This window comes from Oncorhynchus tshawytscha, linkage group LG08 (genome assembly GCF_018296145.1).
Source record: "Oncorhynchus tshawytscha isolate Ot180627B linkage group LG08, Otsh_v2.0, whole genome shotgun sequence".
Taxonomy (NCBI): Eukaryota; Metazoa; Chordata; class Actinopteri; order Salmoniformes; family Salmonidae; genus Oncorhynchus; species Oncorhynchus tshawytscha.
Genome location: NC_056436.1, coordinates 32,815,849 through 32,956,382, shown reverse-complemented (window position 1 = coordinate 32,956,382; position 140,534 = coordinate 32,815,849). Strand labels below are relative to the sequence as shown.

At 43.6% G+C, this 140,534-nt stretch overlaps 1 protein-coding gene across 5 annotated transcripts; it reads right to left on the bottom strand.

The window, feature by feature from the left end:
- Positions 1-19,042: 19,042 nt before the first annotated feature.
- On the bottom strand, positions 19,043-95,984 carry runx3 (RUNX family transcription factor 3). Of its 5 annotated transcripts, none has more exons than XM_024429944.2 (8): positions 95,325-95,979; positions 94,678-94,944; positions 56,777-57,018; positions 55,595-55,751; positions 54,221-54,340; positions 37,404-37,568; positions 27,486-27,557; positions 19,043-20,331 (listed from the first exon to the last, which is right to left on the bottom strand). In XM_024429944.2, exons 2-8 carry the CDS (start codon positions 94,733-94,735, stop codon positions 19,823-19,825), a joined length of 1,323 nt encoding a protein of 440 aa, XP_024285712.1. In that variant the 5' UTR covers positions 94,736-94,944; positions 95,325-95,979; the 3' UTR covers positions 19,043-19,822. The 5 variants fall into 5 exon arrangements, with proteins under 5 accessions (XP_024285712.1, XP_024285711.1, XP_024285714.1 ...); XM_024429943.2 differs by having other exon boundaries at positions 94,678-94,799; XM_024429946.2 differs by having other exon boundaries at positions 54,236-54,340; positions 94,678-94,799; positions 95,325-95,972.
- Between the last annotated feature and the right edge of the window lie 44,550 nt (positions 95,985-140,534).

The following is a 140,534-nucleotide window of genomic DNA, read 5'->3' as shown; positions in this document are numbered from 1 at the left end:
TGACATGATGAGTTTTGACATATAGGGAGAGTCAATGGGAGCAAATTCGGAGAGCCGGGTCTTAGGGGTGACGACTGGGAGGCTGACTGGGAGGGGCAGCTGAGGGAGATGATGATCAATGATGAGTTTATTTTGGTGATCTTGGAGGTAGTAGAGAAGCTGTTGTCACTGGGCTGAAGTAGTCTGGGAGTTCTTTTTGGAGCTGTTGATGATGTTGGAGAAGTAGATGGACCTTGCAGCACTGAAGGCATCTCTGTAGGTGGAGAGTTTATAGGCCTCAGTGTAGACATTTTGAGCCCAGACTACCTGCTAAGGTGCTCCAGGCAGCGGCTAGCTTGCTTCAGGGCGCGGAGTTCAGGGGGAGGAAAAGGAGACCGGTTTAGTTTGGAGGGGGGCCAGAGAGTTGAGGGAGAGCAGTATTGGATTGGGCAACTAGTTCATCAAATCAAATTTGATTGGTCACGTACACATGGTTAGCAGATGTTAATGCGAGTGTAGCGAAATGCTTGTGCTTCTAGTTCTGACAATGCCGTAATAACCAACGAGTAATCTAACCTAACAATTCCACAACTACTACCTTATACACACAAGTGTAAAGGGATAAAGAATATGTACATAAAGATATATGAATGAGTGATGGTACAGAACGGCATAGGCAAGATGCAGTAGATGGTATCGAGTACAGTATATACATATGAGATGAGTAATGTAGGGTATGTAAACAAAGTGGCATAGTTTAAAGTGGCTAGTGATACATGTATTACATAAAGATGCAGTAGATGATATAGAGTACAGTATATACATATACATATGAGATGAGTATTGTAGGGTATGTAAACATTATATTAAGTGGCATTGTTTAAAGTGGCTAGTGATACATTTTTTACATCAATTTCCATCAGTTTCCATTATTAAAGTGGCTGGAGTTGATTCAGTATGTTGGCAGCAGCCACTCAATGTTAGTGATGTCTGTTTAACAGTCTGATGGCCTTGAGATAGAAGCTGTTTTTCAGTCTCTCGGGCCCTGCTTTGATGCACCTGTACTGACCTCGCCTTCTGGATGATAGCGGGGTGAACAGGCAGTGGCTCGGGTGGTTGTTGTCCTTGATGATCTTTATGGTCTTCCTGTGACATCGGGTGGTGTAGGTGTCCTGGAGGGCAGGTAGTTTGCCCCCGGTGATGCGTTGTGCAGACGTTACTACCCTCTGGAGAGCCTTTCGGTTGTGGGCGGAGCAGTTGCCGTACCAGGCGGTGATACAGCCCGACAGGATGCTCTCGATTGTGCATCTGTAGAAGTTTGTGAGTGCTTTTGGTGCTGCGCCTTCTTCACAACGCTGTCTGTGTGGGTGGACCAATTCAGTTTATCTGTGATGTGTACGCCGAGGAACTTAAAACGTACTACCCTCTCCACTACTGTCCCGTCGATGTGGATAGGGGGGTGCTCCCTCTGCTGTTTCCTGAAGTCCACAATCATCTCCTTTGTTGAAGTTGAGTGTGAGGTTATTTTCCTGACACCACACTTCGAGGGCCCTCACCTCCTCCCTGTAGGCCGTCTCGTCGTTGTTGGTAGTCAAGCCTACCACTGTAGTGTCGTCCGCAAACTTGATGATTGAGTTGGAGGCGTGCATGGCCACGCAGTCGTGGGTGAACAGGGAGTACAGGAGAGGGCTCAGAGCGCACCCTTGTGGGGTCCCAGTGTTGAGGATCAGCAGGGTGGAGATGTTGTTACCTACCCTCACCACCTGGGGGCGGCCTGTCAGGATGTCCAGTACCCAGTTGCACAGGGCGGGATCGAAACCCAGGGTCTCTAGCTTGATGACGAGTTTGGAGGGTACTATGGTGTTAAATATAAATATATGGATGAGCGGTGGCCGAGCGGCATTGGCAAGGTGTAATAGATGGTATAAAATACAGTATATACATATGATATAGGTAATGTAAGATATGTAAACATTATTAAAGTGGCATTATTTAAAGTGGCATTGTTTAAAGTGACTAGTGATCCATTTATTAAAGTGGCCAGTGATTGGGTCTCAATGTAGGCAGCAGCCTCTGTGAGTTAGTGATTGCTGTTTAGCAGTCTGATGGTCTTGAGATAGAAGCTGTTTTCTGGTCTCTCTGCCCCAGCTTTGATGCACCTGTACTGACCTCACCATCTGGATGGTAGCAGTGTGAACAGGCAGTGGCTCGGGTGGTTGTTGTCCTTGATGATCTTTTTGGCCTTCCTGTGACGTCTGGTGCTGTAGGTGTCCTGGAGGGCAGGTAGTTTGCCTCCGGTGATGTGTTGTGCAGACCGCAATACCCTCTGGAGAGCCTTGCAGTTGAGGGAGTTGCAGTTGCCGTACCAGGCTGTGATACAGCCCGACAGGATGCTCTCGATTGTGCATCTGTAAAAGTTTGTCAGGGTTTTGGGTGACAAGCCAAATTCCTTCAGCCTCCTGAGGTTGAAGAGGCGCTGTTGCACCTTCTTCACCACACTGTCTGTGTGAATGGACCATTTCAGTTTGTCTGTGATGTGTACGCCGAGGAACTTAAAACTTTCCACCTTCTCCACTACTGTCCCTTCGATGTGGATAGGGGGGTGCTCCCTCTGCTGTTTCACGATCATCTTCTTTGTTTTGTTGACATTGAGAGTTTATTTTCCTGACACCACACTCCCAGAGCCATCACCTCCTCCCTGTAGGCTGTCTCGTCTTTGTTGGTAATCAAGCCCACTACTGTTGTGTCGTCTGCAAACCTGATGATTGAGTTGGAGGCGTGCATGGCCACGCAGTCGTGGGTGAACAGGGAGTCACAGGAAGGGGCTGAGCACGCACCCTTGTAGGGCCCCAGTGTTGAGGGTTAGCGAAGTGGAGATGTTGTTTCCTACCTTCAGCACCTGGAGGCGGTCATCAAAGTCCAGGACCCAATTGCACAGGGCGGGGTTGAGACCCAGGGCCTCCAGCTTGATGATGAGCTTGGAGGGTACTATGGTGTTGAATGCATTCTTACATAGGTATTCCTCTTGTCCAGATGGGAAACGGCAGTGTGATGGTGATTGCATCATCTGTGGACGTTTTGGGGCGGTAAGCAAACTGAAGTGTGTTTAGGGTGGCCGGTAAGGTGGAGGTGATATGATCCTTGACTAGTCTCTCAAAGCACTTCATGATGACAGAAGTGAGTGCTACAGGACGATAGTCATTCAGTTCAGTTATCTTTGCCTTCATGGGTACAGGAACAATGGTGGCCATCTTGAAGCATGTGGGGACAGCAGACTGGGATAGGGAGCGATTGAATGAGTTGGGGGCGTGGTCAAGGGGCAGGGCAGAGCAGATGGCATCAGAAAGTTTGAGGGGGTCAACCGCTTTGATGTTGCGGAAGGAGATGAGGCGTTTGTCAGTGTTGTGGGGTGAGGATGAGGTAGAGAGAAATGAAGGATCTTGTAGTCAGACAATAGGAAGAGGGAGGGGGACTAACCTATTTATAACCAGCTAGCATTAGAACCCACAGTCAAAACACATCTGAAACACAACCTTTGCCAGCAGAGCAAAAGCAAAGAGAGAGCGGAAACTTACTCAATGACATTGACGGCTGGGGCCCACGCGATAGCAAAGTGGTGGCTGGGTTACCAGAGCGAGAGCCAGGGAGAGAAGTTCTAGCCGGCGAATAAGCAGGAGGAGGCAGGAGCTACACCGAGCCGTGGGAGAGTCAAAGAGGGTAATCCAATAGGTATTCCAGAGGGAGGTATATGGTGAGGGAAATCCAAAATAGATAAATTCCCAAGGTAATAAACCAGAGGTGGGTCAGGGAACCAAGAGCCCAGCAATCAGAGGAAGAATCCAGGCGGGTGGAGGTGATCACAGCAGCGCCGTCCAGACTCAGAGTTAGGCCAACATCCAACTAGCAAGCTAGCTAGCACTAATATCCAAGCTTCCACGGTTTCTAAGAGTCACAACACTCCAGTAGCCTTAAAGTGGACAAAAACAACAGGCCGAAAAGTAGACAAAACCAACACTTAACGAAAAGCAGACGAGTGAACACTGTTACTAAACAGGTACCAGGGAGAAGCGGCAGTCAAGCACGACGCCAGCAGATACTCTGGCCCGGAAATTACATCGCAGTGACTCACTGCTAATGTTTTGCCAGTGTAATTGAGAATGCAGTGCATGCACTTTCTCATCCTACAGTTACAAATAACAACTCCATTCAGAATATTAAGTAACAGCCCAGTTAGCTCTTGGTCGGTATAGCCTATCCTTCTCTTTTAACTTTTAATTCTGTAATTTTAATTTAATCTCCCATTGATTAGATATCTCCTAACTTTTGCCCCACATGGAGGCTCTATGAATGTAGCCTATTGCCGCTTTGATGACTTATGATTGGCCAACAACAAGCTACACGCGCCATTCTCCACTCTCGTGGAAAGCAAGAGCAGCAGCATAAGTTATCACATTTCTCTCTCTCCCATCTGCAGCTGTCACATTCGGATCTGTATGGGCCCTTCCGGACAAGTCGGTTAAAATTACACATACCCGATTACACATACCCAATCAAATCAGACCCAGACCTGTGATATTATCTAGAATTTGGCTCCCGGATCAGGTCTCGAGTACTCTAGTGCAGGTGGATCCGTGAAGACCTCTTAGTTCCAAGGTCTGCCCAAAACAGCCTTTAAACACAGGACTGGTAGTGCTGCCATGGAGGCCCAGACTGTAAAGCCACCCAAGTGTGCAGATCGCCTGCAGTGGGCTGGTTCTCCTTCACCCACCCCACCCTTGCCTACGACCAGAACCCCCAGCACCCCCCCTCGAAATGAACCCAATTAAGGTGGTATTTAAAGAAAATTGGAGCAAGGCCGGATAAGTTGGGGCTTTTCCAAAAACCACAAAAGGAAAAGTCCAGGGCCACTCATAGGCAAAATATGGAATGGCTGCAGGACAAAAATGGAATGGCACTTTTGGGGGTTGATGGTGTTGAAAATATTTTTAGATATTCCCTTTTGATACTGTGATACTTTCTCTTACTCTTTACCAATACAGTATTCCCTGTGCCGAAAGTCTGTCTAGAAATGTATCCTCTGTATAATTCTAGCTGTGGCAAATTGGAGTTTAAATATAACCCATTAATCATGTGAATCTGGTCTTGGCAATGGTGTTTCTTATTCGAACAGAGGATCAGGGAGAGATGGATGCTCAATAATGACTCTGACCAGGATGCATGGCTGCTTTTCCTCTCCTCTTGTCCATGCCTGCTGTGAGATCTGGCCCAGTGTAGAGTATAGACAGAAAGCAGCACTTCATAATGTGTGTATGGAGCATAGCCAGGACACTACAGGGGCCAAATCCACTCTGGCTCTTCTGTCTAAGCCCCTGGTTGGAAGAGAGGGGCCTCTGTGAAAGCACAGAGCCCCCTGGAGCTGAACAGTGAGGAGGAGTGTGGAGTGTGTCTATGGAGTGTGATAGTGGTGCCTGATCCAGTGGGCTGTCAGTATGAGTGTGTCTGAAGCAGTGTAGTATGTGTGAGTTGATCTGAGGGGATCTTTAGAGCCAGAAAGCTTGTCTGGGATCAGCAGTAATTGCCCACCTTGGTCGGGGACATTAGCACTTTTCTAGCGCTCTCTCTCTCTGATCTTCCTCCGCACTGTCATCTCTCAGGAAAATCCCCTCATGACTGAGCCCAGAATGTAAATGCGCAATTTTACCTCCCCCCCACAAGCAGGCTTTGTTGCCTCTCCCATTTTGCTTTTTTTTATTTTTTTATCTCAGCACTTAAAAGCAATTATACCCTAAATATGAATACTTTCGAACAGACGTTGCTATTCAAAAGTATTTTTTTCCTCCCTTCATCTGTCTCCATTTTGCCTTATGGGCTAAATCAAAGGGAGGACAGTCAAGGTGTCTGGTGTCTGAAGATCTCACTCCCCGGCTGCAAAAAAGAGAGTTGTTGTAATGTGATCTCACGTTAAGGATGAGATCAAAACAATGGGGATGCGCCACGTCACTGCAGAGGAACCATGGGAACTGTTTCTGAGCCCAGCGATTTGTAACTGTAGCGATAAAGACTCCAGTCACCCTAGTCATGGACTGTTCTCTCTGCTAACCGCATGGCAAGCGGTACCGGAGCGACAAGTCTAGGACCAAAAGGCTCCTTAACAGCTTCCAAGCCATAAGACTGCTGAACAACTAATCTTAATCAAATGGCCACCCGGACTATTTACATTGATTTGTTTTTACACTGCTGCTACTCGCTGTTTATTATCTAAGCATAGTCACCTTACAAATTACCTCGACTAATCTGTACCCCAGCACATTGACTCAGTACCGGTATCCCCTGTATATAGCCTCGTTATTTTTATGTAATTTCGAACTGCATTGTTGGTTAAGGGCTTGTAAGTAAGCATTTTATGGTAAGGCCAGTTGTATTCGGTGCTTGTGACAAATAAAATGTAATTTGATTTGATTTAACTACGAGACGAGAGGGAGTGGAACACAGTCACGTGCTGGCCACATGATGAGATAGGACTCTATAATGCAGAAACACTGTTGTGGATAGGAGGGCCACACAGCAGTGTCTGATATTCGCAGATTCAGGCTCAAAGTTGTCTGGATGTTTGTGTGATACTGCTGCTCATGAGGATGATGACGATTATGTTAATTGTGCTCGTGCTAGATGATGATGATCACAGTGGTGACGATGAAGAAGAGCAGAGTGATGATGATTTATCAGAGGCTGTGGATTGGCTTGGAATGATCCCTCTGTGTCAGTCCTCAGTTATTAGAAGACACGGGTCAATAGATCTGCAGACCACCCTTGTGTGGCATCTATCTACATCTACAAAGGAGCAGATAAGGTCCCACTTTATTTGGATAGACCAGATAGTCCATCTGTAGATGCTCTACAGATACTATCAACAAAATATCTGTTGATTAGCAACTGCTTGCTAAGGTTATGGTTAGGGTTGGGTTTAGAATAAGGTTAGGTGTAGGGTAAGGTTTAAGGTTAGGGTTAGTAGATAGTTGAAATGTTACTAATAGTCTGTAGAGCATCTACAGATGGACTATCCAAATAAAGTGTGACCGCAGATTATCTACAGAGAAAAACATGAGGTTACGCACACTAAACAGTAAACATGAGTACAGTATGATATTTTATATTGAAAACGGCACTGTCGTTATTGCCTCTCCATAGCAGCTTCCACTGGGAAGCATAAAGTGAGGGTTAGGAGGACTCGCATATCCAGTTTTAACAAGCCTTTGTTTTCCCATGTGACTGAAAACAGACTAAAACAATCATCATTTTATTCACTGCCTGTGCACACAGATGTAAAAAGCGATAGAGATAAAGAAAGAGAGCGAGAGATTGTGTATGTGAACTAGAGAGTGAGCATGTTCACTTCTCATGCAGGAAGTGAACAGAGACCTGGTCCACAGGGATCCCCGTTTCCCCTTTTTGCCCCCCCCACTCAACTCTAGATTCCACGGTAATGGAGGGAGGCCCGAGAAGAGCCTGGCAAAGGCTAGAAGTGTGTGTGTGTGCGTGTGTAATTTAATGTAGTATGAAGGAAGCACTAGCTCTTCACATGAACATGCGATTGTTATTCAGAGTTTACTGTGTGAGAAAGAGGACAATGTGTATCGATTATCAGGGAACTGTATTGGAAACAGTTCAACCGTGTGGATGGTTTTTAAAGACATTTCTGGGAAACCTTTTTTTTCTCCCTCTAATTAGTTGTCCTACTGTAGGTCACTGATGATGCACAGATATATAAAGTTGAATCCAAAATAAGGAATCTAACTCATGCAAGAACCTAATACAGTGCATCAGTGTTGTTCTGAAATGGTCTGAAAGAGATTTGCTTTGCACTCTATTTCAAATGTTCATTTTTACTCTATGAATGTGGCCTAATCAAATGAAGGGTAATTTGGTACGAAAATATGAAGCTATGTGGACATTATGTAATGAAGGAACCCACAAAGAACAACTCAAACCCATTAAGTGGTCATAATTAAGAATGTGTATGTTGTGGTCTTGGTCAGTAAACCCCATGACCACCCACTGGACACAGACGTCAATTCAACATCTATTCCACGTTGGTTCAACATCATTTCATTGAAATAATGTGGAAACAATGTTGATTCAACCATGTGTGCCCAGTAGGCATGGTCTTAGTTAAGGAACTTGCGGTCTGATTGTCTGTCCTGCTGTAGTGGTCTTGCAGGGGAGTAAGGGAGAAGCTCTTTTTGTCTATAAAATAGCGCTGCTTCTCATTAAGTTATTATAAATAACAATTTTTTTTATCCTCAACTCAAATTCATGTAGGCAGTTGATGATGTATGTAGTGTGAACTACATCACTTTAATATAAAAGTAGCAAATTGAGAAGTGCATGCAACTGTAACATAATTATTCAACAGCACTTCACCTGCACCATATACAATGAGAACTGGACAGTCTGATCAAAGATGAGAGCAGAGTTTCTAAGCTTTTCCAAACATTTTGTTTCAAACTAAGCTCTCATACTGTGTCTCTCCACACAGGGGCATTACGTTTATCTACATCTGATAGTGTGATTTCGTCAGATTATTTTCTGAGCTGGTTTTTCGTCAATGATCCTCATGGGTCTCCGTGGTAACAGAGGTTTAGTTCCATGGAGAGTTCTTCCGCTGTGGGAACTGCATGGTGTTTGGAGAAACAGAGAACTGTCTCTGTAGAGTTACATTGTATGAGAAACTACTTTAAGTGGGAGATTCTCACCCATTCTTCTTCTGCATCTCTCTCCTCTCTCCTCTCTCCTCTCTCTCTCTCTCTCTCTCTCTCATATATCATGTTCCTCAGTGTGAGAGGGGTTGTATCACTACTCTGATAGACCAAGAGCCCTTGGCTCTTCCCGTTCTCGGTCAATGTGTGGGAACCGTGATTTTGGACAGCAGCCGCTTTTCCCACCACCAGTCCAGTTGGAAAATAGACCCAGTCATACTAAGCACCCAAATCAAAACAGTTTTAGCCTGCTTGCCTCTTCTCACGAGTTCTGGGAGGAGAGATCAGCAGCTCCAGAATAAGCTCTAATGGGTTTCGTATGCAGGTACCGCTGGGCCGCTGTGGTCATGAGAAATTATGGCTTTACGATCATGCACTCTTTCCAAAAAAAAACTTTTACTTACTTCTTCCCAGTTTGTATTTATAAATAGCGTTTCTCATCTTTTCTTCTTCTCTAACTGAAAAATAGTATTTTCTCTTTCAATTGACTCGGTTTGACATCTCAATATCGGACACACCTTCTTTTGCGGTCATTGGTTGAAGCCTTATTCAATCACACCTAACAGTCCAATCAGAGCTTTGTGGATGTTATATATGTTTATATAACACCCTGCACTGCTCTGGTTTCTTAATTTTTTGGTTCTTCACGTGTCTTTGGTTACTAGCCCGTTAAGCAGCTTTCTTCAGAAAACTAGCTCTCAACTTAACTGTTCCTTTCGGTGTGGGTTACTACCCCACCACGGAGCGTTGAGTGGCAAATGTTTATATTTTCAGGAATTCAGCTTCACTTTACAGAGTGAAGTTACCTGGGTTAGCTTGTTAGCAGAGCTTTTTGTCGTTAGCCAGCTACAGTTCACCTTTTGCCTGGCCAACTCACAATTGGCATTGTTAGCTAGCTAGCTCCACTGCTTTATCATCCTGCTAATATCAGGTTCCCACACATTTTAGCTACTTCTACCCGGGGTCTCTAGCTCTCTGTCGGTTCCCATCATTCAGAGTTAGCTACCTAAACTTTTGAGTGTCTTGAGCACCACTGGTGTTTTAGCTAGCAATCTCTGGGCAAAACCCCCATTCGGTGTGTTTGGCTAGCACAAGCGGTATTGTTTCTTCAGTGTGTTACCACACCATTAAAGCACCATTTCTTTTACATTTCCCTGTGAAAGATAACCCAGCCGTCCGTTCTACCTCGAGATACTTGGTTTACACACAGAGTCGGCACTTGGTATCTCAAGCGGTGGCTCGGCTAGCTGGCTATCATCACTCAGGTGAAGATAGCGTCGCTGTTGGCTCTACTTTCACTACACTGAAAGTATAAATACGGCATTTTGTTTCCCACCACCCTGTTAAATAAAGTTTTCTGTTTCTACTTACCTTGCTCAAGCGCACAGTAACCTGTGTTTCTTCCGACTTTCCGTTGTAGTAGCAGTGCATGGAGTAGCTAGCTAGCCCCCCGGTAACTCGATTGGCTTTAGTCTGTCCGGGCGAAACGAGATGTCGACAGGCTTACCTACCAAGTTGTCAGGGAAGGGGGAGAAAAAGCAGCACAAGCCTAGCAAAGCTTGCTCTGGCATTTGTGGGCATCACATGTCCAGTACGGATTCCCATCTGCTCTGTACTACTTGCCTCGGCGTTGAACACGCTATGAAGGATCTCGTCGACCACACAAATTGTGTGCATTGTGCTCGTATGGGCTCCGGTGTCCTTAGAGCGAAGAACACGGAAAGTATTGCCCAGGCCTCATCCTTGCTCAAGGACGACTTTGCTGACAACGAAGTCCCGGAGGAGGGAGAAGCTACTCAGACATCCCCTCTGTCTGTGCTTCAGGCTGTTTTGGAGAACCCTCACCTTTCCCAGGGGGCGGACCTTAATTCCAACGAATCCGGAAGTGAGGACTACGGCATGTCTCTTGCCGCATCAGGCAGTGCCCTCTCTGACCAGGAGATGGAGTACGCCCTTGAATAATTTATCCTCTCTGCTCAGTTTGTGCTACCCAGCCAGACTGAAGAGGTAGGGCAGGAGTCAAAACTGACCTCCCCTTATTCGAGGCAATCAGATGCTGCCATCCAACTTGATTTTGAGAATCTCACGCCTCCCCAACTTCTAAGAAGACTAGGATGGATACAATCTCCTCTCAGAGAAATTCTACATCCGTCTGACAACGTGTACCAGTCTTCCTGGGTGGAGCCACTCAATGGAATCATCGGGATGGCTCAGCCCGCCTTCTGTGGAGCCTTCCCTGGCTGAGTACTTCGACCCGAAGGCTTTGAGCTCTACTTCCTCTGCCCCCAAGCTCACTCATCCCAATGACTGCTTCACCGTGTCTATGTATGAGAGGATCTACCGATCTGCAGCTCAGGTGGGGTGTTCCGTGAACGCAGCTGCCCTCCTGTCCATCTACATGGCGGTGCAGGCTAAGGAGCTGTGCAACTCCCTGGCGAATGGTCGCACCATCACCCAGGAGAAGCTAATGGAGCGAAGTCACCTTGCCGACCATAACACCTGCACCCTCAAGTGTACCGCTGAGGCTTCTGGGAGGGTCGTGGCGCACACAAATGTTGGCCAGAGAGCCCTCTGGTTGAACAACGCAAGGGTGTCTGAGAAGGGGAAGATCCTGAATGAACAGATTGATCCCACCAGGTTTGAGTCTAAGAAAAAGGAGACTGAGGCTCGGGGCTTCCTGATACCACAGAAACAAAGCCCCAGAAGCCCACGTTCTCCCAGTTTGTCACCATGAGGCCTCCCTCACAGAACTGGAGGATCCCTAAGAAGCCTCAGCAGCCTTCTCTGGCAGCTCCGACCCAGGGAAAGACTCAGTCCGCTCACCAGAAACATGGTGCCTCAGGGCACAGGCCTCACTCCAAGCAACGAGCAGCGGAGATCCCTTCCATCTAGAGGAAAGGGGAAGAAGCGGCACACCTAGCACAAGGTGCGACGGCTCAAGGAGCCAGCAGAGCTCCTCTGACCTTGCGACCAAATCAAATCAAATGTATTTATATAGCCCTTCTTACATCAGCTGATATCTCAAAGTGTTGTACAGAAACCCAGCCTAAAACCCCAAACAGCAAGCAATGCAAGTGTAGAAGCACGGTGGCTAGGAAAAGAAAGGCCAGTCTCCTCAGGAGTCCTGCGACAGGTCACACATGGCAGCGGTGTAGCATGGAAGCACCCCACCTCAAGATCCATAAACCCTCGTTGGGGCGGGTCAGCACCACTGTTCCCCAAGTTCATTTCTCAAATAAAGAGTTTCCATCACATCCAGGCCCACGGCCGAGGATGATTGTTTTGCGTAGGAACATTCTGAACAATCAACCTCTCGAGGGCGTCCTTGTTTTGCCACCAGGCCTGGCAGGCCCCCTGTGGGACGACTGCTACAGGGCTCCCCTGTCCCCCCCAGAGGACAGGCGGGTTCCCTTGCTCCTCACAGAGAGCAGTGGCATGAGTGTGCAGTCCTACTCACCGTAGACCAGGAGTACAGACTACAATTCGCAGGGGCCCCCCATGTTTCATGGGAATAGTGCAGTCCACAAGGGTAAGCGGGTTGAGTCCTAAGAGAGCTGTTTGAATGGTTCTGAGAGAGGAAGCTCCCAGGGCGATGATGCTAACACCTCGCATGCTGTTAGATTAAATTCTGCCAAATGAGTGGTTCACCACAGACCTCAAGGATGCTTTCCACATCAGAGTTTATCCTGCACACAGGAGATATCTAAGGTATGCCTTCAACGTGGCGAGAGCGACGGCTTTTCGTCACTGCCTCTGAGTTTGCCTGGGAACATCAGTCATGTACTGGATATGTCTGAGTCTTCTTGGGCTCATGGCCTCCATGATTGTGGTAGTTCTGCTTGGTCTTCTCCTCATGAGGAGCATTGGGTGACCTCACTCTGCTTGGACCTGTCTCTCCACTGGCACATGCGCATGCTTCTCTCTGCAAAGTGTCTATCAGCACTTCAATGCTGGAGAGACCCATAAGGCCGTTCTGCCCTACTGTGAGAGCCTTCATGCGCAAAGTAGTGACAAGGGATGGGGGGCAGTCTACGAACGGAGTACGGTGGGCTTGCCTCCGAACGTGGTTGCCACAATTCAGAGCACCAGAGCCCCTTCTACAAGAGGTCTTTACGACCTGAAGTGAAGGGTATTCAAGAGGCAGTGTGAGAGACGCGAATTGGTCTCCTTTCAGTGTTCCATCCCTGCCGTTCTCTCGTTCCTACAGGAATTGCTTGACAAGGGCAAGGCCTTTGTCGTTAAGGTCTACTTGGTGGCGATTTCAGCCTGCCATGTAGGACGAGGTGAGACGACGATTGGGGCACACCCTCTGGTTTGGCATGTTATGAAGGGAGCGTGCCGTCTCCGTCCAGTCTCCAAGCCACTTGCCCCATCATGGGACTTGGGACTGGTTCAGGATGCACTTACAGGCAATCACTTTGAACCCCTGGAGACAGTGGATCTTAAGACTCTGTCTTATAAGACAGCCCTGTTGCTCGCCTTGGCTATGGCCAAGTGCGTTTAGCGGCCTTCATGCGCTCTCGGTTCATCCTTCATGCACTCAGTTTGCCCCTGACTACTCCAAGGTTATGATTTGTCCTAACGCTGCGTTCATTCCTAAGGTCATTCCCATGACTTATAGTAGTCAAGCCACTGACCTCTTTCTCCTCTACCCTCCACCGTTCCTTTCTCCAGAGCAGCGATGCATTAACACGTTGTGTCCGGTGCGCACCCTCCACATCTACATGGACAGGACGAAGCCATTCTGGAGTTGTGACCAACTGTTGTTTTGCTTTGCCAAAACAACAGGTTCAAACAATGCCTCTGGTTCAAACAATGCCTCTCCCATTGGAGGCTATCGCCAAGGCGTACAGTTGTCGGGGATTGCAGTCTCCCCTGGTTGTCCAGGCACATTCCACTAGAGGAATTGCCACGTCAAGGGCACTGTTCAGAGGCATCTGTCTTGGAGATATGTGCTGCGGCTAGTTGGGCTTCCCCTCACACTTTTGTGAGGTTCTATTGCCTGGACGTTACTGCGCCCTCCCTGGTACACACAGTCCTTGGCGCTGGAGCTGAGTAGGATGGATTATGTACATTATTATGTACCACAACAGGCTTTTCAGGAAACGGGCTATTGGCTATCGGGAATTTTTGCAAGTGTCCCATAGTGAGATGTTGAACTTAGTCGACTGAAAGAGAACTTTGGGTTACGGTATTTAAAGAAGAAGATGAGGGAGACATCTCACAGGATTGCCCCTCTTGCACAACTCGGGTTCTTAGAATGAGGAAACTAGAGCAGTGCAGGGTGTTATATAGACATGCAGGGCCTGATTGGCCTGTTAGGCGTGATGAGGGCATGTCCAATGGTGAGATGTCTCCTTCAGAGAACCGGGGTTACATACCGTAATCCAAAGATTTATGTTGTATTACTGTCATCTAGCTGATGAGTTGTGTGTTTGCTCACATGCATTTAGGTGTTTGTGTACCAGTATGTTTGATTGCCATGTATCTGTGGGATTGCTCACTGAAGAATAAATCTCCCAATCTCCTCATACTGTAAGACCATTCATCAAGCCGTCTGACTTCTATCACATCCATTCAACTTTGAGTGTGTTTCCCGTCTTCATGGAGAGCTACAGTTTTAGGAAGAGGGCAACAACGAAGGAACAGAGGGAACATTAAAAACACTGAACTCTTCTCGTCGTATGTCTATGACAAAGCCAAAGCCAGATGGGAGTTCTTCTGGCCCTCACATGTGAAGCACATGCTCACAGAGTGTGTGAAAACAGCTGTAAAATTCCCCAGAGCTCTAGCTAATTGAAAGCTTACCATCTTCTCTTTGTATTTCCTGAGCCGTGGGGGAGCAGCGTGGAGGGACACTGGCTTTGTGATGAGACTAAAGGAAGTGGATGGGAGTGTTTAAGACAGCACAGATCTGTCATACACTGTGAAGTGGAGCGCCACTCTTTCTGTGTGAGAATCTAACCGGTGTGAGATCTGTCAGCGGGGATCCTGTGTGTGTGTGTGTGTGTGTGTGTGTGTGTGTGTGTGTGTGTGTGTGTGTGTGTGTGTGTGTGTGTGTGTGTGTGTGTGTGTGTGTGTGTGTGGGGGGGGGTTCTGAGTTAATTGAATGCAGTGGTGTCTGGAGCCTGTGTGTGCTCATCCTGAGGCTTTGTTGCTCACAGAAGGCCTGACAGAGCTAAACCCATACAGATGTAGGATCTTAATTTGAGCCAGTTTGCTACAGCAGGAAAATTATCCTGCAGCAACAGGAAATATGAATTATTATGGGGAATAAGTCATGGATATTTTTGTAGGGTTTGATAATTTTTTTGTAAGGGAAAATCAAGTCTGAAATTTCTAATTAGAAATTACAAACTTCAATAGCCTTTTTAAACCTCAAATACACCAAGTTTTTAGTTTCCCGCATAGCAGGAAAGTTCTCCCTCAACGTGGTAATCAAATTAAGATCATACATCTGTACAGTGAAAAGAAAGGAGAGAATAAAAGAGGAGATGAGAGAAAAGAGTAGCTTGGGAGGAGAAGAAAGAGTTTAAAGGTAAAAAGGAAGAGAGAGAAACCAGGGAGGGAGAAAGAAACAAGGGAGTGAAGGAAGCAGCGGAACTTTTCATGGCATCTCAAAAGGTAGAACTAGTTTAAGAGTTAGAGATTGTGGGCATTGTATTTCAGGTTAACCACAGAACAGATATCAGACCACCCTGTTTAATCCTGTGGGCAGACATCAAATGGCCCAAATAGATGCCATCAGCACTGCATAAATTAACACCCAACCTTACAGTGGAAAAGAACGCCGACATTCCTAACTTTGACTCTTTTGTTTTTTAACAAGTGACAACTTGCCAAGGTGCACTGTGCTGAGATTGCCAGGGTGGTGTCGGATTCCTGGGACGTGCTTTATTTACGCCCTGGGTACTGCCGTGTTGACAGCTGTGGCGTTTGTGAGGCACTGAGGAGTGTGGGTAATTTGCCAATGAGAGGCGTACTGATGGTAGACTGGGGGATAATTAAGAGGGTAGGCTTGGGTAATGCACCACCATTGAGATGATGAGATGACAACACCGAGAGAAGGCTTTTGTATTTCTGGGTCTAAGCCTAAGAGGGCATTGGATGAGAACATAAATTGCCAGAAAGTAATGAATTAGAATGCATTGAGTTTGATTAAACTTTGAGATGTTTTCCTGCTTTGTACCCATCATACTGTACCCGTTAGTCTGCTGAGGTGATCCTGTTTGTATTTCTAGGGGTTGAATTATAACCTTTGCCTACGTGTTACCGTGTTCACTTTCAACACCTTCCCTTTGCTAACCATAGAGGTATTTACAATCCAGACTTTTCAATATTGAATGTCAGAATTGAAGAAGTATTATCCAGTGGAATGTCTTTGCAGTGAAGCTAATCATGTTGAAGAATTTGGTTGTAAATATTTGAGACCTCTCCAGTATTACTCAATGGTTCTATTGTGCTATTGTGTTATAACTTGTGTTGACATAACTTTTCTCCTTTTTTATTTTACCTTTATTTAACTAGGCAAGTCAGTTAAGAACAAATTCTTATTTTCAATGACGGCCTAGGAACAGTGGGTTAACTGCCAGATTTGTACCTTGTCAGCTCTGGGATTTGAACTTGCAACCTTCCGGTTACTAGTCCAACGCTCTAACCACTAGGCTACTAGGCTATATTATAATTAGAATAAAAACAACGATCACGAGAAAAAGCTGAAATTGATGTTTTTTTTAATGAAAATTGTTAAAAACTACATTATCCGCACACTTTACAAGCACTTAATACAGTCTTTAAAGATATTACATGGATGAAAATTAAATTAACATATCAGCTTCAGACATACATGCTTTGAGCATTAAGAAAAAGGAAAGAGAGCAAAATGAATTAACATTATGGTATAACAAAATGAAGAGGAGCTTCTTTAAAATAAACATCAAAAGATTCAACAGAAAATAAAATACAATTAAATTGTATCATTTGGCCTCCCTGTTTTGCAAATGTCATATGATATACACACAACCTCTTTCATAAGAGTTGTGGACATGTTTTCGACAGATCTTGGAAACCAACCAAGGCTTTACAAAAGTTACCACAAACAATTTGTGTAAAACAACAGATCCAAACTTGCAATGGAACAATATTACAGGCATTTCTTTGGTTTTGATATAACCACATCATATCAGGTACATCTTTGGTTTCTCATAGCTGCATGAATTTTTGCCCAATCTAAAGTTAGGCCTTCAAACCCAAAGGGATGAGTAGGAACACAGTCTAGGACATGCAATGTTTTCCCTCCACTCACCAGGAGATAGGAATGAATATTGATATTATTGATGGTCTTGAACAAGAATAAGGCATAGGGAAGTAGATACTGTATGTGATTAACCATCCCTAAATGGTAGAACATGGGCTCCCAAGAAGCCCCAACAAGTCTCATCCTCCTCCTTATCACAAAAAAAAAAACTCTGCCAGTTTGTAACATGAGACACCTGACACCATGACTTAATTAAGTGGCTTTAACACAGCTCATACAAAGATGCTCGGTCCTGAGCTGCTGGCACTAATGAGCAGTAAATTACAATAGGATGGAGAGAGATCCTGTTTATAAAGGCTTTAAAGGACTCACAGCTCATGAAGAACAAAGGGGCTTGTTTTTTTGTTAGGATTGCCCATGTTGTTGGTAAGAGGATCCCAGTTTGACCTCCCTTATCTTCATCCCTACTCTAGGTGTCCCCCTTGGGTACAGGGATCATGGCTGCGACAGCATGGGGAAAGGCCCTTGAGAATGTGCAGACCTGTACCTTTACCTCTGTCACTGCTCAATCTACTGTGGTTCTAGTAAGGATATCAGAAGCTTGTTCTCATATGAGCGGCGTGTGTGTGTGTGCATTTGAAAATGAGCTCACTTCATCTCTAATGTTTTGTGAGTCAGTTTATTCAGACATGCCAAAATGGTTTGAGATGAAGCCAATTAAAGTCTGAGGTTTCAGTCGTTCTTCGTGCAGGTTAGTATCTTTGTCTGATATACAAAGAAACAAGATCTGCATAGCCACATAATGTGGGTTGGATTGACAACTGTGTGCCTTAGGTATTTAACCATTTTTTTCTCTCTGAAAGGAAAATCTGTGTACATAAAAGTTTATTATGATAATTGAATGTTTAGAACAAAAACATTATTTTTTTTGCGATGACTTTGGGGCCTTAAGGAGGCTGGGGGATCTTTAATCTTTATAAGTAATGTGATTGGTGAAATGAATGCTGAGATCTGTGGTTCTGATGGTGGAATATCATGAAAGTTTTTAGTGCATCTACGCTACATTGGAATACAAAATAATAACAATAGAAGTGTATTTTTTTCATAATTTAGGAGCAATATATTACACAGATTCAAATTTTTATATTAAACAACAAATGAACAAAATAGTTATATAAAAAGAGAAGTTGGAGAGAATGCTAAATGATTTTGGGCATAAGTGAACATTTCCTTAAATTTGGCTCAAATAAATATAAAAAAGTAAACTGTGCTATCCAGTTCAAACATACTATACTAAAACAGTTTGCATACAGAATGAAAAAAAGCACTGAGTGTACAAAACATTAACAACACCTTCCTAATATTGAGCCTCAATTTGTCGGGCCATGGACTCTACAAGGTGTTGAGAGCGTTCCACAGGGATTCTGGTCCATGTTGGCACCAATGCTTCCCACAGTTGTGTCAAGTTGGCTGGATGTCCTTTGGGTGGTGGACCATTCTTGATACACACTGGAAACTGTTGAGCGTGAAAAACCCAGCAATGTTGCAGTTCTTGACACAAACCGATGAGCCTACTACCATACCCCGTTCAAAGGCACTTTCATATTTCGTCTTGCCAATTCACCCTCTGAATGGCACACATACACAATCCATGTCTCAATTGTCTCAAGGCCTAAAAATCCTTCTCCTCCCCTTCATCCACACTGATTTGAAGTGGATTTAACAAGTGACATAAATAAGGGATAATAGCTTTCACCTGGATTCACCTGGTCAGTCTATGTCATGGAAAGAGCAGGTGTTCTTAATGTTTTGTACACTCAGTGTATATATCATAAGTAAAAAATAAAGAAAACAGTCCAACAAACTAAAACAAAAGGAATCCATAAAATTCCTGCTTAAAAAAAAAAAATCTGCTAATGTCCTGTACAGTCTTCAAAATATCAGCTATTCTACTGCATAGATTATCAATACATTAACAACTTTACAGGGGAGCTTCACTCAGACATCAGTACAAATAGTACATTAAATTGTCAAGCAATGCAGAATTACTTTGAGACCATGTATTGTTTTTAATGATGTTTCATGGACTGAAGGGTGAATCTCCAAACCTCACACCAAATAAAAGCTTCAGAATCAACTGTTATGTTACATTAGCAATACACAGCCACAAGCCATCTAGGGCAGGTTCTGAGACACTCGTGAAGCAAACATCATATTTGACCTCTGTTATCACCTGACAGTGAAAGGCCGTTGAGGCAGTACAGTCACTGGTCTGGATGCTTAGCTTGTAATGCCAAGAAAGGTACTGTCATCTGAGGGAAAAGGATCGTTTTGGTCGTGTTGGCTAGTTAACCACAATAGCACTAGCATTTTTTCAGTTCATCAGCTGCATAGAGTGAATGGCTATGAAGGTTTTGCCTTTCATAGTCTTTGGTATGCATGTAACTGTTTTTCAAAAGATCCTGATATATTACTATGGCTTTTTGTTGTAACACCATAACATCTATTTACAGTTATTTTGCATTTCTTACTCATCAATTGAAAAGCATGAGATTTGTATGGTTTCAGAGCCTCAGAGAGTAGTCCCTGTCACAGTGCAGGATATACCCATGGCTTGCATAAAGGCAACCTCTGGCCATGGCATCCTGACAGACAGTGAATGTCTTTGGTCAACTAGGAAAAGGGTACGAAGCGAGTGCGCGAGAAATAAAATACAAACATGCAGCATTTTTATTTTTGGGGGAGGATTCATCTTTTTTTGTTCGTTCATCTTCTTTACTTTTGCTCTTTCTCTCTTCTCTCTCCTGCATTTCCTCTAGCTGTCTGACAGTCAATAAGGCCTCCAGACAGACTCGTCCATGCGTCCAGAGCCGCTCATGGCCGTGGGGGAGTTGCTGTGGCTGCCGTCTGCCTCCACCCCCTCGCTCTGGTTGTTCAGGCCCTGGTTCATCAGGCTGTTGCCCCCTCCAGAGGCTGAGACCCCAGAGCAAGGCAGCAGGCGGGTGGGGGAACGCTCACCCCCGGTTCCGGCCGGGCCCACCATGGAGAACTGGTAGGAGCCGGACCCGGTGCCATAGTACAGGTGGTAGGGGGAGGAGTTGGACTGGAAGTGGCTGCCCTGGTTCTGGTTTCCAGGGTAGGGCGGGGGCAGGTAGGTGTGGTAGCGGGAGGAGGCGGACATGCCTGTCACACTGAGGCCTCCGATGCCCGTGCTGGAGGGGTTGGCTGAGTAGGTGAAGGCCCCTGGGTAGTGCATACGTGGGTCTGAGAAACGGGGGTCGGTCAGCGGGGACAGAGAAGGGAAGGTGGTCCTCTGGGGGAAGAGGTCAGCAGTGGGACCTGAGCGAGGGAGAGAGACACGACAGATTTGGTTTAGAAACTCCTGGCGCACATAGATCAAACTCATGGAAATGTTTCAGAGTCAAAGTGAGATAGGGACAGAGTTCCTTCCTTTGACAGGAAGCTGTAGTGAAGTACCACATCCCCAACTGACAGTGTGGGGCCTCCAGTCTACAACCCTGCAAACACTAGCTACAAGTAATAAACTGAGACATCAAGCTGTGACAGCACATCACCACACAGCGCTGTGAACCAGATGAAGTTATGAGTGTCCTCCCTCTCAGCCTTAACATAGCCCTCCTACAGAACCCTACCAGCTGAACTAGAGTAATGTACAGGAACAGCGTTCTCTGTTGTTTGGAGGAATGAAAAGAGGTATTGTCAGAGCAGAGTGGTGCTTTGAGTAAACACTGACAGCTTGTTGTGCAGCGTGTGCTGTTGTGTAACTCTACATACCGTACATCAAACTGATGAGAGAGAACAGGAAACTAAAGAGGTAACCATCCCATTCAGACAAACAGAGGGAGGGAGAGGGAGAGATTTCTATGTATTTGTGTATTTTGTAAAAGTAATGCAAGCCGTCTCAATGTCACATTCTTGTCAGTGCTAAACTATCCTGAAGTGTAGTCACATAGGTAACACAGCACACAAAAGCCAGCTGTTTTGACTTAAATTTCACAGCCAAACATTCCCTGATTTATTCAACTGATCTTGCTCAAGGGTTTGACTCTGCAGTTTTTCTCGCTGGGATTTGGGGCAGCTCCTGTCACCAGCATATTTCCTTAAACACAACACCATACCGCCCCCCCCAAAAAACATGCATGACTGCAGGGTTAGGCTGATTTGGCAGTTCTTTCCAAATGTGTGTGTTTCAAGTTTTAATGTCACGTACAGCGAAATGCCTTTTTATTTTATTTATTTTACCTTTATTTAACTAGGCAAGTCAGTTAAGAACAAATTCTTATTTTCAATGACGGCCTAGGAACAGTGGGTTAACTGCCTGTTCAGGGGCAGAACGACAGATTTGTAACTTGTCAGCTCGGGGTTTTGAACTTGCAACCTTCCGGTTGCTAGTCCACCGCTCTAACCACTAGGCTACCCTGCCGCCCCGCCACTAGGCTACCCTTTCTTGCCAGCTCTGACCCCAACAATGCACGAATCAATAAGAATGTAATACTAAAAATAACAAGAGAACAAAAACACACAAGAAATACAAATAAGAACACGAGAAAGTAAGTAAGCATACTATTTACAGGGTCAGCCAGTTCGTTCGTGTGTGTGTGTGTCTCTCTCTACCATTGATCTGGTAGCTGGCTGTTTTGGCTACAGCATGCTGCCACCTACTGTACTGTAGTATCTGGGTTTGATAGGTACATACAGGGACAGATACACACACCATGCATTGAATGTATGCACCTAGGCCTTCAGCTAGCCTACCTGTTGGATCAGTCAGGTAGAGAACCCATAAAGGCTCCACTTACAATTACCAATATTTACAACGGTGATTTTTCTTCTTCATTCCGTGTGATGTAGGCTTCTGTAAACCAATAAACTGACGTTTAATGTTAAACGGACTACCCTTGTATTTTAGTTGGGTTTTGACTGTCTCTATGCACACTCTCAGGACTCGACCCACTCACGCACACTGACACTCCAACACGCACATGACATGCACACACATTTATACTGACTCTACACTCGCGCGCACACACACACACACACACACACACACACACACACACACACACACACACACACACACACACACACACACACACACACACACACACACACACACACACACACACACACACACACACACACACACACACACACACACACACACACACACACACACACCTTCGTTTACGCTGCTACTAAACTGTTTATCCTGTATATAGCTTCTTACTTTCCCCTGTTCTTCAATTTGTATTTATTGTGTGGTTTCTGTTCTACGTTAGGTTATTTTCAATACTCCATTGAGTTTGCAAGAAAGGCATTTCACTGTACTCGTGCATGTGACATTAAACCTTAACTCTACTCGATCAGTTTCACTTCATTTTGGCAGGCAATCAGGAATGAAGGTTTGCTCAGGGTGCGGCAGTCAATCACCTCTGAGAAAGTAGGCCAACGGGAGCCATAGAACACCTGACAACTGTCACTCATCTCTTAGGTCACGTCTCACGGATTTCTTGTAACTGAAGCCATGGTTTTTGGAATAAGAAATATATGTTATATGACATTAAATATGCAGCATAGGCCTATATCTGAGACTTATTATGGCATTGTCATTTAGACTTTGTTATGGATTTTGGTTTTGCCAATACCCTTCCCATGCTCACCTGTGTCATCATTGGTAAGTCTCCCCCTCTTGCTATCCTACTGCAATGTAAATCATCCCGTTCCTTCCCTATATGCTGTCGCCCACAGTGTATTGATGTATAAAACATTAAGAACACCTACTATTTCCATGACATAGTCTGACCAGGTGAATCCATGATCCCTTATTGATGTCACTTGTTAAAGCCACTTCAATCAGTGTAGATGAAGATGTTAAATAAGGACTTTTAAGTCTTGAGGCAATTGAGACATGGATTGTGTATGTGTGCCATTCAGAGGGTGAATGGGCAAGACAAAAGATTTAAGTGCCTTTTAAGATTTAAGCACCCGTTTAAGTGTGTCGAGAACTGCAATGCTGCTAGGTTTTTTACGCTCAACAGTTTCCCGTGTGTATCAAGAATGGTCCACCACCCAAAGGACATCCAGCCAACTTGATACAACTGTGGGAAGCATTGGAGACAACATGGGCCAGCATCCCTGTGGAACGCTTTCAACACCTTGTAGAGTCCATGACCCGACGAATTGAGGCTGTTCTGAGGGCAAAAGGTGTTCCTAATGTATTGTAGAATCGGTGTATGTTTTAATCTAGATGTACATGGATGGATGTACATGGCTGGATGCTGATCTTGTCAGTAGAACTTTATATGGCCTGTAGCATGGGTGATTTTCTAGTACATAGGAAAGAATGGCATATGTGTACTGATGAATAGTTAGTTATTGGGTAAGGTGGGCATGCAGGTATGCATGTATGCTCTGGAATTTGATTGACTTCCTTGTCTTTTGCTGTGGCTTGGGAGTGCTCAACCTACATTGTGAATGCCAACACCAACTGGTGTGACATGGTTCCTTGCACCTGCCCCCCCGGCTGAACCTACTCATTTGTTTGTCTGATTCCACTGGATTTGGTTTGGATGGGCTCAGTGTTCCCACATGACTCTAGTATAAAATGTGGATTTGGATGGCAGAGAAAAGACAGGCTGTATTTGTGAAACAGCAAGCGCTTGCGTGCCACAGCCCCGAGGGGGGAAGATGCTGAACTTGCGTGCCATAGTCTTGTTGAAATGTCTTTCCCCTACGTCTGGAGAATTGGGTCCATTTTCAGCAACAAAAAAATATGTTCCTTTGCAATTTCCACGGCTCCTGCTTTCTTTTCTCAAGAACACATTTATTTTCTGCAGTTGAAAATCTCTTCCTTTTCGGATGAAGGGGGGTTAGTGAGGAGGGTTGGGGGTGTTGTTTCTTTTTCCAGAGTCTACCAGGCACCAGAGTCGGGCCCCGTATCTGATTTCACGCAAAGAAAATCCAAACCTTCAGCTGCTGTTGATTCAGTATAAGTGGAGTCGGCCCACTAATTCCTACCGGACTCCCAAAAAGCTCCCTTTCTCTCTCTCCCTCTCTGTCTCTCTCCATCTCTGTCTCCCTGATAAATATAGGCTTCAGGGTGGAGCCTGTATCTGTGGCACGGGGACTTGATGGCTCTGGCGGCTTTGGCCCACCCCACACATGATCTCTATTTAATTGTCGCCAGTGGAAACGTGTTGACTAAATTGCGGCGGGGAGAGGCTCCTGTATTTTGTCAGGGGAAACTCAACTGGACACTTATCACAACACCTTAATGGGGTTGTGTCCCGTCACAACCTTGGCGGTGGGCCAGCCAGTCACCACCACTGTTTACCTCTCAGCAGCTCAGCTGCTCCCTCTAGAGGAGACGGGTAGATCAGCAACTCTCTACTCACACACAGAACCACAGTTTTGCAATCTTCTGTTAGCTACCCTGATCTACACACAGCCCCCTCCTCATCTCTCTGCCAGCTAATTATAGGCTGAGGCTCTGCGGCTCCGGGGCTCTGGGGCTGTGGTAACAGCGGGGCTGTGGGTACAGGGGAGGAGGAGTGTTGGATCTTTGGTCCTGATGCGGCCTAGCTGGTAGCAGCGGCCCACCCAACACATGATCTCCATTAGGCTCAGCTGAAACGTGTTGACTAAATTGCAGGGACAGGAGAGGGGATGGACCCCAGAGGGCTAGTTGGTGCGGCCTGCCGTCTGTGATGTTCCCACTCTAAAAGGGGTGGCGGCTGGGAATCAAGTTTTTTTTAATAGAGAACACATTGTTCTAGCGCGCTCCTTTTTCTCCTTCACTCTCCTCTCTCTCTCTCTCGCTCCCTTGCTTGTGTGCACGTTCCCATATTGAGTTCTGCCACACCGCAGGAGCAGGGGAAATCTCTTTCTCTCTGTCTCTCTCGCTTGCTCTCTGAGGTCCACTAGTCCACAGTCAAGCGTGTAACCCAGATATGGAGGGAGGTTTGCCTCATTTGCTTAGGTGAGAAACTGATTTTGGTTGTTAACATAAGGGCGAGCTGAGTTCGCCAGTGAGGTGTGTGTATGTGGAGGGGTGTGGTGGTGGGGGGAGGATGCAAATCCAGGCCCTCACCTGTGAAATGTTTACTCAGGCTGAATGCAAACTGTGACGAGCAGCGTCCAGGGAATGGTGTCTCAGGCAAATAAGTGGAGGGGTGGGAAAGGGGGAGAAAACCTCAGACCAGTCTGGCCCAGAGAGAGAGAGATGGAGAGAGAGATCTCTTCTCCTTTCATCTCCTTCCCTCAGACCGCAGCCAGAGAGGAGTGACTGTCCCATGCTTCCCAGACCATCACTGATTTAAGAGTAGATTAGATTTTTTGTTGATGAGTTGTGAGAATGAAAAGTTATGTTACGAAAGTTTGGCCAAGAAATACATTGCCAGGGAAATAATGTTGGTCCACAAGCCAAAGAATAGGAGACACAAATGAACACAAATGATCCTTAGATGTTTGTTTAAGCGCTCAGGCCTTGGGGTTGGAGCTTCGCATCGGATGCAAATAGCCTTCACCTCTTACCGTGGCTCTTCTGAACTAGAACAACACGGTCAACAACCCCAAAGCCCTCTCCATTGCAGCCACTGTAGCATGTGAGCCCAGCAGGTTTTGCATGGCTCTACCTATCACTAGCAACACGATTGAGGCATTAGGGAGTTTGTGATGATACAACACCAAGATGTTCCTAATGCATCAATGAACCAGATGTGATTTATGAGTTTGTTAACTAAATCAACTGTTGTTTCCTACTATGACTTATATTATTTGACCAGGTAAATTGACTGAGAACACATTCTCATTTATAGCAAGAACCTGGGGAATAGTTACAGCGGAGAGGAATGAGCCAATTGTAAGCTGGGGATGATTAGGTGACCATGAGGGACAGATTGGGAATTTAGCCAGGACACCAGCGTTACCACCCTTACTCTTACAATAAGCGCCATGGGATCTTTAGTGACCACAGAGAGTCAGGACACCCATTTAACATCCCATCTGAAAGACAGCACCCTACACAGGGCAATGTCCCCAATCACCACCCTGGGGCATTTTTTTAGACCAGAGGAAAAGGTGCCTCCTATTGACCCTCCAACACCACTTCCAGCAGCATCTGGTCTCCCATCCAGGACCAAACCTGCATAGCTTCAGAAGCAAGCCAGCAGTTGAATGCAGAGTGGTATGCTGCTGGCCAATGAGTTCTGGCCAGGTGGCATGTGCACTCTTCGATATTATTATTGATCGTAATAGTTAAAAAATCAGTCTCTCTGGAATTGGATATGAAGTTCATGATTAGACATTAGGACTTCTGCCCACTACCGTTAGTCCCCATCAAACACCAATTCCACTTTTCACACCCTAGTGAGTATTTTGCTCTGAAGTGAATATCTGTCAAGGGAATGTCTCGCTCGCGTAGTGTCAAAAGTAAATATGTCAATCTATACATTCCATCTCTGCGTACATTCCATCTTCTAGTCATTGAAAAATTATGAAACTGCTGCATTGTGTTTGGAAATCACTGACAGTCACATCTAAAGTCTGTTTTACAACAGGGGCTTTCTCTTATCAAACCTTTTGAAAACCATGATTTTCCAACAAGCCTAATTGATGAGTCATACAGAAGAGGCTTAGTATGAGGATCATCAAGGAGTAACATTGAATGGTGTGTAAGCAGATGACTCAGCAGGTCTGGTGCAGTGTGCTTCGGTTGTTTCTGGGAAGAGAAAGGGTGGGTGGCTGTGGGGCAGGAGAAGAAGAGTGCCAAAACACCAGGGAGGGAGGGAGGAAGGGGGTGTTTTGGAATGTTCTGGGATCCAGAGCTCTGAAGGCAAACCAAAACGCATTCCCCAAAATGTCACAACGAGTGGAACGCCCATTGCATATCCTTCGTCCCAGCTCTTCCATTATCTCTATATTAATTCCACCTTGTCAAAGAGATGATTGACTGACTATTGATATGAAGCAGAGTGTCTTAATTGTTGTTCTCAGCTACTCCTGAAGATGTTGGATATTGTGAATTGGCTAGGGTAATGTTGTGTATGTAGTCCAAGCCTCCTCAATCATCCCCTCTCTGTACATTTCATGCCTGTTTTCTCAGACTAGTAATTATGGCCATCTCTTATTGCTCACCACGCCTCTCGTACTGCTCAGTGATTGGGCCTTGCATGTTATGATTAAGCCTCAGAAACAAACAAACAACACAAGCAAACCTCTTTCCCATATAGGCCTGCACAGAGATATGACTTGCACTGAAATGCACCTAAAACCGGGGTCATATAAGCAGAGCAGGATACTTGTTCACTTCCTACCGCTGTGCGAGGGTGTGTGAATGAGAGAGGCCGAAAGAAAGAGAACAAAACAAAAAAACGAGCGACAACAATAGAGAGAAAGCACAAGTGAGAAGTAAGGCGACGTAGAGCAGTTTGGGATAGGGGCCCCAGGTAGAGTAGATATAATATCTCTCTTACTTGACCATCTGAGGTCGTCCTCCACCTTGCATGTCTTCAGAGTTGGTGGGTCAATCTGGTCAGACCACAGGGCTGCAATGGACATAGATAGTATATGTTAATGAAGGAGAATTTAGACATGACACTAGCCTGACACTACTGTAGTCTGGGCGGGTATGACAACGACCTCATTACATGAGTGTTTCTAATTCTGATGCACAGTAGAAGCGCAGGAGGATTAGAGAGAATTGTTTCCGGTTATGATTCTGTAGGTTCTGTGCATGTACTGTGTTCGAGTGAGGGGAGTGCAGATCTCTTCAATGCCCTAAAAAAAGCCAGCAGCATGTCAAAGCTATCTGAGTGTGGTGGTTTGGCTGTCTACCTGTGACAGGCTTGCCTGTGCTGACTGAGCAGAGAGGAGGGCAGAAGGGGAGCTCTCACTGGAGTGAGACTAGAGAGAGGGCTTGGGAAAACAGGGCTGAGGGGCTGATGGAGCTAACAGAGATATTTTGGTTTCTCAGGGGTCTGGGAGGAAGAGGTGTGAGGCCTTTGTTGGCCTGTCCAGTCAGCCTGTCAGGGAGAGAAGAATCCTTACAAGCGCATGAGCGCGTGAGACCCTGGTTCACACTCAATGGCCACACCGCAGGAAGCTGACAATTTGACATGCAAAGAGTGTTAGTTTGCTCTCGGACAGAGATAGGGCAATTGTTACAAGCCAAACTGCACGAATGAACCGTGGACCTCAAACACACATGCTTTTACTTGTACACGCTCACACATGCACACACATGGCCACACATTCTCAAAAAACCACTAGTTCATATACAGATTCAGACATACTGATAGCAGTGAAACGGTTAGACGTTGGCAGTCATATACTGTATCTCCTGTTATGAACAAAAATATAAATGCAACATGCAACAATTTCACCGATTTTACTGAGTTACAGTTCAAATAAGGAAATCAGTCAATTGAAATGAATAAATTAGGTCCTAATCTATTGATTTCACATGACTGGGCAGGCCCACCCACTTGGGAGCCAGGCACACCCACTGGGGAGCCAGGCTCAGCCAATCAGAATTACAGACAAAAAATACTTGTCAGTTTCATCAGCTGTCCGAGTGGCTGGTCTCAGACGATCCCGCAAGTGAAGAAGCCTGATGTGGAAGTCCTGGGGCTGGCATGGTGACACGTGGTCTGCAGTTGTGAGGCCGGTTGGACGTACTGCCAACAACGTTGGAGGCGGCTTATGGTAGAGAAATGGACATATAATTCTCTGGCAACATCTCTGGTGGACATTCCTGCAGTCAGCATGCCAATTGCCACTCCCTCAAAGCTTGAGACGTCTGTGACGTTGTGTGACAAAACTGCACATTTTAAAGTGGCCTTTTATTGTATCCAGCACAAGGTGCACCTGTGTAAGGATCATGCTGTTTAATCAGCTACTTGATATGCCACACCTGTCAGGGGGATGGATTATCTTGGCAAAAGAGAAATGCTCACTAACAGGGATGTAAACAAATTTGTGCACAAAATGTAAGAGAAATAAGATTTTTGTGGGTATGGACAATTTCTGGGATATTTTATTTCAGCTCATGAAACATGGGACCAACACTTTATATGTTGCGTTTGTATTTTTGTTCAGTATACTGCAACTCTAAAATGTGCAGTTTTTTCCACACAACACAATGCCACAGATGTCTCAAGTTTTGAGAGAGCGTGCAATTGTCATGCTGACTGCAGGAATGTCCTCCAGAGCTGTTGCCAGAGAACTGAATGTTAAATTCTCTACCATAAGCTGCCTCCAACGTCATTTTAGAGAATTTGGCAGTACATCCAACCAGAACACGTGTATGGCGTCATGTGGGCGACCGGTTTGGGGATGTCAACGTTGTAAACAGAGTGCCCTATGGTGGCAGTGGTGTTATGGTATAGGCAGGCATAAGCTATGGACAACGAACACAATTGCATTTTATCGATGGCAATTTGAATGCACAGAGATACTGTGATCAGATCCTGAGGCCCATTGTCTCGCTATTCATCTGCTGCTATCACTTCATGTTTCAGCATGATAATGCACGACCTTATGTCGCAAGGATATTTACACAATTCCTGTGAGCTGAAAATGTCCCAGCTCTTCCATGGCCTGCATACTCACCAGACATGTCACCCATTGAGCATGTGTGGGATGCTCTGGGTCGATGTGTACAACAGCGTGTTACAGTTCCCGTCAATATTCAGCAACTTTACACAGCCATTGAAGAGGAGTGGGACAACATTCCACAGGCCACAATCAACAGCCTGATCAACTCTATGCGAAGGAGATGTGTTGCGCTGCATTAAACAAATGGAGGTCACACCACATACTGACTGGTTTTCTGATCCACGCCCAAACCTTTTTCTAAAGGTACTGTATCTGTGACCAACAGATGCATATCTGTATTCCCAGTCATGTGAAATCCATACATTAGGACCTAATGAATTTATTCCAATTGACTGATTTCCTCATATGAACTGTAACTGTAACTCTGTAAAATCGTTGAAATTGTTGGCTGTTGCGTTTATATTTTTGTTCAGTATATTTATATTGCAGATTTGACATGAACATACAGTAACTAAGGCCTGGAGAGTTCCTGGTCATGTCCCTGTCCCTAGCCGGGCTACAGTAACACTACACTATAGTATGAGCTGAGGAACAACATCCTAACCGCTATATTAGCAGTTGTGATCCTGACCTTGAGAGGGGCCAGGAACAGGGGGAGGAGGTGGAGGGGGATGTTCACCTATGCCCACACTGGGCCCAGGCTGGCTGGGGTTGGGGTGTGTAAAAGCTCTCTCACCCCCGGAGCTACTCTACTTCCTCTCCAAAGGCCCGGATCAGCACTTAGCCTCTGAGAGGTCCCGCGCTTCGCCCCACAATGGGAAATTCTTACACATAAATGGGGTTATTCAGAAAGGTTTCGAAGCAGCTGGTGCGATCCGCTCAAGAAAATAAACATTTCCTTCAAATATTTTGATTGGCTGGTGGACAACGTCAATACCAGCGGCACAGATTACCCCTGTTAATATGAGTCTCAGCCCCCTGGGTGGGGATAGAGATTGGGGGAAGGGGGTAGGTGCATTAGGGGTAGAAGACGACGGCCGCGTCACAAATATGAACGTTTTTGGGGTGGCATCAGTGATGGCTGGGAAGACACAAATAAACACATGCTCTGCTTTTTGAAGTGCATTTGGAGATGAAAGGGACAAAATGGCGTCTGTCCTCATGACTCCGGATTCGGCAGCGCCTCAGAGACATGTAATGCGCCTGTCGTAATGAAGCGTGTCATTGAGACACAGTGAATGCTGGGCCTTGTGCTGGCTTCCTGTTTCGCTTAGGCCCTAGGCGTCACCACAGAGAGATAGAGAAAGAGAGAAAGAAAGAGAGAGAGAGAAAGAGAGAAAGAGAGAGAGAGAGAAAGCGAGAGAGACGCCAGCGAGGAAGGGAGAGGGAGAGAGCGTGTTAGAGAGCGAGTGAGAGGGGAGGAACATGGCCTTGGCTCAGCTATGTGGGACATTTGATATGTCTTTTGAGCCCTCACTTAAACATGAGTAAAAACAAACACATCGACTGAAAAATCCTATGTTCTATTTGAGAGCCCCCTGCCCTGCCTCCCTTTCCCCTCGCCTCAGACTCAATAGAGACTGTTCATTGCGCACATGTAGTTTCTGTAATTGCTGAAATGTAAAGCTCGACCCGGCTCTGATGTTAAATTATAACTAACACAAACAGTTGAGTCTGGGGAAAAAAGCTCTCTTTTCTCTTTTTCCAGCTTACTGTTTAGAGATGGCTTCAAAAGAGTTTTTTTTAAATTGGAGAACAAAAACATTTTCAGTTTGAATAATTCAGATCTAACTAAGGTCACAAAAACAGAGTAACCACAAGTGCAGCTCTTAGGCACCATAACAAATAAACCCCATGGCGACCATTGATATATTATGTAAATACAGCGCGAAAGAAGTAAAACAGAATCTCTCGTCGCTGGTCTGGATTCCCGCTAGTTTTGGTTGCATTTGGCCTGAGAGCTCCTTTCCTGTATGGGTTTGGCACGGACCAGCATGCATTGCTGCCCAAATGGAGCTTGGAGCCAACAGCATCTCCACCAGGCTCACAGCATGGCCACCTCTCTCTGGTCTTGTCCTGACAGACAGTCAATGACCCACAAACCAACACAATAACCTAGTAAGCACATCTGGTACTAAACAGAGACATGGAGGCACGATGCTTTGACCTTTCCCTCTATAAGCATGTGTTATGTGCCCGGCTGCATGTTCCAGGGACTGGCATACTTGTGTCTTACAGTGACTCTTTGTTGGTTATAATTGGTTGATAATGTCCTGCTGGGTGTTAGAGTGGTTTTGAGGTTTGAGGTAGACACAGATCCAGGATCAGATTACCCAACTCCACATCCTAACATTTACCATTAGGAGGATTAAATAATATCTGACCCTGGACTAGCGGTTAGGGGCTCTGGGTCTGATCAGGGCTGTTAGTGGTAGACTGGAGCAGGCATTCGCTTGGGGGGCCAGCCGGCTTGTTTATGTGGAGTAAACAGTGTGGTCACTGTGGACAGGAGAGGAGGGGTAGAACCTCCCTCTAGCTAGCAGGACTTTCACAACCAGAGAGAATCCGGGATAGATTCACCTGTTTGACCTTTCACCACAGCAGAACTGCTGCAGATGTATGCCATTGGAAGATTTTTGGTTTATTGGTGGAGTATCTACGGTAACCATCAGTAAATTGTTTTATTTTGACCCCTGCTATTTTGTAACCTATACCATACAGGTGCCACGGCTTAGCATTCGACCTTGTGAACAGTATTATATAATTAATACAACTAGAGTGTGTTTTATCACTCACAGCCAACACACACACACACCACAAGTTTATTGGGCCCTCATCAAAGCAGTGGAGCACTTGACTAGATGGCCGAAAGGTATGCTAGTATCTGATATTCATCTCCAGTCAGAAAAACACAGGTGTTGGAACAAATAGCATGTTAAATGATACTACCTCAAAAGGGAAAATACTTTCTTTTGGATGATTCAATTGCTGCTGTCTTTTTTTCTTAAAACACATTTAAGTTAAAAGAGCAACTTTGTTCTGGCGATCTTGTTTAGTTTAGTCTCCTTTTGAAAAGGGAAAGAGGAAAACTGAAATCAGGATTATTTCTGTAGTGTCCCGTTGAGATCAAATATTTTTTCCATTTAATCTTAACATCTTTGTCTGGATGGTAAGACTGGTATGAGCTGTAGACTTTATACACAGGGTGTGTTAAGGAGATTGCATTCTCTAAAAATCATTAAAACACACATACACACACCACACACCTGACATTTAGTAAACCAGAATAACAATTTTGTAGTCGATTGTCTGAGTGTGAGATTTGCTTGACTGCCCTGGCAGAGCCACACACACAGCTCCCCACACGCCCTCCCGTAGGATCATTCCTCACGGCAGCCTCACCTGTGGTCACGGCTGAACAAAAACAAGCGGCTAGCCGAGCAAGCGCAGTGTCTGCCAGGGCTTGAATCCTGTCACTGCATGCGCTGTAATGAGCTCTTAATTATCCTGGCTGTCTAGAGCGCTAGCAGAGCTTGCAACATTGGCACGTAACTGTGTGTGTGGTGTGTGTTTGTTAGAACATACTGTGTGTGTGCGTGTTTGTTACCACATACTGTGTGTGTGTGTGTATACGTCTGAGAATCCCGCGCAGCGTTTAGCAGACGTCTCAAAAGCGTTGTGTTGACAACAAAACTCTGTCTCTGTTTCATGGCTCAGACAACAATATGAAGCAAAGGGCTTCATTAGGATGATGATATTGTATTTTCTCACGTTGTCGTCAGCTGGAAAGTCCAGGTTTATGTGTGGATAATGGAAAACATTTTTTTTTGCAACAGCAAGGTGGGAATCAATTTAATTATAAAGTGTTGACGGCTCACTCATCTATTACCCTGTGATCCTCCGCAAAATACAACTCTGCCTGCGACGGCTGCCAAAAGCAGAGGCGTGTGTCGTGTTTATATGTAAATACATCCCTGTTTCCAAATATATTTATTACAAAAGGTACTATTTTAGTTTGAGCTGGGTTTGTAGTTGTGTGTTGTCTAAGCTGGCATGGAGATGCCCAGGTTTATATGTCACTGGATAGCTGAGAGGAGGGCGAATGTATCTTCATAGTTATTGAATTATTATGCACTAGCCCTGAGCTACAAAGTCGTGATGGTAATATCAGAGATTAAGGTGTGTGGTTTTACAGTCCTCCACGCACGCACACACACACACAGAGACAGACAGACACACACTCTTCAGAGAGGGCCCCTAGCACCTGCAGGTGTTGTGTGGAATCAGTTTGGAGCTCTATACCTCTCATCCCTGGCGGCTCATTAATGTGTTGTGTCTATGTTGGAGGTGTGTGTGCATGTGTGTTTGTGTGTGGGGGGTTGTGCATATATATACGCCCCACGTGTTTGTGAGTGTGCCCTGTGTGTGTGTGTGTGTGTGTGTGTGTGTGTGTGTGTGTGTGTGTGTGTGTGTGTGTGTGTGTGTGTGTGTGTGTGTTCTACTGGTGCAGGTCTTTGAGATCTGACAGGCCTATGAAGAGGTAATTCATGCCCTAATCCTCCTGCAGCTATGCAGACAAGTACAGAGCCTTTCTTCACATGCCATCCCAGCATTGTCTGTACACCTCTCCTGCTAGACAGTTTGGAGATATTAAGAAATCCCTTATGGATAAGTCCCTCTGGATAAGCTTACCTGCCATGGCCCTTCCATTGGCAGACAACACGCAGTAAAGTACAGAACCCAAACTTAATATCATGAAATATATATTGTATCTCTGTCTAAATGCCAACTAATCCTGGTCCTACTGGTCCACAACACTAGCAGATGATTTTCCTTGGCCATGTTCAGTACATTACATGGCACTTATAGAGGAACAACAACATCAGTTAAACTAAGTCCAAGCTGGTGCTGATAACCACAGTTGTGTAAGCTGAGTTGTACGATAGGTAGGTCCACAGTGGTGAGTCAGGAGCACAAGGCTAAACCCCATGAGAGATACACTTCCACCCACAGATAGCAAAACACTCCTAAACACACTGATAGAGACTCATTAACTGGGAAGTAGCCTTACTCTGTCTGTCAGCCTTAACCCCCTGCATGAGAACTAGGGAGTGGGTGGGAGAGGACATCGTGTATGTGTGTGTGCCTCGTGTGTGTTTGTGTCTGTGTGTCTGTTCGTGTTTTGTCTGCACACATCCAGACATGCCATCACGTTAAGAAGCTCTGACACACAGTACCAGTCAAAAGTTTGTACACACCTACTCATTCCAGGGGTTCTTTATTTTTACTATTTTCTACATTGTAGAATAACAGTGAAAACATCAACTATTTAATAACACATATGGAATCATGTAGTAACCAAAAAAGTGATAAACAAATCAAAATATATTTTATATTTGAGATTCTTCAAAGTAGCCACCCTTTGCCTTGATGACAGCTTTGCACACTCTTGGCATTCTCTCAACCAGCTTCATGAGGTAGTCACCTGGAATCCATTTCAATTAACAGGTGTGCCTTGTTTAAAGTTAATTTGAGGAATTATTTCCTCAATGTGTTTGGGCCAATCAGTTGTGTTGTGACAATGTAGGGGTGGTATACAGAAGATAGCCCTATTTATGGCAAGAACAGCTAAAAAAAGCAAAGAGAAATGACAGTCCATCATTACTTTAAGACATGAAGGTCATTCAATATGGAACATTTCAAGAACGTTGAAAGTTTCCTCAAGTGCAGTCGCAAAAACCATTAAGCGCTATCATGAAACTGTCTCTTATGAGGACCACCACAGGAAAGGAAGACCCAGAGTTACCTCTGCTGCAGAGGATAATAAATTCATTAGAGTTAACTGCACCTCAGATTGCAGCCCAAATAAATGCTTCACAGAGTTCAAGTATCAGACACATCTCAACATCAACTGTTCAGAGGAGACTGTGTGAATCAAGCCTTAATGGTCAAATTGCCGCAAAGAAACCACTACTAAAGGACACCAATAAGAATATACTTTCTTGGGCCAAGAAACACAAGCAATGGAGATTAGGCTGGTGGAAATCTGTCCTTTGGTCTGATGAGTCAAAATGTGAGATTTTTGGTTCCAATCGCCATGTCTTGGTGAGACGCAAAGTAGGTGAACGGATGATCTCCGCATGTGTGGTTCCCACCATGAAGCATGGAGGAGGAGGTGTGATAGTGTGGGGGTGCTTTGCTGGTGACACTGTCAGTGATTTATTTAGAATTCAATGCACACTTAACCAGCATGGCTACCACAGCATTCTGCAGCGATACGCCATCCCATCTGGTTTGCGCTTAGTGGGACTATCATTTGTTTTTCAACAGGACAATGACCCATAACACACCTGCTGGCTATGTAAGGGCTATTTGACCAAGGAGAGTGATGGAATGCTAAATCAGATGACCTGGCCTCCACAATCACCCGACCTCAACCCGATTTAAGATGGTTTGGGATGAGTTGGACCATAGAGTGAAGGAAAAACAGCCAACAAGTGCTCAGTATATGTGGGAACCTTCAAGACTGTTGGAAAAGCATTCCAGGTGAAGCTGGTTTAAAGCATGCCAAGAGTGTGCAAAGCCATCATCAAGGCAAATGGAAAATAATCTAAAAGAAGAAGAATCTAAAATATCAAATATATTTTAATTTGTTTAAATTTTTTTGGTTACTACCTGATTCCATATGTGTTAATTCAAAGTTTTGATGTCTTCACTATTATTCTACAATGTAGAAAATAGTACAAATAAAGAAACCCTTAAATGAGCAGGTGTGTCCAAACTTTTGACTGGTACTATATGTCTGAGAGCGAACTTCCACCCACGTACCCCCTCTCCCCTAAGACACACACACCTCCTTCCCCCTGTCTCCATTGCAGATCTGCCCTGTTGTGCCAGTCAGTCTGAGACTGACGTGATTGCGGAGGAAGCGGGCGGCTGTGAGATTCCTGAGGCTGTAGAGTGGTGTGGTGAACCAGCTCCAGCCCCAGTGCCTTGGCCAGGCTGTTTGGCAGTGATCAGGTTGCCACCTGGCCCCAGACTGGACCCTGTGACCGATGCAGGGCATCCGGGGACAGAGCTGGCATGAGTGAGCGGCCCCTGCCAGTAAATGTACTGGACCCTCCCCCGGGTCTGGGCTCTCATATCAGTAGGGAGGGTTGTACTCAACCTGGGGCTTCAGCCTGCCACATACAGGCTAACTCAGCCCATAAAGTGAGAACAACACCGTCAGTTCATTATGTGTCACAGTCAGACCATACAGGGTAACTCGGCTCATAAGACCACAGCCATGAGCTGTTCACTCCCTTACCGTCAGGGCAGATGATATTGGAGCATGAGGTCTGATACAGGCTCAGAGACCGTTTCTATCTACAAGCCATCAGACTGCTGAACGCTTGAACTGGACTGACCAACTGGACCACCTGGACTGACCCCTGACTCTCTACACCTTAGCAAGCACTCACACACACATAAACTCCTGTATTATACGTATTCCAAAAGGTTTATTCTATTCTACTGAGCCATTTACTTTATGTTCCTATTCTTATCTTTTATTATTTCTTAATGTTGTTTCATTGTCCAGAAGGAAGCTGCAAGTAACCATTTACTTGTAGTGTATACCATGTGTATCCTGTACATACGACTAATAAAACTTGAAACTGATAGCAAAGTCAGCTCTCACTGTCGGCAGGGAGAAGCATTTGTACCGCTAACCCCTATATACAGTGCTGTAGCAGAAGGTGGAGTGTTTTGTGATGAGTGAGCAACACTGACTTGGGACAGACGGTGTGAGTGAGTCAGTGTGATAGTTGTTCCTGTCTGGTCAGCGGCCCTACCTTGTATCTGGGACTGGGTAGAGGGCCCCAGGTGGCTCTGGGACATGGGCCGGGGCTGGGGGTTACCAGGCCCCATCCTCAGGCTGGCCCGCTGGTAGCGCTCAATCTCTGTCAGCCTATCAGAGAACTGCATCTTCTGGGGATCCTCCATCTTCACCCTGTGTCCTGAAAGAGAGTGAGAGAGGGAGAGAAAAAGAGAGAGAGAGGAGAGCCAAGTTACCACCTACACAGCCGGGAAATCATGGCTCTTTATTATTTTTTCCCAGCGGTACCAAATGGTCAAAAATAGTAAAAGCAATAACACATCCAAATGTTAGGTCTGCTGTAATATTTGAGTTTTATTTCCTCAGGTCTGTCCATGGGCACCAGCAGTTTACAGCTTATTAGGTTTTGTGAGGGTTTGTTTAGAAGTGGAATGGTTATATTGGCAATGGCATCCCATTCTATTCTAAGACATAATTAGTGTGAAAACAGTGACAGAATTATATACATGAATAAAGGCCACTGTCCTCCACCAACTAATCTGATTCAGTCAGATTATATGAAAGCTTTCTTAGAAATATAACAGTACTCATAGAATGTTGACAGGCACTGGACTTGTGGTTGAGCTAAACTTGCAATTGCCTGTGCGTTAAAATCAGATAAACATTCATATAGGAATAGCACTAATATTCCGGTGTATATCAATAGTACTAGCACAATAATATAATTATAGTATGATAATAATAGTATGAAATTGTTTAACTTTACGGCATGAGAAAATTCTGCACTCAGATGTACAACCCCAGACTGGGTCTGCTCGTCGAAATGGTGACTATACGTCATACAGCGACTCAGGTCTGACCAAGCAGTTACTCAGTGAGGGAAACACCCAGGAATTGCTCCTAGACTATATTACTCATCAGACTGGAACACACTGTGTGGACGGTTGCGCGTATGTGCATGTGTGTGTGTGTGTGACGAGAGAGGTGGGAATGTACGAGAAAAAGCATATTTGGCACCTCGAATACATTTGATCTGAACAAGACTTGGAAAGACAAATCACTACACTCAAACCCAAATCACTTTGAATAGTTTTTCTTAAAAGTTATACTTGAAAGGCTAATTCCAGTGCAATCTCTCTGCAGCTTTGCTTTATCTTGGCCAGGTCGTAGTTGTAAATGAGAACTTGTTCTCAACTGGCCTCCCTGGTTAAATAAAGGTGTTCTCAACTGGCCTACCTGGTTAAATAAAGGTGTTCTCAACTGGCCTACCTGGTTAAATAAAGGTGTTCTCAACTGGCCTACCTGGTTAAATAAAGGTGTTCTCAACTGGCCTACCTGGTTAAATAAAGGTGTTCTCAACTGGCCTACCTGGTTAAATAAAGGTGTTCTCAACTGGCCTACCTGGTTAAATAAAGGTGTTCTCAACTTGCCTACCTGGTTAAATAAAGGTGTTCTCAACTGGCCTCCCTGGTTAAATAAAGGTGTTCTCAACTGGCCTCCCTGGTTAAATAAAGGTGTTCTCAACTGGCCTACCTGGTTAAATAAAGGTGTTCTCAACTGGCCTCCCTGGTTAAATAAAGGTGTTCTCAACTGGCCTACCTGGTTAAATAAAGGTGTTCTCAACTTGCCTACCTGGTTAAATAAAGGTGTTCTCAACTGGCCTACCTGGTTAAATAAAGGTGTTCTCAACTGGCCTACCTGGTTAAATAAAGGTGTTCTCAACTGGCCTCCCTGGTTAAATAAAGGTGTTCTCAACTGGCCTCCCTGGTTAAATAAAGGTGTTCTCAACTGGCCTCCCTGGTTAAATAAAGGTGTTCTCAACTGGCCTCCCTGGTTAAATAAAGGTGTTCTCAACTGGCCTCCCTGGTTAAATAAAGGTGTTCTCAACTGGCCTACCTGGTTAAATAAAGGTGTTCTCAACTGGCCTACCTGGTTAAATAAAGGTGTTCTCAACTGGCCTACCTGGTTAAATAAAGGTGTTCTCAACTGGCCTACCTGGTTAAATAAAGGTGTTCTCAACTGGCTTCCCTGGTTAAATAAAGGTGTTCTCAACTGGCCTACCTGGTTAAATAAAGGTGTTCTCAACTGGCCTCCCTGGTTAAATAAAGGTGTTCTCAACTGGCCTACCTGGTTAAATAAAGGTGTTCTCAACTTGCCTACCTGGTTAAATAAAGGTGTTCTCAACTGGCCTACCTGGTTAAATAAAGGTGTTCTCAACTGGCCTACCTGGTTAAATAAAGGTGTTCTCAACTGGCCTCCCTGGTTAAATAAAGGTGTTCTCAACTTGCCTACCTGGTTAAATAAAGGTGTTCTCAACTGGCCTACCTGGTTAAATAAAGGTGTTCTCAACTGGCCTCCCTGGTTAAATAAAGGTGTTCTCAACTGGCCTCCCTGGTTAAATAAAGGTGTTCTCAACTGGCCTCCCTGGTTAAATAAAGGTGAAATAAAAAAAGACGTGTATTTAACATGTGGTGTCACAACAGAAAATGAAATTGTTTACATAAATATTGCCAGTGTATATTCTACACACACCTAAATGCCATACGTGAGTCCGGATGAGGGACTCCTCTAATGGAGGAAGGGCTTTATATGTAACTATCAATGCAACAGACACATGTCTGAAAGAGCATGTAAACATTGTGGTTTTCTCCCTGGCATCTCTAATGTGAAGTAATGGCTGGATTTGAATATTTTATCACTATATAAAGGGGGCCAGCAGACAGACTGATATGGATTTTGCCCATCCTCTCTCCAGACTTGACCCATGGGTAATATATCCTCCCTGCCTGCGACTTGACCCAAGGGTAATATATCCTCCCTCCCTGCGACTTGACCCAAGGGTAATATATCCTCCCACCCTGCGACTTGACCCATGGGTAATGTATCCTCCCGTTTACCACTCTGTCCATTTGGTAGAGATCACTCCCTCTTCTCTTTTCATACAATATAGAATTCTCTTTCTCGCCCCTGCCCTCCTTCCCACACACACAGACGTACACACACCAATGATGTGGACTGAGCTTGGCTCCCAAGTAGAATTGAACAGTATACAATGCTTCCAATGGCTAGATGCAGACACATTCAAATCAACACTCACATGCATGCACATAACAAAACATAGATAAATACCCATAACCCGCACAATCACCTCCCCCATCACACACACCAACACATTTTCTCTTGCCAGTAAAAAAAACACCCACACATGTTAACTCACATACTCACACTGGGATCAACACCCTCCCCTGTGTGTGTGTGTGTGTGTGTGTGTGTGTGTGTGTGTGTGTGTGTGTGTGTGTGTGTGTGTGTGTGTGTGTAATCCGTTACATGTAAAGGATAAAAATAAAAAATAAACTGTAATCCATTCCGTTACCAGCTAAAATATTGTAATCCGATTACAGATACTTTTGAAACTTCGAGGATTACTTTTAAATTCAGAAAGGGTGTTTATTTGACACCTTTCTGTTTTCTAAATGACATTCAAATGAGCATTGAAAAAGATGCAAGTTTGACCACAAGTCAGAGACCACTATGATGACACACCACATGTGTTTGATGGATCACAGGAAAATAGCAGGAATCGGCTTTAGTAGGCTAAGCTATGTCTTCCAATGATACTGCCAATGATTATCCAACTTGAATAAAGGTAAGAGGTAAGGATTACAGTAGTGGTGTAGCCTACGGCGATATGGATATCACTTATTATTGTTATCTACATAGCACATTGATGTGAATCACACTGCTGCTCTCTCATTTAGGTATTTGCTCCTTACGGATTGGGGTTGTTGTGGATGGCTGTTCACAAATCTAAATGTGTATTTTAACCCAGTAATGGTTGAATTGATTACGTTTAAACTGCCTATCAATCATTGTTTTTGCAACTAGTGCGGATACAAGCCTATGAAATAAAGGTTTGATGGGGTCCCTCCATCTAAAGTCCTCTGAGGTATTGTGTTCCATACCTTCAACCACTAGTTTCATTTAAGAAGACTAGTGGGGCGTTCTCATGTGTGCTGATCAAATCTCATGTGTGCTGATAAAAAAACATAGGCCTAATGCTCAAACTTGCACACTTTTGATAGACTTACATATCTGCATATATTATCAAGAAATCAAAGTGTAACCAACAAAAATGTAAACAATAGGTCTATAGCAAATGCAGTATATGGCATTCATTTTTCACGTTCAAATAGCACTTTTAGGTAGTGCTCAAAGCAAGCCATTCCATGAGAGCAACATTTATTTTTCAACTCGAGGCAATGAATCCAATCAGTCCTCCATGACAACAAAAATCATAAACAACAGAGTAGGGCTTTCTAATAAGTCCTTAGTTTTGGGCTTATGCTCATGTAAAACATTTTGGCTAATCTATATTTCCTATTTTGGAAGGGGTATTACATTAATTGGAATGACTGGAAATCTGACAGACTTTGGAATTTAATGTAAATATACAATTGCATTATTATTGTTATATGTAGTAGAAAGCGATGGGTTAGAAGACGCCTGCATAACCCATAAAGTAAAATGCAACATCCATTTATGGCCAGCTATGTCAACTCTAACATTGATTTATCCTGCAATAGATGTCTTTCAATTGGTAATATAAATGTTTGTCTTCTAATGCCTCTTTAGGGGAAAGTAATCTAAAAGTAACGGAATGTAACCAGATTACGTTACTGAGTTTGGGTAATCCAAAAGTTACATTACTGATTACAATTTTGGACAGGTTACTGTAACGGATTAAATTTAAAAAGTAACCTACCCAACTGTGTGTCTGTGTGTGTGTGTGCATATGGATGAGAAATGTGACTGAATGCGGAGACCAGGGCTGTTGGACATCTCCAGCTGTTTGTGTTCCCTGTGTTGGAAGTCAGACTTGTAGTAGGATGCAGTAAAAGTGAGTGACCCCACCTATACACCCACCATCTCACTATGACACAGGGACACAGTCTACTCCAGACACACCCGCTTAAGCACACTTATACTCACACACTTTTACAACTAGTATCTTGTTATTCACACATTTCTGAACCCAGTCCCCCTCCCAGTCCCCACACCATCGAGAGGGAAAGTGGGACACACACAGGCAGCTACAGAGCTTAGCTGGCTCCATCTCCCACACAGACACTGTGGCTACTGTCTGCTCCACCCCAGAGCAGGGGAGGCCAGGAGAAACGGCCCTCCAAATATAGACCAATAGTTAGTGCAGTTATTAAGAGATTTACACCACCTCAAACGGCTGAGGTCAGGGAAATGATACATCCCAGCTCTGTGGAAGAAGAAAAAAACAACCAGGGGGAAAATGTAGATTTGGTCACTTTTTCTGTGGCCTGTGGTGGTCTGGGATGAATTGGTTGGCGCTTTGGGGATGAAAGTGATTGTACCGCATGATCACACACACACACACACACACACACACACACACACACACACACACACACACACACACACACACACACACAGCAGTGGATCTAGTGGCTCAGGTCCAGCTGGCAGGGAGTGTGTGGCGACACACTGTACTGTACTTCCAGTAGAGGGTTTGGCCAGCCATGAGAGAGAACTATAGGAGCAGAGCTGAGGCTTCATTAGGACCATGCCTGGTGCTCATTACCCCAAACCCCACAGTTACTGTTAACACCACTAATCAACTCACATGGTCGACTCTAGCTCTCCTCTCTTCCCCCTCATTCCCGACTTCCTCTCTGTCTGTCCCCTCTTTCTCCTTTTCTCTCTCTCGCCCTCCCTCCCTCTCATTTACTTTTTTTTATAGAAGAGAAAACTTCAGCAGTTTCCCATCTGGAAGCTAACACAGTTTATACAGTATACACAACCTTCCTCCTGTTTTCTTCTGTTAGATATCATCACCACTCTAAGCCTCAGAGAGAGGAAATGGATTGGTGCGATGGAGGGAGAATGGATGATTGGCTTTTCTAGTCCCTGTCTTGGCCTTGGTTAAGAGACCGACAGAGCCCATGGCCTGCTTGCTGTTCAATGCAGTGTTTAAACCTCTTTTCGGGTCTGACCCCAGCTTTTCCATGAGTGTGTCTGGTAGATTGCCAGAGGTTGACTCCCACTTTGCAGGGTCTTGACTATGGGTTTCTGCGTACCACGGACCCATTTCGGAGGGGATTGTGTGGTGGATGAATATTTTATGTGTCAGGGTGCACTTAGGAGAGAATGCACTGTTTTTTCTCTATGATATCATAACCACAAGATAGAGCTGGGAGATGGAGGCCAACGGGGAGGCAGGGATGATGTGGTTCAAACACCAGCCCTCAATACATGGAAGAGGTAAAATGGATGCCAGAAGCTGTAGATTTACTAGCTTCCTCTCTAGATGGCTGTTGCATCATCTTACAGCATTATGAGGACTGTGACGAACACATAAAAAGGTTGATACAAAATGTCTGGTATTAATGATGTACTGAAAATCCATTTCACTGAAAATCGCTTTAGAAATAATGGCTGTGCCCTTCCCACCCAGCGTTTGTGTTTTTTTTGTTTTGTTGCCCAATACAATACCATGTTATCAGCAGATTAACTAAAGACATAGGGCCTTGATGTCCCCAATGTTTTTTTGTGCTCTTCAGAACATGTAGATAGGTTCAAGTATAACAGATAAGATACATCAGTGTGGGAAACTAACCCTGTGACTGGTCCCTTTGAATTGAAACACTGATGAGCAAAATGATCAACCCTGATCGCCTACAAATTGCAATGAGCCACAAGGAACGGGATGATGAAGGTTAGTATTTGGGAATTCTAGAGCTGTGCCTATGGGCAACTCTTACTCAGAGCTCACAACCCCTTCAGACGAGCCAATCTCAGCAAGTCCCGCCCTAACCCTCTAAAGCCCATATCAGTGGAACACATAGACAGTGTTTGCTCAGAGAGTGTTTAATGACAGCTCATAAACACGGCCCGGGTCCAGCTGAATGATCACACGATACAGCTTTTTTTTCCTAACATTGAAAGAAAGAAACATATGTTCCCTTCCAAAGAGAGACACATTGAACACAAGCTTTTTTTAGTAAAGGGCTGGGCGAGTTTTCAGGGGCAAAGTGAAACTCTATCTGGACTGCAAAGGGCAATACGTGCCTTGGCCAGGACCCAGATCTGTGCTGAATATATTTGAAGTGTAAATATTTGTATTCGTCGTATAAATGGACTTGAAAGGCACTTGATAACAGACTAGAATTGGTTGAGTGCCTGTATCAGACTGAAAACGTCTAGCACACCTCTATAAGGACTATGGGCATGTCCATGTAAATGGACCCAAGTTCATAGGAGCATATCAAATTGGGTGTCAAATGAAAGCTAAGAGTCTATATTTTGGGGAAATTAAGGCATAGTTACATTTAGAAAAAAAACAATTGCATAAGTAAAGGCTTTGATTTCTGGATAAACAGGTTTAAAAGGGGTCTTACCAAAAAACAACATATTTTCTCATTTCTCTCCCTCATGAGGGAGGATAATAAAAGTTCACAGAAGTAACAAGTAAAGGTAGGCCTATCAATTGGTTATAGTGTTTTACTGATATACATTTTGTTTATGAATTATTAAGTGATTAAAACTCATAAAAAACTCCAAATTGGTAACGGAATTACCAATTAAAAATTCTGTAATGGAATTACTGCAACTGAATTGGCTACAATGGGAAATCATCACAAACCACAGTTAGGTCACCTGCTACTATCCGCCCTTCCACTGGCATACTGTTATGTTCAGCTCATAACTGTTTTATTTCTCTTTCTGTCAAACCAAGAGTGTTAAAAGTCTGAGTCTGGACAACCTCTCTATCTCTCTCTCTGGCTCTCTCTCTCTCTGGCTCTCTCTCTCTGGCTCTCTCTCTCTCTGTCTCTCTGTCTCTCTGTCTGTCTCTCTCTCTCTCTTTCTTTCTTTCTTTCTTTCTGACACCTACCCATGAGCCCCCTCTCTTTCCATTTACTATTGACAGCTTCCTCACCCACTGGGCACCGACCGACGCCAGACGTCCATGGACGTAGGAATTTGGTTAGTCCACCCTGGCCTTGACATTAGCATCCACAGACGGACCAGAGCTCTGCCTTTATACAATATATGTGTACATAGTAAGTTAGGTACCTTATATGTTGGCACTGTACCAACAGCTGTAGAGCAGAGGTCTGTGTTTGTCACTCTATTGTCATGACATGTTGATGTCAGCCTTTCCCTGTCTGTAGTGTGTGGATACAGCTGCTGAGATGATTCATAGAGTCACAAAAACAACACATACAACTAACATGCTGCTGTTGTCTCTGTTCAGTGATGTGTCTGAATATGCATGTATTAAGGGAGGAACCTTTCAAGGCAATAGGCCTTGTACTTTCTATCCTGAACTATAAACTCTCTCAAACGGTTTCTTCGTCAGTCAGAAACGTCAACCTGCCTCAGAATGACAGTTGGGAGGGTGTTGGAGTGGCGTCGGTCGGTTCGCTAGCGAACTTCCGCTTTGTGTTGGCGCTCGAATACGTTTCAACATCTGTTGAGCGAAGCATTGCGCACCTGTCTTCCTTTTCCTCCTCTCTTGACTATTTTGCCTCCTGCCTTTCCCTACCCCCTTTGACTTCCCCTTTCACTCTACTACTGGTGCCATCGAGACGCCTGAGGCTTTAGCGATCACACTGCCCCTACAACTCAAATCAATGACAGAGTTGGGTTTTAGAGGCTGTCCAATCATAGATCAGTTTAAGGCTGACCCAGAAGGATGTGAGGTTTATTTCTTAGTAGTGTTTGTGGCTGTCTAGTCTGGCTAAATGAGTTGTACAGACACACACAGAAACACGTAAACACACACACACACACACACACACACACAATGAACTCTTTTAATGTCTCTTGTTATATATATTGACGTCCGGTGTCCACGTCATGAACTGAATGGATGCATTATTTCAGATTGTAAACTATCACCATGAGACGGAGGGCCTTTAGCAAGTAGTAAATTCCACCATGGGATTCCATGATACTTACGTGGCTGTGACTAGTCGACTGTCACTCTGCCCATGTTGCACACTGAGGTCTGTGTACTGGTGGGATTTCCACAGCCTACACCAATCTATCAGGGGAAGCTTAGCTAAGCCTGGCTCTCTTCCCAGCCTGTTACTGCTGTCTGTCTGTCTGTCTATCTCTGAGCAGATGCTAGCTATGCTTCCCCTGGGGACCATCCTCAGCCTGAAATCCTCCTGTCTACAGCAGGGCTGAGAGAGAATGTGAGACCGTGATCCAGTCTTCCCGTCTTGATGAAGGGATAAGGCTGTGTGTGTGTTGTAGTGTAGTTAGAAGTGTGTGTGTGTGTGTTTAGTGAGGAATAGGGGCTATGCCACACAGGGACAGCCCTACAGTGGTGCAGGTCAGGGCAGGCAGTGTGAGTGGAGGGGTGTAGGCTAGGCCCCATACAGCCGGATCCACTAACAATAAAGAGAGGCCTGTAGCACTGAGCAATCAGCCCTCTTTTGTCCCACTACACTACTGTACGTGTGTGTCTCTCCTCTGGGGAGGGGTGATGTGTGTCAGTAGGGCGGAGGCAGTAAAGGTGGGTGAGGAGGGGGGTTGTTTTTCAGCACTTCTGCTGCAGAACAGAGAGGGCCCTTTTTTGCCCCGGTGACAGATCCTATTAAAGAAATAAGCTGCACTGAGAGTGTTGTTTTAGCTCTGGAGGTGCGAGGCTGTAGGGGTTGCAGGGATGTGTGTGCAGGGGTAGCCAGGGCTTGCTAAGCAATGAGGTGTTGGTAGGAGGGAGGGGAGGTGTCCTCTCAGATCTGTGTGAAAGGAAAGCAACCATCGTCGTCACATGCGTCAACGCAATGCTAGCAGATGTGTCAAACGGTTTCTTATTCACACCTCGGTGCGCATGAACTTAGCTACGAGCACACACAAGACCCGTCTGCACGCACACAAGACCCGTCTGCACACACACAAGGCATGTCTGCACACACACAAGGCCTGTCTGCACACATGCGCTCATGGGTCGCACACACACTGCTCAGTGACAAATGACAGGAAGGTAGACTCCAGATGTGTCAAATGGGAGGTGTGAATTTTCTTGTGTATTTGCGTGTGTGTAAGTGCATGTGAATGTTTACAAGCACGAGTTTGTTTTATTGTTGCAATATCATGTTGTTCTACACTTTAATCTCGACTCCGATCAAGGTCAGCAGAGTGCCACAGGAAAAAGCCCTGTCCACATTCTCATAGGGGGAAATTCCAATTCCTTTTTTTTATGCCCTTTTCTCTCTACACATATTCTGACCTCGAACTTAAGCATGAGAATAGCATGCTATTCACCCGCTATTCGTTTGGGTTGAAGATCTAAGAATTGAAGGTTTGGCAGAGGTGTGTCTACAGATGTACCGTATTCTGACCTTGACTTAATGCCCTCATAATTCCACACCCCTTACACGAGAGGACACCACGAATAAGGACGAGCGACCTGTAGGTTGCGGAAAAACGTTTACTTTAAAAAAAATGTACGATAGAAATAACACCAATCTCCATGCACTGTAATTTATACATTGATTAGAACTACTGTATTGATAAGACCTGGGTATATGAGTAATCCGTTTGGATAAGGGGATTGGAAATATAAATTACAATGATTTTTGATCTATTTTACCCTATGATCACTGAAAAGTGAATTTCGGCCTCTTTTCCACAGTAAAGTATAATTAGCTGTATTTATTCAGAATTTGAATTGTAGGCCTATAGCTTCATAATTTTGGGGGGGGGGATGACATTTGGAGACCCAAACCCAGGCTGTAGCCTATGGAAACATGTTCACACTGACAGTAGTGTTGAACCTACAGAGTTGATTTATGCACTGTAGAATGTTTTTCATTATATGCCCAGACCTTTCCTCTTTTTTTTAATGACCATTTCTATCATATTAAATATGAAACACTATCAGCAGCCACCGTCAGTAATACACACATACAGTGCAATGACTGTTAGTTTTCTTCCATTTGTAGCCTACTTTTTGCATCATTCCATTCCATTGACCTTTCTTTCCTCCGTCACGTCCGTGTGCCTTATGGCGTATTACATGATTGTCAATAATTAAGGGCATGTAGCCTATTTGAATAATTATGGAACGCAGACCATACCTAGCAGTTTAAACCTGGAGTCTCACAGTTCTGTGGTTAATGAGGATTAGGGTAGACTATTGTTCAACCCCTGTTGTACACTTTTCTATTCTTCCAATATTTCATGGATTAAACAATTGAATATGGCAAATTTCAGGATGAATCAAACCCCTGTATTTTTTATTCAACAATGTATTTTGTTCATAAATGCTCTCCAACCCTGTTTATGTATGATTAATAAATATTTTCCTAACCCTAAATAATGTACAAGATCAGAGTATTTTTTTAATCTACCGATTGGCGCTGAAAGGAGATGAATATGTGTGTACTTAGATGGCTTTCTGTCGTTGATCCCTATTCTGAACCTGTCTGTCGAGAAAATTATATTTAAAGGTACACCATATTTAAAGGGGATGGCTTTAGATAAATGTCCTTACTGAAAACACTATTGAATGAAAACTCCACAAGAAAATATTTTGGCCAGCAAGTTGGATGGTTTTCAGCAGTTGAATGACATTTATTCAGTGTGCGTAAGGGAACCACGCCTGCAAAGCCCATTACGCACCTGTATATGTTAAGTCTGAATACCAACTACTGAGAAGAGTTTAAATCAAAACGCATAAAAAAGGAATAGATTTCCTAAGTCTGAATTGGGCCCATAGTCCAGACCAGACATTAATATGCTATAACAGGCTGGCCAGTGGTTAGTATTTGCTGCCTTTGTTAAAGTGATGTTTGAACCAGAGGCTGAAGAGCCAAGGCTTCTCTCCCCCCATGTTTACCCAAGGGATTACTGACTCCTCCAGCTCTGGAACCAACATCTCCAAACACCTATTATTTGCTGACTGTTCCTTACCATTAAGTCCCAGAAAAATAAATATGTCAACCGCAGTCATCCACAGCGTTTTCCAGTAAGCCACAGGTACTCCTTCACACTATTCACCCCCTCCCCTCTCCACAGAAAAACTGTTTGTCATAATGCAGTAAGAGAGAAAACATTCCAAATCATGGGCTATTTATTTGTCTAAATCGAGATCTGAACTTTTATTAAATTAGGCCTAAAAGGTCGTAATGACTCCCTCCTGTATGGGTGAGTGTAAATAAGGAAGAAGCAGTAAACAGAGTGGGCTTATACTTCCCTCCATTGGTAGGTAAACAGGAAAGACATTTGGGGATGAAAGGGGGCTGAGTTTGGGTATGCAATTTGCCGTACTTCTCTCTGTTTCTGAGAAAAAGTGTCTAGGTTGCCTCACTTGCACCATCAGGCAGAATTAAAAGTACGGGCAGAGGCCTCTGTAAATAATTCTGTAATTCTTTGCGTGTCCACTTGCTGCGTATGACGTCAGCGAATACAAAGTGAAAAGGTTGTTGGAGGAAACCCCCCTGGGGCATATGTGTGCACATAGCGAGGTGTGTGTGTCCACCCAGACAGGAGCAGACTTGAGCCTATATAACTAACCCGAGGAGTAGAAAGGGGGCATAACAAAGCAGCAGACAATGCTATGCTCGTCCTTTTCTCCTCCTTGATAGAAACGTCTGCAGTCATGTCACAACGACTTTCAGAAAAGCAAACAGAGAGACACAGATGGGGAGAACTGAGGAAAAAGAGCCTGTGTTGGGCTCTTTCTCTTCGCCTGGACCAGGCTGAGGTATTTAGGCTCATTTGCAGTGCTTTCACAAGGGAGCTTTAGTGGGATTATCTACAGTGGTGTGTTGTGTCTGTTTCTGTCTGCCTGTTTGTCTCTCTTAGTGCGTGTTTGTGTGTATGGAGGGTTTGGGGGTAGCTGAGAGGTTTGGGGGTAGCTGAGGCAGAGTGTTTCCCTTTAGGAGGTTGTACTCGATGCTGATGGATGGGTGTATAGGTCGCATCAGCCAGGGTCAAAGAAGCATCACCTCCACCCTCTCAGCCGTACCTCTCCACTAATGAAGGAACTTAATCATGCCATGGCTCTACAGGCCTCACCTCGGGCCTCTAACTGGATGGCCGAGGACACTAGCAGATGGAAGTATTATAGCAGAGTCCCTGTATACATGGCATATGCCAGCTCCCTCTTGCCCCACTCCTGTACCTAGTCAGAGTGAATGATGTGAATGTTTGTCCCAGAACATAGGTTTCTTCTGAAACCAATCGAACATATTCAATTTACAGACTGCATTCCAGCGGATTTATCAGTCAGTCAGTCAATATTTGCTCTGTTTCTAATCGCAGAGGCCAAGTGTGATGGAGGGACTGAGTCCAGAGAGAGCGCTTGCCATTGCCTCACGTCATTCCAAACACTCTCTCCATACCTCCGGCTTGACTGGCCTTAGAAATGTGTGTCCTTTATGTCTTTAACAGCCCCTGTCCAATTCCACATCAGATGACATCACAGGTCTCTTAAAGGAGGTGTTTTTCTTCTTTGACATAAGTGCTGCTGCTATGTCACCATGTCTGCAGGTTGTGCATCTGGGAGTTTTAGTGAGGATGGCTGGGCTGGCTATGTGGTTAGGCAGGAAAGCACCCAACGTCAGACAGACGTGACACTTTTTTCTCTCCTGGCACTGGTACACCTGTAGGCTTTTTCAAAAACACCCATCTCCATTTCAACATCAAAGTAGCCTTTGAGATAGCAATTGGCACCGAGGGCGAACCTTTCATGTGATTTGTGGAGCATAGGCGTGGCCGAGCTGCTGACTTAGGGTATGGACACACCTGGCAGGTGCACACACACACACACACACACACACAGCTGTGTGCACATAAACACATTAACACTCGCCTCTCTTTGTTTACTATGAAGAGAGACTGCACTGTCAAGAAAAATAGCAACGCAAATGTCATTGTCTATTTGCATTCTTTGTACAGTCTGCGTGCCAAATGCAAATCGAATCTACCTGCCCACCCTCCCCATACACCCCCCCCCCCTCAATCTTCTGAAGCTGTGTGAACACACCCAACAGAATAAATATTGGGAACAAAACACAGCAATGATCAAGTGAATTCTGTACAAGTACAATACTGTGTGTGGGGACGAGTGTGGTAGTATCATAGAAACAGGATAGACAGCAGTAAAGGGCCTGCCATGACTGAATGCATGCATGTGCATACACATGTCTCTGTTTGCATGTATGCAAGCTGATGAACTGTACACACAGTGTCGTGCACCATGGCTGCCTCTACTGCCTCTCACCTAGGGTTGAGCTACGAAACAAGTGGTCCTCTTCCTCTGTTTTTCTCATAGTCATGTATGTTCTCGGCTCAGCCCTGTGTCCCTCGTCTCTGGTGAGTTCCTCTTTCTCAGGAACTGATTAACTCTGGGTGAGATACATAAAGTACTAACAGCCCTTCGCCTCGGAGGATATGTGACGGGTGATGTCATCACTCAGAGAGAGAAGACGGAGGCTAAATACGGTTAGGGGATTAATTCAGCTGAACTCGGTAGGGAGGAGAGGGGAGAGAGAGAGGAAAGGGGGAGGGAAAGGTGGGTGGGGGGGCAACTGCATGCGAGCAGCGACAGGGAGGGTCTCAACACTTCAGTCATATCTTGCTTCCTATCGCACGTCTTCCTTCTCTCTCTCTGATCGTCAGCAGAACATTGACGTACACAAAGCTGCTTCTCAGAAAGCACAGGGTGGCTCTAATCAAAGAGACTGTGCTGTAGGGTTCACTTTGTAAAATGTTGCTCATAGGCCTACTGGACAGCAAGTGGAGTGTTTTGGGACAAAGTGACACAAAAGCAACATAGTGTATTTGAGGGGAAGAGGAAAATGTCTAATACTTTCAACATTAGTTGGAAAAAATAATGTGTGTCTGCAAAGCATTTGTGTGTGTATTTGTGTGTGTTTCTGTGTATGGGTTCTTGGATCATGCTGTGTGAGGTGAGCGTTGTGTGTTTGGCAGATCATTGCCGCAGGGGAGCTTCCTTCCTGTCCGTCAGGTTTCCTAGCTGGATTTGTAAACGTTAATAAAACGCCTCCCTCCCCCTGTACCAGCCTCTTTGCTGGCAGCCATGGAAATGCAGGCCCTACACAAACACACAGTAAAGCCCTGAGCAGCCTGACCCGCTCTACTCTGCCAGCCAGCCAACCGACAGGTGAACGTATGCAGGCCAACCAGGGAACAGGCTCTCATTCATCTCACAATGGGATAGAGGGATGGTCATCTGCTTTGATGTTATACTTAAACGTATATGCAGACAGCTGGTTAACTGAGGATATCATAAAGTCTGTGTTGTGTGTTTTTCATTTTTTATGTATTTTTTACACTGAAATATTTAGGAAGGAATAATGTAAGGATTGTCATTATAAAGTACAAACGGGGTGGTGCCATTCCCTATTTGAGTCCACTCATATCATCCTTTTAAACCTTTTTAACACAAAATTCCCCTTCCCTAAATTAAACCATGTCGCTGTATAGCAGGATGGGGCCTGGCCACCAGGGTGTATAGTGAATAAAAGGCCACTCTGATGCCTTGAGTGCAGACATGACATGTAGACAGAGAGGAGACTGCTTTACCGTATGTGCATGCTTGTTTCTAACTACAGGAAGCCAACACACTGCCTGTTTTTCTTCAGCAGTGCATGCACGCAGACACAAACAAAATGCAGTACATATAATTTACTACATACAGACATAGCCAGCAACTCTATCACATTTCACACAAACACAAAGGATATTATTATCTATTCCTCCCCCTTCCCTTTCTCCACACTGTTCTCCTCCATTTTCAACGCCTCCTCAAATAGCCTCCAGCCTGGCAGGCGATGCGCCACCCCTCGCCCTTCACCCCCTCGCCCCTTGCTAGGATCCCCATGTCCCCTCCATGTGGCATACAGAACCGCCTGGCTCCCTGCATTGGCCAGTTGGTCGGTTTTGACTGGGCTGAATCCACCCTATCCCAAATAAGCGTAGAAATTCACCCATCCGGGGCAGCCACTAAAAACCTGTACAGTAGAACCATAATAAACATGATTTCTCAACAGGAAGGATCATTTAACCCTATACCCATCTGATCTGACTGGTGTCAGCCATGCATGGTCACACACACACACACACACACCAGCAGCCTTTAGAGGTTGACTCATCCTTGTAACACAATCCTCCAGTCTTTCACATGATCACACATTAAACCACTTTGATATGCATCACTACCCAAATGATGGCTCTAATGGCTTTAGCATATTTGGCTAAATCTGTTAGCATAAACCATCTCTTTAAGAGTATTAAGTCAAGGAGCCACTTATGTGGTCACCCAGGTATGACCATTTGACCAGAGGCAGCAGGGTGAGGCCATAAGCGTTTGGTATTAGCTGCTTGGAGACACACAGCTCCTCTTAGCGGTCTCTGATTATGCATTAATACACTGTACCGTTTCCTCTGACAGTGCCACTCCCCACACCCTAATACCACACAGACACGAGCACTGCTGCACCATCCAATACACAGCATTGTCTCCCATTAACTGTAATTGCTGGTCAACTGTTGTTGATCCTCCCACACACTGACCGTACCCACCCACACACACACACACACACACACACCCACCCACACACATGGACACGCACTCACACGGCTACATTTTCTTGTATCATCTGCATATGACTCATGTATCTCTTTTAGTCTCCAATGATGGCACCCTGTTCTCTCATCCCCTACACCAAGAATAGCCTCTCTCTTTCTCTGTGAATCCCTCTACACACAGCTCCTGATATAGCAGCACATTAGACTTCTGACAAGACAAATATTCTCATGTACCCTGTAAGTACTCACGTCTGGGTTCCCTGGGCCCATCCACAGTCACTTTAATGGCACGGTGGTAGGTGGCCACCTGAGGAGGACCGGTGAAGACTGTGATGGTTAGAGTGAAACTCTTTCCTGGGTTAGACAGAATAGAGAGGGCCTTGGTAAGTGAAATGCATCAGTAAGACATAGATTCAGGAGGAACATCATGTGTGAAGGTTTATAGGCGTGGGTAATTAATTGTGGAAATAAACAGATTTTTGTGGAACAAGCACTTTGGTAATGACCACCACAGTCAACTTGCTGAATTAAAAGTGTCTTCTGATATGCCTCCCTTTTAAGTTTGTGAATTAAAGGGACCACCTCTATGATGAGCTGAACTGTGGGCATGATTTGAATTATTGAGAGAATGTATTCCAGATTCTCTGAAAGGCTTACAGCAACAGTTTATTGTTCAACAAGGCTGATTGTTGAACAATAAACTTGAGCTCTCATCCTTGAGCCCTCCATCTGCATGAAAGGCGTGGGGAGAGCGCTGGATCATGCAACGGTCCGTTTTTCATCTCAGGCTATGAAGCGGCGCTTTAATAAAAACAAGGCATAGCCTATCTTGTTAAAGAGACTGTTGGGGAAAAGGGAATCCTGGGGTGGGATAATTGACTACAAAAATGAAAGGATCTACTAGAGCGTTTTCCATTCATCAGTCAGCAACTATTTAAAGTGTGAATGCGCGGGCCAGGAGGAAGGAGAGGGAAGAGAGAAGGTTCTGGTCGAACGTCAGCTATGTGAGCGCTAGTTTTTAAAGGTGTGTAAACAAGCAAGTCCCAAGCCTTGAACTGAATATTCTGGTCCAGGCATTTTGGTGATTTGGACATGTAAAGACAATGGTATAATGTTCATATAATATACAGGCTGCGGCTACTAACCCGATCATCTTTAGAGAGGGGCTTGCGTGATGGTCAATTATAGAAATAACTGTGGTAATGCCTCACTCAGCATTAGGCTGTAGTTTGAAATTGGGTTTCGCTCTATGTCTATTAAGTATTTTCAAACGAAATCTTAAAATTTGGAATAATTATATTGTGCTCTGGATTTCCCGTCTTCCAATAAACACTGGTAATGGTTGTACGCGCTTTAAAGCTATTACACCAGGAGATGAATTTCGACGTGGTTTTCATCTGATTCTCACGTCCCCTATAACCTTTTTATTTTATCCATTAATTTATTTGATCACTTTCTTTGTTTAAAATCGATTGCCAAAATTAGGTATACTCAGGCTATAGTTTTGCAAGTCAGTGCAATGACGCATGCAGGAAGGTGTTTTGTATGTGAAGTAAACTCTTCATTATTAATGATGTAAGATAGAGGTGCGTGACTCCTTCCGCTCACCTCGTCCGCTCCTGCCCACGAACCGCAGGTCGTTGAAACGGGCGACCTGGTTCTTCATCACCGCAGACGCGTTCCTAAGCTCCGCTGAGTAGTTCTCGTCGTTCCCCGCCATCACTGTGACCAAAGTCCCGTCGGGCACATCACCGAGTGCGACAACCTGTGAGAACACAACGCGGTCAACCTGGATCACCATGCTAAACAAACACAGACTACACCAAACCACATCCGGTGGAAGAAAAGAAAACGCACCATAAAACTAAAATATTACACCTGATTTCCAATCCATTAAAAAAATAATTGTATATTTAATTAGAAAATATTTGGGTCCAAATATAAAGGCCTATTGTGCTATAGGTGGGTTAAATTACATGGTAAGATGCTTCCTTGAAGCAAGCTTGCAATTGAAACAATATTTTAAGCTATGGAAATGACTTTTACATTTGATCGGCCAATATCCAAATCGCTTTTAAAAAGAATGTTAGCACATTTTAATAAATAAGAATACGACCTCAACAAGCATTTTTACATTTGGATGTGATACAACAAAATATATTCAGGCTATTTTACAAAACATTACACTTTTAGCCCACGAATTCTATCACTTCCTGGTGTATAAATATAATTGATAACGTGCAGTGAAGCATCGTTTCATTGCTTCGAAATATGCAGATTTTATTCTGCACTGAAATGCCTTTCAAAATAGAAATGTAATAATAACTAGTTTATCAACTATAATTAATTAATTGTATTATTATCATTATTATTACTAAATTATCATTATTTGTATTATGTTGTATGCTAATTGTTCCTTCATTGTATGTAGGCCTATTTGCAGTTCGTGCAATACCAAACACTAGGCTGTGTAAATGTCATATTCAATTGGGTCAAATGCAACAACAAAAAAGCTACAAAAAAAAAAGCTACTGCCAAGTTATCACTTTGGTAGACCACTAGGATTTTCACAACTTGATTTAATTAAATTATTTATATTACATAACATGGATCTGCGTAAACTTTGTAATACTAATGCCAGTTTATGCCCTGTTGGCTATATGAAGCTCAAGAAAACATAAAAAATGGCATTTGACACTTGAGTTCAAATTATTCTGCGGTAGCAGTAATACATCATTAGGTCGTTCATTATTTTACAAGTGCCCATTTGTAATTAGTAATTTGCCTTACCTTGAAAGCCACAGGGAGTGTCTTGTTGCACCTCCAGTGTGAGGGCAGCACGGAGCAGAGGAAGTTTGGGCTGTCCGTCCGGACCAGTTCGCCAGCGTGGTCTGACAGGACGTCCACCACATTCCTGGCCTCGGGTCGTGTCCTCAGCGGTCCAGGGGTGCCCATGGTCCCGCTGCCGTCTCCAATCTTGCTGCAGGGGAACGACGTGGAGGGCGGTGTGAACCGTCTGGTGGTGGTAGGGTCTACGGGAATATGCATCACAACAGCTTGGGTCACGGCCACTTCTCTAGGGGTTTTGACGAGTGTTCGGGGCTCTTTTAAAAAATATATGTATATTTTCTCGTTCTCTGACACTTGCTCCTTTGGTCTCGGCGAAGTCCAGTGGTTTACGCGATGATGGAGCTGAGCGCACGCAGCCCCCGGTTAATCTATCACGATGAGTCCTGGACTGTCCAGTGTGTGTAGTAGATGTCGTACCTTGCAGAGACGATACAGTTTAATGGTTGCGTGTTATATCATCTGCTCAGGATGTAGCTACCTGACAAACATCAAGTTGGTTTCTGTTTCTCACCGACTACAACAAAACCAAGAAACCGCAAACTCCGATCTAACCTCTTTCTCACTGTGCTCTGTTCTGGTTGCCTATGCTATGGCTCACTTTCTATTCTGCACTATTCAGCACTTGATGCGACGCCCCTCCACACTACAATTTTGGCCGCATATTAGAAAATAAAGGTCTAAGGCAAACTATAAAATCCAGTCGTTTTTGCAATATTCACGGAAGCTGACGATTCGAGTGCTGCTTGTTTGCGCTTCAACTTCACAGCAGAATGTTCTCAATCTTGTTTCACCCTCGGTGACTGAATGAGCTCCTTTAATTGAATTATGCTCATCGAGTCTCGCCAAAGTAGGCTACAGTGTACTCAGTAATTCACAGTTCTCGACGCAGAGTTTGATACGAAGAATTCCGATGGTTACACGCGGACGTCAAGTGAAGAAGTTTCTTTTTATTCAATGATTTTTGTTCCTCGGTATCAAATGTCCTGCCACTTGCCACTTATTATCCTTAATGAAACTAAAAGTAAGTCGAGATCCCAAAACTATTTTCTTGTGAACTATTCTCTCTCTAGGTTGAAATGGGCGCTTGACTGAGTGGTGGTGCGAGAGTGAAGACTGCCGTGATATTATTTACTCAAGTCATTTTACTGTTTAGTGGTTGGAGTGTGCGGATGACTTCGACCAATGAGTCGCCTGGGTTGGGCTTTCTTTCATTAGACCAATCAACGTCTCCGGAATATAAACGAAGTGAAGCGCTCTCTGCTTACTCTGTTATACTCACACGATATATTATTGACAGACTACGTATCTTGTGCTTTTCTACACTATGTGCTTAGTTGTTTTAATGTTTTGCACAGTTAGGCTACATTTATACGTAAAATTACAGCAACTGTTCTCATGCATTCATTATAGTGTTGAAATTACATCTGGCATCGCGGCTGAATGGTGACGTTATAATGCTAAATAAAAGTTCGGCCTATTTGTTTATTGAAGATTTAAAAAAACGTCGAGTTATGATTGATCAGTCTTCCTTCTTTATGCCTATATATGACACCGGCAAAATTATATAGGCTACTACCTTCGAAGAAATAGAATCACATAATGCATTCTGCTTATATTAGCACATCACCGCAGTGTGTTTACATACAGTGTGAAAAGATAACAATAATTCAAGCTGGCGCATTTATTTGGTGACTGCAGAAGAGACATTTAGGGAAACATATATCATTCATATTTTGATGATAAGTAGGCCAGTCATATAATGTAGCGTAGGTCTACTTATGATATTGTTATGGGCTTATACTCACTATTAGCAAAATTTAGTTTTACTAAAATGAATAGGCTGCTACATCTGAATGCATAATTGTCAATCAACTGCAATGTGCTATTTATCATGTCAGGAGTTCATGCACCTTTCAAATGACATATGGTTGATCAATATGAGTTGTGAATTTGATATGATTTTCCCATTCTTGTCCCTGCAATTCACTCCTGCTTTTTTCAGAGAACATCAAAGGCATCTATGGATGAATGTGTTTGGTTTAGTATTATGTAATATAGAGTAATAGGCTTGGGCTAGATTAAATTAACTGTAGTACTGCTAGGGTTAGAGACCTATTGACATAATATGTGGAATTAGCAATATACGTTTTGTTCTCTTTCTTTTCCTTTTAAAATATGATTTGTTACCCCCATATCCAGGGAAATGGGCTGAATTAGGCTAATGATGAGTACTATAAATAAATCATATTGGCCTCCATTTGACACAATATGCATAGTAGGTGCATCTTTGTAAATATAGCCTATATAATTACATACAATTGTCTTACCACTTTCATTCGATCACGCCAAATTGAAACTAATAGGCTTACATAACAACTACAATTGTGCCAAGTACAGTAGCCACAGGCAATTATTAATTGGAATTCCATCCATTAATAGGTTACTATGTACTGCACAAGAAACGACACACCCTGTTCAGTCGTTCCCAGGCAATGATGGCTCGCAGGCGCTAGTTGGCGCAATTTGTCTTTGTCAAATGGACCTGCCTTCAGTACAGAGGGGGTCTGGATAGAGAAACGGCATTTATACCATCAGAGAAATGAGAAATAACAATATATATACTATATACCTGCACCAAGACGAGAAAATGTGAGTCATAGACGACCTATTATCACCTGTGTCGAACTTGACGTTTTTGTTGTTGTTGAAAATTCATCATAAATTGTACTCGGGATCCCAAATAATAACATTTACATTATTTTCTGAATTAATGTATAGGCTTCTAAGGGGAAGTAAAAATCACTCAAGCTTTATTCGTTTAATGTCACCTTTTACTTTCTAATGAAGTTATGAATAAATGTGTTGTTTTACTCCCATAGCCGATCATTTCGATTAAGGACGTGGATTTTGTTTTAGAATTTTGACTTTTTTCCACCGCAGGTGTATGGAGGGATATTTACCATTTTGTCCAACGCACAATAAATGATGGAATAAACAAATATATGACTGTATAGCCCACATATCAAATAGCAGTTATTTAGTAAGCATACAAAAGTAAGCAAAAAACATTATGGAGATGACCTACAATCGCATTCGATATAGGCCTAGAGTACATATTAATACAAATCCAAAATTAAAATGAAATGTCAAATATTTGTGGATAACTTGTTTTTTAAATCAAGAGGCATTTGATTGTTGGGGCTATTTTGTGGTGTTAAATGATCCATAGACGCACACAAACCACAAAGATATTAAAAACAGCTCCCATCAGAATTATGTCAGAAATGAATAACACAAAACACATCCAATGATGGAATAAATACCTTGCAACGATTCATTGATGCAAGCTGTTACAATTTACCTCCCAAAGTGTGAATCTAAGGTCAATTTACCTCCCAAAGTGTGGATCTAAGGTCAATTTATCTCCCAAAGTGTGGATCTAAGGTCGATTTATCTCCCAAAGTGTGGATCTAAGGTAAATTTATTCGCCTTCAATTTTCCAAAGTACTGTTTAGTTGCAGGCAGTAGGCTGTATATTATTGCGTTACTGAAGTTAATTCCCAATGCGATTACTAATGTAGGTTAAGTGTTTGATATATAATTATCCATGACAATAATTAGACTACTCATAATTAGACTATTTAAATGTACATTTAAATGTATTTTTCCCACTTATGTTGACTATACTAAGTGTGTGTGTGTTTGTTTGTGTGCGTGCATGCGCGCGCGTGCAGCGCGTGTACGTTTCTTCTGTTGTTTTTTATTTTAGATAGTAAGGAAATTGTGGTAAGGAAGGGATGGGAGTGGGTTTAGATGTACCCTTCATTTTCTTTATTATACTGATGTCAGTCAGACAGATACGAAGCCAAAGTCTTGCGGGTAGAGTGGGGAGGGAGATGGGATGAGAAAATTATACACTCTTCACGCCTGCCAAGGCCGAGACCGTTAGGAGGGAAGCCATTTTAAATCATATTTTAACAACACGAATTGGCGCCAAACACATTGATAACAATTATCACACAGCCATTGTCTGTCTATACAGTGCCTTCAGAAAGTATTCACACCCCTAGACTTTTTCCACATTTCGTTGTGTTACATACGGCCTGAATTTAAAATTGATTGCATTTAGATTTTTTTAATCACTGGCCTACACACAATACCACATAATGTCAAAATGTAATTATGTTTTTCGAAAATTGTACAAATTAATACAAATTTTAAAAAGCTGAAATGTCTTGAGTCAATAAGTATTCAACCCCTTTGTTATGGCACGCCTGAATAAGTTCAGGAGTAAAAATGTGCTTAACAAGTCACATAGTAAGTTGTTTGGACTCACTCAGTGTGCAATAATAGTGTTTAACATGATTTTTTAAATGACTACCTCATCTCTGCTACTCTGTACCCCACACATACAATTATCTGTAAGGTCCCTCAGTCAAGCAGTGAATTTCAAACACAGACTCAACCACAAATTCCAGGGTGGTTTTCCAATGCCTTGTAAAGAAGGTCACCTATTGGTAGATGGGTAAAAAATAAAGCAGACATTGAATATCCCTTTGAGCATGGTGAAGTTATTAATTACACGTTGGCTGTTGTATCAATACACCCAGTCACTACAAAGATACAGGTGTCCTTCCTAACTCAGTTGCCAGAGAGGAAGGAAATAGCTCAGGGATTTCACCATGAGGCCAATGGTGACTTTAAAACAGTTACAGTTTAATGGCTGTGAAAGGAGAAAACTGAGGATGGATCAACAAAATTGTAGTTACTCCACAATACTAACCTACATGACAGTGAAAAGAAGAAAGCCTGTACAGCAGTTTTTCCCAAACTCGGTCCTCAGGACCCCAAGGGGTGCACGTTTACTTTTTTGCCCTATCACTACACAGCTGATTCAAATAATGAACTCATTATCAAGCTTTGATTATTTGAATCTGCTGTGTAATACTAGGGCAAAAACCAAAATGTGCACCCTTTGGAGTCCCCAGGAGAGAGTTTGGGAAATGCTGCGTACAGAATAAAAATATTCAAAAACATGCACTAAAGTAAAACTGCAAAAAAATGTGTCAAATAGATTTACTTTATGTCCTGAATACAAAGCATTATGTTTGTGGCAAATACAAGACATAACTGAGTACCACTGTTCATGTTTTCAAATATGATGGTGTATGCATCATGTTATAGGTCTGCTTGTCATTTATTTGCAAGGACTATGAAGTTTTTTAGGATAAAAATGTACGGAATAGAACTAATCACAGGCAAAATCCTAGAGGAAAACCTGGTTCAGTCTCCTTTCTAGCAGATACTGGGAGACAAATGCACATTTCAGCAGGACAATAACCTAAAACACAAGACCAAATATATAATAGAATTGATTACCAAGATGAATGTTCCTGAGTTGACTAGTTCTTTTTTTTTTAAACGGCTTGAAAATCTATGGCAAGACTTGAAAATGGCTGTCTAGCTATGATCAACAACCAACTTGACAGAGCTTGAATAATTTTTAAAAGAATAATGTGCAAATATTGTACTATCCAGGTGTTCAAATCTCTTCGAGACTTGCCCAGCAAGACTGATTCTAACATGTATTGACTCAGTGGGTTGACTACTTGTCTAATCAAGATATATTAGTGTTTTATTTGTCATATATATATATATATATTTACAAATGTTAGAATGACAATTTAATCCATTTTAATGCCACTTTGTAACACAACTAAATGGGGTTTGGATACTTTCTGAAGGCACTTCTGCTAGGCGGTTGTCTAGAGTGCAGACTGCATAGTGATGTGTGCCCTCAACGGGGTGAGCTGTCAGCAAACCTGTTTCTTTACGAAGAGAGAAAATTCTTAATTGCCAAATGACCTCAAAGATCAAGGCCTGTGGCTTTTGGAGAACAAGGGACATTTGTCTAAAACAGGTCATTCTTCTAATTATAAACTCATATGCCTAATATCTTCTGAGTTTCTATCTGAGTAGTTAGAAAGTAACTATTCAACCAACTGTTGAATATAATAATAACATCTTAAAATGTAAATGCTATATGATCTCAAAATGTAGGCTAAATTAGCTGAAGCTGCAGGGTGCATATTTCAGGACCTCATGTCTTCAAAAGTATCGCCTATCATTGTTCGCTATTTTGAGGCAATGAAAGAACTAAAGTGGGACAATGACATTGGCAACATTTCAGTCATCCTCCTGCCTCTGTTTATTATTAATATATGACCACACGTCCAGCTACCCTGCACAGCGGTAACATGCGCTTTGGGTTCCTGTCATATTTATACTCCTACATTGCAACACGCAGTTTCTATAGTTTCAGCCACACAGACACTGAGGACGTAGCCTGTCGTGCCCCTGAACGATTTTTAATGATCCATGTGGGTTCAGCTCAACCGAACGCAGAACTCCAGGAGGATGTCTAACCCCAGACCCACCTCACGCAGACGCTAGACTAGTTTTTACCCTCTACTTTTAAAACCCAGAGTTTTCAGCACTAGCCTCTATAGGCCCAGTCAAAACACTACATGCCTCCAGTTTGGAAAGAGTTTGGGGGGTTAGAGTAAGAATGGTTAGGGAGAGCTCCAACCAAAATGAATAGATTCCCATTTAAGTTTCCTCCTTTAAATCATATGAACTCTTACTGTGAACTGTGCACTGGCATATAAACCTCCAGCCCTTCTGTCCCCCTCTGTTTTCAAGAACCTAGGACCATATTACCATCAAGGTTTTCAGAAGAGAAATCACAGGAGAAAGCATCACACACTTTCAGCCCTTTCATTCCCACTTGAGGCATGTTTTCAAATTAGCGTACTCAGGCCTGCCTTGCCCTGCAGTCGCCAACCAACACCCCAAACCATGGAAGATCAAGGGGAGTGGCAAAGTTTTCTTCCTCTCCATTTTCATATGGTTTGGCTAATAATGAGACAGAATGTAAAAGCTAATAGTTTGAATATCATCCCCATTAGCTGAGAAACCCACACAAGCCTTTGAGGTGTAAACCTATACCCGACGCTATCATGCCCGCCACCCAGCCATATCTCCCATGGCTGATGTCACTTTAAAGAGGCTTTGATGGGGAGACACTTTCAGATATGTGAGGAGATACAAAAGTGAAATGTTCATTCTCAATATGTATATGAATAACCACATAAATACACAAGCTATTTTCAGGCGTGTGCACATGTGCCATTGGAGGGGATCTTTTCTTTTGAAAAAGTGGGCTATGGGGCAATTAGAAATAGTTTGAGGTTAAATGATGACATAAGACAAAGATTTCTATCTTTAGCGGCTGTGGCGGTCGCACATTTCTGTACATTCACAAATTACAGGGCGAGTCTGGCCCTCAACCCACCGAACGCATTCCTTCCGAAAAGTGTCTGCTCGAATTTCAGCCGGGGGTTTTCTGCTCAGTGGAAATATGAGTGTTCTGAATGGACGACTCCTATGAAATGGAGTTTTATTCCTCTCAAATTAAATGAGCTCTACATTTGGGATCAGGGTATTTTTTTGTACCAATGATGGATTCTGTGGTATAGTTGAAATGCCAGAGCTGTTTACCCTCTGTCGTTTTTGAAATGCAGTTTGCTATGAAATGGACTTCTGCAGCTTGATATGACAAGAGTGTCAGTGATTAGTTTTCCAAGCATGACGTAAGTCATCAAAGCATTCTGTCCCTCGTCCCAAAGCCAAATCATATTCTAGCATTTGGATGTTTACACACAGACTATAGAGAGACTTTTAGAAGTAATCCTTCACAGAGAAACTGGGTAAAGATTGTTTCATTTTGTATGGGGATTCTGATCTCCGATTGCTGATGTTTTCTCAAATGATGATTATATAATGTGTCAGCACATTGCAGTTGGTGGTCATTGTTGTCCATTATGATGTAGACCAGCAAATAGGAACCACATTGCTAGTTTTTATCATACCTTCTCAGATCTAAAGTGTTAGCCAATTACTCCTTCATCATACGATGTTCCATTTAGCTGCCTCAGATACGAGCACCACTACTCCTTTATTGAGATTACACAATCTGTCTTTTCTAATGACTTTAAACTAATTTGGGGTAAATCACAAATTGAATACTGTAGGCCTTCACTTGAGTATATGCATGTGATTCATGAGAAAGTCACGGTCTCATTGGGGATCCGTTTAGGCAGTCAGAATATATATCCCATAAACTGATGAATGAGCCTGTAACATTTCCAAAACCAGCAGCTAATTACTATGTAAGCATGACGAGCTGAAATAGTGCAGTCGCAGAGATAGACAACCAGCACATTCAGCTCATTCATCTTTAATCCACAGCCTACATGTTTTAAAAGGTGCAGAGTGTAGCCAAGGGCTTATTAAAGTAAAATAATGGCGGCTGGGGTTGTCTCTGTCTTGTCTCTGGGCCTTACAGCTAGCTACAGTAACTGAGTGAATACATTGGTCGCGATGAAGAGGCCAGTCAGATCACTGTTATCAACACACTCTGAGACATTTGATATTTAACTCTCAGCACTTGAGAGAGAAATAGGACAAACACCAAATTGAGACTGCATGCAGAATTCTGCAAAAATATCCGCAGTGTACAATGTAAAACACCAAATAATGCACGCAGAGCAGAATTAGGCCCATGCCCTCTAATTATCAAAATCCAGAAAAGAGACGTTAAATTCTGCGACCACCTAAAAGGTAGCGATTCCCAAACCTTTCATAACAAAGCCATCACCTACAGAGAGAGGAACATGGAGAAGAGTCCCCTAAGCAAGCTGTCCCAGGGGCTCTGTTCACAAACACAAACAGACCCCACAGAGCCCCAGGACAGCAACACAATTAGGCCCAACACATGAGAAAACAAAAAGATAATTACTTGACATATTGGAAAGAATTAACAAAAAAACAGAGCAAACTAGAATGCTATTTGGCCCTAATCAGATAGTACACAGTGGCAGAATACCTGACCACTGTGACTGACCCAAACTTAAGGAAAGTTTTGACTATGTACAGACTCAGTGAGCATAGCCTTGCTATTGAGAAAGGCCACCGTAGGCAGACCTGGCTCTCAAGAGAAGACAGGCTATGTGCACTCTGCCCACAAAATGAGGTGGAATTTGAGTTGCACTTCCCTACCTCCTGCCAAATGTATGACTGTCATGACTTCTACCGAAGGTAGCTCCTCTCCCTGTTCGGGCAGCGCTTGGTGGTCAGCGTCGCCGGTCTACTAGCCATCACCGATCACTTTTTCCTTTTCTGTTCTGTGTTTTTACGGATTCTTAAGGGTATGAGTGTCGGAACTTTGTTTGTTCCTCCGTGCGTTTGTGCGGGTTCTCTGTTGTCGAGGGCGTTGTACCTTTTTTGATTGTGCCATTCTTGTGTTGGTGGACTTTCCTATTAAAGTACACTTCTCAGACATCTCTGCTCTCCTGCGCCTGACTCCTACACCTACCTCCTAAACGCAACACTATCACAATGACCGTATTAGAGACACATATTTCCCTCAGATTACACAGATCTACAAATAATTATAAAAACAAACCAAATTTGGATAAACTCCCATATCTATTGGGTGAAATACCACAGTGTGCCATCACAGCAGCAAGATTTATGACCTGTTGCTACAAGAAAAGGGCAACCAGTGAAGAACAAACACCATTGTAAATATAACTCATATTTATGTTTATTTATTTGACCTTTTGTATTTTAACTATTTGCACATAATATGACATTTGTAATGTCTTTATTCTCTTGAAACTTTTGTGAGTGTAATGTTTACTATGAATTTTTATTGTTTATTTCACCTTTGTTTATTAACTAGTTCACTTTATTGACATACCAGCCCATGTCCCATGTCAATAAAGAGAGAGAGAGAGAGAGAGAGAGAGAGAGAGAGAGAGAGAGAGAGAGAGAGAGAGAGAGAGAGAGAGAGAGAGAGAGAGAGAGAGAGAGAGAGAGAGAGAGAGAGAGAGAGAGAGAGAGAGCCTCTCCTCTAGAGGGAGCCTCTCCTCTAGAGGGGGCTGCTGCAGACGTGACTAGGGGTGAGGTGACTGTACTGTATGTTCTGTTGTAGTAGTACTCATATACTCTCCCTCTGATACACCCTAGCATGTGTCCAATTCTTCTAAAGGCTGCACTAAACCAGACAAAAAGTACTACACTATAACGATTGCATAATAATTCAATTTGGTAGCATGAAAATTATCGGTATACAAAGATCTGTCGGTAGTGTGACCTCACATTGACATGCTTTATCAATACCAGATCAAAGATGTTGTGTAAGAAATAGTTTCAAGTGGTTCGTGTTTGATTTGAAGGTTTAGATCAGGGTGTAGAGTTTACTCCGTGGTTAGACCCCACCCCTGTCACCCATGTCCTTTAGTAGCAGTTCAAGGGGACACCTCCAGGCCTGCCCTGAGGACTCTCTCTGTGAACTCTCATGTCACCATTGGTCCGCCCTCACACATCATCTGTCGGGTACACTCGCTCCACGATGACAGTTAGAAGGCTGTGATGTGGTTATGCATGGTGTTTATTCATTGGAAAGCCACTAAGAGTACCATTGGATGATAAAGTCACGAAAAGAGCTGTGTTATTATAGGAGCACGTTTGGTTGAGTTTTGATCGAGTTGGTGTGTGAGTTGTGGGCCCTTTCTTGCCGAGCTAGCGGATCCAGGATGATGTATTGTTGAGGGCAGTAGACTGATGACCTGACCTGAAGGTTGCCTCATCAACTCCGTTATACTGCCACGTCTGATTAGGCTTTGAACCATGTTTTGTATACATTGACGTCATTTTGTAATTGGTAAATCATACACTTCAACTTCTGCACTCTGCAAACTTGAAGAGACTTGTTTATCCTCCAATAGGAATATTTAGCTTCATGGTGAAGTAGCTGATTGTATTTAGAGTGATCCTTACTTGGCCCTAACTGTCCATGACCTTAGTCTCTAAATGTGTCTCATGAATGCACCAACTCATCCATCGTTTGAGGTTTTTTAGTATGACTTGTAATCATTTCTCTTCTTTCTTTGTCTCTTTGTCTGTCTATAAGTTTGTCTGTCTGTGCAGGCACCCATCCCAGTGTTTCTTCCTCTCTCTGGTGAGTTCTTCTGATGCAAGGAAGGCAATCTGTAATCTGTAGTAATTGCATGTTGCAGAAAAACATTTTTCCGCTGTGGTAATCGCTGCAATATGTGCCTCGGCATTGCCAAAGTGACAGCAGCCCCACCCCCACCCCCACCCCCAACACACAGACACACACACCCCCCGACTGGCTGACTCACTCTGCCTAGCCTCAGCCAACTGTGTCCGGCTACAGGAGCCGTGATCCTAGCCTCCTCTGGATGGGGGAGATACGGTAGACAGACGGCTGTAGAATACAGAGGAACTAACTGGCAGGCAGCACACCTGTGGCAGCAGCAGCATCACGCTACATTCACCTTCAGCAGCAGATTTATAGTTCCTCCCAGTGACAGTTTAACTGCCATTCCACACCACTGCCAGAGCCGTGCCGGAGCCAGATCACAGCTCCAGCTAGCCTCAGCTACCACACGCAGGCTGAGGCCAGGGCCAGGGAACCGCTTGGGACAGGGAGGCAGCTCCAATTCTATGTCTGTGTGGTAGAGTTTTCAGAATGTGTTTTGTTGCGCATCGCACAAATAGGCTAAAAGGATATTATGAGCATACCGATATTCTGTTTCTTTGACAGTTATTCTTGCGACCAAATTCCCTTCAGTTACTTTCCTTAAAATTTTCTTTGCTTAATCATTGTTAATAGGAATAATTGAGCCCCTGGTGAGGAATTCTGTGAATCGAGCTAAGGTCAGATAAAGGTAGATATGTCTCCTGCTTCGGGCTATGACTGGGCTGTTGATGCATGTTTATCAAGGCATCGTCCACCACCCTACCACTCTAAAACTCCGACACTCCACCACTAACACTCCACCACTCTAAACTTCACAACTCTAACACTCCACAACTAACATTCTACCACTAACACTCCACCATTCTAACACTCCACCACTCTTAACACTCCACCACTCTTAACACTCCACCACTAACATTCTACCACTAACACTCAACCACTCTAACATTCCACCACTAACACTCCACCACTAACATTCTACCACGAACACTCCAACACTCTAACACTCCACCACTCTAAAACTCCACCACTCTAACACTCCACCACTAACATTCTACCACTAACACTCCACCACTCCACCACTAACATTCTACCATGAACACTCCACCACGCTAACACTCTAACACTCCACCACTCCACCACTAACATTCTACTAATAACACTCCACCACTCCACCACTAACATTCTACCACTAACATTCCAACACTCTAACACTCCACCACTCTAAAACTCCACCACTCTAACACTCCACCACTAACATTCTACCACTAACACTCCACCACTCCACCACTAACATTCTACCATGAACACTCCACCACGCTAACACTCTAACACTCCACCACTCCACCACTAACATTCTACTAATAACACTCCACCACTCCACCACTAACATTCTACCACTAACATTCCAACACTCTAACACTCCACCACTCTAAAACTCCACCACTCTAACACTCCACCACTAACATTCTACCACTAACACTCCACCACTCCACCACTAACATTCTACCATGAACACTCCACCACGCTAACACTCTAACACCACCACTCCACCACTCCACCACTAACATTCTACTAATAACACTCCACCACTCCACCACTAACATTCTACCATTAACACTCCACCACTCTAACACTCCACCACTCCACCATTAACATTCTACCACTAACACTCCACCACTCTAAAACTCCACCACTCGACAATTAACATTCTACTATTAACACTCCAACACTCTAATGGTCCACCACTCTAAAACTCCACCACTCCACCACTAACATTCTACCACTAACACACCATCACTCTAACACTCCACCACTCTAACACTCTAACACTCAACCACACTACCACTCCACCACTCCACCAGCAACATTCTACTACTAACACTCCACCACTCTAACACTCCATCACTAACACTCTACCACTAACACTCCACCACTCTAACACTCCACCACAGAAACACTCCACCACTCCACCACTAACATTCTACTAATAACACTCCACCACTCTAAAACTCCACCACTCTAAAACCCCACCACAGTAACACTCCACCACTCCACCACTAACATTCTACTAATAACACTCCACCACTCTAACATTCCACCACTCTAAAACTCCACCACTCTAAAACTCCACCACTCGAACACTCGACCACTAACATTCTACAACTAACACTCCATCACTCTAACACTCCACCATTCTAACACTCCACCACCCCACCACAGTAACACTCCACCACTCTAACACTCCACCACAGTAACACTCCACCACAGTAACACTCCACCACAGTAACACTCCACAACTCCACCACACTAACACTCCACCACTCTAAAACTCCACCACTCTAACACTCCACCACAGTTACACTCCACCACAGTAACACTCCACAACTCTAACACTCCACCACTCCACCACTCTAAATCTCCACCACTCTAACACTCCACCACACTAACACTCCACCACACTAACACTCCACCACACCAACACTCCACCACACTAACACTCCACCACTCTAACGCTCCACCACTCTAACACTCTAACACTCAACCACACTACCACTCCACCACTCCACCAGCAACATTCTACTACTAACACTCCACCACTCTAACACTCCACCACTCCACCACTAACATTCTACTAATAACACTCCACCACTCTAAAACTCCACCACTCTAACACTCCACCACTAACATTCTACTACTAACACTCCACCACTCTAACACTCCACTACTCTAAAACTCCACCACTCTAAAACTCCACCACTCTAAAACTCCACCACTCTAAAACTCCACCACTCCTCCCTTCCACCACTCCACCAAATTCTACTACTAACACTCCACCACTCTAACACTCCACCACTCTAACACTCCACCACTCCACTACCCCACCACAGTAACACTCCACCACTCGAACACTCCAAATCAGTAACACTCCACCACTCCACCACTCCACCACACTAACACTCCACCACTCTAACACTCCACCACTCCACCACCCCACCACAGTAACACTCCACCACTCTAACACCCTACCACAGTAATACTCCACCACAGTAACACTCCACAACTCTAACACGCCACCACTCCACCACACTAACACTCTACCACTCTAACCCTCCACCACCCTAAAACTCCATCACTCTAACACTCCACCACAGTAACACTCCACCACTCCAACACTCCACCACTCTAACACTCCACCACAGTAATACTCCACCACAGTAACACTCCACCACTCTAACCCACCACCACCCTAAAACTCCATCACTCTAACACTCCACCACAGTAACACTCCACCACAGTAACACTCCACCACTCTAACACTCCACCACAGTAATACTCCACCACAGTAACACTCCACCACTCGACCATTAACATTTTACTACAAACACTCCAACACTCTAATAGTCCACCACTCTAAAACTCCACCACTCCACCACTAACATTCTACCACTAAGACTCCACCACTCTAACACAACATTACTCTAACACGCCACCATTCAAACACTCCATCACTCTAACACTCCACCACTCTAAAACTCCACCACAGTAACACTCCACCACTCCACCACTAATATTCTACTAATAACACTCCACCACTCTAACATTCCACCACTCTAAAACTCCACCACTCTAAAACTCCACCATTCTAACACTCCACCACCCCACCAGAGTAACACTCCACCACTCTAACACTCCACCACAGTAACACTCCACCACAGTAACACTCCACCACAGTAACACTCCACAACTCCACCACACTAACACTCCACCACTCTAACACTCCACCACAGTTACACTCCACCACAGTAACACTCCACAACTCTAACACTCCACCACTCCAACACCCCACCACTCGACCATTAACATTCTACTAATAACACTCCAACACTCTAATAGTCCACCACTCTAACACTCCACCACTCTAAAACTCCATCACTCTAACATTCCACCACAGTAACACTCCACCACAGTAACACTCCACCATTCTAACACTCCACCACAGTAATACTCCACCACAGTAACACTCCACAACTCTAACACTCCACCACTCCACCACACTAACACTCCACCACTCTAACCCTCCACCACCCTAAAACTCCATCACTCTAACACTCCACCACAGTAACACTCCACCACAGTAACACTCCACCACTCTAACACTCCACCACAGTAATACTCCACCACAGTAACACTCCACCACTCGACCATTAACATTCTACTAATAACACTCTAATAGTCCACCACTCTAAAACTCCACCACTCCACCACTAACATTCTACCACTAAGACTCCACCACTCTAACACAACATTACTCTAACACGCCACCACTCAAACACTCCATCACTCTAACACTCCACCACTCTAAAACTCCACCACAGTAACACTCCACCACTCCACCACTAACATTCTACTAATAACACTCCACCACTCTAAAACTCCACCACTCGAACACTCCACCACTAACATTCTACAACTAACACTCCATCACTCTAACACTCCACCATTCTAACACTCCACCACCCCACCACAGTAACACTCCACCACTCTAACACTCCACCACAGTAACACTCCACCACAGTAACACTCCACCACAGTAACACTCCACAACTCCACCACACTAACACTCCACCACTCTAAAACTCCACCACTCTAACACTCCACCACAGTTACACTCCACCACAGTAACACTCCACAACTCTAACACTCCACCACTCCACCACACTAACACTCCACCACTCTAACCCTCCACCACCCTAAAACTCCATCACTCTAACACTCCACCACAGTAACACTCCACCACAGTAATACTCCACCACTCTAACACTCCACCACAGTAATACTCCACCACAGTAACACTCCACCACTCGACCATTAACATTCTACTAATAACACTCCAACACTCTAATAGTCCACCACTCTAAAACTCCACCACTCCACCACTAACATTCTACCACTAAGACTCCACCACTCTAACACAACATTACTCTAACACGCCACCACTCAAACACTCCATCACTCTAACACTCCACCACTCTAAAACTCCACCACAGTAACACTCCACCACTCCACCACTAACATTCTACTAATAACACTCCACCACTCTAACATTCCACCACTCTAAAACTCCACCACTCTAGAACTCCACCACTCGAACACTCCACCACTAACATTCTACAACTAACACGCCATCATTCTAACACTCCACCACCCCACCACAGTAACACTCCACCACTCTAACACTCCACCACAGTAACACTCCACCACAGTAACACTCCACCACAGTAACACTCCACAACTCCACCACACTAACACTCCATCACTCTAAAACTCCACCACTCTAACACTCCACCACAGTTACACTCCACCACAGTAACACTCCACAACTCTAACACTCCACCACTCTAAATCTCCACCACTCTAACACTCCACCACACTAACACTCCACCACACTAACACTCCACCACACTAACACTCCACCACTCTAACGCTCCACCACTCTAACACTCCACCACTCCACCACACCACCACAGTAACATTCCACCACTCTAACACTCCACCACTCTAACACTCCACCACCTTAACACTCCACCACAGTAACACTCCACAACTCTAACACTCCACCACCCCACCACAGTAACACTCCACCACTCTAACACTCCACCACTCCACCACTCCACCACACTAACACTCCACCAGTCTAACACTCCACCACTCTAAAACTGCACCACTCTAACACTCCACCACAGTAACACTCCACCACTCCAACACTTCACCACTCCACCACTCCACCACTAACATTCTACTACTAACACTTCACCACTCTAACACTCTACCACTTCACCACTCCACCACTCTAAAACTCCACCACTCTAAAACTCCACCACTCCACCACTCTACAACTCCATAAGTCTAACACTCCACCACTCTAACACTCCACCACTCTAACACTCCACCACTCCACCACTCCACCACTAACATTCTACTAATAACACTCCACCACTCTAACATTCAACCACTCTAACACTCCACCACTCTATCATTCCACCACACTAACACTCCACCACACAAACACTCCACCACTCTAACACTCCACCACACTAACACTCCACCACACTAACAATCCACCACTCTAAAACGCCACCACTCTAACACTCCACCACACTTACACTCCACCACTCTAACACTCCACCACACTAACACTCCACCACTCTAAAACGCCACCACTCTAACACTCCACCACACTTACACTCCACCACTCCACCGCCCCACCACAGTAACACTCCACCACTCTAACACTCCACCACAGTAATACTCCACCACAGTAACACTCCACAACTCTAACACTCCACCACACTAAAACTCCACCACTCTAACACTCCACCACAGTAACACTTCACCACTCCACCACTAACATTCTACTACTAACACTCCACCACTCTAACACTCGACCACTTTAGCACTCCACCACTCCACCAGTAACATTCTACTACTAACACTCCACAACTCTAACATTCCACCACTAACAGTCTACCACTAACACTCCACCACTCTAACACTCCACCACAGAAACACTCCACCACTCCACCACTAACATTCTACTAATAACACTCCCGCACTCTAACACTCCAACACTCCACCACAGTAACACTCCACCACTCTAACACTCCACCACAGTAATACTCCACCACAGTAACACTCCACAACTCTAACACTCCACCACTCCACCATACTAACACTCCACCACTCTAACTCTCCACCACTCTAAAACTCCACCACTCTAACACTCCACCACAGTAACACTCCACCACAGTAACACTCCACAACTCTAACACTCCACCACTCTAACACTTCACCACTCCACCACTAACATTCTACTACTAACACTCCACCACTCTAACACTCCATCACTCTAACACTCAACCACTCCACCAGTAACATTCTACTACTAACACTCCACCACTCTAGCTCTCCACCACTAACATTCTACCACTAACACTCCACCACTCTAACACTCCACCACTCTAACACCCCACCACAGAAACACTCCACCACTCCACCACTACCATTCTACTAATAACACTCCACCACTCTAAAACTCCACCACTCTAACACTCCACCACTCTAACACTCTAACACTCAACCACTCTAACACTCCAGCACTCCACCACTAACATTCTACTACTAACACTCCACCACTCTAACACTCCACCACTCTAACACTCCACCACTCTAACACTCCACAACTCTAAAACTCCACCACTCTAACACTCCACCACAGTAACACTTCACCACTCCACCACTCCACCACTAACATTCTACTACTAACACTCCACCACTCTAACACTCCATCACTCTAACACTCCACCACTCTAACACTCAACCACTCTAGCACTCCACCACTAACAGTCTACCACTAACACTCCACCACTCTAACACTCCACCACAGAAACACTTCACCACTCCACCACTAACATTCTACTAATAACACTCCCCCACTCTAAAACTCCACCATTCTAACACTCCACCACAGTAACACTCCACCACTCTAACACTCCACCACTCTAAAACTCTGCCACTTTAACACTCCACCACTCCTCCACACAAACACTCCAACACACTAACACTCCATCACTCTAAAACTGCACCACTCTAACACTCCACCACACTAACACTCCACCACTCTAACACTCCACCACTCCAACACAGTAACACTCACCACTCTAACACTACACCACAGTACCACTCCACCACTCTAACACTCCCCCACTCCACCACACTAACACTCCACCACTCTAACGCTCCACCACTCCACCACCCCACCACAGTAACACTCCACCACTCTATCATTCCACCACAGTAATACTCCACCACAGTAACACTCCACAACACTAACACTCCACCACTCCACCACTCTAACACTACACCACTCTAACACTACACCACTCTAACACTCCACCACTCTAAAACTCCACGACTCTAACACCACCACACTAACACTAAACCACTCTAACACTCCACCACTCTAACACTCCACCACTCTAAAACTCCACCACTCTAAACTCTACCACTAACATTCTACTACTAACACTCCACCACTCTAAAACTCCATCAATCTAACACTCCACCACTCCAACACAGTACCACTACCCCACTACACCACTCCACCACACTAACACTCCACCACTCTAACACTCCACCACACTAACACTCCACCACTCTAACACTCCAACACTCCACCACAGTAACACTCCACCACTAACATTCTACTAATAACACTCCACCACTCTAACATTCCACCACTCTAACACTCCACCACAGTAACACTCCACCACTCCACCACTAACATTCTACTAATAACACTCCACCACTAACATTCCACCACTAACACTCCATCACTCTAACACTCCACCACTCTAACACTCCACCACTCAACACTAACACTCCACCACACAAACACTCCACCACTCTAACACTCCACCACTCTAACACTCCAAATCAGTAACACTCCACCACAGTAACACTCCACCACTCTAACACTCCACCACACTAACACTCCACCACACTAACACTCCACCACTCTAAAACGCCACCACTCTAACACTCCACCACACTTACACTCCACCACTCTAACGCTCCACCACTCTAACACTCCACCACTCCACCGCCCCACCACAGTAACACTCCACCACTCTAACACTCCACCACAGTAATACTCCACCACAGTAACACTCCACAACTCTAACACTCCACCACTCCACCATACTAACACTCCACCACTCTAACTCTCCACCACTCTAAAACTCCACCACTCTAACACTCCACCACAGTAACACTCCACCACAGTAACACTCCACAACTCTAACACTCCACCACTCTAACACTTCACCACTCCACCAGTAACATTCTACTACTAACACTCCACCACTCTAGCTCTCCACCACTAACATTCTACCACTAACACTCCACCACTCTAACACTCCACCACTCTAACACTCCACCACAGAAACACTCCACCACTCCACCACTAACATTCTACTAATAACACTCCACCACTCTAACATTCCACCACTCTAACACTCCACCACAGTAACACTCCACCACTCCACCACTAACATTCTACTAATAACACTCCACCACTAACATTCTACCACTAACACTCCACCACACTAACACTCCACCACACAAACACTCCACCATTCTAACACTCCACCACTCTAACACTCCAAATCAGTAACACTCCACCACAGTAACACTCCACCACTCTAACACTCCACCACACTAACACTCCACCACACTAACACTCCACCACTCTAAAACGCCACCACTCTAACACTCCACCACACTTACACTCCACCACTCTAACGCTCCACCACTCTAACACTCCACCACTCCACCGCCCCACCACAGTAACACCCACCACTCTAACACTCCACCACAGTAATACTCCACCACAGTAACACTCCACAACCTAACCCCACCACACCACACTAACACTCCACCACTCTAACACTCCACCACTCTAAAACTACACCACTCTAACACCCACCAGTAACACTCCACCACAGTAACACTCCAACACTCTAACACTCCACCACAGTAATACTCCACCACAGTAACACTCCACAACTCTAGCACTCCACCACTCCACCACTCTAACACTACACCACTCTAACACTCCACCACTCTAAAACTCCACCACCCCACCACAGTAACACTCCACCACTCTATCATTCCACCACAGTAATACTCCACCACAGTAACACTCCACAACACTAACACTCCACCACTCCACCACTCTAACACTACACCACTCTAACACTCCACCACTCTAAAACTCCACGACCCTAACACCACCACACTAACACTAAACCACTCTAACACTCCACCACTCTAACACTCCACCACTCTAAAACTCCACCACTCTAAACTCTACCACTACATTCTACTACTAACACTCCACCACTCTAACACTCTACCACTTCACCACTCCACCACTCTAAAACTCCATCAATCTAACACTCCACCACTCCAACACAGTAACACTCCACCACTCTAACACTCCATCACAGTACCACTCCACCACTCTAACACTAACCCACTACCCCACTCCACCACACTAAAACTCCACCACTCTAACACTCCACCACACTAACACTCCACCACTCTAAAACTCCACCACTCCACCACTCTACAACTCCATCAGTCTAACACTCCTCCACTCTAACACTCTACCACTCTAAACCTCCACCACAGTAACACTCCACCACTCCACCACTAACATTATACTAATAACACTCCACCACTCTAACACTCCATCACAGTAACATTCCACCACACTAACACTCCCCCACTCCACCACACTAACACTCCACCACTCTAACACTCCACCACACTAACACTCCACCACTCTAAAACTCCACCATTCCACCACTCTAATTCTCCACCAGTCTAACATTCCACCACACTAACACTCCCCCACTCCACCACACTAACACTCCACCACTCTAACACTCCACCACACTAACACTCCACCACTCTAAAACTCCACCATTCCACCACTCCAACACTCCACCACTCTAACACTCCACCACTCTAACACCCCACCACACGAACACTCCACCACTATAACACTCCACCGCTCTAACACTCCACCACTCTAACACTCCAACTCTCCACCACTCTAAAACTCCACCACTCTTAACTCTACTCCACCACTCTAACACTCCACCACTCCACCACTAACATTCTACTACTATTACTCCACCACTCTAACACTTCCCCACTCCACCACTTTAACACTCCACCACTATAACACTCCACCACTAACACTCCACCACTCTAACACTCCACCACGCTGGTTTGCTATGTGTGATTGTGGCGCATGTTTATGAGGTCACCATATCAATCCCACCCACCTCCGCCCCACGTCCCACACACTGTACTGTGAGACTGTGGCATGAGTCGATGAAGTCCTCGCCCACCATTTCACCAATCCAACAAACAGCTTCTCGATGTGTAACTGTGGCTAGACGTGGCCCACGTTTGTGAAGTCATTACGCACTGCATCACCACTCCTGTACTCAACACAGCCCCAAGATATGTTAGCTCACTGATGCTGCACTTCCTCACACTCCACACTGGGTAACCACACACCTATGGTGGGCAGGGACAAAAGTAATGCCATGAGACATTTATAGATTCAGTGTACAGACACTGTGATTACATCCAGACTGTCCACAGTGAGGTGAGCAACCCTTTCCTCTCTGAGCTGCTGCCTGGTGCCCTGCTGCACAGCACTGCCTATCAAACCACCCAGCAGTTGAACTTCCCTCTGTGTATTAAATGGTCTCTGAGAGATCAAACATGTCACCCTGACGAGAAGAGGAGACAGCTCGGAGCTCTGGAAGCCTTTCAGTCTGACAGCCAAGCACGTTTGACTGGCAAACAGAGACATTTTTTCCCTTCCCCCTGCCAAAATGGGAGTATGTCTGTGATCCTGTAGCTCGACATCGCACACAAATATAGAAGCGCAATGAGAGACCCAGCGAGGGGTGAACCCTAGCCCGCCGGCTCTGAAAATAAGTTGAGGCGTCCCTCTCGCACAAAGGCAAAGCCCCATAACTCAGTTTTTTTCCCAAATGAAATCGCATGTGAACCGAATATTAGGAAGTGTGCATGGCTGCCAACAGCCGCCAAGCCATTATAGCCGGGCCTGTTAACCACATTTTCACCAGCAGACAATGCCCCTTTGTCCTCGTGTGTGGCTGTCCCCTCTGCCGGAACCCAGAGAGGAGCCCTGTACAATTAAACAGTGTGGATGAGGAGAGGGGAGCAGAGGAGAGGAGAAGAGAAGAAAGATGGAGATTGGGGAGAGGAGAGCAGAAGAAAGGGGAGGAGAGGTGGAGAGGAAAGAGGATGTATAGACTGGAGTGTCAGTTCTGTTCTCTAGTTAATTAGTCACAGTCGTGTCAGCAGGAGGCAGGGGAGCCTGCCTTCATGGCCAGAGGAACCTTTCATGTGGTTACTCACGGAATGCTGTTGTTCATTTCTTCCTGCAACAAAAGCCACATGTTTTTATTTTTTTGTAGAGTATAGGCTGTCCCCATGGAAATATGAAGGAACAAGACAAGGTATGTCACGTATGAGTGGTATGACTGCTAAGAAGAAAAAGGCTGTCTGGTGAGGAATTCACCAAACAATCCTGACTGTGCCAATATGATGATCTTTGGTTCATGTTGTTAAAAATATTTTGGACCATAAACTGGCCACCACCCCCTTTGCCTTCAGGACACTCTAACACATTTGTGCCTACTGTAAAATACAATATATTTAAGTAAAAATACTTAAAAGTATAACTTAAGTAATGTAAATGATGTCTGAGTGTTGGAGTGTGCCCTTGGCTATCTGCAAATAAACAAATAAAAATGCATTCTTGTTTGCCTAATATAACGATTTTTTTTTAAATATTTGAAGAAATTATATTTATTTTTAATACTTAAATATATTCAAAACCAAATACTTTTAGACTCTTAATCAAGTAGTATTTTACTGGGTGACTTTCAATTTCACTATTTCACTTGAGTCAAGTATCTTTACTTTTACTCAAGTATGACAATTGGGTACTTTTTCCACCACTGTCTGTACTGTCTACACACTCACTCACTCACTCACTCACTCACTCACTCACTCACTCACTCACTCACTCACTCACTCACTCACTCACTCACTCACTCACTCACTCACTCACTCACTCACTCACTCACTCACTCACTCACTCACTCACTCACTCACTCACTCACTATCTCATTTGCTGTCTAAACAGCTACCCTGCCCTGTTAAACTCCTTCATCCTTGTTTGGATATTTAACGGAGGTCATCCCAGGTTCTGTCACACATTCAAGTGTAAAGACGCCTCAAAGAATTTCTAGATATTGAAATCGCATGTATTTCTCTTCACTGGAGTTCAATCTCCTCGGCCCTGTCTAGCTCACTGGAGAGCGAGACTAGAATAAAACCGTGACCCAGCGCCTGTTTCCTGACTGTCCACGGTACTTTCCACTGCAGACTTGAGACAACTCTGAAAGCAGCGAGCGACTGCACTGGGCCTGAAGGCTTTCATTCCGATGCAGGAAGGGTGTGGCTCCTCACAGTCAGAGAGTTTAAAGAGTCACAGACATACATTATTTTCATCACCTGCAATAAAACCACTCCTTTGAACACAAAATCATTACTGTCAATCATCAAATTGAACCCAATTGAGTTTGAATGAAATCATGAGAAGAGAAGAGACCAGCTGTCATCACTGTGATTTTACTTGAACTCTCGTCTCTTCTCTGAACTTTTACTGTGTCCGGACAGACGGACACTATCTCTCTCCATTGCATGCAGCTCTCTCTGTCTCTCTATGAGTTCCATGTGTCCATGTGGCTGAATGTTTCCTCTCATAATCTTTGTGACTAATCACTAGTGATGTTGCCCATGAGTGGTTAGCACCCTGCCCCATGCAATGCAATGTAGCGTACTTTCCTCACCCTCTCTGTGACTCAGAGCCTCTGAGGAGCCCTAACTGCTCGCTAATCCTCTGATTGCTGTGTTTGGCCCCTCGGGCTCCTCAGCGCCAGGGCGGGCCAGGCTAACGACAGGCTAACGACAGGCTAACGACGACGACAGTGAGCGTTTATAAACCAAATTAGGAGGCTAGAGTCTGGCTTGTCGTGTGGTGATTAGCCTGATCAAACGCTCGCTGACTGACTGACTGACTGGCTGACTGTTCGCTGTGTCATTATGCTGATTAAAGGAGCCTCGGTTGGTCCCTAGCTACATGTAACACACATTTTTCTGCTGGGTTGGTTAAGTTAGCAGAGGTAGCCCTGCAGTAGTCTTTATCGTGCGTGAAAGCCAAGGGGATGGTGGATGAGATGGTGTGAAGATAAGAGGTTTTGTGTTGATGGTGAAATTAAGGTTCAGTGTAGGTTGTGTGGCCGCAAAAAGAGGAGTCTGGTTTGTGAGGCTTTATATCTCAGTGGTTTAACTCTCTGGTGATGTTCTGGTTTGTGAGGCTTAAAATCTCAGTGGTTTAACTCTCTAGTGATGGTCTGGTTTGTGAGGCTTAAAATCTCAGTGGTTTAACTCTCTGGTGATGTTCTGGTTTGTGAGGCTTAAAATCTCAGTGGTTTAACTCTCTGGTGATGGTCTGGTTTGTGTATGACAGCATGTAAGAGGTGATAGTACCTGATTTCTCAGGTAGGACGGCTTCCATCACATTAATTCTGTTTGTAAATTTACTACACCAGTATTAGTCATTTCAGGTCTGCGTTTACTCCAACTGTGGGTTGTCCTTTGACTGTGATAAAAGCAGCAGGTGGCCATCTGTGAGCTCTTACAGATTATTACACTGAGGTCAGACGGGATTGAGAGAGAGAGAGAGAGAGAGAGAGAGAGAGAGAGAGAGAGAAAGAGAGAGAGAATGATATGGTCATCACGTTGACACACTGTACATCACTCCTCTCTGCCTCAAAGTCTGTATGTGTGTGTCTGTATGTTGTGTATGTTTGTGTGTAAATGTGTGTGTGTCCGTGAGAAGAGTTTCAGAGCCAGACAGAGTGACCTAGCACCAGACAGAGAAGGGAGAGAGAATGGGAAGGGATAGAGAGACCACTTCTGCTCCATAGCCGAGAGGGGATTCCCTCGTGTAGGGCTTTCTGCTGAGTTTTTACAGAACTGAGCAGCTGGAGAGAAAGTACAGCAACAGATCCACACTAAGGTTACCTTAGGTCAGTCTTTTAGGGGGTGTATTCATATATTTCATTCTGCACAACTCATATTACATAGTTTTTTAGAATTCTTGTCATTCTTAGTAATCTTGTCATGTTTACTGTCAATGGGCATTTCAGTATTAAGTTTCAGTATGCAAGCATTGTTGTTCATTTTTAACTACCCTTTTAACAAAAACTGTGCCTTGCCATGGTAACTACACTGAACAAAAATATAACGCAACATGAAATCATTTCAAAGATTTTAGTGAGTTACAGTTCATATAAGGGAATCAGACATGAAATAAATTCATAAGGCCCTTTTCTATGGATACCACATGAACGGCAACACCGATATGCATCTGTTGGTTACAAATACCAATACAAATGACTTCAGTCGTCAGATGGACGGTGTTTCCTCCGACACATTGGTGCGGCTGGCTTCCAGGGTTAAGCGAGCAGTGTGTCAAGAAGCTGTGCGGCTTGGCAGGGTCGTGTTTTGGATGACTCTCCACCTTCGCCTCTCCCGAGTCTGTAGGGTAGTTGTAGCGATGAGACAAGATCGTAACTAACAATTGGATATCACGAAGTTGGGGAAAAAAGGAGGTAAAGTAAAAATTATTTTAAAAGTAGGGGCGTGGATCAGAAAACCCGTCAGTATCTGGTGTGACCATTTTCTTCAAGCAGAGTGACACATCTCCTTCGCATGGAGTTGATTAGGCTATTAATTGTGGCCTGTGGAATGTTGAATGTTGTCCCACTGCTCTTCAATGGCTGTGCGAAGTTGCTGGATATTGGCAGGAACTGGAACACGTAAATCCAGAACATCTCAAACATGTTCAATGAGTGACATGTCTGGTGAGTATGTAGGCCATGGAAGAACTGGGACATTTTCAGCTTCCAGGAATTGTGTACAGATCCTTGCGACATGCTGAAACATGAGGTGATGGCGGTGGATGAATGGCATGACAATGGGCATCAGAATTTCATCACGGCATCTCTGTGTTTTCAAATTGCATTCAAATTGCCATGGATAAAATGCAATTGTGTTCTTGTCCATAGCTTATGCCTGCCCATACCATAACCCCATCACAACCATGGGGCAATCTGTTGACATCAGCAAACGTTGACATCAGCAAACCGCTTGCCCTCACACGACGCCATACACGCTGATACACGCTCGCCCCCACACGACGCCATACACGCTGATTCACCCGTGAATCTTCTCTAGCGTGCCAGTGGCCATCGAAGGTGAGCATTTGCCCACTGAAGTCAGTTACGAAGCCGAACTGCAGTCAGGTCAAGACCCTGGTGAGGACGACAGCACACAGATGAGCTTCCCTGAGACAGTTTCTGACAGTTTGTGCAGAAATCCTTCGGTTGTGCAACCCCACAGTTTCATCAGCTGTCTGTGTCGCTGGTCCTAGATGATCCCGCAGGTGAAGAAGCCAGATGTGGAGGTCCTGGGCTGGCGGGTTACACATGGTTTGCGGTTGTGAGGCTGGTTGGATGTATTGGAGGCGGCTTATGGTAGAGAAATTAATATTCAATTATCTGGCAACAGCTCTGGTTGACATTCATGAAGTCAGCATGCCAACTGCACGCTCCCTCAAAATTTGAGACATCTGTGGCATTGTGTTGTATGACAAATCTACACTTTTTAGAGTGGCCTTTTAATGTCCCCAGCACAAGGTGCACCTGTGTAATGATCATGCTGTTTAATCAGCTTCTTGATATGCCACACCTGTCAGGTGAATTAATTATCTTGGTTAAGGATAAATTCTCACTAACAGGGACGTAAGCTTTTCGTGCATATGGAACATTTCTGGGATCTTTTATTTCAGCTCATTAAACATGGGACCAACACTTTACATGTTGCATTTATATTTTTGTTCAGTGTACATACTATGCATGTAAAAATGTCTCAAATCCTGTGGCTGGTAGAGCTGAATCACCTGTAAAATACATTATGACCACCAAAACTGACTGACATTTGTATTTGTATTTATTAGGGATCCCCAGTACTCTTCCTGGGGTCCAAACACCAAAGCACCCACATTACATATAAAAGAAAAGATAAAACAGTGAACTATGTTTGTACTGAATGAGCTAAAGATAATGCAGTACATCATATACAGTTGAAGTCGGAAGTATACAAATACCTTTATCCTAGATTTTCACAATTCCTGACATTTAATCCTAGGAAACATTCCCTGTCTTTGGTCAGTTAGGATCACCAGTTTATTTTAAGAATGTGAAATTTCAGAATATTAGTAGAGAAAAGGATGTATTTTCTTTTCTTTCAGAAGTTTACATACACTCAATTAGTATTTGGTAGCATTGCCTTTAAATTGTTTAACTTGGGTCAAACGTTGCGGGTAGCTTTCTACAAGCTTCCCACAATAATTTGGGTGAATTTTGGCCCATTCCTCCTGACAGAGCTGGTGTAACTGAGTCAGGTTTGTAGGCCTCCTTGCTCGCACACGCTTTTTCAGTTCTACCCACAGATTTTCCATATGATTGAGGTCAGGTCTTTGTGATGGCCACTCCAATACCTTGACTTTGTTGTCCTTAAGCCATTTTGCCACAACTTTGGAAGTATGCTTGGGATCATTGTCCATTTGGAAGACCCAGTTGTGACCAAGCTTTAACTTGCCAACTTGATGTCTTGAGATGTTGCTTCAATTTATCCACAATTTACCCACATCACTTTCCTTTCTCATGATGCTGTCTATTTTGTGAAATGCACCAGTCCCTCCTGCAACAAAGCACCCCCACAACATAATGCTGCCACCCCCGTGCTTCACGGTTGGGATGGTGTTCTTCGGCTTGCAAGCCTCCCCCTTTTTCCTCCAAACATAACAATTATGGACAAACAGTTCTATTTTTGTTTCATCAGACCAGAGGACATTTCTCCGAAAAGTTTGACCTTTGTCCCCATGTGTCGTTGCAAACCGTAGTCTGGCTTTTTTATGGTGGTTTTTGAGCAGTTGCTTCTTCCTTGCTGAGCGGCCTTTCAGGTTATATCGATATAGGACTCATTTTACTGTGGATATAGATACTTTTGCATTTGTTTCCTCCAGCATCTTCACAAGGTCCTTTGCTGTTGTTCTGGGATTGATTTGCACTTTTCGCACCAACATACATTCATCTCTAGGAGACAGAACGCGTCTCCTTCCTGAGCGGTATGACGGCTGTGTGGTCCGATGGTGTTTATACTTGCGTACTATTGTTTGTACAGAAGAAAGTGGTACCTTCAGGTGTTTGGAAATTGCTCCCAAGGTGAACCAGACTTGTGGAGGTCTACAAATGTTTTTCTGAGGTCTTGACTGATTTCTTTTGATTTTCCTATGATGTCAAGCAAAGAGGCACTGAGTTTGAAGGTAGGCCTTGATATAAATTCACAGGTACACCTCCAATTGACTCAAATTATGTCAATTAGCCTATCAGAAGCTTCTAAAGCCATGCCATTCTAAAGCCATAAGCCATGCCATACAGTCAACTTAGTGTATGTAAACTTCTGACCCACTGGACTTGTGATACAGTGAATTATAAGTGAAATATTCTGTCTGTAAACAATTGTTGGAAGAATGACTTGTGTCATGCACAACATAGATGTCCTAACCGACTTGCCAAAACTATAGTTTGTTAACAAGACATTTGTGGAGTGGTTAAAAAATGAGTTTTAATGACTCCAACCTAAGTGTATGTAAACTTCCGACTTCAACTGTAACATCCCTACACCACCACATATCCACAACACAAATGTTCAATACCACCATACAACAATATCACAATGTGTGTATATGCATGTGTCTGTACCTTTGTGTGCGTCTCTTCACAGTCCCAGTTGTTCCATAAGGTGTACTTTTACCTGCTATTTAAATCTGATTCTACTGCTTACATTAGTTACCTGGTGTGGAGTAGAGTTCCATTTAGTCATGGCTCTATGTAGTACTGAGTGCCTCCCATCGTCTGTTCTGGACTTGGGGACTGTGGAGAGACCTCTGGTGGCATGTCTTGTGGGGTATGCATGGGTGTCCGAGCTGTGTGTAGTATTTTAAACAGACAGCTCGGTACATTCAGCTTGTCAACACCTCTTACATAAACAAGTAATGATGAAGTCAATCTCTCTTCCACTTTGAGCCATGAGAGATTGACATGCATGTCATTAATATTAGCTCTCCGGGTACTTTTAAGGGCCAGCCGTGCTGCCCTGTTCTGAGCCAACTGCAATTTTCCCAAGTCTCTCTTTGTGGCACCTGACCACACTACTGAACAGTAGTCCAGGTGCGACAAAACCAGGGCCTGTAGGACTTGTTGATAGTGTTGTTAAGAAGGCAGATCAGTGAATTATTATGGACAGACTTTTCCCCATTTTAGGTATTGTTGTATCAATATGTTTTGACCATGACAGTTTACAATCCAGGGTAACTCCAAGCAGTTTAGTCACCTTAACTTGCTAAATGTACACACCATTCATTACGAGATGTAGTTGAGGTTTAGGGTTTAGTGAATGATTTGTCCCAAATACAATGCTTTTAGTTTTGGAAATATTTAGGACTAACTTATTCCTTTTTACCCATTCCGAAACTAACTGCAACTCTTTGTTAAGTGTTGCAGTCATTTCAGTCGCTGTAGTAGCTGACATGTATAGTGTTGAGTCATCTGCATACATAGACACACTGGCCTTACTCAAAGCCAGTGGCATGTAGTTAGTAAAGATTGAAAAAAGCATTTACTTTACTGTAATATACTGTATTGTACTGTACTGAACTATAATCTACTTTACTGTAATGTACTGTATTGTACTGAACTATAATCTACTTTACTGTAATATACTGTATTGTACTGTACTGAACTATAATCTACTTTACTGTAATGTACTGTATTATACTGTACTGAACTATAATCTACTTTACTGTAATGTACTGTATTGTACTGAACTATAATCTACTTTACTGTAATGTACTGTATTGTACTGTACTGAACTATAATCTACTTTACTGTAATGTACTGTATTGTACTGAACTATAATCTACTTTACTGTAATATACTGTATTGTACTGTACTGAACTATAATCTACTTTACTGTAATGTACTGTATTATACTGTACTGAACTATAATCTACTTTACTGTAATGTACTGTATTGTACTGAACTATAATCTACTTTACTGTAATGTACTCTACTGTGCTGTGCTGTTCTGTGCTCTACTGTGCTGTACTTTGATGTCCAAATTTGTGAAACATAGATGTCTATGATTCGTTCAGATATGGTCTGGACCAACCAAATTTGGTCTTGTTTAGGGGAAGAGCTCATTAAAATAATAGCCAGTGTGTAGAATAATACCCAGATATGCAGAGGAGGATATTGCACATTTCTACATTTGTGTACCAATTTAGGATACATCCCCATTTGTATTTGTATCTATTAGGGATCCCCATTAGTTCCTGCCAAGGCAGCAACTACTCTTCCTGGGTTCCAAACACATTAAGGCACTTACATCACACATACAACAAAAAGACCATGAAGAGAATGGCATTCATGTCCATAACTATGCATTTATGAGTAGCACAGATAAGGGTCCCATGATGAAATTCCTTTACTGTAATCCAGGCATTAATCCACTTCATTTACTGCAGTTCAATGACCAAAATAATAAACCCAGGGTAAACCCAGGTTGTCATGTCATAGCTGACACCTTATTCTTCCTGCAGACATCTTTGAATCATAATTTGGAGCAGATTTGAAAAATGTTTTTAGAATACATGATCACATAAAATTGCCCCTGTCTAAAAAGTCAAATTGCAAAAAAAGTCAAGTAGTCATTTCCCATTTCTGAAAAGATGATCTCTTGAAATAACTTTTTCTACTTTTTGGGATGGTTGTCACGTCCGTAAAACGTGTTTTATTGCACCAAAGATAATTAATTAATGCAAACAACTTGAGATTTTTCTGGGGAAAACGGAGAAAATATTGTATCAAAAACAATTTCATAGCCTGCAGCTTATATATCCTATCATTATCTGCATCTTTGCTCCACCGTAATTAACTTGTTTCTTTATTGCTTTTGGGAAGAGGGATGGGCTATGGACATTTTGAGCATAAGATTTATCGTAATGAAGGAAGAAGAGGCTTCAGTCTTTAGTTCAGTTTCACATTCTGGCTTGTTGAGCTGTTTTGCTGTTGAATTGATCGATGTCTCCACGTTGAAAACCAGATGTACCATACTGTATATAGGCAACTGAAATTAGCTGCATGTGAAAATTAAACTATGCTGAAATAGTTTTCATACGCTATGCTAAATGGGAGGATTCTTCTTTATGTTGTGTCTACAGATCGGATGTTGTTGGAAACGTCTGTTTAACGGTATTACTCAGCAGGGAGGGTTCATGCCTTATGAAAAACAACAACATTCTGTAGAAGCTTCAAATTCACTTCAAATGGACTCTGTTTGTCTAGTGTTGGCTTCTTTTGATAGACTAGACAGTTCAAAAAATAATATAGAATTAATTTCTTTTCAAGAAGGATCTTCATTTTCATTCTTTAATTTCCTGTAAATTCGTTGTTGGTTGTAATCTGATATATTATCTCCTTCATTAGTACAACTAGAGTCTCATTTAGTTAATTAATCACATGGTAATTAACACTTAATGGCATGACAAAATTACTTAATAGCACTTATATAAGCTTCCGGTAACTTCATTATTGCCGAACTTAGGTCACCATGCATAATCACTGGTGGTATTAGACTGTTGCTTGTCCCTAATTGTCAGCTGCCTTAGTGCATGAAACTAGCTGTGGTTCAGGGCAGCTGTTATACAACTGCATGATAAGTGATCGAAAACATTACAAGCCTGGGTTTGTTCATAATTCAATTCTCTCAGACAAAAGGGATGAGGTTATTAAAAGCATGATAGCAGGGATTTAATCAATACCACAGTAAGGGCCTAATGAAATATGATCATCTCATAAGAGAACGTAATCAAGCGTAAAGAAATGGCTCAACGGAATATTGTAACTATAAACAGTAGATATAAGACTTTTAAAAAAACAACCAGAAAATGATATTGTGATCATTTCCATCTCCTTGTCCAGTTATCCAAATACTTTCGTCGTCTGAATACTTTCCTGCCTGCATGCTAGTGTTTCTGTTCCGATATTTATTTTCCACATCGGAGGGTCCCAGTTAAAATAGCTTGTCTAGACGTTATGAATTCCGCTGACATCCCAGTGCATTGTATCATGACAAATTTGGACATTTGTGTCTCTCACCATACCAATTACGCCGTAGTTATTAAGTAAGGGCATGATATGTATTTTCTCCTTTTTGCTTGTCTGAGGGAGGTGTGGTAATGTATTTACCATACATTCACAGAGGTCAGTCCCCTCAGAACTGCCATAGACATTCACAGAGGTCAGTCCCCTCAGAACTGCCATAGACATTCACAGAGGTCAGTCCCCTCAGAACTGCCATAGACATTCACAGAGGTCAGTCCCCTCAGAACTGCCATAGACATTCACAGAGGTCAGTCCCCTCAGAACTGCCATAGACATTCACAGAGGTCAGTCCCCTCAGAACTGCCATAGACATTCACAGAGGTCAGTCCCCTCAGAACTGCCATAGACATTCACAGAGGTCAGTCCCCTCAGAACTGCCATAGACATTCACAGAGGTCAGTCCCCTCAGAACTGCCATAGACATTCACAGAGGTCAGTCCCCTCAGAACTGCCATAGACAATCAGAGAGCTGCTCTTAATGTGAAGTCTAACACCGGATGAACTGTGCTAAAGGGGTTGAGACGCCACACAGAGCTTTCTTAATGCTTCAGTCTGGCACAATGCCTACTGACTCACTATACACACCAGCCATGCCATACTACGCAAAGTCTACCTTGAGTTTGTTTTCAAGATGAATTTCAGACACATTTGTTGATCACCCGTCCAGTGCTGTTTGTTGATAGAAAGTTGTCCGCACTTCCGAAACAATTACTTGTTCAAACTAAATTGTTACCAAGAGACCAATACAGGAAATATCCACATTATCAGATTGGAGACCAGCTCCAGAGAATCTGGCCCTTGTGGTTGCCGGTCGACCACCAGAACATTTGATTTACTACAACACTTAGCACAACTTTAACCTTCACCAACGTTATATAGAGTTTAGCGTGCTCAGCCAAACAATTTAGGGGAGACGGGGTTTGGAAATTGGTTGACCACATAATCAGCAGACACCGCCTCCCTTCCTCTACCTGGAAGCCATCTTGTTGGCGACCCCTGAAGGTGTTTATCCATCAACAGGTGTTGACAGATCTCATCATTTTGTTAAATTCATCTTGAGGCTTATCTGTAATGTGAGAGAATTCATTTGAGGGTTTTACCCAAAGTTTATTTTTCTCATACAATTCTAACAGTTGTGAGTCTTTTAGCTTTTTATTTCCGAGTTGTAGAACTAACCAGACCACCTCCCAGAATCCACCAAAAATAAACTCACTACTACTGTGGCGAAGCATGGCGTGTTTCTCACACAGAAACCCTAACTTTCATTCATACAGTGCAACAAGCCAAACATATAAAACCATTCCCACCCTAATAAACTGGGGCCTTTTTTCTGCCACAAAGGGAACTGGCTCCCATGAGCGTTACACTCTAAAATCCCCCCCCGTCTACCAGGCCTATTGGGTAAAAAACTTCCTTTCCAGCTAGGAGGAAAAGCGGTCAGGGAACCAAGCCAAGGATATGACCCAGTACCCACGCCCAATCAGAGTCACTGTAAACCAGGAACCTCACCTGACTCAAACGCTGAAGACAGCAAAAGGGGCAGGTTTGTAACCCAATAAAAGTTTATAATTTTTTCTCTACAGAGTGAAATAGTTGCTATTTTTCGTCGTATCACCTGGTATTTCACTCGTATCAAGAATGTGGGATACCAAGCTGCTAATGTTAGTTCTGTGAGTATTTAGCATACCTCATATGTGTGTGTCTGGATAATTGGTCTTGTGAGAGAGGAGCAGGTGTAACCTCATTGTGGTTATCGGGGCAGGAGCTCTCGTAGACTGCATCAGATTAGCGCGTTTAGAGAGCACCTCCATCTCACATACAGCCTGCCCTAGTGTGCTAACTGTCAGGGCCTCGCAACTGTTTTTGGAGGTGCTCTCTTTCTCATTACAAATAGTGTGAGAGCTTCAGCGTCCCTCTCTCACTTCTCTTCTCTCTCCTCTCTCTTTTCTCTCTCCTCTTCTCTGTGCTACAGGAGTGAGGTTTTTGAGGTGAAGCACATTCTTTTCTCACACAAAGCGCGTCAGATGTTGCACATCACGTGCTCACATGTGTATACTTCTCAGCATGAGATATACTGCTGCTTAATGTGATGGAGCTAAGAATATCATTCTATACTTGCTTTTGGACAGGGCTCCTGTCTACTTGTATTTATGTATTCAGATGATCGTGTCTGAATGCATATTCATCTATGGGTAGCCTATCTCTCTTGAGTTGCTAATCATTAGATATAGATCTTGCAAAAATGATGAAGAACATGAGATGTTTGGGATTTGACTTTTTTTTACCAGCTATTTAAAAAAAAAAGTACTTTAGAAGTACAATCTATAGGCAGAGTTTAACTGTAACACTATGACTTCTGAAAACATGTATACATCCACATTTCCATGGTATTAAATTCAGGAATTGGAAACATACAATATCCACAAACAACATCCTCTTAATTTCAGTCCATTTTTTAAAAGTCTTTTCCAAACTGCTTTGCCTGTGTAATGCAAGTTGTTAAACTAACCGCCAGAGTATTTCTCTCACATGAGGCAGTCTATTTGAATTGCTTTCAAATTGAACTGGAGGATTTAATGACTTTTGGCCTTTGTTCTATTACAGTTTGCTTTCATTTTCTCCACTGAATAAATTGTAAAAGGATATTGCATATTCATTAATGATTTCCAATGGTGATTACAGCTTTAAACACTCTCTATTTTTCCATCCTATCTTTTGCATGCACGTTGGTTTTCCCCTGTCGCTACAGTCAAAATACAAATTCAAGCATCCGAAGTGCTTTACATAAGAGGCCCGCTAAGCGTAAGATCTGATCCCAACTCGGTCCTTATTCAGACATTAGAGGGTTGCACACTAAGTAAGGCCGTAATGCTTTAAAGGAGAATAATCAACCAACAGCCAGACCTCATGCTCCAGTCTGAATGATAGCGGGAGAGAAACATTTAGTGATGCGGAAGAATGAGAGTGAGAGAAAGACATGGTGCAGAGATGCGGCTTTGTCAAGAGGAAACTATAAATGACTGAGTATCTGTCTGAGCTGTGAGAACACTGAAACACCATCCTCTGTCACTCTGCTCACTGCTCCAGTAGGGATATCAGAGGCTTGTTCTCATATGAGTGGCAGATGTGTGTGCGTGTGTGTGCGTGTGTGTGCGTGCGCATGTGCGCATGTTTATAGAGGGGGAAACTGGGCTCCAGAGATTTTAAGATTTATTCTGCAAACAATTAGGAGCTGGTAGTGCTTATCCAGTGGTTCTCTAATTACCACAGCAACCAGGACGTAATCGAGGGTAGATTTTCTGTTGCTGTTTTTTTTTTATGTAGTAGGGAACCAATCTCCCAGACCTCCTCAGATTAATACTCTCACAGCAACATGCCCTCGAAAGAATGACATGTTGGGGACTTGTTCAATTAATAGCAAAATGATGCAAACACATTTTCAAGCAGCTAGAAAGTGAAGAAACCATGTAAAACTTCTGTTCTATTTTTCACGGGAGAATTTCTGACTTCCACTCTAAATCTAACTGTTGAAAACTCTGAATTAACTCTATAAACTGTTGGCTGAGGCCTTACGCAATTGAACACAATTGAATCTTCTATCGCTATATGTAATCTAATTTATTACATTGTTATTTAATAATCTTATAATTTATTGTTTCATTATATCAGCGGGAAAATTCTCTCCAAACTTAGCCAACAGTTTATACAGTTAATTCAGAGTTTTCAACAGTTAGATTTAGAGTGGAAGTCAGATATTCTCCTGTGACAAACAGAACAGACGTTTTACATGGTTTCTTCACTTTCTAGCTGCTTGAAAATTTGTTTGTATCATTTTGCTATTAATCTAATTTGAACACAATTGAATCTTCTATTACTATATGTAATCTAATTTAGTACATTGTTATTAATAATCTTATAATTTATTGTTTTATTATATCAGCGGGAAAATTCTCTCTAAACTTGACTTCAATCTAGGCTTTAATCCAAGTACTGCAGGACTGAGGTAACCAAGGGAAAAAAATGGCTCCTTCATTAACAGCAGTCTTTAGCCTGAGTGTAATGCACTCACCTCACCACACAGGCCAAGAGTACCTCCTGTAAGTAGTGAAGGAGACAGACCAATGTTTCTTCTCTTTCTGTTTTATCGTATCGCTGCGTTCCAGTAAAGGCCGGTCCGATGGAGCCTTCCTTCCTTCTATTCTCCCAGAGAGCTAGAAAAAACCCCTCTTGATGGCTGTGGTGAGAAGCCCATTATTGGTGTGCTCCATCAAGACTATATCAGACGCAGCCCTGAGGCCCACAGCTGTGAGGGCCCTGTCACTAACGGCCTCGGCTACTGTATGGACCCATGCCTCCTTTTTACACCCATTTAATAGGAACGTTAGGGCATTCAGCGTGTGTGGTACGATCCTTTCAGAGAGGGTCTACTCAAACACCAAAACAAAGTCTCTCTTTTAGAAGTGTTGCTGTCCCTGCTGTTTTGGAAAACGCACACACCCCCACACTCCTTCGTGTTGCCAAACAGACGAGGCCACACATTTTAAACAACTGGGAGCGGGTGGACCGCCAGAGCCGCCAATATCATTCTCTCTCTGACGCCTCGAGCCACAGACATGACAGAGGAGAGAGAGAGGGAGAGAGAGAGAGTATTGAGGGGAGGAGAGAGTGCTTACCTCTCAGTAGAGTGGGGCCGTAGTTCCCGAAGCAGTCAAAGATGCTGTTGGAAGCCATGTCCTTGTGGCTGAAGTGGTGCCAGAGCCGTCGTCAGCCCTCTCTACAGTCGATAACGACCAACCTTGGAGAGAAACGGTGGTTGAAATAGAGAACGAAAGAGTGAGAGAAAGGAGAGCGAGGGAGAAGGATAGATCCTGGAACTCGGAGCCCATTTGCAACCAAGAATTTGGGGTTTGTAACTACCGCAGGAATCCCTCGCCACAAGCCTGCAAAGAGAGCAGTATAAGTATGCAGCACCAGGGGTATGAGACATTCAGAAAGAAAGAGAGGAAGAGGGAATGATAGGGGGAGAGGGAGTGAAAGAGAGGGAGAGGGAGAGAGAATGGTAGGCTGGGGGGATGAGGGAGAGGGAGAGGGAGAGAATGGCAGGCTGGGAGGGTGAGGGAGAGGGAGAGTGAGAGAGAATGGGAGGGTGAGGGAGAGGGAGAGAGAATGGTAGACTGGGAGGGTGAGGGAGAGAGAATTGGCAGGCTGGGAGGGTGAGGGAGAGAGAATGGCAGGCTGGGAGGGAGAGGGAGAGTGTGGCTACACTGAGATGCAGTGGTATCCATCCCTCTCCAGGACTCTGGCCTTCCAATGCACTCACCGTTGTTGTATCGGGTCTGGACGTCTTGTTAGCAGGCCACGGTGGGGTGGCAGGGAGGTGTGGTGCTGTGCTGGTCCGTCAGTGGGCAGGGGCTCTGAGGTTAGCCAGGTAATCTCTCTCTCTGTCAGGAGACGTGGTGTCCCACGGTGGTGACCTGACTGGAGCGTCAGTGTTAGCTAGCGCCGGCTAAAGCCACAGCTCTCTTTGCGTCCTCGCCATCCTCCAACTCCCCTCCGTGAGTGGAGGAGCCCACGTCACATGTCACATGAGGTCACAGGGCCTCTCCTCCCCTCCCCTCTCTCTTTTCGCTCTTACTCGCTGTAGCTTATTTTTTCCTCTTTGCTTTTACTTTTTCAGCTCTCTGCTTCCCTCTCTCTTTTCTCTCTCTCTTTTGATTGGTCGGCCAAGTTTTGTAAATGTTCTGTTTTCTTTAAGCTCAAACCAGGCAGTGGCCTACGCCATTCAAAGTCTGTGAGGCTTTCAGAGGGCGCCGAAACCCAATGTGAACAACCAGAAAAGCATTGAACACGCATTAAGAGAAATAGAAATAAGAGAGAAGAAAGATTGAGAGTGAGGGAGAGAGAGAGACCGAGAGAGAGCGTTGACTGTGGAGACTGGGGCTTGCCACTGCGCAGAGAGAGGAAAGGAGCAGAGCAGAGTAGAGAGGGTTCTGTCTCTGAGCGCTTTCAGAGAGAGACTGTGTGTATGTATGTGTTTGTGTGTGTATGTCTGACTCACTGCGCATCTGTGTTTGTAAGAGCTGGTGGTTTTGGGCCTGGAAAACCAACCCTCCACCCTCACTTACCGCTTGATAGTATCGTAATCTTAGCTGCAGTGCTGCTCTGCTCTGCTGTCCCCTCTATTCTTACTACCTCTCTCTCACACACTGTCCCTTTCACTCTGCTTCTCACCAAGTCTATTCTTACCTACCACACAATAAAATTATTTGGGAATATTTATTTCACACCTGTAATACAGGACAAAAGAGCAATACACAAAGGTTGATGAAATATGTAGAAAATACAGTATATAAACATAGATCCACTACTACATAACTTACTAAAAAGCATTTTGGCTTTAAGCACAGCCTGAGAGTGAATAACATATTTCCAGTGTGTTGTGGGTATGTCAGAGTTTCCCCCCCTCAAATATCTAAACCGGATTTAACCTGATTGTGGTTTTGACACTTTCAGAAAACACAATCTGGTCAGGGCTCAAAAAAGAGAAGCCTATAGAGCCCTACATTTGATATATTGCATAACTACACAAGTGTACGAAACATGTGTTGCTGCCTTGTTATCTTGTTGTCTTATGCCTCTCTTTATGTAGTGTTGTGCTGTCTGTCTTGTTGTGATGTGTGTTTTGTCCTATATTTATATTTTATATATATTTTTAATTTTTAATCCCAGGCCCCCGTTCCCGCAGGAGGCCTTTTGCCTTTTGGTAGGCCGTCATTGTAAATAAGAATGTGTTCTTAACTGACTTGCCTAGTTAAGGAAAGGTTCAATTAAAACATTAAGAACACCATCCCTTATTGATGTCACTTGTTAAATCCACTTCAATCAGTCCAGATGAAGGGGAGGAGACAGGTTAAAGAGGGATTTTTAAGCTTTGAGCCAATTGAGACGTGGATTGTGTCTGTGTGCCATTCAGAGGGTGAATGGGCAAGACAAAACATTGAAGTGTCTTTGAATGGGGTATGGTAGTAGGTGCCAGGTGAACCGGTTTGTGTCAAGAACTGCAACGCTACTGGGTTTTTCTCTCTCAACAGTGTATATGTAATATGAATGGTCTATCACCCAAAGGACATCCAGCCGTCTTGACACAACTGTGGGAAGCATTGGAGTCAACATGGGCCAGCATCCCTGTGGAACGTGAGTCCATGCCCTGACGAATTGAGGCTGTTCTGATGGCAAAAGGGGGTGCAACTCAATATTAGGAAGGTGTTCTTAATGTTTTGTACACTCAGTGTATGTTACAAGATGATACAAGGTGCAAACCAGACAGACAGACACACAGACAGAGTTGCAGACAGACATTGTCCTCTAAAGTACTAGACACTGCATGTGCGAGTCATGTAATTGGGTGTGCCTTAGCTAGCCAAGCTGCCCAAACTTTCTCTCTCTCTCTCTCTCTCTCTCTCTCTCTCTCTCTCTCTCTCTCTCTCTCTCTCTCTCTCTCTCTCTCTCTCTCTCCCTCCCTCCCAGTCACGCTAAACATCAGGACCCACAACCACTGTCTGGACAGTCATGTGACCCACGGTTACCCTGGGCAACCAGTGTTTATTTGTGTGTGTCCGCACATGTATCTTTTTATGCTACTTGTGAGTTTGTATGCATATGTGAGTGTTGTTGTAAATCATTTTAGGATTTGCAGCATTTTGCGTGTCTATGACTCATAGCCATGTTTGTCTATGTGTAGTGAATGACTCGTGACCCGCACGTGCTCATGTGCTAATTGCTGGACAGGGCTGTATGCTCCATGCTCTGGTCTGTGTGTTAGTGTGTATCTGTGCGCCTCAGAGCCCACACTGCCCTGTAAATGAGCAGTTGCCGTTGGTTAGGCGGCAACGCGGGGACGGGAAAATGACATGGCGTCGGGGAGTGTGGCCGAAGGCTGAGGTCACAGCACGGCCCCAGGGCTTTATTCAGTACTTCTCCTCGGCCACTACAGGCCTCCGACAAAACCTCACACCCACAGCACAGCCTCCCCTTCTCACACCTCTGCAGCCCATGCTGTGCCAGGCCACCAGGGGATTACAGCTCTGTGGAACTGTTATGTACTGTACCAGAGAGCCTGGATAAGACATCCTGGGCAGAAGTTTGACATATTTGACATGTTATGTGAAGAGGTTGTATGCTATATGGATTCCAGCTCTAGGGAAGACCCTTTCTGCGTTGTACACACAGCCCTCAACACAGAGTTGTTCAGTCGGGCCAGTCAGGCCTGATCGACTCTGAGGAGAGACTGACTGCATCACTTCTTCTTCTTTTTTAGAAGAAACATGAATGTATTGGAAATCCCAAATTGTTTGCATAGTCAATTTACACACACACACTTATCCCACCAGACATGCCACCAGGGGTCTTTTCACAGTCCCCAAATCCAGAACAAATTCAAGAAAGCTTACAGTATTATATTGAGCCCTTATTGCATGGAACTTCCTTCCATCTCATATTGCTCAAATAAACAGCAAACCTGGTTTCAAAAAACAGATAAAGCAACACCTCACGGCACAACGCCCCTCCCCTATTTGACCTAAATAGTTTGTGTGTATGCACTGATATGAAGGCTACATGTGCCTTTAAAAAAAATGTATGTAGTTCTGTCCCTGAGCTGTTCTTGTCTATTGATGTTCTGTATTATGTCATTCTGTATTATGTTTCATGTTTTGTGTGGACCCCAGGAAGAGTAGCTGCTGCTTTTGCAACAGCTAATGGGGATCCTAATAAAATACCAAATAGAGGGAGCAACCCCCCTATCCATATCGATGGGACAGTAGTGGAGAGGGTAGTAAGTTTTAAGTTCTGTGAAAAGACCCCTGGTGGCATGTCTGGTGGGATAAGTGTGTGTGTCACAGCTGTGTGTAAACTGACTATGCAAACAATTTGGGATTTCCAATAGATTCATGTTTCTTCTAAAAAGAAGAAGAATGATGATGCAGTCAGTCTCACCTCAGAGTCGATCAGGCCTGACTGGCCTGACTGAGCAACTCTGTGTTGAGGGCTGTGTGTACAACGCAGAAAGGGTCTTCCCTAGAGCACTACTCTCCTCCACTACTCTCTACTGCTCTCCACTACTACTCTCCTCCACTACTTTCCTCTACTACTCTCCTCTACTACTCTCCTCTATTACTCTCCACTATTACTCTCCTCTCCTCCACTACTCTACACTACTACTCTCCACTACTACTCTCCTCCACAACTCTCCAATACTGCTCTCCACTACTCTCCTATATTACTCTCCACTACTCTCCTCCACTACTCTCCACTACTACTCTCCTCTACTACTCTCCTCTATTACTCTCCTCTATTAATCTCCTCTACTTCTCTCCTCCACTACTCTCCTCTACTACTCTCCCCTACTACTCTCCACTACTACTCTCCACTACTCTCCTCTACTACTCTCCACTACTCTCCTCTACTACTCTCCACTACTCTCTTCTATTACTCTCCACTACTCTCCTCCACGACTCTCCTCTACTACTCTCCTCCACTATTCTCCTCTACTACTTTCCCCTATTACTCTCCTCTACTACTCTCCACTATTACTCTCCACTACTCTCCTCCACTACTCTCCTCTACTACTCTCCACTACTCTCCTCTATTACTCTCCACTACTCTCCTCTAATACTCTCCTCTATTACTCTCCTCTACTCTCCCCTATTAATCTCCTCTACTACTCTCCACTACTCTCCTCTATTACTCTCCACTACTCTCCTCCACTACTCTCCTCTACTACTCTCCTCTACTCTCCTCTACTACTCTCCTCTACTACTCTCCTCTACTACTCTCCTCTACTACTCTCCAATACTCTCCTCTATTACTCTCCACTACTCTCCTCTAATACTCTCCTCTACTACTCTCCACTACTCTCCTCTATTACTCTCCACTACTCTCCTCCACTACTCTCCTCTACTACTCTCTACTACTCTCCTCTACTACTCTCCACTACTACTCTCCTCTACTACTCTCCTCTATTACTCTCCTCTACTACTCTCCTCTATTACTCCCCTCCACTACTCTCCTCCACTACTCTCCTCTACTACACTCCTCTACTACTCTCCTCCACTAATCTCCTCCACTACTCTCCTCTACTACTCTCCTCTATTACCCTCCACTACTACTCTCCACTACTACTCTCCTCCACTACTTTCCTTTACTACTTTCCTCTACTATTCTCCTCTATTACTCTCCACTACTACTCTCCTCCACAACTCTCCAATACTGCTCTCCACTACTCTCCTCTATTACTCTCCTCTACTCTCCTCCACTACTCTCCACTACTACTCTCCTCTACTACTCTCCTCTACTCTCCTATTAATCTCCTCTACTACTCTCCCCTACTACTCTCCACTACTCTCCTCTACTACACTCCTCTAATACTCTCCTTTACTACTCTCATTTCCTACTCTCCTCCACTACTCTCCTCTACTACTCTCCTTTACTACTCTCCTCTACTACTCTCCTGTAATACTCTCCTCTAATACTCTCCACTACTCTCCTTTACTACTCTCCTCTACTACTCTCCTCTACTACTCTCCTCTGTTCCTGAGCTGTTGGAATGGAGGGCCTCTGTGGCTTCCTGGCCTGTTTCATCTGTATGTGTTTATGGAGGGGGAGACCAGAGATCAGTAGTGGAGAACCGTAATAGGATCATTGGTCTCACAGTAGGGGCTTTGCCGGCTAGGTCTGTGGCAATGCGTTTGGGTGTAGCAGAAGTGGTGTACAATGTTTAAGCTTTACATCGGAACAACATTGTATGTGGTTTGTATGCATCATTTAAATATTGTTGTTCGTGGCATGTCAATGATATATTATGTATTCACATTTAATTGATTCCTTTTCAATTATATTGGTATTTTGGAAGTTTACAAGAAGAAAAGCACTTCAGACAATCAACAGTTTCCTTCTTTGCTGTTGCTGTGCATGAAGAAATTGCATCTGGATTTTCCATGGGGGAACATAGAAAAAGGAATCAACCCCAGCCTTTCTCTTACTGTAGTTATACTACATGTGACCATATTGTTGCTGAGCAATAAATATCATTGGCTCTGTCCATCTAGTTGCCCTAGCTAAATCACAAATTCAACTGAGTGGATTCAAGGCTTTGTCTTTGTCTTCTCTTCTCTCTGTATTTGCTCTTTGCCTAGGTAAACATCTGCTCTGTGTTTTGAAATGCATCCCAGTTGCTCTGCCCATGACCGTGAGAGAAATGGTCAGAAGATCATTGTGGTCTTTTGGATCATTTTTTTCTGCTGCCCATTCCTTGTTTATCAAGTCCCTGTATTTAAGCTCAATATAACTCCTGTTTTGCTGAGAAAACTGTGGTGGTTTAATCACTGTCAGTGGTCCTACGCCTTTCGGGTGTGGCTCGGGAGGCAAAAAGGACCGAGTGCGGTCGTGCGTCCAGCTGCAAAGGGTCTTATTTTGTGGTCTAAAAATTGCAGGCTTCCCCATATGTTCCCCATAAACGTGGAATGCATTGTGGGACTTGAGGAGGCTTTTATAATGAAGTGGCCGTCATTGCACCCATCGCCGGCGGGGATATGGGCCGCCCTTTTGTCCACTGGTCCTGGGCTTGGATTTAGACAGTAGTCAGGCTTAGTATCCTTACTGTTCACAACCACCTTGTCTTCTCTTGCTATACCAATACTGCCCATTCGTAATTGTAGAAAATAGATGTGAGTGCATGTTACTTTTATATGTTTCTGTGCATATAAAGTTTGTACACAGGTTGTTATTAAGGATTGTGATGACTGCAGTTGACTGCAGATGATGTACAATCCAAAATACCATTTGGAATCAGTTACACTGACCTTTTGTAAAGCAGACATTTTCTTGGAAATTCTAAACTTTCTCTCTCTCTCTCTCTCTCTCTCTCTCTCTCTCTCTCTCTCTTTTCCCCAGTAGTGGCACCTCCAGAACCCTCACCAGGAGGAAGTTGGTGTGCCGCCATGTGTAGAAGAATGATAACGTGTGAAAATGTGAAAATAACATACTGTTAAAAACACATTTCCTGAACTCATTGAGAGCCTTGTGAAGCATTGTTACTGCAGTTATACCATCCCAAACTGAGCAGAAACCCACGTCGCTAGGCCTTGTGTGTTTTTGCTAAAGCAAGGTACTCCCAGATGCAGTGCAGTGGTTGAGAATTCAGTATCATGGTTGGAAGTGATCACTCTGCCCATTATTTATTTATTGGCTCTAGCAGACATAGAGACTGTGGTGAGCCCACAGAGAGCAGAGCAGGCCGTTGTGTCGCTCTATCACACACCGTAGGGGAGCTCTGCCCTGTGGCAGCTAGGCCTGCACAACAGACCCTGCAGGCAGGGCCGGAACTCTAGGAGACCACTGTCAGGGGAACATACTGTAGGGATAGAAGGAGAAACTCTTTAAAGACAAGCCAGGTTTTATGTTGTGGTGGAGCTGTAGGACTTAGTGGAGGGGAACTTTAGAGGATCCAGACTAATACACTCTGATATGGTTCATGTTGAAAATAGGTATAATAAAGTACAATACTGATGGAGGAATTATAAAACAGAGTTTTGAAGATGAGTTGTGTTACAATCTCTTTAATATTTTCTGGTTCTGTGGTGCTCCCCCCTCGCTTGCTTTACCCTAGCTCTTCCTGTTTTTCAGACACAATGTGCCAACCGAGACACTAAACTCTCTGCTTCTCACGAGCCTCCAAAGCATTCACAGTTTGCATGTACTTTGGATTGTGACTTAAAAATATAAAACGGGTGCCATTGTATGAAGTTGTGCTGTCTCACGTGTATTTGGAAAGGGTTTTGATTTGTTTTGGTTTAACCATCAGTGCGATGGTAACGACACCGTGGGGTACCATACTATGGGGTGCCACGGCGATACTGCAGCTGTACTTGGGACAGAAAATGGCTGTGTGTGTGTCAGCGTCGGTTTCTCTTCACTGGCGGCAACAGTGATTGATGGGCGCTGAGTGGGTGGAGCTGCCTTCTGTGGGGTTTCCATCTCTTATAGTCGATAAGCGCCGGAGCCTCTTAAAAATCCCCAGCAACCCCAAGACCTCAAACACCCAAAACACCAAGCACACATTCCCTAAACCAAACCAGGCCGGGCCCAGCTCAGACCAGACCAGATCAGACCTAACCCAGACCAGAATACGGTCTACCATCAACCCAGGTGCTCTCCACCAACCTCACAATGCTGCCAGGAAACGCAGAGGAAACATTGCTGCAACGTTGCGCATTTGCATCAAAACACTTCTTCTACATGATTGTTGTTTCTGTCTTTCCAGCTGCTTGTAACTCATGTCAATTGCACACTATGTCTGTTTGCAGGGAGGTTTTGGCAGAGCATTTGTTTTACACAGTTACTAAGTCATTTAGGCCGATCGTGTTTTATTACCTGTGTGTGTGTGTGTGTGTGTGTGTGTGTGTGTGTGTGTGTGTGTGTGTGTGTGTGTGTGTGTGTGTGTGTGTGTGTGTGCGTGCGTGTTTCCTGTGGTTCAGACAGAGGTTTGGATGTGATAGACTGGTCTGCTCACACGCTCGTCTGTCTGTGGAGGCAGGATGCTGCTACACGCTAGCTACTCAATTAGTGCACAGACAGCTGCACGGTGACTTACTTTCTGTGTCTGTGTCTGTGTCTGTGTGCGTGCGCGTGCGTGCGTGTGTGTGTGTACGTGTGTGTGTGTGTACGTGTGTACGTGCGTGCGTGCACGTACTGCCTGTACTCTTTCACATGTATACAGTACTTGACTTGGACTGAAATAGGTTGTGTTTATATTATATTATTTATACTGTTTATATTTAGGTGCAGGAGCTCCACAATACTTCTGCTCTAATATTCTATAAGAGGAACAGGAGCTCAAGCAGTAGAACATTTGAGGTGCCGGTACTCAGCTCCAGTGAGCTCCTGTCCAAGTCAAGCTCTGCATGTATGGCAGAGCCTGGTGCCATTCATACAAACAACGGTGATGTGTAAAACAGAATAAACTTCAGGTGTCACTTTCAGTTGCAGTTACGGAAAACTGTCACTTTCAGATGTGGGCGGTTCTGTGGGAAAGTCAACCTGAGCATGCCCAAATAAAGTCATTTAGGAATTAGTAATTTCCAAAATGTAACCATGTTTACATTTATCTTTAAGGTCTATATGCTGGAGTTCATGCTTTATATGAAAAGTTTAAGGAGGAAATTGCATGAATTTTGGCCATTTCAGAGTAAGAGTCCAAGTCTCAAAAACGTATTTTCAGTCAATCATATGTGACCAACCGGCTCAATTCAGTCTTATGTAGCAAAATCTGAAATTATGTTTTTTTTTACATTGTATAAAAGTAGAGACTCAGAGCTAGAAAATGGTATATCATACACTACAGTTGAGGAACAAAGGTAAAGTCATTCTGCTTTGAAAGTTGATAAACCTTTAACCCCAATCCTGAGAAAATGTCCCTGTTTTGGAACACCTACTGCAGAGCTCTTCTTTGTCTACACCCATTCAGAATTGTTCACACCCTCTTGTCTTAGCCCCACCCATCTCTATAAGGATTCACATGTGAGGCCATGTGCTAAACAGAGTGAGTATGGTAGTGTACTAAGCAAACAAAGATTTCAAGACTAAAGGCAAGTTTAAACTATGTCTATCGACATGTCTGTAGACAGTTGTTGCAGTGGCATCATGAACATTCTATTGTCGTCCGACATCAAACTTGTCGTTGCCGTTATGAAAAAGTATAAACACAAAACCTACAGGCTGCATGACATCAGTAGCCCGATGGTTCAAAATAAACCCATCCGTTTATAAATGAATTTAGTATGTGTCAATCTTGCAAACTAGGCAACTAAAAGCAACTTTCTAAACAATGTTTTGGTTCGTTTCTAGCTTGTTAGCTAGCTAACGAATGTTAAGTTACCTGGCTAGCCAGTTCAAATAATGACCATATGTGACCCGTTTCAGGAAGCTAGGCATATGTCGCACGTCATTTGAGCACATTTTTTCTTTTTCTTTAAATGTGTTTTTGGGCAGAAATGCCTTCTGGAACATGTGAACTTTCATGTGCCTTAATAACAAACGTGTAATATATCTGTATATACAAATAAAATTGTTAAATTACGAGCCTAGTTGGTTTAGTCACAGAAAAAAACAGGAACCTTCCCGCTAGCCATGATTGGCTGAGTTAATGGATGGGCTGGACATGCCGGGCGAGGAGTTTGGATTGGTCTGCCATGTAGTATGCTTCTGTCTATAATGTGAGCTGCTCAGCATGTGTCCTTTCTACATGGCATTTTTGAAAGATATAACATTAGCCTTTGAGAACTACAAATGTTTTGCTACTTTTCTCAACAACGTTGTAATGGGATACTTTTTGCACACTCCATGGTCAGTGTGAACCAGAGTGAATTGACACAACGATGGCTAAACAAGATGTAGCAAGAAACAAAACTGAGTTAAATGGTTCCAGTCTGCCGTGAAGCGTTCATTCATGTATACAGGTAAGAGTCTAGCTAAATGTTCAGATATTATACATTTCTAATTTGGTCAGAAAGTCGTTTTCATTGCAAGTTAAAGTGTATTTTTTGCTAGCTAATGAACGTTAGCTCGCTGGCTCGCTGGCTCGCTGGCTCGCTAGCTAACGTTACGCTTATGATCTGTGTAGTACTATTATTTGAATCAGAAATCAATTTGCATTTGCTAGTTATAGCCTATCGTTAGCTAGCTACCATTGAACCTAGTTGGTTAGCTTTAGCTAACTGCAGATTTATACTATAGCTATGACAATGTTTGTATTGGTATTAGTGTGAGTTGGGATTATGCTGGTTCATTGTTTAGCTAGCTACATGTCCAAACAAAAGAATCCACTTTGACAGATGATTACATGACCCATCAAGTTAGCCAGGTGTGTCTGGGGGTGATTACGGCCATCTATTGTCGTTCATGAACATGTCTAGAAAATAGAGACCCATCCGCTTAGTTAGATGTGGCTGGGGGTGGTTATAGCATTTATTTCACATGACCCATCAATTTAGACAAGTCTGTCTGGGTAAACATGATCCAATCATTTTTATCTAGACATTTTCTTTTTTTGATATTGCTACTATGCAAGTGACCATTTCACTGTACCATTCTGTATCCTGTGCACACCTTCTGTATCCATTTCACACCTTCTGTATCCTGTGCACACCTTCTGTATCCATTTCACACCTTCTGTATCCTGTGCATATGACAAATAAACATAGATTGTATTTGATATAGTGTGTGTTCACCAGAGACAGTAATGTGAAGAATAACGTGACCTGCACCAAAGACAGATTAGGATATACAGTACATTCGGAAAGTATTCAGACCCCTCAACCTTTCCACATTTTGTTAGGTTACAGTGTTATTCTAAAATGTATTAAATTGTTTTATTTCCTCGTTAATCTACACACAATACCCCATAATGACAAAGCGGAAACAGGTTTTTAGAAATGTATATTAAACACTGAAATGTCACATTTACATAAGTATTCAGACACTTTACTCAGTACTTTGTTGAAGCACCTTTGGCGGCGATCACAGCCTTGAGTCTTCTTGGGTATGATGCTACAAGCTTGGCACACCTGTATTTGGGGACTTTCTTCCATTCTTCTCTGCAGATCCTCTCAAGCTCTCATCAATCTACATGGGGAGCGTCGCTGCACAGCTATTTTCAGGTCACTCCAGAGATTTTAGGTCGGTTCAAGTTCGGACTCTGGCTGGGCCACTCAAAGACATTCAAAGACTTGTCCCGAAGCCATTCCTGTGTTGTCTTGGCTGTGTGCTTAGGATCATAGTCCTTTTGGAAGGTTGAACCTTCACCCCAGTCTGAGGTCCAGAGCACTCTGGAACAGGTTTTCATCAAGGATCTCTCTGTACTTTGCTCCGTTCATCTTTCCCTCAATCCTGACTAGTCTCCCAGTCCCTATCGCTGACAAATATCCCCACAGCATGATGTTGCCACCACCATGCTTCACCGTAGGGATGGTGCCAGATTTCCTCCGGACGTGACGCTTGTCATTCAGGCCAAAGAGTTCAATCTTGGTGGCATTCAGTCCTTCTCCCCCGATTGGTCAGTTTGGCGGGGCGGCCAGCTTTAGGAAGAGTCTTTCTTGGTTGTTCCAAACTTCTTTGATTTAAGAGTGATGGAAGCCGCTGTGTTTTTGGGGACATTCAATGCTGCAGAAATGTTTTGGTACCCTTCCCCAGATCTGTGCCTCGACACAATCCTGTCTCGGAGCTCTACGGACAATTGCTTCAACCTCATGGCTTGGTTTTTGCTCTGACATAAAATGTCAACTGTGGGACCTAATATAGACAGGTGTTTGCCTTTCCAAATCATGTCCAATGAATTGAATTTACCACAGGTTGACTCCACTGAAGTTGTAGAAACATCTCAAGTATGATCAATGGAAACAGAATGCACCTGAGCTCAATTTCGAGTCTCTTAGCAAAGGGTCTGAATACTAATGTAAATAAGGTATCTGTTTTAATTTGCATTATGTCAAAAAAATTGTTTTTGCTTTGTTATTATGGGGTATTGTGTGTAGATATTTTAGAATAAGGCTGTAACGTAACAAAATGTGGAAAAGGGGAAGGGGTCTGAATACTTTCCAAATGCACAATACATCTGAGTCCCTCCCCCAGTTGTAGGTCAGTAAAACTATCCTAAAAGCAGGTCGTGCCCACACACTCTACCATAGAACACACACTCTGTCATAGAGAACACACTCTGCCATAGAACACACACTCTGTCATAGAGAACACACTCTGTCATAGAACACACACTCTACCATAGAACACACACTCTGTCATAGAGAACACACTCTGCCATAGAACACACACTCTACCATAGAACACACACTCTGTCATAGAGAACACACTGCCATAGAACACACACTCTGCAATAAAAAACACATTCTGCCATAGAACACACACTCTGCCATAGAACACACACTCTGCCATAGAACACACCCTCTACCATAGACCACACACTCTACCACAAAACACACACTCTACCACAAAACACACACTCTACCATAGAACACACACTCTACCACAGAACACACTCTCTATCGTGGAAAACAGATCCAGAGAAGTTTGACCATTGTGGTGACAACATGACTCACCTTTCTGAGAAACAAAAAAAATAAGTACCAAAACCTCTGAACAGCTACATTATCGAAAAATGCTGCCTTTTCTTTTCATGTCAATGCATGTGGGCGCAACAACAACAACAAAAAAGATGCTCAGGGTAGGCTATGCTAAATGCACACAGTGCCTGTGATTTTTAAACTGTTCCTACATAGCAATACATGTATTTTCCTGTATTTCTGTTCTCCAAATCAAACCATATGCAGTGCAGGGAGGGTTAGGGTGGCTCAGGGTAAGGCAGGGACAGGCCTGGTTTTAATAGTGAGAAAACATCAGCGGTCCTGTAACAGAGACCTACAGACGATTAAGCGTTATTGTGCTTTGAAATGATAAACATTCTTCTAGTCCAGGAACAGTGTTCATAGACTGGTCTACAGCTGCACATGTTGAGTCTATAGTCTAAATGTGATGCATTTTGCTTTATGAGAAAGTTCACTGTAAATGAGCTAATGGTTTGTTTATGTGTGATGGAAAGCTCCTGTATACAATGTCGAAACTCACACCTTTGGAAGTGACAACCTAGAATGATAATTGTGTTTGAGGTTTCAAAAGAAATGAGGACTCCCTGCAATAAAAGAGAAAAAGACAGAAGCCAACAACTGCCCCCACTTGAAACTGGGAGGAGAAACGGATTCTCTGTAAGACGAGCGCGCACACACACGCACGCACGCATGCGCGCACACACACACACACACAAACACACACACACACACACACACACATACACACACACGCGCACACACACATGCACACAGACACACTTAAGTTGTGTGTGCAGTAGCCCTTGGCACATAGCTACATGCAATGCCCCTGCAACAGTTTCCTGGTGTTATAACCTCTCTATCTTTCTCACAGAGGCTGGTACAATGATCCTCTCACACCTGCCTGTCTTCTTATCAACCCTGCCTGAGTCTGAACCATTATCAGATCTCTGCTGAGAGATGGAGAAACTGCCAACCAACTGATTATGCTGTTTGTTTACACATGTTGTCTAATCCACATCCACATCACATCGAATAAAGGAAATTAAGGCAAGTTTAAAGAATGACAAGTTATTGATGGGTGTTACATTTAAACGCAGTTTTTCACAATTCCTGATATTTAATCCAAATAAAAAGTCCCTGTCTTAGGTCAGTTAGGATCACCACGTTGTTTTAAGAATGTGAAATGTCAGAATAATAGTAGAGAGAATTATTTATTTCAGCTTTTATTTCTTTCATCACATTCCCAGTGGGTCAGACGTTTACATACACTCAATTAGTATTTGGTAGCATTGCCTTTAAATTGTTGAACTTGGGTCAAGCGTTTTGGGTAGCCTTCCTTCCACAAGCTTCCCACAGTAAGTTGGGTGGATTTCGGCCCATTCCTCCTGACGGAGCTGGTCAGGTTTGAGTCAGGTTTGTAGGCCTCCTTGCTCGCACATGCTTATTCAGTTCTGCCCACATATTTTCTATAGGGTTGAGGTCAGACTTTGTGATGGCCACTCCAATACCTTGACTTTGTTGTCCTTAAGCCATTTTGCGACAACATTGGAAGTATGCTTGGTGTGACGACCCTTCCACTCTGTCTGCCGAATTCTTTCTCTTTGCTCGTTTTCCTTAATAGGATGTCGGTGGGCGGAGCTGGAAGGGTCGTCATGTGAAATGGGACACACCTGGGCTGTGTCCCAGGATAAATGCACCTCTTCCCCATTCATTGAGGAGACTCTCTCCATGCAGACACAGACAGATTTTGGTTTTGGCATTTTTGTGGCTATTTGATTTGTTTGCGTTGGCACCTTTCAACACCCCTCATTATCACATGTATACACGCGACCACTCACTTACACTACTGACTACGGACTAAACACACACCAGTGTTGATTGTATTAACTTTAATTCAGTTAATAAATATATGTTGTTGTTCTTTATCTCCACGTTTTCTCCCTTTTTGTTACCGGCTTCGAGACAGTTCATGACATTGGGGTCATTGTCCATTTGGAAGACCCATTTGCTACCAAGCTTTAACTTCCTGACTGATGTCTTGAGATGTTGCTTCAATATATCCACGTGATTTTCCTTTCTAATGATGCTATCTATTTTGTGAAGTACACCAGTCCCTCCTGCAGCAAAGCACCCCCACAACATGATGCTGCCACCCCCGTGCTTCACAGTTTAGATGGTGTTCTTCGGCTTGCAAGCCTCCCCCTTTTTCCACCAAACATAACGATGGTTATTAGGGCCAAACAGTTCTATTTTTGTTTCATCAGACCAGAGGACATTTCTCTAAAAAGTTCGATCTTTGTCCCTATGTGCAGTTGCAAACCCTAGTCTGGCTTTTTTTAATGGCGTTTTTTGAGCAGTGACTTCTTCCTTGCTGAGCGGCCTTCAGGTTATGTCGATATAGGACTCGTTTTACTGTGGATATAGATACTTTTGTACCCGTTTCCTCCAGCATCTTCACAAGGTCCTTTGCTGTTGTTCTAGGATTGATTTGCACTTTTCACACCAAAGTACATTCATCTCTAGGAGACAGAACGCGTCTCCTGTTTATACTAGCGTACAATTGTTTGTACAGATGAACGTACAGATGAACGTGGTACCTTCAGGCGTTTGGAAATTGTTCCCAAGGATGAACCAGACTTGTGGAGATCTACAATTATTCTCTGATGTCTTCGCTGATTTCTTTTGATTTCCCCATGATGTCAAGCTAAGAGGCACTGAGGTTGAAGGTAGGCCTTGAAATACATCCACAGGTACACCTCCAATTGACTCTAATGATGTCAATTAGCCTATCAGAATCTTCTAAAGCCATGACTTCATTTCTGGAATTTTCCAAGCTGTTTAAAGGCACAGTCAACTTAGTGTATGTAAACTTCTGACCCACTGGAATTGTGATACAGTGAAATATTAGTGAAATAATCACTGTAAACAATTGTTGGAAAAATTACTTGTGTCATGCCCAAAGTAGATGTTCTAACTGACTGGCTAAAACTATAGTTTGTTAACAAGAAATTTGTGGAGTGGTTGAAAAACTAGTTTTAATGACTCCAACATATCTGCATGTTAACTTCCGACTTCAACTGTAGGTATATGGGCGATTCCAGCGTTATGGACATTACATTTGCACGCAAATTCACAAATGTAATTTCTTAAAGAATGGGGGGGGGGGTAAATCCAAGATATCGGTCTTCAAAATATTGACATATAGGAGAGATAAAGCAAACAAGAAGAGTGATGTATGTTAGATGAGGCTACCCTCATCTCATATGTATATACTGTACTCAATACCATCTACTGCATCTTTCCTATGCCGCTCTGTACCATCACTCATTCATATATCTTTATGTACATATTCTTTATCCCTTTACACTTGTGTGTATAAGGTAGTAGTTTTGGAATTGTTAGCTAGATTACTCGTTGGTTATTACTGCATTGTCGGAACTAGAAGCACAAGCATTTCGCTACACTCGCATTAACATCTGCTAACCATGTGTATGTGACAAATAAAATTTGATTTGATTTGAAGTGGACAATCTTTTTGGTGAGATTGTTTTTAAAGTTCAGCAGACGGCTCAATAGTATAGAAGGCAAGTGTAATGAGTGCGCTGAGAGTCGGGAAGCAAGTTCAGGGAGTGATTATTTTAATAAATAAAAGAAACAATGAACACGAAACACAAACAACCCACTGACATGAAACTGAGGAAAGAACCAAGGAGAGTGACAGATATAGGGAAGATAATCAAGGAAGTGATGGAGTCCAGGTGAGCGTCATGAGGCGCAGGTGCTCAAGATGATGGTGACAGGTGTGCGGGATAATCAGCAGCCTGATGACCTCGAGGCCAGAGAGGGAGTATACGTGACAGCAAGGCACCACACCCTAAACATTTTTTTTGCACTTTATGTATCAAAATGAACATTTACCAGTTGAATGTAGACACAAATATAAGAGTTTTTTGTAATACAATTTCTCTGAAATATTGTAACAAAATTTTGCAAATGATACAATGTGCCTATATTGCCAATCCACTTGTCTGGACACTGGATGAAGTTGGTATACAGTGCAATCGGAAAGTTTTCAGACAACTTCCTGTTTTCCACATTTTTGTTACGTTACAGTCTTATTCTAAAATGGATTAAAACAAAAGAAATCCTCATCAATCTACACACTATATGCCATAATGACAAAGCAAAACAGGCTTTTAGACATTTTTGCACATTTATAAAACATAAAAAACTGAAATACCTTATCTAAATTAGTGTTCAGCAGGGTTGGGGGATATTATTGCATTATTGTGCTTTGAAATGATAAACATTCTTCTAGTCCAGGAGCAGTGTTCATAGACTGGTCTACAGCTGCACATGTTGAGTCTATAGTCTAAATGTGATGCATTTTGCTTTGTGAGTCCACTGTGTACAATGTCGAAACGCACACCTTTGGAAGTGATAACCCAGAATGATAATGGTGTTTGAGGTTTCAACAGAAATGAGGACTCCCCTACATGTAAGGGATTACAAAGAAATGGTAACTGTAATTCCTTACATTTAGTGGTTCCATTTCTCCATGTCCCTCCCTCAGCTTTTTGCCAACAGAGACGGGGCGATGATTGTGTTATTGTTTCATTTGTGGATTTGCTCTTTAAACAGCTGCATATTATTAAGATATCAAAGTGTCACCAACAAAAAGGTAAACAGTAGGTCTATATCAAATGCAGCACATGGCATTCATTTTTCACATGTAAATATCACTTTCAGTAGTGCTCAAAGCATTCCATTCCATGAGAGCAGCATTTATTTTTCAACTCAAATCAATGAGCCCAATCAGTCCTCCGTGACAACAAAACATTAACAACAGAGTAAGGCTGGCTAATAAGTCCTTAGTTTTGGGTTTGTGCTCAGGTAACACAATTTGGCTAATCTATACTTCCATATTTTAAAGTCCTATTCTTAAAGATCAAGGTGCATATCATTTATTGGAATGACTGGAATTCTGATAGACTTTGGTTTTTAATGTAAAGATATAATTTAACGTGTTATTATATGTAGTAGAAATCGATGGGTTTAGAAGAAGCCTACATAACCAACCCATAAAGTAAAATGTAACATCCATATATGGCCAGCTATGTAAAGTTTAACATTGATTTGTCGTTCAATTGGTAACATATTTTTTTTTTCTTTTTCTAATGCCTCTTAAGGGGAAAGTCATCTAAAGTAACTAAATGTAATCAGATAACTTTACTGAGTTTGTGTAATCCAAAAGTTACGTTACTCATTACAATTTTGGACAGGTAACTAGTAACTGTAACAGATTACATTTAGAAAGTAACCTACCCAACCCTGGTATTCAGACCCTATGTTATGAGACTGAAAATTGAGCTCAGGTGCATCCTGTTTCCATTGATCATCTTTAAGATGTTTATACAACTTGATTGAAGTCCACCTGTGGTAAATGAAATTGATTGGACATGATTTGAAAGGCACACACCTGTTTATATAAGGTCCCACATTTGACAGTGTATGTCAGACCAAAAAATAAGCCATGAGGTCGAAGGAATTTTCCGTAGAGCTCCGAGACAGGATTGTGTCGAGGCCCAGATCTAGGAGTGTACCAAAAAGATTCTGCAGCATTGAAGGTTCGCAATAACACAGTGGCCTCCATCATTCTTAAATCAAATAAGTTTGGAACCACCAAGACTCTTCCTAGAGCTTCCTAAACTGACAAATCCGGGGAGAAGGGCCTTGGTCAGGGTGGTGACTAAGAACCTGATGGTCACTGACAGAGCTCCAGAGTTCCTCTGTGAAGATGGGAGAACCTCCAGAAGGACTACCATATTTGCAGCACTCCACCAATCAGGCCTTTATGGTAGAGTGGCCAGACGTAAGCCACTCCTCGGTAAAAGGCACATGACAGCCCACTTGGAGTTTGCCAAAAGGCACCTAAAGACTCTCAAACCATGAGAAACAAGATTCTCTGGTCTGATGATACCTAGATTGAACTCTTTGGCCTGAATGCCAAGCATCACTTCTGGAGGAAACCTGGAAGCCATCCCTACGGTGAAGCATGGTGGTAGCAGCATCATGCTGTGGGGATGTTTTTCAGCAGCAGGGACTGGGAGACAAGGATCGAAGGAAAGGTGAATGGAGCAAAGTAAAGAGAGATCCTTGATGAAAACCTGCTCCAGAGCGCTCAAGACCTCAGACTGGGGGCGAAGGTATACCTTCCAACAGGACAACGACCCTAAGCACACAGCCAAGACAACGCAGGAGTGGCTTCGGCACAAGCCTCTGAATGTCCTTGAGTGGTCCAGCCAGAGCCCGGACCTGAACTCGATCGAACAACTCCGGAGAGTCCTGAAAATAGCTGTGCAGCGGCGCTCCCCATCTAACCTTACAGAGCTTGAGAGGATCTGCAGAGATGAATGGGAGAAACTCCCCAAATACATGTGTGCCAAGCTTGTAGCATCACACCCAAGAAGACTGGAGGCTGTGATCGCTGCCAAAGGTGCTTCAACAAAGTACTGAGTAAGTGGTCCATTCTGTAAGACATTAAAGTTGTGAATTTGCGTGCGAATGTAATGTCCATAACACTGGAATCACCCATATACCTAAACTCAGCAAAAAAAGAAACTGTCAACTGCGTTTATTTTCAGCAAACTTAACATGTGTAAATACTTGTATGAACATAACAAGATTCAACAACTGAGACATAAACTGAACAAGTTCCACAGACATGTGACTAACAGAAATTGAATAATGTCTCCCTGAACAAAGGGGGGTAAAAATCAAATATAACAGTCAGTATCTGGTGTGGCCAACAGCTGCATTAAGTACTGCAGTACATCTCCTCCTCATGGACTGCACCAGATTAGCATGTTCTTGCTGTGAGATGTTACCCCACTCTTCCACCAAGGCACCTGCAAGTTTCCGGACATTTCTGGGGGAAATGGCCCTAGCCCTCACCCTCCAATCCAACAGGTCCCAGATGTGCTCAATGGGATTGAGATCCGGGCTCTTCGTTGGCCATGGCAGAACACTGACATTCCTGTCTTGCAGGAAATCAAGCACAGAACGAGCAGTATGGCTGGTGGCATTGTCATGCTGGAGGGTCATGTCAGGATGAGTCTGCAGGAAGGGTACCACATGAGGGAGGAGGATGTCTTCCCTGTAACACACAGCATTGAGATTGCTGCAATGACAAGAAGCTCAGTGCGATGATGCTGTGACATACCGCCCCAGACCATGACGGATCCTCCACCTCCAAATCGATCCCGCTCCAGAGTACAGGCCTCGGTGTAACGTTCATTCCTTCGACCATAAACTCGAATCCGACCATCACCCCTGGTGAGACAAAACCGCGACTCGCCAGTGAAGAGCACTTTTTGCCAGTCCTGTCTGGTCCAGCAACGGTGGGTTTGTGCCCATAGGCAACGTTGTTGCCGGTGATGTCTGGTGAGGACCTGCCTTACAACAGGCCTACAAGCCCTCAGTCCAGCCTCTCTCAGCCTATTGCGGACAGTCTGAGCACTGATGGAGGGATTGTGCGTTCCTGGTGTAACTCGGGCAGTTGTTGTTGCCATCCTGTACCTGTCCCGCAGGTGTGACGTTAAGATGTACCGATCCTGTGCAGGTGTTGTTACACGTGGTCCGCCGCTGCGATGACGATCAGCTGTCTGTCCTGTCTCCCTGTAGCGCTGTCGTAGGCGTCTCACAGTACGCACATTGCAATTTATTGCCCTGGCCACATCTGCATTCCTCATGCCTCCTTGCAGCATGCCTAAGGCACGTTCACGAAGATGAGCAGGGACCTTGGGCATCTTTCTTTTGGTGTTTTTCAGAGTCAGTAGAAAGGCCTCTTTAGTGTTCTAAGTTTTCATAACTGTGACCGTAATTGCCTACCATCTGTAAGCTGTTAGTGTCTTAACGACCGTTCCACAGGTGCATGTTCATTAATTGTTTGTGGTTCATTGAACAAGCATGGGAAACAGTGTTTAAAACCTTTACAATGAAGATCTGTGAAGTTATTTGGATTTTTACGAATTATCTTTGAAAGACAGGGTCCTGAAAAAGGGACGTTTCTTTTTCTGCTGAGTTTATATAGTCTATTTCCCATCATTCTAAATCCTCTGGGAATAACTTGTCGTTCTTTAAACTTGCAGCCCACTCCGGAATAATACCCTGCCTTAATTTCCTTTATTCAATGTGATGTGGATGTGGATTAGACAACATGTGTAAACAAACAGCATAATCAGTTGGTTGGCAGTTTCTCCATCTCTCAGCAGAGATCTGATAATGGTTCAGACTCTCAGGCAGGACTGATAAGAAGACAGGCGGGTGTGAGAGGATCATTGTACCAGCCTCTGTGAGAAAGATAGAGAGGTTATAACACCAGGAAACTGTTGCAGGGGCATTGCATGTAGCTATGTGCCAAGGGCTACTGCACACACAGCTTGTGTGTGTGTGTGTGTGTGTGCGTGTGTGTGTTTGTGTGTGTGGTGTGCATGCGTGCGTGCGTGTGTGTGTGTGTGTGTGGTGTGCGTGCGTGCGTGCGTGCGTGCGTGTGTGTGTGTGTGTGTGTGTGTGGTGTGCGTGCGTGTGTGTGTGTGCGCGCTCGTCTTACAGAGAATCCGTTTCTCCTCCCAGTTTCAAGTGGGGGCAGTTGTTGGCTTTTGTCTTTTTCTCTTTTATTGCAGGGAGTCCTCATTTCTGTTGAAACCTCAAACACAATTATCATTCTAGGTTGTCACTTCCAAAGGTGTGAGTTTCGACATTGTATACAGGAGCTTTCCATCACACATAAACAAACCATTAGCTCATTTACAGTGAACTTTCTCATAAAGCAAAATGCATCACATTTAGACTATAGACTCAACATGTGCAGCTGTAGACCAGTCCATGAACACTGCTCCTGGACTAGAAGAATGTTTATCATTTCAAAGCACAATAACGCTTAATCGTCTGTAGGTCTCTGTTACAGGACCGCTGATGTTTTCTCACTATTAAAACCAGGCCTGTCCCTGCCTTACCCTGAGCCACCCTAACCCCCCCTGCACTGCATATGGTTTGATTTGGAGAACAGACATACAGAAAAATACATGTATTGCTATGTAGGAACAGTTTAAAAATCACAGGCACTGTGCATTTAGCATAGCCTACCCTGAGCATATTTTAGATATTGCAATCACTCTCTGATTCTAAAGAAAAATTGTTTAGTATCTTTTTTGTTGTTGTTGTTGCGCCCACATGCATTGACATGAAAAGAAAAGGCAGCATAATGTAGCTGTTCAGAGGAAAGGTGTTTTGGCACTTCTTTTTTTCTTTTTTTCTCAGAAAGGTGAGTCATGTTGTCACCACAATGGTCAAACTTCTCTGGATCTGTTTTCCACAATAGAGAGTGTTTTCTATGGTAGAGTGTGTGTTCTATGGTAGAGTGTGTGTTCTATGGTAGAGTGTGTGTTCTATGGTAGAGTGTGTGTTCTATGGTAGAGTGTGTGTTCTATGGTAGAGTGTGTGTTCTATGGTAGAGTGTGTGTTCTATGGTAGAGTGTGTGTTCTATGGTAGAGTGTGTGTTCTATGGCAGAGTGTGGTTGTGTGTTCTATGGTAGAGTGTGTGTTCTATGGCAGAGTGTGTGTTCTATGGCAGAGTGTGTGTTCTATGGCAGAGTGAGTGTGTGTTCTATGGCAGAGAGTGTGTGTTCTATGGTGTTCTAGAGTGTGTGTTCTATGGTAGAGTGTGTGTTCTATGGTAGAGTGTGTGTTCTATGGTAGAGTGTGTGTTCTATGGCAGAGTGTGTGTTCTATGGCAGAGTGTGTGTTCTATGGCAGAGTGTGTGTTCTATGGCAGAGTGTGTGTTCTATGGCAGAGTGTGTGTTCTATGGTAGAGTGTGTGTTCTATGGCAGAGTGTGTGTTCTACGGCAGAGTGTGTGTTCTACAGCAGAGTGTGTGTTAAACAGCAGAGTGTGTTAAACAGAGTGTGTGTTCTACAGCAGAGTGTGTGTTCTACTGCAGAGTGTGTGTTCTACTGCAGAGTATGCGTTCCATAGTAGAATGTGTGTAATATGGTAGATTGTGTGTTCTGTGGTAGTGTGTGTTCTGTGGTAGTGTGTGTTCTATGGTAGAGTGTGTGTTCTATGGAAGAGTGTGTGTTCTATGGTAGAGTGTGTGTTCTGTGGTATAGTGTGTGGGCACGACCTGCTTTTAGGACCCCCCTTCCCCCCCAGATGTATTGTGCATTCGGTAAGGTATTCAGACACCTACCCCTTTTCCACATTTTGTAACGTTACAGCCTTATTCTAAAATAGATTAAATAAAACATTTTGCTCATCAATCTACACGCAATACCCCATAATAACAAAGCAAAAATAGTTTTTTGACATTTATGCAAATAGAAATAAACAGTATTCAGCAGGGTTGGGGAATATTATTGCATTATTGTGCTTTGAAATGATAAACATTATTCTAGTCCAGGAGCAGTGTTCATAGACTGGTCTACAGCTGCACATGTTGAGTCTATAGTCTAAATGTGATGAATTTTGCTTTGTGAGAAAGTCCACTGTAAACAATGTCGAAATGCACACCTTTGGAAGTGATAAACCAGAATGATAATGGTGTTTGTGGTTTCAACAGAAATGAAGACTCCCCTTCAATGTAAGGGATTACAAAGAAATGGTAACTGTAATCCGTTACAATACCAGCTAAAATGTTGTAATCATATTACAAATACTTCAGAAAAATGTGACGATTTCTTCGAGAGTTACTTTTAAATTCAGAAAGGATGTTTGCGATTTTTTGTTGTTGTTGACACTTCTTTGTTTTCTCAATGACATTCAAATCAGCATTGAAAAAAGACGCTGAGCGAGTCTGACTACAAGTCAGAGACCACTATGATGATACACCAAATGGGTTTGATCAATCGTGGGAAAAGAGCAAGAATTGGCTTTGTAGGCTACAGTCCAAGCCATGTCTTCCAATGGTAGGACTGCTGTCGGCATCCAAAGATTATCCAATTTGAATAAACGCTTGGAGGTAAGGATGACAGCAGTGGTGTAGTCTACGGTGATATGGATATCACTTATTATTGATATCACGCATTGATGTGAATCACACTGCTGCTCTCTCATTTACCTATTTGTGCCTTATGGATTGTGGTTGTTGTGGATGGCTGTTCACAAATCTAAATATGTATTTGAACCAAATAATGGTTGAATTCAAGAAGTTTAAGCTGCCTATCCATCATTGTTTTTGAAACCAGTGGACAGCCAGTGAAAAATGCGCCCTCGCAACAGCAGCATAGTGCGGATCCAAGCCTATGGAATAAAAGTGGGGCTTCTTTTGCGCAATCTAATTTATGCTGATAAAAAAAAACATCCATATGCCCAATGGACACATGTTCAAACTCGCACACCTTTGATAGACTTAAAGGGGCCTTGTGTCCTCCGAAACACAACCCAACCATGCCACACTGCTTCTTGACACAATGCCTGCCTTACCCAGAAGCCAGCCACACCAATGTGTCGGAGGAAACACCGTACATCTGGTGACCTTGTCAGCGTGCATGCACCCGGCCCGCCACAGGAGTCCTAGAGCATGATGGGACAAGGACATCCCTGCCGGCCAAACACTTGTGTGGGGAATACACTAGATCACTCCTACTCTAACGTCGGCGATGCATACAAAGCCCACCCTGCCCTCCCTTCGGGAAATCCGACCACAACTCTATTTTGGTCCTACCGTCCTATAGGCAGAAACTCAAACAGGATGTACCCGTGACTAGAACTATTCAACGCTGGTCTGACCAATCAGAATTGAAGATTGTTTTGATCAAGTGGACTGGGAAAATAACATTGATTTATACGCTGATTCCTTGAGTGAGTTTATAAGGAAGTGCATTGGAGATGTTGTACCCAATGTGACTATTAAAACCTACCCTAACCAGAAGCCATGGATACATGGCGGTATTTGCGCAAAACTGAAAGCACGTACCACTGCATTTAACCATGAAAAGATAAATTGGGAGTATGGCCGAATATAAACAGTGGAGTTATTCACTCTGCAAGGCAATCAAACAAGCAAAATGTTCGTATAGGGACCAAGTGGAGTCACAATTCAATGGCTCGGACACAAGACGTATGTTGCAGGGTCTACAGGCAATTATGGACTACAAAAAGAAAAACAGCCACGTCACGGACATGACGTCTTGCTTCCAGACAAACTAAATACCTTCTTTGCCCGCTTTGAGGATAATGCAGTGCCACCGACATGGCTACCAAGGACTGCAGGCCCCCCCTCTCCTTCTCCGTGGCCGATGTGAGTAAGACATTTAAACGTGTTAACCCTCGCAAGGCTGCCGGCCCAGACAACATCCCTAGCCGCGTCCTCAGAGCATGCGCAGACCAGCTGGCTGGTGTGTTTACGTACATATTCAATCTCCCCCTATCCCAGTCTGCTGTCCCCACATGCTTCAATATGGCCACCATTGTTCCTGTACCCAAGAAGGCATAGATAACTGAACTAAATGACTATCGCCTCGTAGCACTCACTTCTGTCATCATGAAGTGCTTTGAGAGACTAGTCAAGGATCATATCTCCTCCACCTTACTTGCCACCCTAGACCCACTTTAATTTGCATACTGCCCCAATAGGTCCACAGACGATGCAATCGCCATCACATTGAACACTGCCCTATCCCATCTAGACAAGAGGAATACCTATACCCTCCAAGCTCATCATTAAGCTTTGAGTCCCTGGGTCTCAACCCCGCCCTGTGCAATTGGGTCCTGGACTTTCTGACGGGCCGCCCCCAGGTGGTGAAGGTAGGAAACAACATCTCCACTTCGCTGATCCTCAACACTGGGGCCCCACAAGGGTGCGTGCTCAGCCCCCTCCTGTACTCTCTGTTCTCCCATGACTGCGTGGCCATACACGCCTCCAACTCAATCATCAAGTTTTCTGTCCACACAACAGTAGTGGGCTTGATTACCAACAACGATGAGACAGCCTACAGGGAGGAGGTGAGGGCACTCGGAGTGTGGAGTCAGGAGAACATCCTCTCACTCAACGTCAACAAAACAAAGGAGATGATTGTGCACTTCAGGAAACAGCAGAGGGAGCACCCCCTTATCCACATCGAAGGGACAGCAGTGGAGAAGGTGGAAAGTTTTAGGTTCATCGGCGTACACATCACAGACAAACTGAAATGGTCCACCCACACAGACAGTGTGGTGAAGAAGGCGTAACAGCGCCTCTTCAACCTTAGGAGACTGAATAATTTTGGCTTGTCACCTAAAACCCTCAAAAACTTTTACAGATGCACAATTGAGAGCCTCCTGTCGTGTTGTATCACCGCCTGGTACGGCAACTGCACCTCCCACAACCGCAAGGAAGTCTGCACAACACATCACCAGAGGCAGACTACCTGCCCTCCAGGATACCTATAGCACCCGATGTCACAGGAAGGCCAAAAAGATCATCAAGGACAACAACAACCCGAGCCACTGCTTGTTCACCCCGCTATCATCCAGAAGGCGAGATCAGTACAGGTGCATCAAAGCTGGGACTAAGAGACTGAAAAACAGTTTCCATCTCAAGGCCATCAGACTGTTAAACAGCCATCACTGACACAGAGAGGCTGCTGCCTACATACAGATTCGAAATCATTGGCCACTTTAATAAATTGATCACTAGTCACTTTAATAATGTTTAGATATCTTGCATTACTCCTCTCATATACTGTATTCTATACCATCTAGCCTATGCCGCTCAGTTATCACTCATTCATATATTTATATGTACATATTATCATTCCATCCCTTTCCATCCCTTAACTTGGCAAGTCAGTTAAGAACAAATTATTATTTTACAATGACAGCCTATCGGGGAACAGTGGGCTAAGTAAAGAGAGATCCTTGATGAAAACCAGCTCCAGAGCGCTCAAGACCTCAGACTGGGGCGAAGATATACCTTACAACAAGACAGCGCAGTTCTGGCTTTGGCACAAGCCTCTAAATGTCCTTAAGTGGTCCAGCCAGAGTCTGGACTTGAACCCAATCAAACAACTCTGGAGAGTCCTGAAAATAGCTGTGCTGCGACACTCCCCATCCAGCCTGACAGAGCTTGAGAGGATCTGCAGAGAAGAATGGGAGAAACTCCCCAAATACAGGTGTGCCAAGCTTGTAGCTTCATACCCAAGAACACTGGAGGCTGTGATCGCTGGCAAAGGTGCTTCAACAAAGTACTGAGTAAAGGGTCTGAATACTTCTGTAAATGTGGTACATTTCTAAAAACCTGTTTTTGCATTGTCATTATGGGGTATTGTGTGTAGATTGATGAGGAAAAAAACAATATTATACATTTTAGAATATGGCTGTAACCTAACAAAATGTGGAAAGGTCAAGGGGTCTGAATAATTTCCCGAATGCACTGTGTGTGTGTGTGTGTGTGTGTGTGTGTGTGTGTGTGTGTGTGTGTGTGTGTGTGTGTGTGTGTGTGTGTGTGTGTGTGTGTGTGTGTGTGTGTGTGTGTGTGTGTGTGTGTGTGTGTGTGTGTGTACGTATGCACATTTGTGTTTGTGTGATTGAACCCTAAGATCAGGGGACCTGCACCCATTTGAGAACCAGTAATATGACAGCACACACCATTTCATTTTTTTCTGAATGTCGCTCTCACTTTCTCTCTCACCCCCTTACACTCTCTCTCTCCCTTTCATTTCTCTCTCTCTCTCTGACAAATGGGAGCAGCGTCCATTAGGATGTTTTATGAGGTGATGATGACTCGGGCCGCTCTATGGCCCCTAACGGCTCTTTGAGGCCTTTCAACTCCCCAGACTCCCATCTCTAGTACCCCCTGTATGGTTTTCTCTCTCTCTCTCTCTCTCTCTCTCTCTCTCTCTCTCTCTCTCTCTCTCTCTCTCTATCTCTCTTTCTGTCTCTCTCTCTCTATCTCTCTTTCTGTCTCTCTCTCTCTCTCTCTCTTCTCTCTCTCTCTTTCTGTCTCTCTCTCTCTCTCTCTCTCTCTCTCTCTCTCTCTCTCTCTCTCTCTCCCCCTACTCTGCCCTGTAATATTGGAGCTCATCGCTCTTTGTCAACCTTGGCGGGCCTGATACAGATTTGTGCATGTGCTGTCTCTTCATGTGTAAGTGTGTGTGTATGTGTGATCCTGAATCCCCTGGCTCATACGATCCCTCATTGCTTGTAGTTCCAGACGGTGCGGCTGATGTATGGACCTCGGCTGTCTTTTATTCTGCATGGGAGAGCGCTGCCTTTGTGACCCTGGAGGAGGCAGAGAGGTAGGAGGTAGAGGGAGGCAGGGCCTGCCCCTAATGAAGACCACTCAGGGCAGGTTTTCACTTGGCCTCTAATGCGTTCTAAACCCCCTGGACTGATGGGGTGCTCAGAGGTATACATGTACGCATGGTGTTGGAACAGTGCCGTGAAACCACCTCCCTCCACCTCTCTTTTTCAACTTAGAGACATAAACACTTTGCCGGGTGTCAAATACCGCTTTGAGACGGCCCCTAATGCCTTTCCTCCTCAGATGACTGTTTGAAGTGGATGGGCTCTCTGGGTGTCAGGGCGCTCTGGGAGAGGACTGGACTGTCAGTCAACGAGGGGCTGGTGGGGGGCTGGGGGGCTGGTAGAATGGATTAGCCTGGACATACAAGCACAATGTAAAAGGGAAGAAGGGGGTAACAGTTTACCATTGACCTTGAGACATACAGGACTGTAGTGATTGACAGGTCCCTTGTGTTTCAGTGTGTCTAACTGCAACTGCTTTACAAGGAAAGGAGACAGCTACAGAGCACTGAGTGTGAGTGTGGTTTTAACACCTAGGTCTTCAGTGCTGTAGTGGGTTGTACAGTACAGACCAAGACTGAAATTCACACCCTCGAGACTGTTCGCTACTTTTTTCTGTACAGTATTAATATCAGACACAGTTATTGCATGGGCAGCAGCAAAGATAATTTGGTTTCTATGGGACAACAGTTTCTAGATTAAACAATCATTTAACTGATAACAAAATCCTGGCGGGCTGTATCACCGCCTGGTATGGCAACTGCACCGCCCTCAACCGTTCTCCAGAGGGTAGTGAGGTTAATGGTTTCCAGGACACCTAGGGGAAGGCCATAAAGATCATCAAGGGACCACTGCTTGTTCACAGAACCAGTACAATCAAAGCTGGGACAAAAAAAACAGCTTCTATCTCAAGGCCATCAGACTGTTAAACAGCCACCACTAACATTGGTGGCTAAGGACACTGACTCTACTCCAGCCACTTTAATCATGGGAATTGATGGGAAATTATGTAAATATATCACTAGCCACTTTAAACAATGCTACCTTATATAATGTTACCCCTACATTGTTCATCTCATATGCATACGTTGATACTGTACTCTATATCATCGACTGCATCCTTATGTAATACATGTATCACTAGCCACTTTAACTATGCCACTTGGTTTACATACTTATCTCATATGTATATACTGTACTCGATATCATCTACTGTATCTTGCCTATGCTGCTCTGTACCATCACTCATTCATATATCCTTATGTACATATTCATCCCCTTACACTGTGTATAAGACTTTTTTTTTTTTTTTGGAATTGTTAGTTAGATTACTTGCTCGTTATTACTGCATTGTCGGAACTAGAAGCACAAGCATTTCGCTACACTCATTAACATCTGCTAACCATGCCCAAATCCTATCTGTCTGCACAAACTCTTTTCTTAGGGTTAAAGTCTCTCTCTCTCTCTGTGTGTGTGTGTGTGTGTGTGTGGTGTGTGTGTGTGTGTGTGTGTGTGTGTGTGTGTGTGTGTGTGTGTGTGTGTGTGTGTGTGTGTGTGTGTGTGTGTGTGTGTGTGTGTGTGTGTGTGTGTGTGTGTGTGTGTGTGTGTGTGTGTGTGTGTGTGTGTGTGCATGCGTGAGTGAGTTACTTGTGGAGACATTTAGTTTTTTTCTAGGGGTTTAGGGTTAAGGTTAGAGTTAGGGTTAAAATTAGGTTCAGGATTAGAAGCTAGGGTTAGGTTTAGGATTAAGGTTAGGTGTTTGAGGTTAAGGTTAGGGTTAAGGTTAGGGTAAGGGTTAGAGTAAGGATTAGGTAAAAGTTAGGTAAAATATGGTAAAATATGATTTTGAATTGGACTGAATTGTGTGTCCTCACAAGGTTAGTTATAAATGTGTGTGTGTGTGTGTGTGTGTGAAGCATCTATTCAGCTTATCAAAATAGCACCTAAATTGTAAATGTAAACTTTGATAAGGAACAGATATGCTGTATGTACATTTAAGCAACAGAGCATGCAGGGTAATGTGCTTCACAACACCTCTAACTTCAAGCATCATGTTTAGGGTAGTTTCCCACGCTCACTGCTTTAAATAGGCCTACAAGCCGGTGGGTTCCACTGACACACTCGCTGACACACACACACACACAAATTGGAGCACAGGCACGACAATCCATGCAGCACTTCATTCTCAAATGCCTCATGGTCATGCCTTGCTGGCAGCAGGTGCTTGGTGCATCTTCTTCCTCATAATTTTAGGAAAGAGCCAAATTGTGCAACTTGCGTGCAGTATGTCGCATGTGTGTCTGTCTGGGAGAGATTGTAGCCAGGTGCTTGCTGACATACTGGGGCTTGTGGTTGTGGTCAGTGGCTTGCTGGCTGCTCGGCTTCACTGCTCTGTAGACAACCCAGAGGGAACTGTCTCTTTTTGTTTTTCTGCTTAACCTTTTTTGGTGCGTGTGTATGGCAGTAACAGAATGCTTTCAGTGTACCCTAAGCACCATTCCACATCACCTGCCTGTCAGACAAGAGGCTTTCGTGACAAGACTCTGAGGTTTGTTTTCCCTGTGTGTGTGTGTGTGTGTGTGTGTGTGTGTGTGTGTGTGTGTGTGTGTGTGTGTGTGTGTGTGTGTGTGTGTGTGTGTGTGTGTGTGTGTGTGTGTGTGTGTGTGTTGTTGTTAAGCTTGTAGCTACATTAGAACAAGAGTGTTCTAATACTGGCTTCTTAATGTCAGTCCTGAAGGCCTCCTCAATATGCAGGATTCCATTCTGAAGTGAAGCTATTGTATTACCACTGGCTTTACAGATACAACATTACAGAAACAAACTGATGTCACATGTAGGACCAGACACAGTCAAGGGGTCCTGAGGACCCACACTGGAACCATATTGTAATCTGCTACTATAATAATATTGGTGCTGCATTGTTGTTGTTGTAGAATCACTACAAAGCTAACTACTGGTGCAAGTAGGAGGTTTAAAGGGCCCCTGTCTGTTTTTCCTGTGGGCTTTGCTCTGGTAGAGGAGCCACCACTGATGGTGACAGATGCCAGAGATGAATGAGTGCTGGGCCCAGGCAGGGTTTGTGGGCATACACCAAGGCACAATATCTAAAGACATGAATTCCCTATAGTGGGTCTATTAAATTACAGTAGTTTGCAGGCTAATATGATGATATGAAGATTAACATGTTGTACGTCACAACGGAATGAATCGGAATTGCAATGGGATGCCATAACGGCAACATGTATCTGAAGTGCAGATTCTGAGTTTCACACAGGGTTGGTTAGAAACCCTTTTACCCAGAAGTCCTGGCCAGGTTCTGCTCAGATGAGTCATGTAGACGTATCAAAAGGTCTGCATTCACCCCCACACAAACCACTGCTCATGATCTGACTCACTGAACATCAGCCTGCTTAAACTCATAGAGACTCACACATACTCTGGTTCACACACATTCACTTTCCACAGCATAACCTGTGTAACCCACTGCAACATCAAATCATTAGACTTCCACAGATATATCAGTCACTGTGATTCATGTGGGTATGACAATGATACAGCCTGTTGCATAATAAACTGGGGCTCGTCCAAACATATTGCAACATGGCTTTCCTCAGTTGACCTTGGTGCAAAACAGTATGGTGCTCATAACCAGGTGAGAGCTAACTAGTCAAATACATAGTTGACTACGTTATTGTTATCGTTATTAGTGAAGTATCCTGCCATAATATTATTTGTTATAGTGCAGTACACTACTGTACCATTGAGCAATCATAATGTGTCGCCATGGGTCTACTGCTGTATGTGTTCTACAGTATGCTCTTCTGCATTGTGGTTCATAGAGAATACATCTTTCTGCTTGTTTGATCTGTGCATTCAGAGGTTGGCATGAGAATGCTTTGCCTCGGCCTGGCCGCAGACCAGTTCCTGTATGAGTGGATGGTGTTCCTTTCTTGCTTTTCGACCACATATGTGAAGGAAAAAACCATGCAACAGACATGCTGTGTATTTTCTCACTCAGTCATACAATATCCTCTTGGATTCGTCCATACAGACACACACACACACACACACACACGTACACACACACGTACACACGTATACACACGTATACACACGTATACACACACACACACACACACACACACACACACACACACACACACACACACACACACACACACACACACACACACACACACACACATACACACACTCGTCTCTCGCTGTGCTCTCAATCATATCTTCGCCACACCGTGCAGTACTGACCTCTTCCCTTAGTTAGACTGTCATCAGAGGGATTCTACCCATTTCTCTCCCAATGGTGCTCAGCCACATACTGTAGGTGACCAACATATGAACATGAGGTCAAATTTTCACAGAAATCAGACATATTAAAATGTGTATTCTAGTCTGTCTTTCCCCTTCAGCTGAGAAAACTTCAGAAAAACATGACTGGACCAACAATGTCTTGTGTCATAAGCCATTTAGCTACATTGGCGATTCATTGAGCTTCTGACGACTTTTGGATTTATTCACTGTCTGACAAGTATAGCTGGATGACTCATGGTTTACATAACCGTTGAAAGACCAAACGGTCAACAGCGAGATGAGAGAGAGAGAGCGGTGATGAATCACTCCATCCATCACTTGTGGTCTTCTGAATGGCTCAGTCGTTAGGTGCATGTTTCCATTATGCTAATGAGTAAAACAGACCCTGTTCCAAACACTATGATGTGATCCCTCCAGACTGACTCAGTGACAAGCTTCTGTAGACAGTCATTCTGTGGTAGAAGAATATCCAACATGGCTGAACAAGCTACCGTATCTTTCCGTAATCAGAGCTGATGATGAGCGCTGATGAGACTGGAAATTATTTCATAATATAATTGAACTGCAGTCATGACAGTCAATCTTAAGAAGGAAAAAAAGTTCTAAATAATAATTTTATCAACTTTATAGGTGGGGAAGCTCAAATTGAACAGTTATAATTTGTACTTTTTGTGGGTTCTAGAGTTTTCACTTTCTAATTGGTGGCAGCAGACAGCACTCTTAGACATGAATCATCACATTTGACTTCACACTTTACATATCAGCATTAATATTATTTGTTTTGTTCAGACAGCGATATAGTTCGGGGAGTGGAAAACCACAGACGGCGCATTGTGTGTTTGTTTCACCAGCCTTCCCCAATCTCGAAAGCAGAAGTGAAAAACGGTTTAGAAGTGCGACCGACGCTTTCCTGTGACCACGGAACCCAGACGACTGTCTGAGAAGCTCTCACGCGAACGCTGGCCAGGAACCATGGTGACGGCAGGTTACAGGCGCAGAAGTGGAAGCAAGCAGGCGACTGAGGAAGTCATTGGTTTTTTGATGGCAATCAACGTGGTTTCATGTCACTCCGCACCAGTGGAGGGACATGGTCTGCAGGCGTGGGAAAGAACATTGATTACACCGATCAACACATATGACCAGTCTGCTGATGTCTACATCCAGGACTAAGACTCATTCACTTCCTTGTTGACCTCATCACATTTTAGATGCAGTTTCTGCTGTTGATTTAATCTGCAATCAAAATATATTGCAGTGCACCAGTCTGTGAGAGCCCCACATCTTACAGCCATCAGTGCTAAGTGCTAAGTGCTAAGGACAGGGACAGGCGTCACATCTTTCTGTCTGCGTCTGAGGCCATAAATACATCAGCAACAACAATAGCAGGGACCCAACCAGAGACATGCAAACCACAGAGACTTGTGTTACTGTCGTCTGCTACCATGGAAACAGTGGCGCAGGTCTCACCTGACTACGACAGCCCACCATTCCACCCTCCACTTTTACTCTGTCTCTTCTCAGAGGGGGGCATGCTCCAAACAGACAATTACAAGTTATCTGACCAGAGAGGCTTTAGTGGAGTCTTACAGTACTAGCAGCCAGGTTTGGTGGATTCTGACAACAACCATAGAGGTTTTACTGGCTGCAGCGCAGGCAGGCTTCCCTCCCTCCTACAGAGGTTTTGTAGATTCAGCCTGTTATAGAGGTTTAATAGGTTCTGACCCCCAGTTAGATGGACTCTGTTGAGGTTTTAATGGTCTGGTCTTGGTTTCGGCATCGCAGAGAGAAGCTAATGACAATTGATCATTAACAAATATTCGGCAAATAAGCACAAAGTAACTGCAAACTCATGGCGGTCGCTCCCTGGCCCTGGCGTTCTCGCGGTTGTCTGGCCAGTGCCGGGTTTCATGGAGGGAAAGTATCTTAAAACTTAGATGGAATTTCATCCCAACTCTCTGCATCTCCTTTTTTTCAGTGTATACCGAGAGCTCGTTTCTGCTTTCAATTTCTATCCATCTCTCCGTGTTCTATATCCTTCCTCCTCGTCAGACCGTGATTGAGGCGAGTATAACATATCTACTGGATGTCCTCGACTGTCTCTCAAGAAAACATATCCACCAAAAGAGAATCAGGCTTTTACTACTCATTCCATAAGCTCAGCCCCCATAGCCATGCTTTTGTATTTTAAAGAAGTATTAATAGTCAATCTGGAAGTAGTATGCGTTACATATATCGTATTGTGTTGAACTTCGCTGTACATTTGTGTTAACTTGTTTTGGCTATGATGTATTTTGGTGCACATGAGTTTCACAATGTCTGTGTGTTTGAGAGACTGTCTCATCATGTGATAGCAGCATGGGGTGGCTGTCATCTCCAGAGCGGTGAGTCTCCCTTAGCCACACCTGCCGCAGCATGGCTAGAGCCTAGTTTCCCTCAACCCAGCTCCTCCATCACTGTGACCAGGCTGATCTATCATGCCACCAACCAGTCTAGCTCTCCCTACAAGGCAACCAAAAAGAGGAGCCGAGGGGGAAACCATTCTGTGCCTCATAGGGTTCTGTGGTCCTCTGACACAGTGCCCAGCTTACAGATTTGGTTCCTTGGAAGTTGTGGGAACATACGTCTTTAGGTTGCACGGAGGTTCTGAGAATGTTTTACTATGGTTCCCTTAAAGTTTTCCTGGGAGGTTTCACATATTTGTGATCATTTTTGAGTGGTCCCTGCAGCGTACCATCAAAAATGAATTGATTGGAACGGTAGAAACAGAACGTCTACATATGATGCAACAAACGCGTCTAAATAGCAGTGTTGTCTGAAAAGCATCTAAACGATTATAAGGTCATCACAACTGTATTCCTCGATTTCTCCTTTTATTGTGAAAGATAAATGCGGACTTCATCATCCGAGCATCACATGGAACACATCCACAGCCAAACTCATTCCATAAACCAGTCTAAATAACAGGTTTCGCTGACAAAAAATGAAACCTAAATAAGCGACCTAACAGCTAGCCTTGTTTACAACGTACCACATCTCTGGTGAGCAGAAGGGAGAAATGTAATATTGTTCAGAAAAGAGATACGTGTCAGCTAAGTAATGAGCAGGTAAATTCTTTATGATGGCAGCCATTCTTGTTTATGTTTGACAAGCAAAAACTCCCTAATCCCAGAATGCCATTCACTATAAAATGCAAATAAACAAAGTCAAAGATGGCTGTGCCCATTGCCCAAATAAAATCAACTTAGTTTGGCCACTTTTCAGCATATTACAAATCTTCGATGTGCTTGTTACAGTGTATACAAGAACCAGAGCAGATGACTTAAAAAGTAGTTTACAGTTTTTGACAATTCACGAAGCAAATAAAATGTTATCACCTCACAGATTATCACCTCATATACAAGCCTACTGCCTAGCCTAGCAGACAATGCGGTCTTGATGCAGTGAAGGATGCAGAGAATAGCTGCAAAATGCAACAATCAAATTCTAGAACAGCAGCATGGAATTCTGGTACCGCATGCAAAAAGAACTCACGCTGTAAGGGCCATTATTAATATATAGAACTTACACGTCAAAATCATTTTAATAACACTGTTAGCTTAGGTTAACTGTTTTGAACTCCAAGCACAGATAGGACACATGGACATTTATTTATTTAAGCATCAATTAATCATGCAAACACATTTATTTTTTATTGTGGTATGGTGTCAGTGAGATTCAAACCTATAATCTTGTGTTCGCTATCCATGGAATTAGTCCACTGCACCACCAGGATGGAGCTAGCATGCCATGTTTTTTCAACTCATACAAGCTGTTCATTTTGGTTTATTCAAACAGACCCCATTTCAAAGGAAACAAGCACTCATTAAGATCAGGTGTGGTCAATTAGTGGTCGCAGCCAACACACCTGAACACACTTAATAAGATAGAGGATAGAGAGAGTTTTGTTGACGCTGAGAATGGAATGTATATGTTTTTAAATAACATTCTTACTCGTACTAATGTTTTCTTGTGGTTTTCATGGAAGGTTTTCTAAATGTTCTGAGAACATGCCTTTTAATAGAACCAACCACGTTGTGCTAGCTGGGTATCCTGGACCATTCCCAGAACTTGTGGGAAGATTGTATGCAAAATAACCATAGGACAACCACACTCTCAAAAAGCTCTAAGAAACATACGGTTCTCAGAATGTTATGTGCTAGCTGGGTGTAGACCCACAGCCCAGCCATACTCGGATTAAGCCAAAATAGGGGTGACGCAGAAACAAACACATTAATACAGGATTATAAAGAGTGAGAAGTGTGTATGTGCATGTGCTTGCAAAAGAGAGGAGAAACGGTCTCTTTGTTTATGTGCTAAATACCAGACTAACCACAAGTGGGAGCTCCTCTGTTGACCCCATAAAAAAGAAAATGGAGGACCAGTCTTTGTTTGATTTCTTTGTCATTTATAGATCCTTAAAGTTCCAACAGAAGCTAGGCAGAAGCTGCAAAGCTTCTGGCTAACACACTGAGTGCGAGGAACCACAGCTCCGGATGTTCTGGCACTACTGAAATGAATTATTGATGTATGACTCCAGTTTGATTCAGTCATAACCCAGCAATTTAATAATAGACACTCACTGCCCTGATCGGGACAATGCTACGCACTCTGCTTGAAAATCATGCAGAGCATTCAGGTTCATTTTGATGTCCTGTGGTTTGGTGACAGGTTTAGTATTAAGTCTTATGGAAAGCCCCCCATTGTCATGTGACCATCACCATAAAGGTTACTGGTTGCAGCACAACATCTCCCAAACTGAACGCACCATAGGTGATGATGAGTCATTCAGTGGTTTTCCCAGGACTTTTTTCTTGCTCTAAGGAATTTCCACCAAAATGGTCATACAACCCTCAGAGTAATTGATTTTGTAAATCTGATTGTCTAGATTTTGAAAAGTGAAAAAAAAACATTCAAAAGAACATTCCAAATCATGTTTTTCATTCAATTTGATGATATTTTAATGAAAACAGATGAAAGTAGAACTACCAAAGGGGTGCCAAAATTTGACTGCAGCATGTCAGTAAATATAGTTTGAGTGTTCCTCTATTCAGCTAAGGCAGAAATACTTAAAGGTTTCCGCTTTCATCTGTGTCTGGTGTTAGCTGGAAACTGACTAGTTACAGTCCCTTCAGAAAGTATTCATACGACTTGACTTATTCCATATGTTGTTGTGTTACTGCCTGAATTCAAAATGGATTAAATAGATTTTTTTCTCACCCATCTATCTATACATGATACCCCATAATGAGAAAGTGAAAACATTTGACTTTTTTTCCCTCAAATTGATTGAAAATGAAATACAGAAATATCTCATTTAAATAAGCATTCACACCACTGAGTCATGTTAGAATCACGTTTGGCAGTGAGGGAGTCTTTCTCAGCTGTGGGTGTTTCTGGGTAAGTCTCTAAGAGCTTTGCACAGCTGGGTTTTACAATATTTGTACAATATTCTTAAAACAATTCTTCAAGCTCTGTCAAGTTGGTTGTTGATCATTGCTAGATAGCCATTTTAAAGTCTTACTATAGATTTTCAAGCCGATTTAAGTTAAAACTGTAAATAGGCCACTCAGGAACATGAAATGTCGTCTTGGTAAACAACTCCAGTGTATAATTGGCCCTGCGTTTTAGGTTACTATCATGCTGAAAGGTACAGTGCCTTGCGAAAGTATTCGGCCCCCTTGAACTTTGCGACCTTTTGCCACATTTCAGGCTTCAAACATAAAGATATAAAACTGTATTTTTTTGTGAAGAATCAACAACAAGTGGGACACAATCATGAAGTGGAACGACATTTAGTGGATATTTCAAACTTTTTTAACAAATCAAAACCGGAAAAATTGGGCGTGCAAAATTATTCAGCCCCCTTAAGTTAATACTTTGTAGAGCCACTTTTTTACTGCGATTACAGCTGTAAGTCGCTTGGGGTATGTCTCTATCAGTTTTGCACATCGAGAGACTGACATTTTTTCCCATTCCTCCTTGCAAAACAGCTCGAGCTCAGTGAGGTTGGATGGAGAGCATTTGTGAACAGCAGTTTTCAGTTCTTTCCACAGATTCTCGATTGGATTCAGGTCTGGACTTTGACCTGGCCATTCTAATACCTGGATATGTTTATTTTTGAACCATTCCATTGTAGATTTTGCTTTATGTTTTGGATCATTGTCTTGTTGGAAGACAAATCTCCATCCCAGTCTCAGGTCTTTTGCAGACTCCATCAGGTTTTCTTCCAGAATGGTCCTGTATTTGGCTCCATCCATCTTCCCATCAATTTTAACCATCTTCCCTGTCCCTGCTGAAGAAAAGCAGGCCCAAACCATGATGCTGCCACCGCCATGTTTGACAGTGGGGATGGTGTGTTCAGGGTGATGGGCTGTGTTGCTTTTACGCCAAACATAACGTTTTGCATTGTTGCCAAAAAGTTCAATTTTGGTTTCATCTGACCAGAGCACCTTCTTCCACATGTTTGGTGTGTCTCCCAGGTGGCTTGTGGCAAACTTTAAACAACACTTTTTATGGATATCTTTAAGAAATGGCTTTCTTCTTGCCACTCTTCCATAAAGGCCAGATTTGTGCAATATACGACTGATTGTTGTCCTATGGACAGAGTCTCCCACCTCAGCTGTAGATCTCTGCAGTTCATCCAGAGTGATCATGGGCCTCTTGGCTGCATCTCTGATCAGTCTTCTCCTTGTATGAGCTGAAAGTTTAGAGGGACAGCCAGGTCTTGGTAGATTTGCAGTGGTCTGATACTCCTTCCATTTCAATATTATCGCTTGCACAGTGCTCCTTGGGATGTTTAAAGCTTGGGAAATCTTTTTGTATCCAAATCCGGCTTTAAACTTCTTCACAACAGTATCTCGGACCTGCCTGGTGTGTTCCTTGTTCTTCATGATGCTCTCTGCGCTTTTAACGGACCTCTGAGACTATCACAGTGCAGGTGCATTTATACGGAGACTTGATTACACACAGGTGGATTGTATTTATCATCATTAGTCATTTAGGTCAACATTGGATCATTCAGAGATCCTCACTGAACTTCTGGAGAGAGTTTGCTGCACTGAAAGTAAAGGGGCTGAATAATTTTGCACGCCCAATTTTTCAGTTTTTGATTTGTTAAAAAAGTTTGAAATATCCAATAAATGTCGTTCCACTTCATGATTGTGTCCCACTTGTTGTTGATTCTTCACAAAAAAATACAGTTTTATATCTTTATGATTGAAGCCTGAAATGTGTCAAAAGGTCGCAAAGTTCAAGGGGGCCGAATACTTTCGCAAGGCACTGTACATTTGTATCCCAGTGACTTTTGGAAAACAGACTGAACCAGGTTTTCCTCTATGATTTTGCCTGTGCTTAGCTCTATTCCATTTATTTGTATTTTTAAAAACTCCCTAGTCTTTGCCAATGACAAGCATACCCATACCATGATGCAGCCGCCAACATGCTTAGAAATATGAAGAGTGGTACTCAATAATGTGTTGTGTTTGCCCCAAACATAACGCTTTGTATTCAGGACATAAAGTTAATTTCTTTGCAACATATTTTTCAGTTTTACCTTTAGTGCCTTATTGCAAACAGGATGCATGTTTTAGAATATTGTTATTCTGTACAGGTTTCCTTCTTTGACTCTGTCATCTAGGTTGGTAATGTGGAGTACCTACAATGTTGTTGATTCATCCTCAGTTTTCTCCTATCACAGTCATTAAACTCAAACTGTTTTAAGTCACCATTGGCCTTATGGTGAAATTCCTGAGCAATTTCCTTCCTCTCCAGGAACTGAGTTAGGAAGTATGCCTGTATTGATTTTATTATTTCTTAATTTATTTAACTAGGCAAGTCAGTTAAGTTGTGTTGTGACAAGTTAGGGAGGTATACAGAAAAAAAACCTATTTGGTAAAAGACCAAGTCCATATTATGGCAAGAACAGCTCAAATAATTAAAGATAAATGACAGTCCATCATTACTTTAAGACATGAAGGTCAGTCAATATGAAACATTTCAAGAACTTTGAAAGTTTCTTCAAGTGCAGTCGCAAAAACCATCAAGCACGTGGCGATGCTTTGCTAGTGACACTGTCTGTGATTTATTTAGAATTCAAGGCACACTTAACCAGCATGGCTACCACAGCATTCTGCAGCGATACGCAATCCCATCTGGTTTGCGCTGCGATACGCCATCCCATCTGGTTTGCGCTTAGTGTGACTATAATTTGTTTTTCTATAGGACAATGACCCAACACACCTCCAGGCTGTGTAAGGGCTATTTTACCAAGAAGGTTGAGGGATGGAGTGCTGCATCAGATGATCTGGCCTCCACAATCCCCCGACCTCAACCAAATTGAGATGGTTTGGGATGAGTCGGACCGCAGAGTGAAGGAAAAGCAGCCAACAAGTGCTCAGCGTATGTGGGAACTCCTTCAAGACTGTTGGAAAAGCATTCCAGATGAAGCTGGTTGAGAGAATGCCAAGAATGTGCAAAGCTCTCATCAAGGCAAAGGGTAGCTATTTGAAGAATCTTAAATATAAAATATATTTTGATTTGTATAACACTTTTTTGGTTACTACATGATTCCATATGTGTTATTTCATAGTATTGATGTCTTCACTCTTGTTCTACAATGTAGAAAATCGTTTTAAAAAACTTGAATGAGTACAGTAGGTGTTCTAAAACCTTTGACTGGTAGTGTCAAATATTGATGTCAGACAATGTTCATAGTTCATGACTATGATATTTCATGATGTCAAGAAGTTTGTATTAATTTCCGTTTGGCATGTCTCTAGATGTAATGACATGACAACTGTGCCATTTTGGTTAACCGTTCCCCCACTTTTTCCCGATGCTGGCTGAAGACCTACAGTGCCTTCCGGAAGTGTTCACACCCGTTGACTTTTTCCACATTTTGTAGTGTTACAATCTGAATTTAAAATGGATAAAATTGAGATTTTATGTCACTGGCCTACACACAATGCCCCATAATGTCAAAGTTGAATTATGTTTGCGGAAGCTTTTACAAAATAATTTAAAATGAAATGCTGAAATGTCTTGAGTCAATAAGTATTCAACCTCTTCGCAAGCATAAATAATTTTAGGAATAAAAATACAAGTCACATAATAGGTTACATGGACTCACTCTCTGTGCAATAACAGTGTTTAACATTATTTTTGAATGACTTCCTCATCTCTGGACCCCACACATACAATCATGTAATTTTCATCATAGGTACACTTCAACTATGCCAGACAAAATGAGAAGAGAAAAATCCAGAAAATCATATTGTAGGATTTTTAATGAATTTATTTGCAAATGATGGTGGAAAATAAGTATTTGGTCAATAACAAAAGTTTATCTCAATACTTTGTTATATACCCTTTGTTGGCAATGACAGAGGTCAAACGTTTTCGGTAAGTCTTCACAAGGTTATCACACACTGTTGCTGGTATTTTGGCCCATTACTCCATGCAGATCTCCTCTAGAGCAGTGATGTTTTGGGGCTGTTGCTGGGCAACACAGACTTTCAACTCCCTCCAAAGATTTTCTATGGGGTTGAGATCTGGAGACTGGCTAGGCCACTCCAGGACCTTGAAATGCTTCTTACGAAGCCACTCCTTCGTTGCCCGGGCGGTGTGTTTGTGGTCATTGTCATGCTGAAAGACCCAGCCACGTTTCATCTTCAATGCCCTTGCTGATGGAAGGAGGTTTTCACTCAAAATCTCACCATACATGGCCCCATTCATTCTTTCCTTTACACGATCAGTCGTCCCGGTCCCTTTGCAGAAAAACAGCCCCAAAGCATGATGTTTCCACCCCCATGCTTCACAGTAGGTATGGTGTTCTTTGGATACAACTCAGCATCCTTTGTCCTCCAAACACGACGAGTTGAGTTTTTACCAAAAAGTTACAGGTGTCTTTTATACTGATAACAAGTTCAAACAGGTGCCATTAATACAGGTAACGAGTGGAGGACAGAGGAGCCTCTTAAAGAAGAAGTTACAGGTCTGTGAGAGCCATAAGTCTTGCTTGTTTGTAGGTGTAGGTGACCAAATACTTATTTCCCACCATAATTTGCAAATAAATTAATAAAAAATCCTATGATTTTCTGGATTTTGTTTTCTCATTTTGTCTGTCATAGTTGAAGTGTACCTATGATGACAATTACAGGCCTCTCTCTTTTTAAGTGGGAGAACTTGCACAATTGGTGGCTGACTAAAAACTTTTTTGCCCCACTGTATGTACTTTTGTTTATCCCACCTGTAACTCTGTGTTGTTGTTTTTTGTCTCACTGCTTTTCTTTATCTTAGCCAGGACGCAGTTGTAAATGGTCTCAGCTGGCATACCTGTTAAATAAAGGTAAAAAAAATAAAAATAAGAATACAAATCTGTAAGGTCCCTCAGTCGAGCAGTGAATGTCAAACACAGATTCAACCACAAAGGCCAGCGAGGTGTTCCAATGCCTAGCAAAGAAGGGCACCTATTGGTAGATGGGTAAAAAAAAGAAGAATACTCTGAATATCCCTTTGTTATTAATTACACGTCGGATGGGGTGTATTGGGCGACAGGTAGCCTAGTGGTTAGAGTGTTGGTCTAGTGACCGAAAGGTAGCAAGATCAAATCCCTGAGCTTACAAGGTAATAATCTGTTGTTCTGCCCCTAAACAAGGCAGTTAACCCACTGTTCCTAGGCCATCATTGAAAATAAGAATTTGTTCTGATTGGCTCAAACACATTAAGAAGGAAAGAAATTCCACAAATGAACTTTTAAGAAGGCGTACCTGTTAATTGAAATGCATTCCAGTTGACTACCTCAGGAAGCTGTTTGAGAGAATGCCAAGAGTGTGTAAAGCTGTCATCATAAACACTACCATTCAAAAGTTTGGGGTCACTTAGAAATGTCCTTGCTTTTGAAAGAAAAGCACATTTTTTGTCGATTAAAATAACATCAAATTGATCAGAAATACAGTGTAGACATAAGTTTACATACACCTTAGCCAAATACATTAAAACTGAGTTTTTCACAATTCCTGACATGTAATCCTAGTAAAAATGCCCTGTCTTAGGTCAGTTAGGATCACCACTTTATGTTAAGAATGTGAAATGTCAGAATGATAGTAGAGATAATAATTTATTTCAGCTATTGTTTTTTTCACCACATTCCCAGTGGGTCAGACGTTTACATACACTCAATTAGTATTTGGTAGCATTGCCTTTAAATTGTTTAACTTGGGTCAAACGTTTCGGGTAGCCTTCCACTAGCTTCCCACAATAAGTTGGGTGAATTTTGGCTACTTCCTCCTGACAGAGCTGGTGTAACGGAGTCAGGTATGTAGGCCTCCTTTCTCGCATACGCTTTTTCAGTTCTGCCCACACATCTTCTATAGGATTGAGGTCAGGGCTTTGTGATGGCCACTCCAATACCTTGACTTTGTTGCCCTTAAGCCATTTTGCCACAACATTGGAAGTATGCTTGGGGTCATTTTCCATTTGGAAGACCCATTTGAACCCCCACAACATGATGCTGCCACCCCCGTGCTTCACGGTTGGGATGATGTTCTTCAGCTTGCAAGCCTCCCCCTTTTTCCTCCAAACATAACGATGGTCATTATGGCAAAACAGTTCTAATTTTGTTTCATCAGACCAGAGAACATTTCTCCAAAAGGTACGGTCTTTGTCCCCATGTGCAGTTGCAAACTGTAGTCAGGCTTTTTTATGGCGGTTTTGGACCAGTGGTTTCTTCCTTGCTGAGCGGCCTTTCAGGTTATGTCAACATAGGACTGTTTTTTACTGTGGATGTAGATACTTTTGTACCTGTTTCCTCCAGCATCTTCACAAGGTCCTTTGCTGTTGTTCTGGGATTGATTTGCACATTTCGCACCAAATTATGTTAAACTCTAGGAGACAGAATGCATCTCCTTCCTGAGCGGTATGACGGCTGCGTGGTCCCATGGTGTTTATGCTAGCGTACTATTGTTCGTACAGATGAACGTGGTACCTTCAGGCGTTTGGAAATTGTTCCCAAGGATGATCCAGACTTGTGGAGGTCTACAATTTTTTCTCTGAGTTCTTTTGATTTTCCATAGTCAAGAAAAGAGGCCCTGCGTTTGAAGGTAGGCCTTGAAATACATCCACAGGTACACCTCCAATTGACTCAAATGATGTCAATTAGCCTATCAGAAGCTTCTAAAGCCATGACATAATTTCAGGAATTTTCCAAGCTGTTTAAAGGCACAGTCAACTTAGTGTATGTAAATGTCTGACCCACTGGAATTGTGATACAGTGAATTATAAGTGAAATAATCTGTCTGTTAACCATTGTTGGAAAAATGACTTGTGTCATGCACAAAGTAGATGTCCTAACAGACTTGGCAAAACTATAGTTTGTTAACAAGAAATGTATGGAGTGGTTGAAAAGCGAGTTTTAATGACTCCAACCTAAGTGTATGTAAACTTCTGACTTCAACTGTATACATATGATATATATATATTTATTTAACCTTAATGTAGCATTATATATATATATATATATATATATATATATATATATATATATATATATATATATATATATCAAGCAACATGCAGCATGGATGCAGTGAGCAGTGTTGCAGTGAGATCACCTCAAGCAAATCTGTTTATCAGCAGACTTGCTTGAGGTGATCTCACTGGAACACTGCTCACTGCATCCAAGTTGCTTGACATAGGTGTTTTCAAAGA

Bases quoted from the DNA above. Each gene is read 5' to 3' on its own strand.
- runx3 (XM_024429944.2), bottom strand. From the start codon at position 94,735: ATGGCTTCCAACAGCATCTTTGACTGCTTCGGGAACTACGGCCCCACT. The intron at 57,019-94,677 runs GTAAGCACTCTC...ATATTCCCGTAG, and splicing joins CGGCCCCACTCTACTGAGAG to ACCCTACCACCACCAGACGG. The intron at 54,341-55,594 runs GTGAGCGGAAGG...TGTCTAACCCAG, and splicing joins CGTGGGCAGGAGCGGACGAG to GAAAGAGTTTCACTCTAACC.